The sequence below is a fragment of the Eutrigla gurnardus genome, assembly GCF_963514095.1.
Source record: "Eutrigla gurnardus genome assembly, chromosome: 11".
Classification (NCBI taxonomy): domain Eukaryota; kingdom Metazoa; phylum Chordata; class Actinopteri; order Perciformes; family Triglidae; genus Eutrigla; species Eutrigla gurnardus.
In genome coordinates this window covers 18,940,538-19,053,967 of record NC_139925.1, presented here as the reverse complement: position 1 = coordinate 19,053,967, position 113,430 = coordinate 18,940,538, and the positions used below count along the sequence as shown (strand labels likewise).

Here is a 113,430-nt window from a genome sequence, read left to right as displayed (position 1 = left end):
CAGTATATTAAATGTATTCATATTCCACTACCAGTATTAAAGTTTCTCTCTGATCACAGCTTCATAATGATGATGATAATAACTTTATTGATGTTGTGCTTTTCATGCAAATGATGTACGTTAAAGTGAAAAAATATGACATATATGACATATTTGCAATTTAAACAACAACAATAAACTTAGACAATAGAAAACAGTAGATACTAAAAGTATACAAGTGAAATAAAAAACAAACCATTAATAATAAAAAATAAGAACATTTGCTATACAACAAATAATTCTTACTCTAGTAATTATTGTGTCTGATGCTGCTGTATTTGTTGAAATGCAGAGACTTTTCAACAAGACAGCAATTCAATATATTTAGCTTGTCATGAAAATGTTCATGTTTAAAGGTATTGAGTATTGAGTGAGTCAGAGGAACATTTGTGGTGTTAGTCAATATCCCATAACATCATAGCTTCCTTCATTGACTAAAATGAAAATGCTTCAAAACTGTAATTGACTGAGAGAAGCTGTGAGCCAACATGTCGGCTTTAATACAAAGAGACTGAAATAAGAAATGGGGGGGGAGCTGAAGTTGGAAGGTTCAGACATATGATTGTGCGTTTCTCTTAATAATGTGGTTCAACGGCTTTTATTGCGTTTGTTGCTTACCCTTCATCTTTCAAGGGATGAAGGGTACTGTTGGTCCTGTGTCGGTATCGCGTAACATACAGATGATTTAGTGATGGAGGCGAGAGCAGCCAAATGTGCCTTCACACTTCACAGCCCGGCTCTCCAGAACCCACAGACGAGCTGAATCACACTAACAAGGACAAACTTTGTATCTGTACGCTTATGTCAGCACGGCCCTCCGGCTACCGCTTGCTGTTGCAGTCGGTCCTGCATCAAGTGAGAGAATCCCGTCTCCTCCAGAGCTGAAGCAAGCGTAGCTCTACTCAACAGCATCTCAGGATAGACTCTGTTATCACGCTTCTTGAGCAGGAAAAAAAAAGATGAATTTGACGCGGACAAGCCAAAGCCAGCAGAAATTCATTATATTTCTGTTGTACATGGAATCACATGATTTGTTCTATTATTTCTACCATTATTTCCACTCACAACTCAAGATACTGTCTCTGCGTTTCCCCGGATCACCGGCTATTCATTTGTCAACCAATTATCCTGTTGCTGTCAGAATTCTTGAGGAAAGCAAACATTGCTGGTCTGTTGGTCATGTTATCTTTTTACAACACTTCACCCTGAAGACATCTTACCTGATGGAAGACCTCCGACCCAGAATTTCTGTAAAAAAAAATATCTCATGACAATTCGTCCAATATTTGAGGAGATATTTCCCTCTGGATCAAAGCTTTGGACCAACCAGCTAACATTGCCGCTGTCAACCTTAGAGGTCTACAGCCATGCATATAGTTTGGGGTTTATTTGATCGGATATCCATAACAGTTCTCTGTATATTACAATTTAATTTGCAGCATTAACCAGTTGCATTTACAAAACTCAGCAGCAATGTGTCTTTTCAGACTGTCCCTTAGTCTGTATATTCCCTAAACAGGCTTTGGGCAGAAGACTGCAATTAAAAGAAGACTTAGAAAAGGCTTGAGACAAAGGAGGCTCCTGCCACAACATCCGGGTGCACTTGACATGTCTGTGGCTACAACAAGTAAACATGTGGGCATTTCCTGTTGCTACGCAGCTCTGTGGGAGCGCTGCTTTATAAATGTGTGTGCAGGCAACTCAGGGGTGTGACTGAGCGCGTCGTAGGCACAGAGACACTCTGAGCTGCCAGTGGTTCTGAGCCAAACTTCACTTCAAACTTGACTGGTTATGAAACCCATTGAATCAGAGCCCTTATAGTCCTTTCAGCAGGCCTACACACGCACACACAGCTGCACCAATACAAATCCATATGGGTAGTATACACACACGCTTGCACACACGCACGCTTGCGTCTTTTCTGGTCCTGAAATAGCTCTCAGCCTCCCACTCTCCCTTATATAAGCTCCCAGCACAGAGATCTGCTGGTGAAGACTGGGGTGTGTACAAGTGTGTGTTAGTGAATGTGCCTGTTTTTGTGTGTGCACCTCTGTCTGTGTGAGTGCCAGTGTGTGGGCAGTAGGAGTGTCTTGAGTCGTGTGTGTGTGTGTGTGTTTCTGTCGGTGGGTTTCTGCTGGTAATGCAGTGTGTGTGGCAATTTAGAGAACACATTATTGAAGGAAAGATTCCAGATTCTATTTAACACTCTTAATTTGTTCTTTTGGCCCTGGTCTGTCATGATGCTGCTGAGCTGCTGTGACATCACCAGAACGCAGTCCGTCCGTCAGGGTTAGCAACACATTCGGTCGGACAGTGACAAATGTTCATTTGAAAAGGCATCGTTGTCCATTTTATTTAACAAGTCAAATACAGCAAGTTCTGCTGGTCAAAATCCAAGTGCACTTTGCATAATTGTTATGACATTTTTTTGTTTTTTTTGTTTAGAACAATCACATTGGTCTCATGATTTTAAGTTTGTTAAAAAAGTATCAAACAATGTTTCTGCTTCTGCTTCCATTTGTTCTACAAGAAAAATCTGATTTAAAAAAAAATGTAATTACAGATGAATATAATCCTGTTTGCATTTCAACCAGTCTATAGTTTCTCTTTGTATAACCTTGTTTATTGCAAGCCATGAAACATAACAAATATTGAAAGCGTGAGGAAATAAAAACCAAATATAATCAGTTTTTAACAGTGCATTTTTAAATTAATGTGTTTTTCTCTCTTAAAGCTGTCAAAAACCGAAACCAAATATCCTTAATTACATGATTAAACTAGGAATGATTATAATGTACCACCTGCCATTGCCTAAACACTTGTGTTGCTTATCCTGACAGACATAAGAGCCAATTTTGATATTCAGTCTTAAATTATGAATGTAGAAAAAAAACCTTTCTCTGTCCCCATATGGGCCATAAATGTTAGTTCAACCCGGTTCTTTGGACTTTCTGTATGCAAATTGAGCAGGAAGATTCTGAACTGAACCCATTTGAGACCAAACCTCCCACCCCACCAAGGTGCAACACAGAGCACCTTAACTACTCTTTTGTGCTGACAGACGTAAAACTGCTCAATTCTTCCTCGGTGTTTACTGCAACAAAGCGCCTGCTGGGTTTATGTGAACTATATTGGATTGTTATCTGGACTCGGGAGCATTTGTACCATTTTCGCTGTGTAGGTTTCTACCGATCTAATAACGATGACGTTCATCTCCATCTTTTCAATATTTTCATCTCTTGGTATGTAGTGTAAAGTTTATATTCAACAACATATTGATTTTGGATAGAGTAACAGTGTCGGGTGTGAACAGTATCATGGCAACATGAGTCTCTGCACGTGTCTTTTTTATGCACATAAGTGTGAGTGCGTGGGATGCTGCAGGCTGGTACACTGGGCCTTGTAGGGGTGCATATCCAAAATGTGATGTCTTATCTATGTGTATGTACTTTAAGGCAGTGTGCGGATTGCAGGGTCATGCTGTGGCATTGGCGGAATGTTCTGTGTTCTTGTGTCCTATAAAGTGGACATGTGGAAATCAATATTTTCCAGCATGCTAGAGCGTAGGCATGTGTGTTAAGGCTGACAGCTATGTGGTTGGTTAGCAGTGTTGTCTGTTTAAAGATGCCTTAATATATCATGAAAGGTGTTTGGAAGAAATATACACTCAACAAAAATATAAACGCAACACTTTTGTTTTTGCTCCCATTTTTCATGAGATGGACTTAAAGATCTAAAATTCATTCCAGATACACAATATTACCATTTCTCTCAAACATTGTTCACAAATCTGTCTAAATGTGTGATAGTGAGCACTTCTGCTTTGCTGAGATAATCCATCCCACCTCACAGGTGTGCCACATCAAGATGCTGATCTGACATCATGATTAGTGCACAGGTGTGCCTTAGACTGTCCACAATAAAAGGCCACCCTGAAATGTGCATTTTTTTGCTTTATTGGGGGTCTGGGGACTCCACCATTTGCCTCATACAGTGCAACACATCTTCTTCGCATAGAGTTTATCAGATTGTCAATTGTGGCCTGTGGAATGTTGGTCCACTCCTCTTCAATGGCTGTGCGAAGTTGCTGGATATTAGTGGGAACTGGTACACGCTGTCGTATACGCCGGTCAAGCACATCCCAAACATGCTCAATGGGTGACATGTCCGGTGAGCATGCTGGCCATGCAAGAACTGGGACATTTTCAGCTTCCAAGAATTGTGTACAGATCCTTGCAACATGGGGCCGTGCATTATCTTGCTGAAACATGAGGTGATGTTCATGGATGTATGGCACAACAATGGGCCTCAGGATCTCATCACGGTATCTCTGTGCATTCAAAATGCCATCAATAAAATGCACCTGTGTTCTTCGTCCATAACAGATGCCTGCCCATACCATAACCCCACCACCACCATGGGCCACTCGATCCACAACATTGACATCAGCAAAGCGCTCACCCACACGACGCCACACACGCTGTCTGCCATCTGCCCTGAACAATGTAAACCGAGATTCATCCGTGAAGAGAACACCTCTCCAACGTGCCAGACGCCATCGAATGTGAGCATTTGCCCACTCAAGTCTGTTACGGCGACGAGCTGGAGTCAGGTCAAGACCCCGATGAGGACGACGAGCATGCAGTTGAGCTTCCCTGAGACGGTTTCTGACAGTTTGTGCAGAAATTGTTTGGTTATGCAAACCAATTGTTTCAGCAGCTGTCTGAGTGGCTGGTCTCAGACGATCTTGGAGGTGAACCTGCTGGATGTGGAGGTCCTGGGCTGGTGTGGTTACACGTGGTCTGCGGTTGTGAGGCCGGTTGGATGTACTGCCATATTCTCTGAAACGCCTTTGGAGACGGCTTATGGTGGAGAAATGAACATTCAATGCACAAGCAACAGATCTGGTTGACATTTCTGCTGTCAGCATGCCAATTGCATGCTCCCTCAATGCTTGTGGCATCTGTGGCATTTTGCTGTGAGACAAAACTGCACATTTCAGAGTGGCCTTTTATTGTGGGCAGTATAAGGTACACCTGTGCACTAATCATGATGTCAGATCAGCATCTTGATGTGGCACACCTGTGAGGTGGGATGGATTATCTCAGCAAAGCAGAAGTGCTCACTATCACACATTTAGACAGATTTGTGAACAATGTTTGAGAGAAATGGTAATATTGTGTATCTGGAATGAATTTTAGATCTTTAAGTCCATCTTATTGAAAAATGGGAGCAAAAACAAAAGTGTTGCGTTTATATTTTTGTTGAGTGTAAGAGAAATACATTTCAACTTTATTTATCTATAGAATGAGAAAGTCAATTTACAGGAAATTCACTGACAATTTTGGTAAAATAATAATCATTTAAAAGGCATGTCCGTTATGTTTGGTTCTGATTAGGTTTTGAATCAGTAGCTTCCGGGTTGTGTTCCTTCTGTATCCAAGTCTTAACATTCAAATTTTGGTTGAATTACTTATGTTTTAGAGTTAAAATGCCAAGCGTCAAAGCCACTAGACTCCATTGACATCAGTGGCGTGGCGTGGGGAACATTTCCGAGGAAGCCAAGTGAGACACAACCTCTAAGCTGTGTATGTTTTACGGGGTGGGAGCAGAAAAAACGGACGTTGCAGTTTATATGTTGCTATTTCCCGTGGTCGGATTAACTATTGGAGCGCCCAGCATAATTTTACCAGGACTTACACACTCTCTCTCTCTCTCTCTCTCTCTCTCATTATTATATGATTATTCAGGGAGCAGGAATCCTTGTCATAAAGGAGACAGGGCCAGCAGAAAAGCTGCTGTAGCTTGGCGCTACCAGCTAGCCACTCAGTGCGGACGTAATTCTCCTCATTAAAGGTCCGAAAACCTTTCTTCCTCTCCGTACGGAGCTCTAGCTTTGGTGTTGGCCGGCCGTCAGATGTAATCCGGAGTTGCAGGCAGTTTAGTAAAATTATTTTTTACTAAATACTCCATCCTCCATAATCGCGCTTAAAAAATTAGCTAGCTTATCAAGAGATAAACACAAAGCAACGAATCTTCTAACGTTATTTCATTCATTAACGTTGACGTCGATAACATACTGTGATTTGATTGGTCTGATGCCAACGAGTTTGCGGCTTCCCTTTACACTGTCCTGACCAATCACAGGGGAGCAGTGTCGTGACAATAGCCTCACCTGATTGGTCAATCATTTTTTATTTTTTTCCACCAAGGGACACAGGGTGCAGTAACATGTTTTCAACGCTCATTCACCTCGTAACATTTAGAGGGGCGCTGTTTTACACATCATGAAACGCTCAATAATTAATGAAGAGAGACGAGGAGGAGATGACAGACACGTCACAGAGGGATTACGTAAACTGTTAAAAAAGTGATTTTATTAAATGATGGTTATATTCTGAAAAAATCGAGGAAGCCTGGCTTCCCTTGGCCTCTGCAAGAAAACGCCACTGATTGACATTGGAGTATACGTACAACCCTGCTTTAAAAAATCGGAAATATTCCTTTCGGTTTTCAATCTTACCACAGCTCACAACATCAGCTACACACATTATTCATAACCCTGTTGATGAGCATACTTTGCACCCTACTATCACTGCTTTTTGCTAATGGCTGAGTGGGTGTTTCCACTTGAAATACCCAGAAAATAGTCAAACTCAAAGTCATTTTTCAAGCAAAACTGCCAAAAAAAAGTCTCTGGTTCCAGTTTTGTATTGTTGCAAACTGCTAATTATCTGACAAGCAATTTAACAACATCAGCTTGTGCTCTGGGAAACTGTAATAGGAATTTCTTTAACGTTTTATGGCATTTTCTTGATATAATATTTAACTATTTCTGATTTACCTCTAATGGTGTCCATACAGTGTGTTAGTTAGCTTTGGTTTTATTTGATCAGGTGTTGGGATATCTGTCTCTGACATTTCTGGAATTAAAAATGTGGTTCTTCCAGCATTGAAAAATCCCAATTTAACAATTTTTGCTTGTCAACTTGCTAAATCAAAATGTAAATGATGGTAAGTAAAACATTTTGTCTATTTGTCTCGTAATCATCACCTGTGTGATAAAACTAAGGATGCATTTTAATTATATTTATGTGTATATGTTGTCCGCTGTTCTGCAGTCACTTCACATGTTTTACTGAAATTGTTTTACAGAAGGAATTACTGGATTTGAATCCTCAGCTATTTGTTCATCACAACACGTAGAGCCATTTATTACAGAGGTTGAGACAGCTGTGTCCTTAAATGTCCTTGTTTCCTCTGAGTCATTATACTCACACTCAAAACCATGTTCTCTTATTTACTGGACAGTCCTTGCAGTAAAACTGCCAATTCAGATTTAATATTTACAGGCAGAGACACATTGCAACTTCGTTCTGCCTGTTTGTCATTGACTGTTTGTTTTTTACTCAATATTGTTCCAATACTCAGTTATTTAATCTCCTCTGTCTCGCCCACTCTCTTTCCTCTGTTATAATTATCCGTGTTTGTAAATATAACCAAAAAAATCCTACCTGTGTATTACTGTATCGCTTTCAGGCATGACCCATGTGAATGCATCAATAATATTCCTGAATATATTTTCATCACCACTGAATTTTAGAGAATTGTCTGGTCTTTTAAGGTTAGAGTCGAGCTGAAAGTATTTAGCTTCCATATTGTGAAGTATTTCCCTGGAACATCTCTCCCCTGATCCCAAGAATCATTAAAAATATGAACTCACAACCTTATATATTATATATTTAATAGGTGCACCCTATGATGACTAGGGATGCCATCAATAAACTCAATTAAACTACACTCTGGAAATGCAGTTTTAAATAGTACATTTTCATTGTTTAAATTTTCAGAACTAACAGTGCAACAGCAACAGAAAAGCTAAGAGTGCAGGCACTATGAAGAATGAACGTAGGATGGATCTATTTGTGGTACAGATCCAAAAATGAAACATCCAACCATAGGATGAGATTAAAAAAAAAAAAATGAATTCCCAGTTTGGTGTGGAAGAACTTCGCTAGCCTGCATAGAACCCTGACCTCAACTCCACCCAACACCACAGCTGAGTGCAAGCCAGGCCTTATAGCCCAATATCAGTGCCAAATCTCACTAATGCTGGCCAAGAGCAAATCCCTGCAGCCAGCTTCCAAAAATCGGATGGAAAGTCTGGAACCAGAAGAGTGGAGGCTGGTACAGCAGCAGATTGATGCCCATGGTTTAGGAATGAGAATCGCATAAGGGAGTAGTGTTCGGGGTTCACATACTTTTGATAATGTAGTGTTCAAAAGTGGCTTCCTTTGACCGTAATCCAGGTTTGATGTGTAACACCCCCTCTCTTTCCCTTTTCTCCCACAAGCTCTTTATTATCTATCCTCTTTTCTCTCCATCTCTCCCACTCTCTTTCTTTCTCTCCATCTTTCCCTGTCGCTCCTGCTCTCCCTCTCTTATCCCTCCCCCATCTGTGGGAAGCTGCACTTGTGCGCATGTCGCCGATGAGTCAATCTGTGGAGGCAGTGCACGCACACACACACACACAGACACACACACCCGTGCACAAACACGCACACGTATCCTGTCTCCCACGAAGGCATCTGTTTCAGTCTGTCTCTCTGTGAGATGCAGCACCAACAGAGGAGAGAGGGGGAGACAAACAGAGAGAGGGAGGAAGAAGAGAAGAGGGAGGGTTAAGAAAAAAAGAGGAGTGAGGACAGAGACACAGAGGAGAGAGAAGGACTGAAATTTGAAAAAGAGTGAAGAGAAAGGGAAGACCAAGACAGGACAAAAAGGATGCCGCTGCAGCTGAGCGCCTGACTTCTGAGGAGTTTGGGCTCGGACATGACAGAGATGCACCATCCAAGTGTCTGAGCCTGAGTATCTTCCAGTTTGTGTGTGTGCTCGTGTTGATGTGCGTGAAGACATGGCGAGCGCTCAGCCGGGGGTCCATGCATTGAAACTCCAGCCTCCCACCGTCTCTCACACGCTGAGGAACGGAAGCAACTTCATTAAATGGGACGAGGTAAGGAGACTGATTTTCCCCAAGTGGGGAAAAAAAACAAACATAACTCTAAGATCTTTGTTATTTTTTGCTCTTTAATGAAGGGGTTTATTTAAATATTTAAAAAATATGTATGTATACTTTTACATTGTAAGAACGTGATCATTATGCATGCCTGATTGGATTCCAGTCTAATTGAATTGGAGTGAGAGAAGAAGAGGAGGAGGAAGAGGAGCAAATGTGTCATGTTGTCAGATGTGTTTACTATTCATTTGTTGATGGAGCTTTGGCAGTAAATACCTGTGGGTTAGACGCCAGCAAGACAGACAAGGGAGTGATTGTGTGTGTGTTTGAAACACTAATGTGGTCAGCTTCTTTATAGCCACCTGTTGGTATTGATATATTTGTGCATGTGTGTGCATTTAAATATCTATAAAACACACACATGCAGAACTCCCTCCCATGCTGTCACTCAATGCTGTGCACAGTCAAACACATAATTGGTGGTATTTGTGTGGCTGCGTGTGTGTGTTGGTATGCTGAAGTATGGAGCTCTGACAATGAGAAACGTGCTGTCCGGTTGCCATGGTAACTGGCATGGCTTCCACCACCTAAACAGATCTTGTGTGTGTGTGTGTGTGTGTGTGTGTGTGTGTGTGTGTGTGTGTGTGTGTGTGTGTGTGTGTGTGTGTGTGTGTGTGTGTGAAAAAGAATTGGTGGTTTGTGTAAATCAATGCATTGAGCCATATAATCTTATGAATCATATTTAAGGAAGAACTCAACCAGTATACTGTTGAATCCCTTCACCGTGGTTGAACCGCGTGCCTGTGCGTGTGTGTGTGTGTGTGTGTGTGTGTGTGTGTGTGTGTGTGTGTGTGTGTGTGTGTGTGTGTGTGTGTGTGTGTGTGTGTGTGTGTGTGTGTGTGTGTGTGTGTTGATATGTGAATTTCTCCAACATGTAAAGCTGGGCTTTATGAAAAATAGAATATGTTGCTATGCCAACGAGTGACAACCAGGGATGTAGTTAACCATCTTCTGGGCTTTTGCTTCTACTTTTTATCCTTTTGAATGCAGGCTGCACTATTTATGAGGAAAGCAGCTCCAACACCAGAATCCATGACCTTTTGAAAAAACATGCAAAGAAAACACTGACATACAGTATATACAAATGTTTTGACAGAATATTTGCCCGCAAGAGATCCTGCCCAAAGCTGGTCACCAAGCCCGGAGATCTGGGGTTCATTTCTACATTGTTTCTCTATGCAGTAGAAAAACAGCGTCCTACACACTGTTCCCTGAAGCTAAAACCTGTAATGGTTATTTGTTCCAACAAATAACCTATGACCTTCCTCACACATGCCTGAAACTCCTTTTTGCACTTGCTTTGCATTTTACTTATGCATGCTCACCATTATAATAAAACACTTTCACTGTTTATGCTTAAAGCCTCACGAAGTGGACAGAATTTTTACGAAACTTTGCTAAATGTGGCCTCTCCATTATGTTTATTTCATTTACTTGTTGTTTAAAATAGCTGTAAACTGTCTTAATTGTTGCCTTCTAGTCATTAGTTCAATCTGACTTCAATTTGGCTGCAAGCTTAAAGGCGGATTTGTCCGTTGTGGTTTTTAAACACAGCTTTCAGAGTTGGCCCCAGCTCCCCGTCTCATATGGGGGTTAGGGTGTGAGCTTTGTCCGCTCTGGGTTTCGCACTATATTTTCATTTAATTTCCCAACGTAGCGTCCTCTTGGATGCATGCTGAAGATCTGCCACCTGGGTCTTTACAGATACAGCACCAGGGTCATAAGTGATAATTGAGAGGTGGTATTTTTGTATCACTTTTTGTATACATAGTTTTTTTATTCTGCCTTTAAAGACATTTTTTTTTACAGCAGCTCCACTTATGTCACAAAATAATTTTAGGAATCACACAGTTCAGTCCCAGTTCATACTACATCTGATAACTTGTGTGCATCATTTTATGAGCGGACTATGTTTTTTCTCTCTCACCCAGTAAGTGGCCACATGAACTGGTCCAGTGAAGGGTGTGCTTCACAGCTTTTCCAACAGCAGAACATCTGCACAGCCTCCACCTGGAACCAATTACAAACTGTCATGTTGGGTTTCTACGGTAACAGGCAACTGAAAAGAACTTTACTTAGATTCTGTGCCCAGAAATCACTTGATGTTCTCTGTTCGAAAAGGACATTTAAAAGTTCACTCTGGTGAATCATTATCATCAACAATGCATCAACATTAAGATGATGAGATGGGATTTTAAGCATAAAGTGACACTTTCTATGGGCACTACTGTTTTGCTACATATTGTGGGATTTTTTATGATTTGAAAGGTGTTTGCTGATATTGTAGTTGTATTGTATTATACCTGTATTTCTTTTTAGGATCTGTCCACCGTGACTACAGTGACTCTCCACGTGGATCCACATGGATTTTACCTCTACTGGACCGACCAAAGCAAGGTCCGTCACACAGACACATGCACCGTCTTGCATCACTTCTACCGCCTATATTGTTAACAGGCCAGTTGACGAGTCACACATTTGGTTAAAGGTGCTATTGACAACATTGATAACATCCAGCTATTAGATGTTGCACTCGCACTCCCCCCCCCTTCCATTGCATCCACGTCACAACACAGCTGTTGATTGAAGCGCATGCGCACTCCATGGGTTTCCAGTTTGTTGCACAACTGGTACCGAAATGCCGCCCGCTTACCGTCAAACACAGCAATGTTTCTGTTTTTTCTACACTAACTGGCAACCCCAAAGATTCTTGACCCCTGACTATGCAGAGATACCACATGATACCAACGTTGTTATTCTATTGGCTCAAAAGCCTTGCTAGAAGCAGCAGCCACACGTCACACATATACACAGAGGTAAACAAAAGATTCATTTTGGACCCCTCAACATTTTTTTTAATTATTTATTCCCAATCAAACATTTTTTTAACAAGAAGTGATACTTTGATTCCATACCTTTCTAAAAGCTCTGTGCATGATTTTTTTTATGATTTGTTTGCATAAAAATGTTATCAATATGCCATTTAAGCGATAAGTCTTGGCTCATCAGTATCAGGTCTGAGTAGTCATCAGAATTGGGGTTCACCACAGTTCTGAGTCAAATACTTTTTAATGCACTGACCTAAATGAATTGACCCTTGAATACTGCAAGTTGCAAGTCAAATCTCCATTTTAAACGAGACTGAATAATTTTCCATTGTAATATTTGATGAATTGCATATTGTTGAAAGTTGAAATAACCCAAAGCCATGGTCATTAGTTCCAATAGCTGCAGGTATCCATAACAACACTACTTGCTAACAAATATGCTTATCACTGCTGAAACGGAGCTAGCCATAGATTACACTCTTTTTTTCTGTGATAAGTGACTGACATAGCATGGGAATAACCTCACCAGGATGCTAATGCTATTGTCCATTCTTAGCTATTCCGACACCAAACCTTGTGAAGCTAGAATGCAGCAGGTAGTTTAAACCAAACATTTAATTGTGGTGCATATAAAACATGTAGCCTACTCAATAACAAAAACTTGATTTATATAGCACAAAGAATGTTCAATGAAGGTGTGCACTGTAAATATAAATGTGCTATAGATAATACAAGAACTGTTCAGATTTACCATAATACAAGGGTGGAGGAACATGTTTATAGAAATAATTTTGCAAAGAGCAAAAGCATACAGCCAGCATGTGATCATTGATCGTCTCTCTCTCACACACACACACACACACACACACACACACACACACACACACACACACACACACACACACACACACAGACACACACTTTCTCTCCAGGTGGGCTTAAATCCTTTAGCAGGAAACAGGATGAATCATTTAATTCCAGCTGTTTGTGTGTTTTCTTTAGGAGACAGAGTTGTTGGACCTGACCCTCGTAAAAGATGTCAGAACGGGGAGAAGCACCAAAACACCCAAGGTACCATCACCTCATCATTTAGTTCACTCTCGTACATGATGTTGTTATTTTAATGTATTTTAGGCTTATCTCTGTTTGGGGGGAGTCACTACATTTTATTTGGATTATATTTGATTATATGTGATTGGATCAATTCAATAAAACATGTTTTTTTATTATATATTGGATAGTGCAGGGCATCTTTGCTCCAAAACACAACACATTGGCAGTTTGCATGGGACGAGTAGATTTTCCACGTGAGATGGCACATGCCACGTGTGCCAACTTAAACTGACAGCCTCCTCAGCCAAGAAGCAAAATACCACGTGTACCATTAGCATGGTAAACAACGTATTTTAACATATATCTCTCAGATGTCTTACCATGCCCGATTTCTGTCTTTCATTATCTTCAACCACCTGGTGTTTTTTACAGATTTTTTTTTGTCATCAGCTATCTCCTCTGTGCACCTTCAGCATGGCTTTGTTTTTAGCCGACAGCTTTTTAATCTTCGTCATCCAATAGGAGGCAAAGCTGCGAGAGCTGATGGAAGTGGGAAATCTGGTTGGCCGGCTTGAGAACCGCATGGTTACCGTGGTTACGGCCTCAGACCTTGTGAACGTGAACCAGCTCAACTTCATCGCTTCACAGGAGGACGAAGCTAAGGTGCCGTAGTCACTAGTGATGATGATGATGATGATGATGATGATGATGGTGGTGGTGGTGGTGGTGGTGGTGGTGGTGGTGGTGGTGGTGGTGGTGGTGGTGATGGTGGATTGTCTGATTTCGGCAGGTGTGGTGTGAGGAACTATTTTCTCTGTCTTCCAACCTGCTGAGCCACAATCTCAACAGAGACCACAGTCTGTTGAAAGCGTGAGTACACTAAAACTGTATCTTCAGTCTATTGACTCCGTCTGTGTATCCAGTCTGAGACATCGTCTTCCTCTGTGCCATAGAGCTCCATTGTTATCCAGAAACTCAGTGAAAAAAACCAGTGAGCCACACTGTAGCACTGAGTGACATATTCCTTCATTTCCATGAACACACACTGTTTTTTGACTCAATCCCACATGCGCCATCCTGCTGCCTGAAATACTCACTAAATATTTGTTAATCCGCTGATGAAATAATCCCCAGCAAAAGCACTATTTTCTCCTGATTTAGGAACATTTGCTAAAGAAGGTATTTCTTTTCAACAATAAAGCTATATATTTTTATATTACATCTTCAATAGGAACAATAGGACTATGGACTAATATTCTGCAACTAATAGGCCATTAACTACTGTGTTGCCATCAATAATTTCCTAATCACTGCTTATTGATAGTGAGTTAGGGAGTTGTTGTAAACCACTTAATAAGAATAAAATAATAAGAAACTAGTTCATGGTTAATATTTGTTCCCTTATCTAAAGTGTGACCGAAAATAAAGTCATATCCTTTAAATATATTTAAACTCAATTGTGGTCTTTTCATGCAATTTATTCACACGTCACTATATTTTTTCAAACTTTTTTTTTGTCATGAGTACTTTCACAAAGAAGAGCTTTCGCACCACAAATCAACTAAATAGTTGAATTGAATCGTGGTTTAGAGATTACAGGTTAAATGTTTAAGAATACTGAAATAAGCATAAAATCATATAAAAAGGGTGCTAAAAGAGTGTTGGTTACTCCTTATGTGAACTCTGCATTTGGAATGAGGCTGGGTGCTCACTTTGATCAATTAAAGTATATCTTGTGATATTCAGCTCTGATCACGTGTACTCTCTTTGCTGCAGGTACGTCAGGTTAACTCTCCAGCCGAACGCAGAGGGGAGAATCCCTGTCAAGAAGTGAGTTGCTGATTATTCTTACCTTCCTCATCTTTAATCAATGGCCCTGTGTTAACTTTGATAATGATTGCATGTGGTACAGTGGATGGTGTAGGGGACGTGAGTGAGAAAATAGCCCGACGAAATCTGTAGAGACTCGCACAAACTGAAACTTTGCTCTTTCCTGTCCCTTGCTTCCAAAAATACACCTAATTCCTTGTGCACTTGGGAAAGCAAAAACAGGGACAGGATTCACGAAGGTGCTTAATTCAGCACTGACCTGGTAATCAACCACTGCCAGAGCATGAGATGGGATAATTCACTTATGAAGGAAAGCTGTATTTTAGAAGCGAAGCGGGTGCCGAATTAAGGTCAGTTGAAATATATCTTGGAAGTCAAGGGAGGAGAGGTGAAGTTAGTAAGAATGCCGAGATGGCTTGAAGGGTCTGGGAGTTGAAGCAGAAAGGATCGGGGGTGTTGAGAAGCGAGGACATTCATGTTGTCAGGGTAGAAATGTGTCGCGGACGGTAAACGTTTCGTGGAGTAAGAAGAGAACATTTCTGGGGGGTTAGAGATGTAAATCTGTTACTTAATTAGAGGGAGGAGATATTTTAAGAAGTCTGAATGTAGGTTTTGGTGTGGTGGTTAAGGTTGAGGTGATGATGTTGTGATGTCATTGTCTTTTGCAGCATTGTTCGACTGTTTTCGTCAGACAGAAAGAGAGTAGAGAATGCCCTGGAGAACTGCAGGCTGCCCTACGGACGGGTAAACACTTCAAATAAGTTTGTGTTGTTATTAGTGGCAGTAAAAAGCAGAAACACATGGGGGTTTATAGTTTAAATATGCCATGAATACATGCTTTTAAGAAGCTCTCTCCTTCCCTATGGACACAGTCTTTTTAAACTCCATCCTTCATTTTTCTCCCTTTTTCTGTTGAGGCTTTTATCTGATGCTTTCCGTCCGGAACGGCTCAGTGCATGGAGGGCTGGAATGAGCTCACATATCTGGGTCATCAAGTTTTGAAGCAACCAGTGAAAAAAAGCAGAAAAGTCAGATTCCCTGCTCACATCGAATCTCACATTTAATATTCCTGTGAGCACAGAACGCTTCTTTTTAATGGAGATGAGTTGGGGAAATAAATCACAGATGAGGAGGAATGTTTGATTATTTTCAAGGTTTAAAAAAGTTTTTTTTCTACAGCAAGTAGGAAGAGGATAAAACACAGGGAGATGCTGTAAGCTGACACACTGTCTTTGACAACGGCAGTTCTAGTTATTTCTGATTAAAAAAGGCAGTTGTGTTAATGCCTATGTCCTCTGTGGTTGACAGGGAGACAGCATCAAACTGGAGGACCTAACACTTGAAGTTTACAGGAGCTTTTTGGACAGTCTGTGTCCTCGTCCTGAGCTCGGCAACATCTTTAAACTGCAGTGAGTATTTAGAAAATCTCCTTATTTACAGCTATAGGCACTGACCTCTGAACAGCTCAAAGACTTATTGATGTTAATCAAGCTGCTCTGCTTTTTAAGTGTGTTGTTATTTGCTTCAGGCCAATTTCTTTGATATAAGATGGATGATGAATAATGATTCATCTTCTGTCCCACTTGTACTCAGAGAGGGATTAAAGAGAGATGCACTGTCTTTAACGTTTTTAGTGTTCATCACAGTATTTGCTCCTATTATGTTCAGCAAATTATTGTCAAATACTGAAAAATAAGCACAGATACCCATCACACGTCCTTAGTGCCAAGTCTTCATCTTTCCGGTTAACATAATGAAGGGATTTCAGTTTGTGATGACATGATAAAAAAAGGAAACCCTGCAAATCCTCTCAACGACGACATGTTTCAGCTCTAATTCCACTTGGATAATGTAATAGTTCTATTGATCAAAACATTTCTCAGCATCATTTTCCCTACCTTGATGTCTTCACATTTGACTTGTATCAACTGTATTGGTTATCATACGATGTTGTGAGGACCTGTAGGTCCCCTGTAGTAGCCTGTAACCTCTGCTCTGTAGAGGATGGGGTGACGGGACGCTGTCACTCGATCAGATGACAGAGTTCATCAACAACAAGCAGAGAGACCCGAGGCTGAACGAAATCCTCTACCCGCCTCTTCGCCCTGCACAGACACACTCTCTGATGGAGAGGTACCAACATGACCAGGCACAGCTGAAGCAAGGTATACACACACACACACACACAGAGACACACACACACTGCCTGTAGGATATTTGCTATTTTTCCACCGTATTCATAAATAGCTAGATGCCATTAGCTAGTCAGCTGCGTTCTGTTTGCAACGTGCACTTTTGCACATGGGTTGATACCAAAATACTCTTCCAACCCACCCACATACCCACAGAGTCTAAACTGCTAAAATAAACTTGAGGTGCTCACATTTGTGTTGGAGCCTACCAGAAGAATATTTGGCACCTACTTTGAATCCAGAATAACCGCTTACATGACTTTTTTACTATTTTTGTGAGATAGGACAGATATATTTCAGCACACATATGAAGTCTATTTTAAGCAAACATTGTTAGAAATGAATTTGCAAAAATCTGGCTTAGGAAATGCCTCGTGTTAATTATGATGATAGAATGGTGTGTCAACATTCACTGAGTTTTTTCCCCCCTCCCAATATGATTGGGCAACAAACAATAAGTGTTGATGAAAATTAATTTTAGCCCTTTTGCTCATACAGCTTATGTTTGTATTCTGTAGCAAAGCAGGACAGATTCTGACATTTTTAACTCAATAGTATATTAACTGGTTAAATGTAAGGATAGGAGCAGCAGATGATGATACACTCATGCAATCTGATCTGGAAGGCAATGTAGTGTAGATATTAGGACTTGTGACTGATGCTCTATAATGTATTAAAAATATTATTTTAAAACCTGACTCTTAAATAGTGCTTGAATCTCTAATTATAGAGGGCTATGAGACGATTAGAAGGAGTGTGTGTGTGTGTGTGTGTGTGTGTGTGTGTGTGTGTGTGTGTGTGTGTGTGTGTGTGTGTGTGTGTGTGTGTGTGTGTGTGTGTGTGTGTGTGTGTGTGTGTGTTACATAGGCATCATCAGTCTCCAGGCGTTATCCGGTTATCTGTCCAGTGATGAGAACGGAATAATCCCACCAGAAAAACTGGATCAGTCTGAAGACATGAGCTACCCCCTGTCTCACTACATCATCAACTCATCACATAATACGTACCTGACAGGTAAACACTTACACAAACACACACACACACACACACACACACACACACACACACACACACACACACACACAGTCCGTTCCACTCTTCCAAGGATTTCACAGGTGTGAGTGGATGATTGTTGACATCCGTCAAAGAAAATGACGTGTGGGCAGACCACAGTCTGCTTGGCTATTTATTTATTAGTTTAGTTAATTTTATTTGTCCTGAATGATGTATTTGTTGTGACAAGATGACAGTTTGAATTCTCTCAGGGGAATATAAAGCTCCACTCTGTGAGCCAGTATTGTTCTGAACTAAATGTGTGATATTCATTTGCGGCTGTAACAAAATTAACTTCACAAATGTGTAAATTCCGAAGAGAAAGTGAGCTTTTGGTTGTGTCCTGATTTTAGGGAGTCAGGTGTCTTGTTTATTTTACCCAGCATTAACGTCTTTATAATCACCCACCATGTGGAGCGGTAGACAGCTTTGTAGTCGAATCTGTCATCATATCTCCGTCGTGTTTCAGCGGGCCAGCTGGCGGGGAGCTCCTCGGTGGAGATGTACAGGCAGGTTCTTCTGGCCGGATGCCGCTGTGTGGAACTAGACGTGTGGAAAGGACGAACCGCGGAGGAGGAACCTGTCATCACACATGGGTTCACCATGACGTCGGAAATCCCTTTTAAGGTGCGCGTTTGGACGTTGTAGCTTCACAAGTCCTTTAAGCTTCCTGTTAATTTGCAGTCATTGTGCAGCTGGACAGAATGTACTTGTTGTTTCTTTGGCCACTGGCGGAAAGAAAATAAGTACATGTTTACACAAAGAAAAACACACTTTTCTTGATGTCAAATTGATTTTTTTTTTTCAGGAAGTGATTGAAGCCATTGCAGAGTGCGCCTTCAAGACCTCGCCTTTCCCCGTCATACTCTCCTTTGAAAACCACGTGGACTCGTGAGAACCGCTGTATTTATTTGTTGATTTATTGGAGTGATTTGGATGGATTATAATGTCTGACCATCTAACTATCTATCAACCCATCAGTTTGAAGCAGCAGGCTAAAATGGCTGAATATTGTCAATCTATTTTCGGAGATGCCGTGTTGATTGACCCTCTGGACAAATACCCTGTAAGTAACACACATAACAAGTGTTATGCTAAACATATAATGACTGCTGAACAATTGCAAATTGCTTTTTCTTAACTATGGTTGAAAAGGGTTCAAACATTTCCAGGGGCAGTTAAGGATTTTTGAATTGTTTGAATGTTTACCTCAAATTCATACATTATAGTGGTGAAGTTATTCCACTGTCTGAGATTAAGGATACATGCTTTTATTTAAATAAGTGGATTGTGTCTCTTTATGATATGGTAAAAGGTTTGTTTCTATTTAGTTATAACATATTAAATTCTGCCTGATCAGATAACCCCTATATTATACATTTCTGTTCATTCCCACAGATTTCCATCTTGAATATTCCCAGAATTGTGCATCCCTGCTCTTAGCTCACTACCGACTGTGGATTGAGCTCTCATCTCCATTGTGTGTTTGTAGCTGGAGTCTGGTGTCCCCCTGCCCAGTCCTCAGGAGCTGATGGGCAAAATCCTTATCAAGAACAAGAAATCCCACAAACCCTCCAATAACACCGACACCAAAAGACTGACGGACCAACCTGCCAATCAGAGCAACGAACCAGTGTCTCCTAGCAACAACACAGGAGGTAAGACCTAAAGACAAAGGGACTTTCTTCAGCCTGGAAATCCATGTGAAATGTGTGCAGCAGTGACACACTGACAGTCTTTGTAACAAAACACAAAACCGGCTATAATGACTGGTGGTTTCGAGGCTGCAAGAACTGAATACGCTTCTGGAAAATGAAACCCTGAATGAGTATTCAGGCTTTCATTTAGTACCACTTATTGTCAAGTTTTTGTGTGGATCTTTCAAACGGTATCCACATGAGACACCTCCAAATGAGCTTTAGTTTGAAAGGATACAAAGATGGCGCTGTAGCTCCGGCACTGACGATGGCTTCATAAGAGATATTGAACATATCAAAGAGAGACGAGAACAATTTAGAGAAAGAGGTCAAACTCAATGACATATCAAATTTTGTTAAAAGGCTTTGGAAGAATATCATAAGCATGGCAGTTACAGTTTGTCTGACTCTATCTTAGAAAAACACCTTTTCAAATCTAAATTCAATTTTCTGGATTCAGAGTCTCGTTAGAAGTGCCTCTGTCGTCTTATTTCTGTCATGACTCTGGCCAAAAATGATAAATCTGCTCCTCCTTCTCACGCTGGTGTCTTTGGTTGTCTCCCGCGTCCTCTGCACCTCATCAGGGATGTCTCAATAATGAGCAGGACATCCCAGAAGAGGTCGGAAGCTCAAAACAGAAATTAAACAGCAGTGCAGGTGGAAATGAGGGAGCCTTACTGACACGGCTGATGTGCAAAATCCTGAAAACAGGACTGAGACTGAGAGCCCAGCCATACACATTAGAGCAGACTAGTGGCTGTGGTCAAGTACATACTCATACACCTGCCATGACCCAGACAGGGAATGCTTGAGTGGGCTGAATAATCACCAGCAGAGCAGTTAAAGCAGTGGGTTGTTTACAAAACTACAGGTATTTGTTTGGTTCACATTCTGAAATTGTCTGTATTTTCCTTTTGAAATTGCAGCACAGATTTAAGATTGTCTTATAACTTTCAATCTTCCATGCTGACAGAGAGTTTCATACATTTCTACAGAGGAAACATTTAAGCAGGTAACCACAGTGACAGGGCTCGGCAGAAAGGATTATCAGGTTGCCATCGACAACCATTTTGAGAAACTTGCAGTCAAGTCTTCCATCAGTGGCAACCACTTGTTAACATATATGGAAAGCAAACGGCAAAATGTGCACCCCAGAATAAAGACATTTTTCATATTTGTTTCATTAGTGATCAGAACCAGAATTGGACATGTGTTCAACATCACAAACGAATGTGCAAATTATTTCAACTGACAAAGAACCAAATTAACCTGAACGAAAACAAAACAGTTAATTTGAGTCTTGGGAGGCGAAGAACACTGTCATCTTGACCTGGACGGAAAATATACTGCAGTACAACTTAGATTCATTATTCAGCTGATATATAACTGCATAGTAGCTAAATTTAAGTATAAGGTGACTGAACATGGCAACCCTATTTTCAGTTTCGCCTGCCTGGTTTCCAACCTGGCAACCACTGTTAAAGTTTAAAGTGTTGAGCCTTGAGTTATTTCCCATAAAGTGACATAGAAGTTAGTATCATTAGCGTTTACTTGCCAATGGGATTTGAATTTGGATTATTATTACACATATGCACATCACTTTCATGGTTTTTGAAGAAGGGGAGAAGAAGGGCTGAAGAGACATTGAGGATGAAGACTTGTTTAACTTTAATTTTAACAGAGATGGAGGCTGAGAGTGAGGAAGAGGATGATGATGAAGATGATGATGGTAAAAAGGTCAGTGGTGACATCATACGAAGCTGAGGGGCCATCTCGCTTGCTGCTGTCGCCATTTGTTAATTTGTCCAAGCGTTGTTTATTATTTCCATTGTTTGGTTTATCTTTATGCCGTCATACTTGTTAATCCTTTATGTGTCTTTATGTTATTGTTGTTAACACTTGCTACTTTTTCCTCTCATTTGTGCTCCATTTGTGTTGTTGTCTCTGCAGTGTGTTGCTGTTGTTGCTATGTTGTTTTCTTGTCCTTAGTATACACAGTGGGCTTGAGCTTCAGCCATTCCAGCGATGATGGCTTACTGTTTACTTGTTTGGTTGAGTTTCTATTAAAGAATTCTCAACCCATCATTGCTTGACTAGAACTTTGTTACTCATGATGGTTAAAAAAGCAGAAAGGCAATGCAGCTGTTGTCTTTTTTTATTCCAAAACATGAAGCCTACATTACCCACAATGCAACGCAGTTAGATTATCTGGGAAATTTGACTACAGAGGTCTGGTTAGCTCACTTCTTTCTAACACCACAGCTCCAGATTATTTTTAAATGTCTAATCTTCAAACCCAAATGACGACGACTAGAGTGACATCCCTTGAGGCAATTGATCAGATTTTATGCCACAAATGGCTTTATACAACGTAACTACGTAATGTCGGTTTGTAAAATAGACAGAGTTCCCCTTTAAATTTAGCTGTGCAGAAAACAAAGGAAGAAACTGCAAACAAAAGGCAAAGAATGACCATAAAACTAAGCCTGCTGTGAGATCTTGTTATGAGAGGTCATGTTGTGAACACGTGTGCTTGGAAGTGCACGTGGACGTCTTGTTGATATTACTGCTCACCATCAGATGATTTTGTCACCAAGTGCTGAACTCATGTTGGAGTAGATTTAGACCAAAAGAAAGCAAATGTGTATCTGTTGGTTCCCTCCCACCATTTGTCCGGTACATAACGTTATTGGAAATGTTGCAGGCATCAGACCATTAAACCACTGATCTCAATGTGTTGAACTTGACTATTAAAGTTTATTCCTCTTGTTATTTCTTTCAGGGCTCAGCTGAGCGGGAGGCAGTGGCTACAGAGGAAATGTCAACTCTGGTCAACTATGTCCAGCCCACCAAGTTCAACTCCTTCGAAGCCTCCAAGAGTAAGAAATACAGATCAGAACCCGACACACGAAATTCTGATACTTCCTCTCATTGGGAAACGCCATTCAGACACTGAACACACACAATGTCAGTCGAGGGTTTTTATCAGTCTTAATTGGCACCAATCGTATTTCTTATACTGAAAAATGTTATAATTTGTAAGTAAAGCATAATAACCTAAATGAGATTATATTATAATAATCTTGCATTGTTTTATATTCCTCAAAGTGTTTCCTAATGTTGGTCTGTGAAAACTAGATGTAAAATAAGAACAGATCTTGGATAAAAACAAAAATAACAGGAAATCTGTTTTAATTTCTCTATCTGCATGAGGCCCACAGTTTGATATTTCTCTGCCTGCAAGACTGTTCTTGGAACATTATTATTCACACAAAGCTGGAAAATCCTTCAATTTCATTTCATGCCTCAGCTCCATCTGAGGCATGAAATGACAAGGATCAACATTTCACATCTTGAGGATCAAATTTACCATGATGGAGCAGCTGTGTCTCTGTCATTGAGCTCATTGTTTCTTGAAATGATAAATGAGTTAACCGATGTGTCATTTTGACCTTCATCAGTTGTACATTATTTTACCATGGAATGAAAGTCCCTACACTTAATATCGAAAAAAGATGTGGGAATCTTTGAAACCACAGTTATTGCTGAAATTGAAAGTGTGTGTGTGTGTGTGTGTGTGTGTGTGTGTGTGTGTGTGTGTGTGTGTGTGTGTGTGTGTGTGTGTGTGTGTGTGTGTGTGTGTGTTTGTTAGAGGCGGCCCGCTGTTACCACATGTCATCTTTTGTGGAGACCAAAGCTTTGGAGCACCTCACAAAGTCACCAGTGGAGTTTGTAGAGTATCCTTGGCAACAGTTACCACAGCTACACCACACCATTACTACTGCTTCTTTACTTTGTGTTCCTCTCCCCCCTTTGATGCTGTTTTTTGGTACAAAGCTTTAAAAATGTGTCTCAGTCTCTGACTTTGAATATGAATTTTAATTTCAGTTACAGCAGTATTTTCTTTGAAACAGCAGTGTGGACCAGGCAGAATACATTTTACTTGAATATATGATGAATGAAATAAGTGTAGAGACATGTACACATGTATATAGTAGATGTAGTAATATCTGTACAAAAACATATTTATATATGTTCATTTTTTTTTATTCTTTTTGGTTTTGTATAACATAGTTTTTGTTACGACATGAAGATATAAACTGATTAAGCTAATTCTCAATTATGTCCTTAGCCTTACATTAACCAGATATAATAAATCCCAGTTGAGTCGTATCTATCCAAAAGGAACCAGAGTTGACTCATCCAACTTCATGCCACAACTCTTTTGGAACGCCGGCTGTCAGCTGGTGGCTCTCAACTACCAAACCATAGGTGAGTCTGAGCATAAATGTTATGCAACATAGCAGTGATTCTCAACCTTTTTTGACCTGTGACCCCTTAAATCCAAGCTCAGTCGACTCTCTTAGAGGCTGCATGTATCTACAGGTTGTGACCGGTTCACCCACAGTGTGATTCTTCTACACAGATTGTTTGATTTTAATCATTTTAGAGGGATAAGGAGCTAAATTATCCAGTATAACAAGAAAAGAAGACACAGAAGAATACATTAGAAGAAAGTTATTTAGAATATAACAGAAATGTGCCAACACAGAAACACAAGACGATCCTGGATAATTCCATACCAAAAGTATTATGTGGGCCATGATGGTGAACGGTCACTGCAAACACTGCCCCGCAGTTGCTGAACTGACCCAAAATTCTTCCAAAAAGAGAGAGTGCAATTGATTGAAGCTGACAGTATATTTAATGATTCCAAAGCATCAAAGCCCTGATTTCAAGCAGCCATTAGTGGCGTGCTAAAAATAACTCATGTGACTGGATATTCTTTGCTTATTTGGACCCAAAGTTTCATTTACGTATTTTAGAGAAAGGTTCAACATAAGCACCACATAACAACACAGGTAACAGACATAAAAACATATCTGTTACATTAAAAGAAATGCCTGTGACACAAATGTAAATTCAGTGCTCAAATGATCCTGTTTTTAATCCTGTCTCTGTAGCTCACACCAAGATAAAGGTACCTTGTCTTGTACCTTTAATTTGTTTGTAAATTAATATAAGCTTTTTGTTCCAGATTTGTCCATGCAGCTGAATCTCTTCATGTTTGAGTACAACGGTCGGAGTGGCTACAGACTGAAGCCTGAGTTCATGAGACGGCCAGACAAACACTTTGACCCCTTCACAGAAAACACGGTGGATGGGATCGTAGCCAACACCCTCTCTGTGAAGGTGCAACAGCAGTACTTTCCTTCTGTTAAAGCCCCAGAATGTCGACGTCATTGTAGCATCTTACACTTAATTGCTTTATATATTTAAGGTAAACTGTAGTATGTGTACTCATTGACATGTGTGTATATATCTGTCTTTCTGTTTCCATGTCTCGCTGTATTGTAGGTAATTTCTGGCCAGTTTCTGACTGAACGGCGGGTGGGCGTGTACGTGGAGGTGGACATGTTTGGACTTCCTGCCGACACTAGGAGGAAAGCGCTGAAGACCAAAACCTCTCAGAACAACAACGCCGTCAACCCAGTGTGGGACGAAGAGCCGATTGTCTTCAAAAAGGTGAGAAAGCGACGGAGTCATTTAGTGGAATCTCACCTCATACTACCGCCGGCTCATCAAATGGTGCGACGGCTCTCTGACAGGTCATTCTTCCAACGCTGGCCTCTCTGAGAATCGCTGCTTTTGAGGAAGGAGGGAAGTTTATTGGTCATCGGATTATTCCAGTGTCTGCCATAAGACCAGGTAGGTATTTTTGTTTTCTCTCTGTGTCCTGTGACACTTTACAGGAATACCTACAAGCAATGAGATCAATCACTCAACACAAATGTTACCTTGAAGAAAAGCTTTTTCTCGCATGCCTCACAGCACAGTTTCAGGTCACCGATCGGATCAGCAGGAAAAAAAAGGTATATAACTTTTAGAGATGCCCCGATCACTTTCTTCTGCTGCTGACATCATCTGCTGATCGTTGATGAGCCATATCCCCAGATAAAGATCATTTCTATTGCTGTTTTGTTTTCACATCTGTCCAGACAATTTTTAGTATCCCAAAAAACAGTCTTACAGGCATACTACTCATCCATGTGAGTCACATCATGTGGTTTAAATTGTAAGATTTTAACAAAAAAAAAGCATGTGTTTGGGAGGCAGTGAGAATACGACTAGATCAATGAGACTTCTATTAAACTGCAAGTTGTGTGAGAGTTTGTAAACAGGTGTTTTGATATGGTTTTGCTGTTTTACACACGGCTCCTATTTACTTCAATTCATCAAGACAAGAGATTCTCCGTTCACTGTGGAGGCATGCGAGGTAACATGGATATTCAAATTATTCATTTTAAGGTTGAAGTATTCCTTTAAAGTGGAAGATCTTGGGGTTTTTTTTCGATATCTTTGGTGCAAACTGTTTGTCGCTGTGGTGTTTCTATAAGTTTCCATGTTTTTTCACTGCCCTACATTAATTTTTTATCTATTTATTAAACAAATTATTTTTTCTTCTGCAAATGCAGCACAACAGGAAATGATTGTGTCCGTCAATCCTTGTTTTTTTTTTTCCTTTAATGCCAGTGCGACTCACTTGAATGTATTTGTCACATCCTTTATTCAGAAACTGCCTGCCTTTCCCACCCACCTTACCTCCTGTCTCCCACTGTTTCTAAAACCAATTTAAAACAGTTTGCAGAGACGTGCTGCTGCTTTGAAAAATGTCATTCACCACTTTCAATGCAATTTATTTTAATTTCTCCTTATAAGTGTGTCCTTACGTGGCCGATGACTGCATATCTCTCTTTCTGTCGTTTAACTTTCTTGCCAGATTCCTACATTATTGCGCTCCCCAAATAACCCAAGTGATGTTACATCACATTCTGTGACGGTAAATGTTTCCATTAGGTTATCGGTACATCAGCTTGAGGAACGAGAAAAACCAGTCTCTGATTCTGCCGGCTGTGTTTGTCTACATCGAGGTCAAAGATTACGTCCCAGACACCTTTGCAGGTACGACTCTTCCTGACAGATTTCCTGAGCACACATGAGCTCAATAGAAAACACCTTGACTGATTTTATTGACTTTATCTTTGATATTTAAACATAGCACAGTATGAATATTTAAATATAATGTGGTGTAATGTTGCAGCATCAAGGGAGACTTCAACCAGTGTTGGAAGAAACATTTTAAATTAAGTAAAAGTAGTATTACCACAGTGTAGAAATGCAAGTAACCAGCCCTGCATTAAAAATTCTACTTGAGTAAATGTCCAAAGATATTAGTGATAATAGTAATTAATATCATTTTAATACCAAAAGTAAAATAAGTCATTATGCAGAATGGCCCATTTCAGATAAAAAACAACATAAATGACTGGATTATAATGCATTGCTGTGGTCATTACTTTAATGTAGTGGTGTTCATTTTAATTGCTTGACAAACTACCGAGTAGCTTGTGGATTTTCTTGTCTCAACCTATAGTCAGACATCATCATTATTTATTAGTCAATTATATTCTTTATTATTATCTACCGGTATCTATATATCTATCTGTCTATAAAGTAATATATCAAATGAATGTAGTGGAATAAATATACTTATATACATGACATAGTGGATTTGAAGAAGCTGCAGTTACCTTCCACCACTGCTTAAGGCTCATCTTCAATCAGTTCTATAAACCTGTCTGCTCTGTTAGGTATTATCTGCTATCTTGGATATAACTGCATCCACGAGACTAGCCATGTCTTTACGGGCTGTCTGAAGCACATCTGGCTCGTCTATATTCATTTGTTTCTGTTTATCTCCTCTCTAGATGTGATAGAGGCTTTGTCCAACCCTATTCGATATGTCAACCTCCTGGAGCAGAGGTCCAAGCAGCTGGCGGCTCTGACTCTGGAGGACGTAGAGGAGGACACGCAGACGGAGGTCAGCCCTGTTTCTGCTGTTTTTCTGTCTTTGTTTTGAAAAAAATAACATTTTGCTCGAGTTCTGCTTGGTTTGTTGTTATTCAGGACGAGGCAGACAATTGCGCAGAGCGTAAGAACGATCTGAAATCGACACCACTGGAAAATGGACTCATCCCTGCCACTGGCCCTGCAGGCCACACCCCCATCACCACGACGCCCAAAGCATCCGCAGCCAATCAGCATGCAGCTACAACAGGTATCATCCACCGTCAAACAACGATGCACACAGTCATTAAACGAGTGGGTCGTAAATATTAAAGTTACTCCAAGGAACTTTCATTCCGTGTTGATTTTGGCCGACACTGTGGACAAAAGCGGTAGCGTTTCCATGAGAACCAGCACCGTGTGTCCTAGAGATGCTGTTCTGGTTCTCTGTTACCTCCCCTGAGTCTGTTTCATTACCAGTTCCTTGTAGTACCTTTAGATATCTTAATATTGATCATCGCTAAAGCACAGTTCATTTTATTGTTGTTGATGTTGATTATGTGCGGATTATGTCTTCTTTGAATTTTAGAAGCAGCCAAACCAGCAGCAAAGACTGAAGATCTAGTTTTAAGTGTTTTGATAGGTCAGTATTTATTTTCGTTAAAACTCAAATATAACAAAACGAAGCAATATTAATAATGTATCATAAATAATATAAAACCCAAAAATCAGCAGAGAAAGACTATTTGAGTTGTATTAAACTGTGCTGTGTGATCACATGTCATAAACAGATGTCCCAGTGTGTGCCATAGAGAGTCTGCAGCAGTCAAAGGTTTACCAGAAGGAGCAGAGACGTCAGTTTAAGGAGCTGAAGGACTTAGTGAGGAGGCACCAGAAGAAAACCTCCGAGCTCCTCCGAGAGTTCAACAACAAGTACAAGAAGATGGCCAGACAGTGCAGCAAAAGCAGGTACGTACACATCATTCTCTCTTTATCATCGTGTTACTTTAATATTGAGCCATGTCATTGGGACGTTAATGACGAGTGCCCCTCTTTAGTCCCGAATATTTCCTGTGTTTGTGGTACAGTGCACTTATTTATTACTGATGTGTATACGTTTACCAGGGCTCCGTGTTCGGACAGTGAGAAAGACGAGCGCCTCCAGCAGCTGAGAGACGAGCAGCAGCAGCAGCTTCTGGCTCTAAGGCAGGAACAGTACTATAGTCAGAAGTATCTGCAGAGAGAACATATTAAAATGGTAATGTCTAACAAAACCAACTGCAACCGTTCACCCTAACACTGTCTCTTAAGTTTCATTCTAATTTTGGATGAATTAAGTTAAAGCTCCCTTTCTGTTGCAGGCAGTTAATTAGGGTGCTTTCAGATCTCTAGTTGAGTTAATTTGGTAGAGACCTGTAGGGCAAAAAGTTCCTATTCAAACTGCCTTTGGACAAACAAACCAAGTCATACAGACTGACAGGTAGCTCACTGATTGGACACTTGTATCCCTGCATCATCGGGACCCACAGAGGGAAATCAACTTCTGGGGTGTGACAGAATTGAATGCAGCACTTTAATGCTTCTGATGTGTAGCTTTAGGTTCACTCAGGTGTCTCTGAGTGTGGTTATGAGCATTGTTAGTAATATTAGTCTGCAAATATTAGTCATAACGGAATATTATGAATAATGACTAACAGGTAGAGAAAAGCCCCTTTGCGTGCTACAAAGCGTATGATTAATCAAAACAAACAACATTTCAATAAAACAGCTGAGATTGTGTTGTGTAAGATTAGGTTATATATGGTATGTTGTACATTTAGGATTCAAGTTGTGAACCGACGGTCCGCGTTCTGCACGTTCCACGGTTCCTGTGTTGCGTCGGCCTGCTTCGAACAGGAACGTCACATGTGAACTAGAGTTTGTGTTTCCTCAGCTGACAGAGCGACTGAGCAGCCTGGCTGAGGAGAGTCACAACGGCCAGATGAAGAAACTCAAAGACATCTGTGACAAGTGAGTTACAAACGTGGGATTACAAGGAGAATCACGCTGTGAAGAGCTCCTTTAATAACCAATTCTTCTGCAGATTTTCTCATCATGCTCACAATACATATCTCACAACAAAAAAGAAAATACAGAATAAATCGGAAATCTAAACCTTTAATTTGACAGAGGAGAAAAAAAACCCAATACGTTATTACGTTTGAAAGTTTAAAATTCAAATGTGTTTGTGTACTCTGTATTCATATTCAGCTACATTGAGCCTACATTCTGCATGCATTTATGATGAGAGGTGGCCTTTTTTAATCTTTTCAGTGTAATGTTTTATCTATATTGATTTGTTTTAGTGTGTGGGTATACATTTTAATATATCATTTTCTAATAATATTCTAATATGATACTCCCTCCTCTACGCTGAGGCTGATAAAGATGGGAGGGAGAAGACAGGCATGGATGGAACTAGTTTTCTTGGTCTCCAAGTGGAATATTCTAGCAAGAAATAGGATTGTTCTTTTACCTTTTAGAGAACTTTCAATGCCAAACTCTTCAAATAGTTTACCTTTTTAATTAACAACATCTTAAGATCAGCCAGAGAGCATATTTTGCCACTTATTCTTTTTAGCCCATATCAAGATGCAGATACACCCATGGTCAACACCAAATTATAATTACCAGTTTTGTGTTTTTTAAACCGAACCCTCCCTCTATGAGCTGTAATGTTTTCCCTGCTGCCGTAGGGAGAAGAAAGAGTTGAAGAGGCAGATGGATCGAAGGAGAACAGAGAAGATCAACCAAGCGAAGACCAAAGAGAAACATTTGGCTGAAGAGTAGGATTTACAAACACACAGACACACATGCATATATTAATCCACCCTAGATACCCGCTGTGGCTTCTTGATGCACTGATCCATGAAGCTGGTCTTGTCAGAAGCGCATGTTATGCAAATGTTAGCTCAAACTCGTCTGATTGTGTGTTCCCAGGGAGAAGATTGAGATCAATAAGTCCTACGTCAATGAAGTCGTCCAGAACATAAAACGGGTGAGAAGAGGATGAAGAATCCGGGTTTTCCTATAGTGTGAAAGCTTTATCTCTTCCTGGCTGGAGGCCAGGAAACACTTCATAAGACCCATTGACCGTCTGTCTGTTTTTCTGTCTCCAGCTTGAGGAGACTCAGACAAAGCGCCACGATCAGCTGGTGGAGCAGCACAGTGAGCTCCTGCAGGAGATCCAAGACCAGAAACCAAAGGTAAAATGCTAATTGTCCTTCCCCCCCTATTGTCTTTTTTCTGTTCATTATGAAGCTTTATTTTCCCATCTTATCTCAATTAAGAACGCCTCCTGCCACTTTGTATATTGCTCCAAGCTGCTGCTGCTGCTGCTGCTCTGATGCTGCTGCTCCACACCCACACAGTTTCAGTACTGATGGATGCGGGGCGTTTGAGTGATGCTACGTACCCTCTGGCAGTCATGTTGGAGCTGCTCAACTGTTGGCACTAATGGCTGACCATCTGTCTGAACAATAGGAAATAAACAAGGCACATTTCTGTGTTGTTTTGAGTCATCACCGAGATATGTCACCGATTCTTTGTTTACTTGCTCTCAGTTTGGTCTGTAACGGCAGCTAATGGATCTAAAAGCAGTCTGCACTCAAATCACAATTCTCATGTGTTCCTCCAGCTGCAAGGGGCCGTGGAGGCGGAGTTTCAGGAGAAGTTTCAGTGTTTGCCCGGAGAGATTCAAGACTTCCTGCAGGACAGGAAGACGGAGGTCAGAGGTCACAGCAAGTCCCGACCGTCGACCCCACACGAACCTCTGTCAGAGGAGGACTGAAGAAGAAAGTGTGTCGGGGAGTGACGAAGAGGAGTCAGAAAGTACAAAGGATCAAAACACCAGGAAGTAAGAGGGGAAGCGTTGATGGAACAAGGAGTGAGAGGAGATCGGAAAATTATAAAGACTGTTACTTTGCTTTTTAATGGAAGAATGCTTTAATGATTTCTTTTTCAACTTTCTTTCAGGCATGCACTTTGCTGTATATCAGCGTTTAATCAGAACCCATGTAGTCTTATTAACTGTCATGTGTTATTTTGACAGTCAACTGAAACCCAACAGTTTGTACTGCATGACAACTCTATCTATCTATCTATCTATCTATCTATCTATCTATCTATCTATCTATCTATCTATCTATCTATCTATCTATCTATCTATCCATCCATCCATCCATCCATCTATCTATCTATCTATCTATCTATCTATCTATCTATCTATCTATCTATCTATCTATCTATCTATCTATCTATCTATCTATCTATCTATCTATCCATCTATCCATCTATCCATCTATCCATCTATCCATCTATCTATCTATCTATCTATCTATCTATCTATCTATCTGACAGTTTGCATTGAACCGACTATTTGATATGCACATGGAGAGACGTTATACAATAGTTTTATCTTCTTATTATTCAGTCGGCCGTGACCATTATGGTCAGAATCAAGAACTGCAATAATAGCTAGAGTTAGAAAGAGCAGCTTTCTTCATGGCCACGTTGGTGATGGTCACGAGTGAGAGCTACATGCTCTTCTTTCACTTTTCCCCACCCAGATTTATCCACCACGTCTCGCTCGTCTAAAATTTACAATAAGAAAAAAATGGTGCATACTGTAACAACACGGATGATGTACACCCACACATACAACAGCATTATGTGCATTTAATGGAATATGTAATACAGGCACCGTATAGGTGGAAACTCATATTCAAAATAATGAGTGTGTTGACAAATCTGATTATAATTAAGGAAATCATCTGACTGAGTTTAATGTGATTACAGAGGATAAAGAAACCGACTCAGTAAATAACTATCTGTAATTTGTAAGCTACACGATTAATGCTAGGCTGCCACTGGATCATTTATTAAGTCTTCAAATAGTTTGATTCTAAACGTATTTATTTATTTATTTATTCATGAGGTTCTGGGCGACAAATGAATCTCAAAGTTAAGTTATTAAAATGATATATCATAGCATGACTGTTAGCCGAAGACATTTATGGACGTTTACTTCAATAATGTTTAGAGGAAGGAGCAGAATTTGCACAGAAGGATTACGGGATAAGTACAGTGTTGTTTAAATTCTCCTGTTTCTGATGGATGCTGGGTTTTCTGGGCAGCAGCAACGCCAGTTCCTCAGAGTGAGATGTTTGATGTTTGGCCTCAGTCTGCCGCCACTGCATGATATATTGGTTTCGTTGTTGAGTTGTTTTAACGCGGTTATCATTCTGATGATGTATTTGTTTATTTATTTATTGTTATTTTCATGATAATTCAGGATGGAGGACGTAAATCATTTATAAAACTGTTGAAATTATTTCAAAGAGCAAAGTCCTTTTTTTTTTGTAAGACTGTGAAAATGAATGGAGCTCGTCACTCTTTTGTACAGTGATCTTCCAGAAAGTTAGAACAGGTTCCATGTTTTTGCTTTTCCTCTGGACTGAGGCTTCAGCTGTGTTCAACAACTTTTTTGCAGGGAACTGATTCTCCAAATTTTAAGCCACGGTTGATTGGACTTATTTAAGGTAGCCTACACTGCAATTTGAATGGCAATAATTTAGACTCAGCAGCTAACATTACAGTACCTCACTACTCTGTTAACCACGTAAATTGATCTGTTGAAATCATGCAAGGTGGTTCTCTAACAAAATGCCTTGTTGAACACACCCCTGCTTTAGTGATTTAACTGGGCATGCTTTATTGTCTTGAATTTCTCCTCCAGTTGAATTGTTTCTTGGTTTTACTGAATGCTATTTCAAGACCAGTTAAACATTAAAGTGTTTGATCTAAAAATGAAGTGTGTGTTTAAGTGTTAAGTGTTTTTTTTAAAGTTTAATATTTTAATATTTGTGTTATAATGCGATGTCTCAGCTGTGTTAACCTTTTCAGAGACCGATGAGGCGTATGAGAGGAGGTAATTAATGTTGTCAATCATATCCAGACAAACTCACAGCATTGCACAAAACTTTGCTGTCATTTTGTGCCTGAGCACGACGATGTGGGCTTTCACAGAGAGCCAGTGTGCGCTCGTCGTCGTGGGGGAGGAAGATGGAGGCTTTCAAGCTGAGAGATGCTCTGTCATTTTGGTTGGAGTACGATGAATACATTGTATATGTATCCAACCCCTTTCACATGCAAGTACAGTAGTCATGTGATCCAGTGTTACTATTAAACAAATATTGATTATTGCTGCTTCAAAGTGATATGTATGATATATGAATTAGTGGGACATTTAAGGATCAGTTGAGGTTGTTTTCTGTAAAATGTCAGATCAGAAACATTGACAACATTTGAAACGTTAAACATAAATAGTTCCTGATAGAACCTGTTCACAGTGAGGTCTGTGATTATCTAGAGCTACTAGAGCCTTTTATTTTGTAAATGGGTGTTCCTGTTAAATTAAAATCTAATGTGCACCACAAACACATTTCAACTCACCTCCATTATACTTTAGTGGAGGCTAAATATAACACCTAACTGCTAAAAACAAGGACATCAAAGATAAATGAGGTAAACATAAACATTGACTTTATGCATATTACACAAAACCTTGTGTAGGCTATGCTCTTTTTCTTTTGAATACTTTTTGACTTTGTTGCTACTTCACTTTAACGATCCAGTGAGTAGGACCCTTGATGTAAACGTCTCATTCTGAGTAACACAATGGCGACAATTGTTATTTTCAGATGTTTATATACTAAAGAAAACATGGATGTTATATTCCATTTCTACCAATTGTTCCCCCTAAATACTCCACACTGTTCCTCACTCTGCTACAAGTAACCTAGCCGTAAGTATAAGATGGAATACTGCTGGATCCCATTAGAGGTACTTACATACTGTCTCCAGCAGATGGAGACAGTGAGCCGCAAATGCCTTTTCTCTCGCCGTAGAGGAAGAGCTGCAGCCTCTCAGCTTCAGCACCAGCAGAGACGTCTCCCTGCTCTGCTCTGCTCTCCTCCTCTCCGTCCACTGCGGAACATCGGCCCGTTTTCCTCCAATCCCTCCGCCAGCGGCAGACCCAGCTCGTCATGGACAACTCCGGCAAAGAGAAGGAGGCCATGCAGCTGATGGCTGAAGCCGACAAAAAGGTCAAGGCGTCCGGATCCTTCCTCGGGGGGATGTTTGGGTAAAGGATGCTCTCATTCTCGCTTCTGTCTCTGTTTACCTCTCTCTCTTTTTTGCTATGGGGAGAGGATCCTGCACACGGGGCCTATCGAAGCCTGTTAAGTGCTTCTGCTTTCATTGACGGAGAAATTATACTCGTATCTCTCTGGTGCTCATAATTAGCTGTAGAGATCCAATCAATCCCCATATTGTTCTACTTGATATTCATTATTATGGGCTATTCTTATAATCTACTCTACGTCCCTGTAGGAGCTGGTAGGCTAACTTTCACTGTGACATTGAGTCCTCAAAGAGGTATCAAAGGATTGTCAATGGCGCCTTTTCTCGTCGGCTGTATGACAAAAACACGAGCTGTCATCGCACATAATGTGGCCTGCGTGTCCTGACCTGTCACGCAAAGAGAAATGCAAATATGGCACATCGACGCTGCTGCTGCGGCGGGATGGGAGCGGTCCCGCACGGAGCGCGAGGCCGGCCAAGAGATGCGGGAAAGCGGGGAGAGCAGCGCAGCAGGACGGTGCGCGAGGAATCAGTCGGTGGTGACGATGTGGTGATGCGGGGGTTGGGTTTTTTTGTGTGTGTGTGTGTGTGTGTGTGTGTGTGTGTGTGTGTGTGTGTGTGTGTGTGTGTGTGTGTGTGAGCGGATGGGAGTGGACTTGTGGCCTTCATGTGTAGGAGGGGTGGATGTGTACATGCAAAATGGCAACACTGAAATATACACTTGAGATGGATTGCCTGACTGCTGATTGTCTGACCAAGGCTATTGATTGATTGATTGATTGATTGATTGATTGATTGATTGATTGATTGATTGACCTCTTAGAGTGATGCATTAAGTGATAGAAAACCAGCTTTATGTTGATGAGTTTCAACTATAAAACCTTATGTTTTTAATGTAGATAAATATAACCTTGTCCTCGAGCTGGAGATCACAAATGGGTCACATCTGTTTTTCCATAGCAGCATGTTTTTTTAATGAGCCACGGTCCTGAATTTAGAGATGAGTCCGACTCAGTGGGTCATTTAGTGGCTTTGGTCAGTTGTGACGATCCACGATATGACGTGACATTTGTTCTATAGGTTATAAAAGGTTATAAAAACGTCCCTCTTAAGAGGACAGGTTTGTTGGGAAGCGGCCATAGGACAAATAATGAAAAGAAGATCCCACACAATTTCAACATGTTTTAATGATTTACTTTTCTGCAGCAGATTGAAGGTTTCCAACTGTCACACTTTTATTTGAAGTAAAAACAAGTTATTGCAAACAATAAAATGAGCTGCACAGAGATTAACGTCGCAAATTAAAATGCACATCAGTGCTACGCCTTTATAATTAACAAATCACAATTGCAACCAGGCTCTCTGTCTTGTTTTAAGAACCATACGCACAATGAGTCAAATGTGATCTGGAGTCCGTTTCCGATTTATTTCTGTTTGTTCTGCATTAAAAAGAAACATCAGATTTATGCCTCATAAATTCTGACATCATTCAGTTGAACAACCCAAAAGACAACGTCAAAATAAAATAAGAAAAATCAAATTGGAATTAACTTTTCTTTGTTTCCCTTTCGTGTGTGTGTGTGTGTGTGTGTGTGTGTGTGTGTGTGTGTGTGTGTGTGTGTGTGTGTGTGTGTGTGTGTGTGTGTGTGTGTGTGTGTTTTACAGGGGAAACCATAAGGTGGAGGATGCCTGTGAAATGTACGCCAGAGCAGCCAACATGTTTAAGATGGCAAAGAACTGGAGTGGTAAGTGACACACACACACACACACACATACAAACAAATATATGTCACATACAGCATATTTAAGGAGAAAAAAATAATCTGGGCACAAATAAACAAACTCCCACACATACATTTATTTGAATGTTGATGTTTTTCATCCACAATCTAACAAGATGTTCTAGTACCACATGTCGATATGTGCTTCACACATACACAACGGGTGGATTCGTATATGAAGATTCAGGATAGACAAACATGTGTGACGTGTACTGTGGATGGGACAGATGTGCCAATAATAGCGCAGGCTGTGCAGAGTAGCTGTGTAGATGTGTGTGTGGCTCCTCTGCTGCTGCCTGCTGTGAATCGTGAACACACTCACGTAGTTCAGTGAGAGGAACAGTTAAAAGATGAGGCATGTTTGGTCAAAGGCAGGTTAAGTGCACCTACAGACTGAGTGTGTGTGTGTGTGTGTGTGTGTGTGTGTGTGTGTGTGTGTGTGTGTGTGTGTGTGTGCGTGCGTGCGTGTGTGCGTGTGTGTGTGTGTGTGTGTGTGTGTGTGTGTGCGTGCGTGCGTGTGTGCGTGTGTGTGTGTGTGTGTGTTTAGCTGCGGGGAATGCATTCTGTCAGGCCGCTCGGCTCCACATGCAGCTGCAGAACAAACTAGACTCCGCCACCAGCTTCGTCGACGCCGGCAACGCCTACAAGAAGGCCGACCCACAAGGTGAGCACCCCCCAACCCCCCAACCCCCCCCCCCCCCCCCCCCCCCCACACACACACACACACACACGCACACGCACACACATTCATCACTTTTGTTATCGAAGAAAAGAAATCAGGCATTAATGTTTAGCATATAAACAAACTTATCAGACCTAGTTGGAGTTCTTGCCAGGTAGCTGAAATCACATCACAGATTCGTATCAACTGGGGTCTAAAATAATCTTGTTATGTGTTGTTTAGGGGTTTTATCTGTTCGCCTCCTGATCTAGATCAGCAGTTCCTGTTGTGGCCTTTTATTGTGCTGTCTTTGTCTTGTCTGTGTTTAGAGAAGATAAACACATCTGTATGTTGGCAGAAATAATGATTTGCATTTGTTGAGTTGAATCATTGCAGATATTGTTATATTGCTAGAATAATATATGTACATTTTGAGAGGTGGACACAAACATGGTTCCTATTCTTACTGGTTACTTCCTAGAAGTCATTCAGTGACATTGTGGATGCTAAACATGGAAATTCTACTAAAGAGTTTAGCAGTAGTGGAAGGTAACTGGGTACACTAACTCAGGTACTTGTACTTTCTGTCATTTTATATTTGTAGTCAGAAGCAAATATTGTACTTCTTATTCTGCTCCATGTATTTGCTATCTTTCATTGCTAGTTACTTTACAGGGAAAGCCTGTGTGTCAAAGTCAGTCAGGACCCGGAGGTGGTATTGTTGGAAGATTAAATTGGGTCCCTGGTTGCTCTAGGAAAAGTGATATCTGGGTTATGCTGCAACAGCCTCCCTGTGATGAGCTTAATAAAACACGCTGGGTTAGCAGGTTAGTAGTCATAGGGGGAGCAAACTGAAAGGGTTTTAATTTGACTAAGCAGCCTCTAAAGGCTTCAGCATTCTTTTTGGTTTCCTTGTGTTTATAACAACCTTCCTTTCCCTCCTATCTGTCTCCTTCCAGAGGCCATCAACTGTCTAAATCAGGCCATCGACATCTACACTGACATGGTAAGCTCTACCTCCACCATTCAACAGTTCCCTGTGACACTCTTATCTTTGATTAATGTGTGTGTGTGTGTGTGTGTGTGTGTGTGTGTGTGTGTGTGTGTGTGTGTGTGTGTGTGTGTGTGTGTGTGTGTGTGTGTGTGTGTGTGTGTGTGTGTGTGTGTGCATGTGTTGCCTACAGGGTCGATTTACCATCGCAGCCAAACATCACATCACTATAGCGGAGGTTTACGAGGCAGAGCTGGTTGATATTGAGAAGGTATTCCCTTCAGTTTCCCTTCAGTCTTCATTACGTTTCCTTGTTGAATCTAAATAATGATATGATCTGCTTGCTTCGGTTTCTGTTCTGTTTTCAGGCCATTGCCCACTATGAGCAGGCAGCGGACTACTACAAGGGAGAAGAGTCTAACAGGTGAAACTTCAAAACGAGCTGAAACAATTAGTCGCTTGATCAAGCAAAACATTTGAACATTAGATGTCATGCTCTTCTTGTTCTTACATTATGTAAATATCTTTGGGTTAAGTTTCCTAAACCGAAAATCATTCGAATCATTGGGAATATAATTGCAAAATGTATTGATAATAAAAATGTCTTAGTTATAGCCCTATACATGACTATAAATGCAGGGAAGTTTCACAGTGACGGTGCACTAGATAGTGTTGGCATTGGTGCAGTGAGTCACATTTAAAGGTGCAGCCCTGCGACAATAAGATGAGGTGAACGATGCTGACTCCCACTCCCGTAGATTTATTACAGCAAAGACCGCTGATTTTTACGGTGGGGAAACGCCTCATCTATCGTCTAAATGAGACTTCTCTACAAAAGCTCAGCCTGGAATATTTCCCTCTTTATGGTTTCCGGCGGCGAGCATAATGGTGGAGACAATAGTGATGCACGTAATAAACGTTAGTTTCTTTGTGTGTGTTTCAGCTCAGCCAACAAATGTCTCCTGAAGGTCGGACACTACAGCGCTCAGCTGGAGCAGTACCAGAAAGCTATAGAAATCTATGAACAGGTAGCAGATACAGTGATTACCACTCATGTGTACGGTAATGCTAATTCTTTATTTGGATCCTCATTCATTTCCACATAGTAGATGCTGGTCTTCCTGAGGTCCACACAAACCCAAAGAAAGTCAAAATCACAGTGTCATTAACCAGGGAAACACAAAACAAGCTCAATTTAAGGATCACAAAATGAGGTGAACTTGCTCTATGAAACAACACTGAAGACAGCAGCTTAAAGCACATCGACCATCAGTAAAACCGCACTCAACCAATAAGAATACCTTTGGTTTTAGCATTCGGTTTGATCCCGTTGTTTGTGTGTCTGTGTTTCAGGTCGCTATGAACACCATGGACAATCCTCTGTTGAAGTACAACGCTAAAGAGTATTTCTTCAAGGCTTCACTGTGTCACTTCATCGTGGACGAACTGAACGCCAAGGTAACACACACACACACACACACACACGCACTATGACTAAGGTAGTTACAACAGGCCCTAGTTTCTTACTGCTCCTTTTATATTTGTTCTTTTTTATAAATATCTGCGCATCTGCTCACTCAGAATAATGATGATTATGATTATGATCGTATCACATAATCAAAAGGATCTTGTCTTTGGACATCTATATTGCCCAGTGGTGTATTTATAGTTTTTAAAGCTTATGTAATATCAGCAAATCATTTTGTTATAGATCGCTACGGACTGAAAAAAGAAAGAAAATATTGAAGGAGATAGGTTTGCCTCACTTACACACATACTGATACCTGGTGTGTGTGTGTGTGTGTGTGTGTGTGTGTGTGTGTGTGTGTGTGTGTGTGTGTGTGTGTGTGTGTGTGTGTGTGTATTTGTGTATTGCAGCTGGCCATAGAAAAGTATGAGGAGATGTTTCCAGCCTTCTCAGACTCCCGAGAGCTTAAACTCCTAAAGGTAAATGTATTTCCCGCAATTTCTGACCTTTAATTAAAGTAAACATGCTCAGCAGCTAACGATAATGCTTCAATATACAAAATATTATTATATATATTATTAAGAGTAAATTACGTTTTGTTTTCCACATAAGTTAAATATTTTGTTATATTTGCTTATCAGCAGCCTGTGATCATAGTTTTGTTTTCATGTTTTAATTATCTTATCAGTTATATTATTATTAGTTATATTTACAACTGGTTTTCCAAAAAGCAAGTTAATAACAAATAATAATACAAGCATGCCCACGTCATGGTAAAACGCTGTGTTGTGTTTAAAACTCTTGTCCGCACAATCACTCATATGGCCAAAATCTTCTTGGTAATTTCATGTATCAATAACTCTGCATTTATTATTTTCTGGTAACTCAATAAATAAATAGCAGTTTTTCGTAGATGTTTTATAATATTAAATAACCACATGGTTTTGTGTAGTCTTGTGTTGGTTAAATACTTGACAAATTTGTATTTTGTTATTGAATTAAAGAAAAACTTTAGTGCACAATCAACACTTTCAAATGAAATTATGGAAAAAATTCCTTCACACAACATTTGTTAATAGTAATAATTTCATCATACCCAGCCTTACTAAAGTCTTGTGTTGTGTTGCCACAGAAACTGCTGGACGCCCATGAGGAGCAGAACAGCGAGGCGTTCACGGAGGCCGTTAAGGAGTTTGACTCTGTGTCTCGTCTGGACCAGTGGTTGACCACGATGCTGCTCCGCATCAAAAAGACCATCCAGGGCGACGCTGGGGACCTGAAATAGGGAGTTTAGAGGTAGAGGAGGGGACGGTAGGGGGTGGGCAGGGGAAGACGAGGGAAGAGGGGTGGTAAAGAGAAGAATGACCAGCGTAGAGGAGAGGTTATTGAATGGAAAGATGGGAGAATGACAGCAAGTGTTAAGATGTGAGAAGATACAGAGAGAAGGGTGAAAGGGGGGTGGGAAGGTGGGGGACGGACTGAGGGAGTTTACAGTTGTACATATCAGTCTGCATGTGACCCCCAACTAGCTACGCATCATCTTTAATCCACCTTCATCATCCTGGTCCTACAGTATCGTTACCGTAACACTGGACAGAATTGTACTTAAAGAGAAATAAATAAAAGGTGTGTGTTTGTGTGTGTGTGAGAGAGACAGAGAGAGATAGTGTGTGTGTGTGTGTGTGTGTGTGTGTGTGTGTGTGTGTGTGTGTGTGTGTGTGTGTGTGTGTGTGTGTGTGTGTGTGTGTGTGTGTGTGTCTGTGTGTCCACTAAGGTAAATTCTTCACTATTTGATGGGAAAGTGTGCCGCTCATATCAGATTTAAGGGTAAATGTTATTAAAAAGGGACAACAATGTTATTTATGAAATGACTGAGATTTATTGTCAATACTGAAAATATTATTATATTTATTATGGTACTCAGTGTTACGATTTGTCTTAATATTTTAGGTATTAGCTCCTCTCCTCCCGTCTTTTATTCTCCTCCACATCTCCTCATCTGGTCCTCCCCCGTCCCCCATGTCCTCTCCTCACCCCGTCAAAGTGATATGTTGCCCATTGTGATTGGTTGATTCTTTGTGTTCTGGCCAACGGTCGTTCGGTGCAGTTCGCCATTAGCACTTAACCCCGCCTCCCCTGTCACTGCCTCGTTTGTGCATGTCTGTTGTCATGTTGATGTAAGTGTTCTCTGTGTCGTGCTAACGTGTGCAGAACATACATGTAGCCTGGTATCATTTGTGTGAAATCAGTAAATATGTACCTCAGATACCGAGTTGAAATAAAAACTTCATCGTTCAAGATATCTGACTGCTTTTTGGTGTATTTTCAGGCATTTAGTTTAAATATATGTAGGTGGTTGGACCTTGCTTGTAGTGCTTAAAGCAATTCAATTGTATTTATAGCCACCATTTAAGGTTTTTATGGGTGATTTAGATGAGGAGTTTGGTGAGTGCTAACAATAGGTGGTGTCTCCAGTTAAACTGAATTTCGCAGAATCATCACTCCACCAAGGCAAATGGTTGCCTATTCATGGTCTAAACATCTAGTGTAAACTGTCGTTTTTCAGACTGTGTAGAGGAGGTTGAACCATTTTTTATCAGCAAGTGAGGGTAAATATGACAACCACAAAGGGATGCTATTGCATTGAAGAAATTAGGTTGAAGTACTGAAATAAATACTGAGATAAGCAATTTGTGCAGGTGTTTTGTTGAGGTTTATACCTGACCGCCGAGATGGTTTGTTTCATACATTTGCATGTGATATGTACTCCACCACTAATAGCCAGTATTATTTTTCATTAAAAAAAAACATACATTTTGTATGTTCGCTTTATTTATTTTTTCTCCAAATCCCCTGCTCCTCACTCCAGTCCACTAGATGGCGGTTCTGAACATCTAAACTGGCATACCAACCCCCCTTAATAAAAACTAACGAAGAAGAACAACAATTCTGCGACACAAGTTTCCGGTGTGGTGCACGTTCGTTGCTCTCGCATTGGAATTAGTTTGAGTGTACATTTTCAACGATACTTTTTTCTATAACTGGTTGAGAATCAGTGGCACCAGTTTTACCAAAGGAGGGGAAAGCAACAAGCCGCCAAGATGCCGCGAATTATGATTAAAGGAGGCGTCTGGCGCAACACTGAGGTACGTGTTTACATGGCTAGCTACGTTAGCATGATGCTAACCACTAACCGTTTGAATCGGAGTTGGTACAAAAGCTAGCTGCCGACGTAATGGGGTTTAGCCCATTAGCATAGCAAGTCTGGGTTATCTGTGTTGCTGTCAACTTTGTCAAAAGAGTTTATTTAATGCCTTAGCTTCTATGATATTGTGTAAATTGTGACGTATTTGTCTGAAAAGATGGCTACGGCATTAGCAAACATGACTGCAGCCTGCAAGACTTTGCAAATGTTAGCTAGTAAGCTAACGTTGAGTAAGGATAGCATAGGGTAAGGGTGTTTAGCAGCAATGGGGATGTCCCGTATATATATATATAACTATAGAGACTACCTAAAACAGACAGTTAATGAGCAAAATGTACGAGACTTATCAACAATATACGGTACTACTATACTACTACTTAAAAACAATAACTTTAAAAAGTGGGATTTTTTTACTGTACATATTTAGCACTTAATGTGTGAGATGAACATAGTGCAAATGTTATGAACTCCAAAGTTGTACTGAAGTTATGGATCAGAAATAAAGATGAGTATCAGTATGAGTTCAGGGTTAGAGTGTTTGTCCTAAACCAGGACTAAATTGGGGATACGATGAAGTATGCTGCTCCTTTTGCTAGGAATCTGCTGCAAAATGACCCGAATCTCTGACAAGAAAATAGGAACTAATTTTGCTTTTTAATTCCTCCCATTTATTCAGGATGAGATCCTCAAGGCAGCGGTGATGAAATATGGGAAAAACCAGTGGTCTCGTATTGCCTCACTGTTGCACCGCAAGTCTGCCAAACAGTGTAAAGCCAGATGGTGAGTGATAGAGCTATCTATCTATCTTATCTATCTATCTTATCTATCTATCTATCTATCTATCTATCTATCTATCTATCTAACAGTCCTACATGTGGGAACACACTATATTGATGCATCTTCTCTGTACTTATGTCCTTATGCTGTAGTGAAGTCTCTCATGTAAAATATATTATTTATCCCATTTAGATTTCCTGTTTAAATAACTGTCCTCTATCTTGGTTTTGTCTCCGTCTGCAGGTACGAGTGGTTGGACCCCAGCATCAAGAAAACCGAATGGTCCAGAGAAGAGGAGGAGAAGCTGCTCCATTTGGCCAAACTGATGCCCACTCAGTGGAGGACCATCGCTCCCATCATAGGACGCACTGCTGCCCAGTGCCTGGAGCACTATGAATACCTCCTGTATGATTTTTACTATTTTAAACACATTTACATACTTTATAGACTTAATATTTATACTTATATTGTAAGTTCAAAGCAGACTTTCGACCTTCAAGACTCATGACCTTGATTGTATGATACTTTGTAATGCAATGTCTGAAGCGCTAAAGTATATTAAATATTGTTTATTCGCTGATGATATGTATTTGTGTGTATTTAGAGACAAAGCAGCACAAAGAGATAATGAGGAAGAAGTTGGAGATGACCCCAGGAAGTTAAAACCAGGAGAGATTGATCCTAATCCTGAAACTAAACCTGCCAGACCCGACCCTGTGGACATGGACGAAGGTATGTCAACACTCTTGAGACGATGAAAACAGTATTTTTCCAGAAACCTTTCTAGTTTTCTTTTAAGTTTTAAGTGTATTTGTGCCAAGAGACATAATGACCCTTGTGTTTTACCTTTCTAGTTGTGATTGTTATTGTTTTCATTCATTCTTCAATAAGAATTAAGTATCCAGCTTAACATGCTACAGCCGCCGTCTGGAAGGTTGTTTCAGTTCAAATAAATCCAACATTTCTTGTTTGTGACTGTTGGACTGTTTAAACTCTGCATTTGTGTCCTTACAAAATAAATTAATTGTGAGTATCTGTCTGTCTCACTATCTGCAGATGAACTGGAGATGCTGTCGGAGGCCAGGGCTCGACTTGCTAATACCCAGGGCAAGAAAGCCAAGAGGAAGGCCAGAGAGAAACAGCTGGAAGAAGCCAGGTTAGATACACACACAAATACCGGGTTGTCAATGTAATTAGATATTTTCTCATGCTTTATGTTCTTAGATGTAGCTACGGGGATGGGGAAGCCTACAAAGTTGCTTACATAACTGAGTGTCCCTCTCGTTTTGCTGCAGACGGTTGGCTGCTCTGCAGAAGCGCAGAGAGCTTCGAGCGGCAGGAATCGATGTTCAGAAGAAGAGGAAGAAGAAGAGAGGAGTCGACTACAACGCTGAAATCCCCTTTGAAAAGAAACCTGCATCGGTAACCACCATCAACTTTTTTTATCCATCTTAAACTGAACCAACAACAAAAGTTTTTTTTTTTTTAATGAATGATTTAATTTTGTCCACTTTAAGGGTTTCTATGACACCAGCATGGAGCAGTACAACGCTCAGGAGCCAAACTTCAAACGACTCAGACAGCAGCACTTGGACGGAGAGCTACGCAAGTCAGTAACATTACACACCATATTTTATGCACACACATTGTACATCATAAGGAGACACACCCCCAATGAATTTATGATTTTTTTTTATTCAAATACAATTTTGTGTGTGTTGTAGTGAGCAAGAGGAGAGGGAGAGAAAGAAAGATAAACAGAAGATCAAGAAGAAGAAAGAGAGCGATCTCCCATCTGCCATCCTGCAGACCAGCGGAGTGGCTGAGTTCACCAAGAAACGCTCCAAACTGGTTTTACCTACACCACAGGTACTCCTTTAAATTGAATGTCTGATAAATCTCTCGCCAGTGTATTTGATCCAAAATGTATGCGGTAATTCATTGTATTTAATTTAACATTCTTCATAGATCAGTGATGCTGAGCTGGAGGAAGTCGTCAAATTGGGCGTCGCCAGTGAGGTTGCCCGCCAGGCTGCTGAGGAGAGCGAAAGTGGTAACTCTGCCTCCTCCGCCCTCCTGTCAGAGTACAGCGTCACCAGCGCCATGTCATCGGGGCTACGTACCCCACGCACCCCTGCTGCCCAGGACAGGATACTGCAGGTAACAGACGCACACAAAACATGTGGATACTTCAAATACACGCAATTAACATGCGAGGACAAGAACACGCACACTGAAAGTATTTCTGCTCAGGTAACCAGAACATAATTTTCCATGAGAGCACTTAACTTTATCAGTGATGTTTTATGGGAATTATTATGGACTGTTACGCTAAGCTAACTGTCATTGATCAATGAGATACAATTTCACAATTAAAATTTGAGTAAGACAAATGTTTGTCAGCACGGAAAACAAATGTCATAATAATAAATAAATTAAAATAGTTTGAATGTATTTAGAAAATGTGAACATTGTAACAGTTGAAGCACTACAATTTGGCATGTCGTCAGTGAGGGGGAGAATGTCACAAATGTCTGTAATGTAAATGTATTGCTCTAGCATAAACACAGGCCAACTGCCTGCGTGGGCAGCTCGTCTGTCATAGAACCTCTCGCTTTTTATTTTGGTGGCGACTCTTCTAAATCATTGTCTGTGGGATCTTGATTTTAATGATATTGCCTGTGAAATTTAGAGTTACATTGGAATCATATGTCATGGTTAAAGAGCTATTCCTGAGGTAGGGGTAACTTACTAGCAATATAAAGATACTATAAAAATAATCTGTAGAATCTGGCTGTGCATTTTGAGATTCTGGTGGCCGTCCGTCTGCTGAGTGTTAATTAGCGAAAGTGATGAATGAATGTTAAATCCCCTTTTTTCAAACTCCATCATCTGACATTTCCATTCTCCATATTTCTATTCACCAAAGCATTGCTCTGCGCTCCATTGGTGTAGTTAATGTCATGGATATGATTTGGATTGTGATATTTAAGATACAATATTAATGTTAAACCATTAGAACTCTATAAGTAATGATGGTTAACAATACAAATGTCGTACCTCATAATTATTTTTTTCTGAACTGATTTATTACGCCGTTTCTTTTTCTACACACAAATATCAGCATGAGCTACAGCCGTCCTCGATCATACACTGTGTTGGAACATCTCCGGATATCAAAGAACTTTCTGTGTTGAATATTTCCAGCTTGTCTCTGTGTGGGTTTTCAGGAAGCCCAGAACCTGATGGCTCTGACCAACATCGACACCCCTCTGAAGGGAGGCCTCAACACTCCGCTGCACGAGAGCGACTTCAGTGGAGTGACACCTCAGCGGCAGCAGGTCCAAACACCCAACACCGTTCTCACTACGCCCTTCAGGTAACGATTACACCAACAACACTGTGTATTTAAAAGACAGCTGGTACTGTAAATGTTAACATTCACGGGGATCTCTAACAGAACCCCCGGACAAGGTCAGGGTCAGGAGGGGATGACCCCTCAAGCTGGAGGAGTGATGACCCCACGCGGTGCAGTGACCCCAGGTTTGACCCCCAGCCGCACTCCACTGAGAGACAAACTGAATATCAACAGTGAGGAGCAACTGGCTGACCCTGCGTACGCTAAACACCTGGTAATTACACACGTGCAATACTGTAAATGCACAACTCACACTCAACTGGGATTCTTTGGAATTTCAATTGTAATATAGGTTTTTTGATGCCATGCACTGTGTTAATAACAGACAGCTTACAACTTAATAAACTGCTTGATCAAATGACATATTTGAACAAAAAAGATATATTTTCACTCACGGTCACATTCTCGTTATCCAGAAAACAAAACAAAAAAAATGAGAGTGATAAAATGCACCCAAGTAAGCCTCCAAAGGCAAATAAACGCCTGGACATAATTTTATATTTTTAATTCTCAGCTTATTGAGTCGGTATGAAGTGATGTAAGTCATGTGATTCAGGGGAACCTACCTTTCTTTCTGGAGCAGCAAAGGTCACCACTTTTGATATTTAAGAAAACAGCCATTGAAAAGAAGTTTGATTTGTTGAGTAATTCACACACTCAACGAGGGAGTTTGAAGGGGCTGCACCTATCTTCAAACTCAAACTTCATTTCAACTACACAACTGTAGAGTTTTGTGAGTGCATCTTGCACGATTGTGACATTGTCATAGCAACAGTTTTGTAGAAACATGTCTATCGTTTCATCTATGCTACTTTTAAAGATTAAAGATGAAACCAAGAAAATGCATTACAAGCTCTCCGTCTCCCCTCCCACGCAGCAAAGAGAAACTGTACAGCAGCTGAGACAAGGCCTGATGTCACTTCCCGTTCCCAAGAACGACTTTGAGATTGTTCTTCCGGAAAACGCAGAGAAGGAACTTGAAGAGACCGATGGAGAGAGTGGATTCATAGAGGATTCTGCAGACATAGAGGCCCGCAAGCAGGTATGCATACACACACACACATAATGCTGTAGGACTTTAGATATGAGTCTAGGGATGACATGATTTTTGTGTGTGAGTGCAGAACGTCATCTAAATGACAAACTTGTGGGCATATATACGTGTAGTTCAAATAAAGCTTGTCAAACAAAGGTTTACTGTGTTTGTGTGTGTCTCAGGCTATACGGGACGCAGAAAGAGAGAAGGAGCTGAAACTGCGACACACTGCTGTTCAGAGGAACCTCCCCAGACCCACCGAGGTAAAACACACTCATTCCCCGAGGCATTAAATGACCCTTCATGTAAATCTAGCAGGACATTGTGTGTTTCAGTGCATTGATCAGCCCTTTTTAAATCCTGGGCAGCAAAAGAAATTATAATATGCATTTTTGACATCAATCTAATGATCATTAATTATTATTATTATCTACTATAAACCAATTTTGACATTCAAGACACCCTGGCTGAGTTGTCCGATGTGCTAGCTTCTGTTCTTTGTCCGGATTGTTGTAACACAACAACAATTACATTTGTATTATTTAATATAATTATTAAAAACAAACATGCGTTTATTTATTTTATTTTTATCTTTATGTAGCATGATGATATCAGCTTGTCTGTCTCTGCAGGTAAACGAGTCCGTCCTCCGACCCGCCTCCATGGAGACGCTGTTGGACCTCCAGCTGGCCGAGGAGCTGATCAAACAGGAAATGATCACCATGTTGCACAATGACTGCCTACACCACCCGTCAGCCAACGCAGCCAGTCAACTGCAGCGCGGCAAAACCCGAGGCCCTACCTCCACATCTAACAACGCTTCGCATATAGCGTACCTGGAAACCCATTCCTACAAGCCGGTCAGCACAGAGGAGATGGAGCAGGTAACACACATCATCAACATTATTTTCACTTCAAAAGTAGGTGAAACAAATTAATCAATTGGTTGTTTGTTTGTTTTTAAAAGACGTGCGTGTGCATGCCGTTGACGGTGATAGATGTCAATATTCTCGATGAAAAGCTATCCAGAAATAAATGTATAACTATTATAATTAGAAATGATTAATGAAATATTGGTGTGTTGTGTTAATTACAGGCAAAGGCAGTACTGGCTGCAGAAATGGAAGTGGTGAAGGCAGGAATGGGCCACGGTGATCTCAGCATGGAGGCCTACAGCCAGGTGTGGGAGGAATGCTACGGACAGGTAAGCATCATCTGGCCTCACAGATTGAATGTGTTTCGCTTCAGTCATCATCGCATGAAATCAACTTTTGGTCCGTTGCTGTTGATTCATGTGGTCTGCCTCTCTTTCTGCAGGTTTTATATCTTCCCACTCAGAACAGGTACACCAGAGCCAACCTGGCATCAAAGAAAGACCGCATTGAAAGCCTGGAGAAAAAATTGGAGGTAAGAAAGCACACAGACGCATGCAAAGCCAATAAAACTTGACCCTGAATTGTTCATCTTTTACATTTTAAAACATCGTCATGTAATGCTACATCAGAGCTCTGATCTAAACACTGTATCCTTCTTCCTGTAGGTAAACCGTGGCCACATGACAGCTGAGGCCCGGAGAGCAGCTAAACTGGAGAAAAAATTGAAAATCCTGCTGGGAGGGTTTCAGTCCAGGGCCCTGGGGCTCCTGAAGCAGCACAGTGAACTCTGGGAACAGGTACTGGACTGAAAAAATATTAGCCCACAATTAAGTAATTGGTAATGAATGTCATGTGGACTGTAGCTCACAGTGGCACCTAAATACTGTCATTCTTAAAAAATCTAATATTGTATGAATGTATTATTGTAATGTTATACTTATGATGTCCACCAGGTGGAGCAGTCAGCCACAGAGCTCCAGACTTTCAAACAGCTGAAGAAACAAGAGGATACTGCGATTCCCAGGAGAAAAGAGGTAATACATTTCACACAACTACAGTACACATGTATATTCAAATGACTGTTTCCAACATCATTGACTCTGTTAATTTGTAACCAACATCAGTGCTGAAACAATTTAGGTCATTTATCAAGCTAAAAGTATTTACCCGTTTATTCCAGCTTCTTTAATGTAAAATAAAAATTGCTATTCTGTCATTTCATTTTAAATTGAATCTCTTTGGCTGTTGGTCTGACAAAACAAGCATTTTGAAGACTTTGGATTCTACTTTATTAAAGACAGAACATTTAAATTTGTAAGATGACTGTTAATTGTATCTCTATAGTTTTAGAGCTGCACAGTTCTAGCCAAAATATAACTAATTTGATCAATATTGAGATAATTATTCACTGATTTTAGGGACCAAATTCACTTCCTGCTAATGTAAGACCAGCGACTGTAATTTCATGGTGTGTGTTTTAGGCCCTGCGGGAGGACGTGGAGAGGCAGATGGAGCGAGAGAGAGAACTTCAGCAGAGATATGGAGAGATGGTGATGGAGAGGGAGGCACTGATCAACAGTGCTCAGAAATACTGACACAAACGCTGATCACACATAAATACTCATCACGGAGACATCGATACCAAGCAAACAACTGTTCTGTGAAATCCACATTTTCTTGCTCTTCCACCCATCAAGTCATTGTATTGAGTCCTTGTCTCGTTTTTTTTTTCACTATATGCGGCAATTCCATTGCCTCCATGTTGCTATGATGTGCAAAGCTGAGTCTCAAGCATGCTCAGTAGTCCCTTGTGTTTCTGTATCAGTGACCAATAAAGTTTTTCCCCAACAGTGACATGGCCACAAGTTTTTTTTTTTTTTTTTTTAAGATTAGATTATGTAAAAATGTATTGTGATCTGGTTTGTGAACCATTCTGTGTTTCTCACAAAAACTAATACAGGCTTTATGAAAAGTCTTTATTGCAACAATATAACAAAAAAAAGACAGTTATTTGTGCAGGCACTTGTAAGAATGCTTTGCATCTTCAGCAGCTGAGGAAGGCCATCCCACTCCTCCAATAAGCACTCTGAGAGAAGGAGAGATTTGTTTTAATGTATGCAGTATTTTGATCTACACATTTTACCTTTGACTAACTTATTAACTTAAAAATGCATTTTGAAAAGAAAAGGCTAGATTTTGACAACAGGAATTCTTCCATACACTTACAAGTACTCCAAACCAATCCTGGGAATACAGAATATAGTAGTGTGTACAATGGAGACATGCATGTTGTACCTACCGTGTGTCTGTAGTTGTATCTTCTGATTGCCTCTCTAATGTGAAAAGGCTGGATGGCTCCACTGGGAGGTTCCACTGTAGCCGGACAGCTCTGAAACAAATAATGTACTGATATAATAAAGGACAGCAAGGTCAGGCCTAGACAGAATATTGGTTTGGATTCATTAATTAAATTAATATTTGAGGAAGATGTCGATCAAAAAATATATACTAGGACTTCTTTTGGCATGACTGTTTTTCTACTTGCAATAATATTTTTTTTCGTCATGCTATACTATGACTTATTTTACAAATTGCGACATAATATACTATGACTTTTATGACTGTTTTGACATGCTTTACTATGACTTAAAAAAACAAAAACAATGTCACAATCCTATATTATTATTTTCCCGCAACATGACATTGCAGAGATTGTCATAGTATAATATGTCGAAAGAAGTCGTAATATTATGTCGAAAAAAGTAATAGAATAGTATGTTGAAAAAAGTAATAAAGTAAATTTATAATATATAATAGGTATTGGAAAAAAAACAGAATGTAATTAAAGGAGTATTGTATGCCAAATAAAGTCATAGAATAGTCCTAGTTTAATATGGCATGACAAAAACTCACATTATGTCAAAAAATATCAGAAAAAATCAGTTTAGTATGCCATAGAAAATGCTATAGATTAGTATGCCTATTAAAAATGCTATAGAATAGTATGACATAAAAAAAGGTAGATTAGGGTTTAATCTGGTAAACAGGATTCCTGGCAACATCCCATTACACAAAACCAGACAAGGTAATACTAAAACAGAAAATGTGCTTCTGTTCACGGAAAACATTATCATAAAAAGTCATTGTATATATAACATGCCATAAAAGTCATAAAAAAGACTGGGATAGGAGGTTGAGACGATCATAATGTCAATGTGCAAAGCTATGATCAAGGAAAACTGGCTACTTTGAAACATTAGTTTCTTTAACATTTAGTTTACTACATACATCTAAATGTTAGTTTGTAATGTTGATGTCCGTATTAATCAAAATGATAGAATTTAATAATGGACACAGTTGCAGCCCAAACACACCTTTTTACGTTTCCTCTGTCTTGCCCGGCCATCAAGACTCCCGTTGCCCTGTGGGAGGGGCTTTGATGAATGGGAGGAGCCTGGAGTCGAAGGGGGAGTGGCTTCAGGTGAGTCTGGATCCTTCTTTACCTGGGAAGATAGAAGACAGATGCTATATCCCGACTAAATGGGAAGTGTGCTATCCTAGTTTGAGTGATTGGAGACAACTGAATGTGGGCAGATTGTATCAGTGTGTGTGTGTGTGTGTGTGTGTGTGTGTGTGTGTGTGTGTACCTCAGTGTGAGTGTTGTAGTGGATGTAGCTGGCAGAGATCACATGACTGATGGGATTCGTTTTCGCGGTCATTTCTTGCTTCACCAACAGAGACAAATCCACAATCTGGAGAAGGAAAATGAAGGAAAGATATTATAAAATGTGAACGTTTGAACCATGCACATACATAAAGTAGATAGACATAGGATATGTGCAACATGATGATTCAACAGGTTACCTGCGCTACAGTCTCATAGGCCAGGTACGACAGGATCTCCATGGAGATGCTGTTGGGTTTGAGCTCTAAACTGCTGCAGTCGAGCCAGTCCCGAAACTTTGACGCTTTCTTAGCTGGAAAAACATTCACACACACACACACACACACAGAACATGCCAGACAGCCAGAGTAAGTTCTGTAAGTGCCATATAATACATTTCTCCTCACACAATCATCACTTTCATCTCGGCATGTGATCTCTCTTAACACAGTTAATGGACAGTACAATTCTGAATTACTCAATTCAAATCACCAAAGCTGAGCTGTCGACTCTCGCAGAACTCCGAGTACTGGGCCTGGTCCATAGTTCGAGTTTGACGGTCTAGACGCTGAAGACACACAAAACATAATCAATTAATTATGATTACCTTAAAAAAATAACCTTCAATGTCATATTTTCTATCATCTAATAAGATATCATGGCGACCTCTGACCTCCATCCGCTCCTGTTTTATGGGGTCTACTTCTTGCCGCTCAGCCAATGACAGGAGCTCGCCGGTCTGATCCATCCACACCAGAAAGTCCTGGGCCAATCGCTGCCTCCGCTGGTTGCTGCCAGCAGCTGCACCTGCAGCACCAGCTCCACCTGCAGCACCAGCTGTCCTGTCTGCAGACAAACATGACAAAAAAGTGAATTAATAGGTTCATATTAATCTGATATTTGGTTCTCAAATATGTATTTTAACAGGTGTGCTGTAAAACAACATGGTCAGGTTGCAGGTAACAGTTTAAACCCAATTCATAAAAGTAAACCCTTCTTCATAACAAATTGTTCTATCGATTAATGAATTAAAAACTGTCATGGATGTGTATGTGTGAGAATGGATGTACCCGTTTCTTGCTGCATCTCTTCTTCCTCCAGACTTTTGAGTAGTCGGGATTTATAATCTCTGAACTGCAGATATTTTAATAACCTCGACACCTTCCTCTGGGGAAGGACATTGAGGTAGATAAGAAAACAGAGACAAAGCAGAAAAATGGCACACAGTACAAGGACTAAGATGGAAAGGTGTAACAAAATGTGTGGAGGATAACAGAAATAAATGACTACGTGAAATAGAACTACATGATATTTCATATTTGCATGCGTTTCCGTACATGTATGTATGTTTTGTATTGTTGTATGTGTGACCAGAGGAACATGGAGGAGGAGCAAAAGAAGGGCAAAACAATGTAAAAATATATCAATATTAATAATAAACAAATTCAATAAATAAATAACAAAATATGAGGAAAAGGGTGGGATTGCTTTGGGCTGAACCCCAGAACCTTGAGAGGAGTCAGTCCACTGCAACTAAATCCCTTTATTGTTAATTCTATATTATTTCCTTTGTCCTGATGTCACAAAAAACAATAACAATAATTAATAATTAAGTAAGGGGGACTTGTAACAATAAATAATAAAATAGAATGAATTCATAAATATGTTAAGATAAAAGACATTCATTAAAAGTAGTTATGTATTAGAAGTAGTACTTAACAATGGACAAAGACATAAGAAAGAGAAAATGTGTGTGGATATGATTTGTGTAAAGTCACAGTAATAACAATAATGACGTCTATGTTGAGGAGGATTTAACAGTTATTCATTTCAAAGCTGCAAACCAATGGTGACCCGAACATTGTAAAGTTCCGCTTTATACGTTTTTTAATATTTCTAAATGATAGTATGTTTTGTGTATATAATGCATTTTCTTCAGTGTATGACTTGTTTACCTTATCCCTCCTCATCAGAAACAGGATGTCTTCAGCTGAAATGACCCTCGACCCACGAAGTGACGCCCCCTCGCAGGCCTGATGCAGCTGATGAATACACACATCACATCAGTGGAATTTGCACCACGGAGCAATAGTTAACTTTTGATAGAATTGAACAGGTTCTCTCGTCAGTGATACACAGAAACATGTGGAGAGATCCTGTTGAAAGGATGTATGTGTGTATATACACACACGGGCTATTCTGCATAATGAATATCCGTTTTGATATGTTAAGTATATTTTGATGCTAATACTTTTTTACTTTCAGATTTTGAAGGACTTACTTGTAACAGTATTTTTACACTGTAGTACTGCTACTTTACTGAAGTAAATATCTGAATGCTTCTTCCACCGCAAGTGTACTGTATTGATGTTACCATAGTAATGAGCTGTGTGTGCACGATGTCCTCCACCAGCGCCGCTGTCTCGTGCAGAGGCCGGCGAGCGTCTCCCAGAGCGAACCTGACACACAAAGAAACAAACATTCATTGGTGCTGTAGAGCAGATCTGAAACAGTGGAACACGGTCCGGCTGCAGAGTTAATGAGCTGCTCATTGTTACAAGTCATAGCCCAATAACTAATACTGCTATGTTTTATTCACATTATTTGGCTTTGTTTTGTGAGGATCTGACAGATCGTTTGTCAATCAGTCATTTTTATGATTATTATTGAGCAATTGCAGCTGTACAATTTCCTGAGGGATTAATAAAGTATTCTGATACTGATTATTATTATTAATAATAATAATAATAATAATAATTGTGGAGCTAAGTATAGCTAGGTATTAAAATCCAATACTTTTTGGTACCAGCTAAAATGCGTCTGTAGTAGTAAGTACAACCATCTGGTACTGAAAGCTTATTCAGCGTTATGCTCTCATTTACATTTGGAGTTACAGTTTCTCATTTAAATTGTGTTTAAACACAGAAATGTTTTCAGCCAAAGTTCTTGAATTACTGCATTTACACAATATTTAGAATGAGTCAAATTTGTTAAATTGAAAACAAGCTTTTGAACAAAAACTAGAAAACATTTTGGTGTTTAATGCTGGTATTGCATAGGCACCACTGTTTTGATACACAGACCTTAAAGCTAGGGAAGACCATTTATTTTTAGAAGTTTTTTAAATTGATTCTCTGTCTCCACACACACACACACACACACACACACACACACACACACACACACACACACACACACACACACACACACACACACACACACACACACACACACACACACACACACACACACACACACACACACACACACACACACACACACACACACACACACACACACACACACACTTTGGTCAAACCTGAATTTGCATCTAGAAAAGCCACTTCCACAATGGCAGTCTAACCTAAACCACATCCTGATGCTCTTTCCTTCTCCCATTCCTTCTCTGTACATACAAACATCAAACAGTCTCCCCTGTGGTCTCTCTGCTACCCCCCCATCATCTCTGCTGTGATTGGCTGTTTGCAGCTGTCAATCACACAGGTGAGATAGGATTTGGTTTGGGGTTGTGGGCAGGTTGGCCTCAGGTTCGGAGGTTGGCTTCAGGCTGATGGTTGGTTTTAGGTTTTAGGTTTGGGGTTTAGTTTGGTTTCGGCCTCTCTGACCACTAGCATCATATCTCTGCAGGCTGCACGCACACACACAACACAAGGTAAGCACCCCAAAACACACACTCACACACACACACATGCACAGTAATGAGATTCCACATCTCATATGTGGCTTCTTTTGAAAAATCCACAGAAATATCTATTTTTTTGAGAGATAAAATAAGTGCACTTTGTAAATATGTATACAATAACTGCAATCTGAATATTCCAGCTACAATAAGTAAAGTTGCACAACTCTTGCAGGGGAAAACAACAATCCTCAAATGAAAGGCTGGAACTATGAAACTTTAGCCAATATTTGCCTTAAAATGTCAGAAATTATCATCATGATAGTGGATTATATTGTTAATATTTTTATTCTAAATGGGTGCTAAGCGGTAAAATGTGGGTGTTAACTGCAGCTACAATTCATTTATTGTGTACTTGCTGGTCTAATTCCATTATTTAGTCTGCACTTTTTGGAGTCTCAACTCGTGATTGTAATGTAGCGAACTGAAAGCGTTGCAACGATATTTTAAATGTGCATTAATCATTATCAAGGGATGAAGTTATTGTGATCTCTCTTTCACATGCGTGTGAGCTACTTCTGTTTGATTTAGCGTGCCTTAACAATGCCAGCAATGACACGTTTTCCTTTTATTATATCTCTATCTTACTTACAAACAAGCAATTACTAGTTCAATAATGGGTCAAAACGAAGGTTTAAGGACTGTTTTAAGACATTTGTGTTTCAGTTTTTAATTTCCAGTTCAGTTTTTGCAAAGTATCATGAGCCAAAACAATCTGTCTGTCATTTGGTAAACAGGTTTTTATGGCTTCAAACAGTCTGTTCAGCACCACCAACACGATGCTGCACTGGGGTGAGTCTCCTTCTGTGTGTGTGTGTGTGTGTGTGTGTGTGTGTGTGTGTGTGTGTGTGTGTGTGTGTGTGTGTGTGTGTGTGTGTGTGTGTGTGTGTGTGTGTGTGTCTCACATCATGCTCTGTAGCTCTGGGATGAAACTGGTCCTGGAAGCTGGACGGTCTTTAGAACTGGAGGCAGCAGAGCCAGCCATACCCACAGACACCTGATGACATCAGCAACACAAACAACCATACGTGTATATTCTGCAATACCAGACTTTAAAAAACTATTTAAACAGATCATGTGTTAACAACGCTGCCGTCAATGATTTAATTCATTAAAATACATTTAGTGGTTGCTTTATTGTCTTTACATTATTTCAGTCCTCTGTTGTCCATCATTTTGGAGGCTGCAGGTATTTTTTGTAGTGTTGCATGTGACTTTATACTTATACTACATTTAGGAACTAACGGATCAAGTGTTCCTTTGAGTTGAAAACATTTCTCATACACTCAAGTTAAATAAACTATTGAAAATGCCTCTTAGATCAGCTGGAAAATTGGATCGTCGCAAAGGGGTGTTTTTTCTCAGCTCATGAAAATGTAACATTTTCACAACGAAGCGAAGATGATCTTGTGGAATATGATGCCTTATTGTAGATTAAACTGCCTAACAGTAGTAGGTAAAAAATAGCACAACCTTGAACATCTACTGCAGTAAAATGCCACATACACATTAATGCAGGAAATACCAGAAACATCACATATAATAGTAAAACACTACCAGGGAACATTTTACTGTACAATGAGCTATACTTTTCATAATTAGATTTTGCTGATAGAACTTAACGTTACATACTTTTACTTCAAGGTTTTAATTGTAGGATTGTATTCCCACATTGCGGTGTGAGTACTTTGTATAGGATTTTGAATACAAATACATCACAGCGCTGAACTTTAAACACAGATGTGATGGTTTTGTTACCCACACACAAACACAAGTCACTGTCAAAAAAAGACAATCACTGAGCCAGGAGCCTAAAACAACAAGATAGCAGAACAGATCTGAGGCAAACACACACACACACACACACACACACACACACACAGAGAGAGAGAGAGAGAGAGAGAGAGGGGGGGGGACAGGTGGTGTGACCGCAGTAACTTCCCCTCCGGCAGTGTAATCTGAATGATAATGCAGCGCAGTTCCCTCCTATTCAAACACTGCGGTCAGAAACACACAATGTAAAAGAAAGAAAAAGAAAAAGACGAAGAGGAGCGGAGTGGACGACAAAGAAAAGCTCCAGAAATACTTTATAATCCTCACCAAAGTCGTCCAGGAAAACGTTGTTGTTGCTGCTCCTTCTCCGCTTACCGATTCGTTTGTTTTTCAGCGCGATTTTATGACGTAATAGAATGCTGCGTTCTGGTAGTTGTAGTTTTCTATACTTTCTGGTAAAAAACGTCATCTTACTTTCACCCACGGTTATTGAAATAGTTTCTCTTGGGAAAAAAGTACTAAGCGTGTCATTTACTAAAACAAAAGCTTTAATACACTGAGTTACGCAGCTAAAAATGAAAACAATTCTTTGGTACAAAATAAAACTTTATTCACCACAAGGAAAATTGTTGTGCAGCATTTACAGTAGCCTACAAAATAGGACAAAGCACATATATAAGCCTTTGGTGGACAAATAAATCAAAACAAATGAAATACAGATTATAAACAGATAATTTGCTCAGATCAACAAGTGGAATGCTAACTGAATCAATAGAGCCTACACATCAATGCTAGATTATTAGATTAATACAGCTATGTTGAAACAACAATTCAGCTCATATTGAACTGAATTTTACAATCCAGCCTTACAAGATGTGAGTTTATGTGATTGTTTATTTGACTAAAGATTGGGACCAAGATAGCTGAAGCACTAATAGTTCACACAGCAAATCAACAGGTCTTATTTGACCTATGTAGCAGAACAATAGCTCAGCCTTTATATTATATAGCCTATTATTTTTTTATTATATGTCAATGTGAACAAAGCAATGTATTAGTAGCCTATTATAACTCACTCTTTGTCAACCATATATATTTTGTATTCATAAAGAAAATACAAGTTAAAGACAAACATGGCCAGCATTTCAGAGGAATTATCTCTCTGTTGCTCCCTCACAGATCCTGCCCTGAAGCGTCAGCCAACACCATCGCCAACCAACCACCAACTGGACCATCAGTGTGTGAAGCCCCGCCACCAGCGCAGCACAGCGCCACCCAGGGGTCTGGTACAGACCGACAGCCCAAACTTCCTCTGCAGCAGCCTGCCGCAGCACTGGAGGTGTAACAAGACACTGCCGAGAGCCTTCACTGTGAGTAATCATCCATCTATCCATCCATCCATCCATCTATCCATCCATCCATCCATCTATCCTAACCTTTCTCTATCCTCCAGGTGGTTGCCCTGGCCAACGATGTGCCCGACGGCGTGGTCGTCACAGTGATGGCTGGCAATGAGGAAAACAGCAGTGCAGAGCTACGCAACGCCACAGCGACAATGAAGCAAGGCTACGCCCATTTTAATGACCTCCGCTTCATAGGTCGCAGTGGGAGAGGTGGACAGATACTGATACAATATTTACAGTAAAACACATAAACTTGGACAGAGGCCTCGTTTCAAAGTGGCTTAATTGCAGTTATGAGGAACGAGTCGCACTGGAAGCTCAACATGTTGAAGAAAGATAGTAACGGATCATCTTCACCTCCTCCATTGATTTCCATCTTTTGTGATATAAATGCCGTCCCTCACACAGATATTAGACGTCTACAGTCCAATAGGGTGGGGGTTGACTTGTAACTCAGACAATAATCTTAAAGTTAGTAGGATACAGAGAGAGAAGAGGGGAATACTTGTCCTATTTAAGTAATGATCAATCGTGGACAAGTTTATTTCCATGACCCAAAACTACAAGTTTCTCAGTGGGTTTTGCAATCAAACTTTACAACATATGACAGCTTCTATCCTTCCATTGAAAATCCCCCATGATAAGATTGACTTGATGTGAAACTGTAACAGTGAATCCTATGTAACGTAAATCTGTGTATTTTTCAAAAATGTGTGTTGTTTTTCTTTTCAGGCAAGAGTTTCACACTTTCCATCAATGTGCTGACCTCGCCGCCTCAGATCGCCACCGTGCACAGAGCCATCAAGGTCACTGTGGATGGACAGCGGCTGCCAAGACGTTAGTGCACATAACGTAACATAATGGTTTAATCCACATCATGAGCGTATTCTAGTCCTGCTCAATGTGTTAAGTGTCCTGAGATAACTTCTGTAGTGATATGACACTATAAATACAATTTAATTGAAAAGCTTTCATTCAGAATTAGTCTCACTGACTATTCTTCTCTTTCTCTGTGGACAGGACAGAGGCAGAAGGAGGTGAAGTCAGGACGGTTCAGGTCACCCAGCAGAAGCACTGCAGCATCAGGTGTGTTGATTAAAGCCTTATTATTTCCAATTCCAAACCAACCATGTCAGCGTTAACTTTCACATACAGCAATTGCAATTATGTAACAGTGTGTAGACGTATAACGTCTCCACATTTCAACCTTCATGTTGTGTCGAACAGGTGTATTTTTTCTGTAAATTCTGGCCTAATCTTTATTATCCACAATAATGTTACTGTATTATGAATTATGATGTCATTACTTGCACAGTACTGTATTCTGTTTGTATTGACTTCACGTAAAAACGTACTAATCGACGTAAGCTAATAACTATAGTTGTAGTGGAATAAATAATGGAATATTTCCATCTTAAATATTATTAAAATATTTTATAAAATTCCATATGAAGTGGAAATCCATCATAAATTACCCAGATACACACCCAGTTTACTTATTGTACTATTGTATTGTTAAAGATGGACCTCATGTCATACTGTAATAATGCTGAACAAACTCAATCTGCCAAGGAAGACCATGCAGCTGAAAGTTCTGCTAAAACCTGGTTGACCTTAGATTAGGTTATTTTTAGCTGTCTCCAAGGTCTAGAATGGATTTTTATGCTGTTAATGTTGTTACTCCAGATTGTAGATCATTTTCCTCTTCTCTTTGGACCAATGAGACGTCATTCCTGGGCCAGGTGACCTCTCTGGCTTCCTCCTTCACTCCAAATCCCAGAATGCACCACCTGCCTGCCCTCTCCTATTCCACACAGCCCACACCGTACAGCTCCTACCTGTCGTCTCCTCCCCCCCTGACTCACAGTGGTCCATTCCAGCCAGGCAGCTTCTACTACGGACCGAACCAACCGTTCCAAAACACGGGGGAGGACCGTAGCGTCGTCACAGCTCTATCCAATTACATTGAAGGGGCATGTCTTTCGATCAGAGGGGAGGAGCCTGTCTGGAGGCCTTATTGATTACTGGATGTGTTATCATCAGTTTGATTTGCAATGATTATGATGTTCAAATTCATTGCATTGAAATATTAATATGAATAAACTATTTATTGTTTCTAATTATTATTTAATAGTACAGTTTAAACAATACATTAATAATGTAATGAAATCAATATCACATGTCTTTTCGATTAAACTCTTTCAGAATTTGACAATTCATTTGTGAATAAAGTGTTTATTAGTGTTTATTAACAGTCATATATAAAGCAGGACTAACTTCACAACCCAAGCACACAAAGTAACCTCGTAAGTGCATTATCTATTCTCATTATTTACATTTGATTTCTTCAATAATTATGAAAATCAAGGTTTAGACAAGTACAACTTAAACACAACAAGAATTACATGTAACAGCAACATGCCAAACAAAGTTAAAACTATCTTAAAATCTGATTTTAATCTTAATTGCACTGTCTAATATTTACTGTCTACATTATACCTTTTTGTTTGTTTTGTACTTTTCATTATTCACCATACAATGTCCTTGAATGCTCAGAAAGGTGCCTATAGGTAAAATGTATTATTACTATTATTATTAATAAAAATTGGTGGTACAACTTCACCTGCAGTAAATAATCAATAAAAAAACATACATATAAACTAAATCATAGAAAGCAGTTTTAAGTCTGTATTAGTTTGTGTTGAGATGTTCTTGTTATCTGGAGCTCAGTGGCTGATTGGCTGCTACAGGAGCAGTGGGCATAAACTCAGGTCTCCATGGTGACGGTATCCTGTTGCAATAGGTACAAGGGGTGTTCACTTACGGCTACTTACAGGAGAGATGAACAATACCACACTGGAAATACTCCATTACAGGTAAAGGTCCCGCGTTGCAAACCTTAACGAGGTAAAGGTATTTAATATATTTATGTTAAATTACAGTCTCTTCAATATGCTGTGTCCTGCTGTCGCAGCAGTGTCATTGTGGTTTATGTTTTCACACATTTTTTGAGTCGAATATTTTGCTCTTTGATAATGAGTCGATGAGTTTGATTACAATATCAGGAGACTAATGAATGAATGAATGATGGATTACATTCCCCCATCGCAGCAGTTCAGTGTTGACGGTCCACCTGTAAAGCGTTGAGTTCAGCCACTCTCTTGCTCCACTCCTCTTCTGTCATTTCTTCTTCTTCACCTTCCTTAACATCATCTTCCACCTGAAGCTCTCCTGAAATACAGATAAGATTCAAAAATACCAGCCGATGATAGAAAAGAAGAAGCTTACAAGCCCAGAACAAGAGGGAAACCTAAACTCTGGAAGCAGCCAAATCCATGCAAACAGGCTTATTATTATCACTACCGGTATATTTTTTGGTTGAACGTGAACTCAGCAGTGTGTGTGTGTGTGTGTGTGTGTGTGTGTGTGTGTGTGTGTGTCCTCACCATTGCAGGTCAGAGCGGTGCAGACCCAGTTTCCACAAGCACACACGCACTTGTTACACTCCATCCGAGTTTCAGCTCCGTCCTCGAACACTTCATCCTCCAGAGCACACTCTGCACACACACACACACACACACACACACACGGAAACGTGCAGGGAAGAAAAACACGACTATGAAACTACAAACACAATCATATATAGTTTCTACATTATTTGAACAACGTGTGTCTTTAAAAACATGATTTATCAGATTCAAACCGGGTTAAATACTCGTTGGCATGAAATACAAATCCCTGTTTAAACAGGGTTCTTTGTGTGTTTGTGTCATTACTTCTCTCATATGGATGGTAGGTGGGCGTCAGACAGTTGATGAACTCTGTTAAACTCAGCTTCCAGTCTGCATTTTCATCCGACAGCTCAATCAAAGCATCCACACACAGAGACCTGAGAGACGGGCGGAGAGTGAGTGATGTTAATGGAGGATTCCAGACATTATTGACTATAAGATTTGTTTACAGAAAAAAAATCATATTTAAAACCAATCAAAATTGCTGTTACAGGTTGTTGTTTTTGCGATTACTTTCACCTTAAAATGGAATGCTTACACGAAACCTTAACTTTTGTAATCATCCATTAAACAAAGGCACCAAACACTTTACAAACATGGAGGCAGAGAGAGGATGAGGAAGAGGGAGGGGAGGAGGAGGATGAAGAAGAGGACCAGGACACATTGCAGAGGGCGGGATCCAAACCCATCGCTTACAATACAATTTTAATGTTCACCATTTCTCTTTAATTTGACTGTAATTATTTTTCTTTCAGTAACCGTACATAGTAAAATATTGTATTGATTATTGTATTGATTATTATCTGAAATCTTTTTATCGTATGCATGTTTTTGGGGGGACTTCAGGGGCTCATCTGTTGTGCAGGGATTTACATCTTCAACATTCTTCATGTAAATCCCAGCAGCACTTCACACAACTCCAACCTGAGCAGGTCTACTCAGCAACATAACTTAAGTACAGTACCAGAGTGACTGTGACTCAGAGTTTTGATGGGTGTTGAATCTCACTTTGTACAGCAGGTGATGCTCAAAACACCAAATATAACACAACAATCTTATCCAATCATCAAAAAACATCCCAAAAAATACTTTAAACGTTATTTTTATATATATATATATATATATTTCAAATTCTCATAACTGCGATGGTGACATCATCACAATACTTTTGTATAAAAAGTAAATTATGCTTTATAAATAACATCTTAACTACCACACTGAGGTCTTGGTGACTCGATTGGTTATCTTCTGTGTGTGTGTGTGTGTGTGTGTGTGTGTGTGTGTGTGTGTGTGTGTGTGTGTGTGTGTGTGTGTGTGTGTGTGTACCTCAGCAGCATGCTCGTCTCCAGAGTATCAGAGTATGTGAGGTTGAGGGCCGTCTCATTATGTTTCAGGAAGCTCAGGAACTCTTTGGAGTCAAGCTCTGAATCCCCGTTATCGTAGATCTGTACCACACAAACACACATAGATAGATATTAAATATTGTACTAGTTGTCGAATTCAACTCATATTCATATTCAATTAATTTTCAACTGGATTCAACTTCTAAAACTGCAATGATTATTAGGCATCTTGTGAATAGTTGTGACCTTGAAGTACGTCTGCAGGAGCTGATTGCTTGAGGTCACATTTGGGGCCATGTTGTCCGACTCCACGTCCTCCTGAATCCATTGGATCACTCTTTCTCTCAGCCAATTACGATCTGACAGGAAACACACCACTGCACATACAAATAAAATGGTTAATGTGAATAAAATGACTGTGTAAGTTCTCTTAAAGGGTAACTTCAGTCTGGCCCATTCAAGACTTACTGGGGCTCACATCTCTCTGTGTTGGTTTCTCTGCAAATAGAAACACACAAACCGCGGTCACAATTCACATTCAACATTTCAGCTGTCTGAAGGTGTGTCTGTGTGTGTGTGTGTGTGTGTGTGTGTGTGTGTGTGTGTGTGTGTGTGTACTGACCCAGACAGTGTCCTCTGTGCTCCACGTGTATCTTGGTCTGGGTGATGCAGGCGTCTCTGTGCAGCTCACAGTGATTCCTGTAGGATCTGCCGTTACTGCCACACACCCAGTGCTCCGTCACGTCACACTGCTGCAAAGAAAGAGACGGGGGTCAAACCAGGGGTCAAAACATGCCCTGCACAAATTCATGAGGGTTTTATGAAATAAAACTGGTTTGACCACCTACAATATCTATAACAGTGATGAACAGGTACTTGTACTTTACTTCAGTGTTTTCTTCTCATGTTACTTTCTCTTTCTACTGCACTACATCTCAGAGGGGAATATTGGACTTAGATAGGTAGGTAGATTTTCTTGCTAGTTGTTTTTCAGATAATATTTCTGTAAGGTTTGTACTATTGGGTTTAAAGAAAAGCAGAGGGACATCATGATTTTCTGAAATTTCAGATTAATAAACAAGTCTGTGTATGATGAGGCTATATGTGTTCTTCTGTGCAGTTGTGGCAGTTAACTAACATTTTTGAATGCAGGATCTTTACTTGTAACAGAGTATTTTTAAGGTGTTGTATTAGTACTTTTACGTAAGGATCTGAATACTTCCTCCACCACTGGTATTTAACAGCTTTTACCTGTAAACAGCGACAGACGGGTTCTCCTTTGTTGGTGGATACACACTCTCGACCGGCCCCACAGGAAGTCCTGGCACACACGGACTGATCCTGACACACACACACACACACACACACACACACACACACACACACACACACACACACACACACACAATGAGAGAGATAGAGATAGAGAGAGAAGTATAACATTTTTATGGTGCTTCTGCTTTAAGTGTGTAGAAGTGTGTGTTTCAGACTCCAGATGGTGACCTTTAACCTCTCATTGAGACGGACCTTTTGACAGGCATTTTGAATGACAATGACTCTCTCAACACACACACACACACACACACTTATTATTGAGGCAGCTGGACGACGGTTGAGCTCATGTTATTTTGTGTTCCTCTCCTAAAAATACCCCTCTAACACAGATTTGAAAAAACCTGAACAATGTCGATGCAACATTATGTCCCACCTGACTTTCCTGCTTCACTCAGAAATACGTGAAGATACAGAGGAAAGATGCTCTTGAAAGGTTGTTTCAGCTTATCTTTAATGTAGGATTCATTGCAAAATGATTGTATTAGACTGCATTAGCATTAGCTAAGTGAACAGGCACTCAAGATTAGAAACCAAGATTCTCCTCAAGAAACGTTTACATTCAAATTCCACGCATTCCTGTAAATGTACAGGTCAGCAAATTCAACATAAACACACACACACACACACACACACACACACACACACACACACACACACAAACACACACACACAAACACACATGCACACACTATAGCTACATGCTTAACTCCTACATTAATCTTAATCCTACAACTAAGAAGGGAAGATGGGACAAAAACCTGTCACTTTTCCAAAAATATTCTAGTTTATTTTTTTTTTTGCGCGCTCCACACAAAAATTACAAAAAAGCATATGCACACATGTGAGCACACACACACACACACACACACACACACAAAAGATACATCTGTCGCCTCCAGCTGACATCTGCTCAGTCACAAACCTGCTGTTAGCAAACAGATGCCTGGAGCAAAACACACACACACACACACACACACTATACTGGTGTGTTGATGTAATTACAAGTTCATGTCCGACCTTGTAAAACCATTTTTCCTGCTCACTTTGAATCTTTTGCCCTCTCAGTCTCAGTTTCCTCGGCTCTCTTCATTCCTCACTTTCCCTCTTTATTCAGTTGCCTTTTTTGTTATTTATTTATTTATTTATTTTCTTTCGATGTAAATCAGAATTTTTATCAGAATTTTTTTTTTATCTGATTTTTATCGCCTACCTACATACGGTATTGGTCCTTTTTATTTTTATGTTAAGTTTTAGTTTATATTTAGGTGCAGTTTCAGTATTGTTGTATCATAATGGTATGATTGATACCATTATGATACAACAATACTGTTTTGATAACAAGCCACATGGTGCTCCGAAGAAAACACTGATGTTAGCACATGCTCACAATGACCATGCTAAAATGCTAATGTCAAGTAGCCTTTAATGTTTACCATGTTGACCGTCTTGATTTTGCACATTAACATTTGCACAATTAGCACCAAACACAAAGTACAGCTAAGGCTGAAGGAAGTGTCATTAATGATTGTTGCACTAGAACAGATAGTAGATCACCACATTTTTATCAGTCAAAACCACAAATGTCAACCTCATGGTGACACGAGAGAAATCAGGAAATCGCTTAGATATTATAAAAAATACTTTTTAGTTGTTGATGATTCAATGATGAGGTCACAAATGTTATTTTGTTTTTACCGCATCTTGTTTTCTCTTATTTCTATGAAAAGTTTAAGGCCAAGGGAAATTAGATGAATCAACACTAAAGTTTCTCCTTTGATTTTACATTCATGACCCGAGGCGATAAGCCAGCTGCAGAGGAAACAAACCAACACAGTGTGTGTTTACACCAGAATTACAGCTGGAAGGGCTGACATCAGAGATGAGCTGACAGCCCTAATCATGCACATACCTGAGGACCTGCTCACCTGTGTTGTGTGTGTGTGTGTGTGTGTGTGTGTGTGTGTGTGTGTGTGTGTGTGTGTGTGTGTGTGTGTGTGTGTGTGTGTGTGTGTGTGTGTGTGTGTGTGTGTGCAGCGTCTATGTTTCAGCTTTCAGAGCAAAACATGTTTCAAATTTCATCTCCACATACCAACGCCTTCCTAAATCATGTATCCACCTCAATCCAAAGACACACACACACACACACACACACACACACAAGCAATACACACGCACACAAACTCTCCAGGCGAGATTCCATTTTAGATCTTTTTCCTGTAGTCAGAGGTCAACATCAGTCTTTTCTAAAGTGACAACATATGATGGATTTACAGCAGTGGTTAAAGTGAAAATCCAGAAAATTGGAAAATGTCATCACTGTTTTGATGTTTGGAGCTTTACCCCAGAGTCACTAATGCACCTGTCAGCAGTGTGTTTCCAGGCACTCCTCCCTCCTTTTTCTTATTATCTATATGTAATCTTTATTCATATTTAATGTCTTGTCCTCTTGTTTGTAGGTCTGCTCAGATTTACTGGAATTAGCATGTAAGACTGTTGATTTTGTAATGTAAACTTTATCTCACGTTTTCAACAGAGTTGTCAGTAAAAAATAGATAAATAAATAAAACTAATTCACACTGCTTTTACCTTGGCCAGAGGAGAGGAGGATACGGTAGGAGAGGAGAGGAGCAACAGGAGCACAGAGACAGAAGTCAACATCTGGGGAGGAGAGGAGAGGAGAGGAGAGGAGAGGAGAGGAGAGGAGAGGAGAGGAGAGGAGAGGAGGAAATAATGGAAATGTTAGATTTGTTAAATAATCATTAAATCATCTCAATATCAGGCAAATATTTACAATTTTGACAACTTTTAATATGAATACTATAATACTATAATAAGTATATACTATAATATACTACTACTACTAAAAAAAGTAATAATAATCATTATTATTATTATTATTATTATTATTATTATTATTATTATTAATAATAATAATAATAATAACAATACATGTAAACATTACAATAATAATAACATTAATTTTTATAATAATAAGAATAATAAGAATAAGAATAAGAATAAAGCCGTACCATGCCAGGTTAAAAACAGTTTCTCCACAAGCTGTTGCTCTGCATTAAAAAGCCAGGATTCAGTCAGTCCACAGTATTCAATCAGAGCAAAGAGCAGTCACTGAATCAATCAGGTGGTAAATTCATATCCAAATATCCAAATTGTCAGTATGGATCCATTTAGATGAAAAGTTTCCAGTCAACGATCAGCGAAGCCGTCTGCTCCACTCTGCAGTGAAACAACGTCTGAGTTACAAAAAGAGAGGAGGAGGGATGCTGGAGGAGAAAGGAGACCAGCTGTCCAGAGTAGAACAGAAGACCCCCCCCCTCCCCCACCTCCCCCTCTTCCTCCCTCACCTCCCAATAAATCTGAAACACGCACAAAACACATGCAAGCTGTCATTTTAATGATAAGTCGAGGTACGCGAGCAGCTGACAAGTTCAGACAGTGTTACACAGCAGAGGGGAGAGAAGAAGTGAATGTCTGTGCAGCAATCTCTACAGTGGAATACCACAAAATGTTACATGAGTGCTAATGGTACTGTAGTTGGATTTTCATGCTACATGTGACCTTGTGACATCCTGACATGCAAGGTAGGGAATGTGGTTGCATTCGATATGTTTGATTTGAATTAGAATGCAATTTTTTTCTGACCATAAACAGATCATTAACAGTTGCATGCAGGAGTGCTGAGGTTGATATGTTAACAAGCTGCCCAGCTGCAATGATAACTGGTGCACAAACTGGTTGAATCCATCATTTACCACTAAGCGATTCTCCAGGAGAGTTAGCGATGTTGCGTGCACAGGGAGTGTGTGTTATGATGAGTATGAACTTTGCAGTAATGGTAAAGATGTGAACGTAGCAGTACAGTGAGTGTAAAGTGTATTGTCTGTTAATAAATGCTACAACTCCTTAAGACCCAAGCCAAGTTCCTGTCTCGCTCCCTGCTGATTAAGTTGAAAGGGGTTAGCTCCAAAGGTAGCGACAACTATGGCGCTGGTTCACTTAAGGCGGTCTGACCTTAACCAGCTGTTAAGTGACAAAATATTCCTCTGAGTTTTGCTCTGCTTTGAAAAAGAAAATGGGCTGTTTATGCATATTTATTGCATGTATGTTTTTTTTATTACATTTAAAATATCTTTTTTTTTTTTTTTTTTTATAAATCTGTTTATTAAAACACATCACATCATGTTACATGACCTTTACAAATAGATGCGTGATTTTTTACTCCAAATAAACAAACATACAGATAGACAAACAAGTAGAAAACATACAAAACATTATCCCCCCACCCCAGTTGGTCTTCCCTTTTCAAACAGAATATCTCATCAACCACCTTACATTTGTACATTCATATTGATGTAAGAGCACAGCTGAACAGAAAAACAAAATGTGTTGTTCACTCCTACACCGTAGGAGTTGTAGCTACATCATCGAAATATGAGATAAGAGGCTGCCATGTAGTATAGAATTTCTCAGTTGACCCTCGGAGCGAAAATTTGATTTTTTCTAATTTAAGGAATGACATTAGGTCAGTCTGCCAAGATTGTTCTGCTGGGGATTTAGGCAACTTCCAGTGTAGAAGGATACGCCTGCGGACAATCAGAGAGGCAAATGCTAAAACATTTAATGTCTGCTTACTGAATTCTGAATAATTTGAAGGAACTCCAAAAATAGCAATGAGCGGACAGGGAGTGATAGCTACACCTAGCCTCTGACATGATCTTGAAAAAGCTCTTCCAGAACCCTGTTAGCTTCGAGCATGACCAGAAAGTATGGGCTAAGTCAGCTGGGACAAAGGCACATCTATTGCAAGCTTCGCTACTGCCAGGAAAAATCTTTGCTAGCTTTGCTTTGCTGAAATGCATTCTTTGCAGTACTTTGAATTGTATTAAGTGAAGACGGGCACAGGATGAGGAGCTATTCACTTGTAATTTGGCTCTCTCCCACCAAGGATCCTGGAGTTGGATTGATAGCTCTTTTTCCCACCCCTGTTTTGCTGTGATCTGTGGAGAGGGGTTAGCCTGGAGAATACCTGTGTACAGCTTTGATATAATTTTCATCCAAGTTTCTGGTTTGCCAAGAATTTTAGGTAAATCTGCCGGTAAACGTGGAAATGTACTGCAATGATCTTTAACAAAACTGCGAACCTGGAGGTAGCAAAAAAAGTTGGTCCGGGGCAAGTCATGCTTACAGGACAGACTCTCAAAATCAACAAATGTACCATTTAAAAACAGGTCTCGGAATGATATGATACCTTTCTCCTTCCAAAGTGTAAATGCGGAGTCAAGTTTAGAGGGTAAAAAATATGATTATTGCATATTGGACGTAGGAGGACAAGATTATTTAGCTTGAGATGTTTGCGAAACTGTGTCCATATTTTCAAAGTTGACAAGATTACGGGATTTGAGGTATAATTTGAAACTGAAAGTGGCAAAGGGGAGAATGTCAGAGCCACAAGTGAAGAGGTGTGGCAGGAGAGGGACTCCATTTTACACCAGTCCAACCCACTTACACCATAACACCAGCTGAGTATCTTTTGTATATTTGCTGCCCAGTATATCATAAAGTTAGGTAGGCCCAGCCCACCCTCCTGTTTTGCTGTCTGTAGGATGCTTTTATTCATCCTGGCTACCCTGCCCGCCCACACAAATGAAAGAATAACTTGATCAAGTTTTAAAAAAAATGTTTTTGTCATGAAGAGCAGTAAACATTGGGAAAAAAACAAAAATCTCGGCAAGATATTCATCTTTATGCATTGTACTGCTAATGACAGCGGCAACTTGGACCACTTCTGTAGGTCAGTTTTTACTTTATTTATTAATTTGTCAATGTTATTTTTATGCAAGCCCTTAAAAGAGTGGGTGATGTTGATCCCTAGATATTGAAAACTTTCTGGAGAGAAATTAAAAGGAATCTGTCCCTGCGTGAGTGTTTTGGCTTTGGAGTTAATTGGGAAACAGACAGTTTTTTGGAGGTTGATTTTGTAACCTGAAAATGCACCAACATCATCTAGTATCTGTATTAAATTATTGGCACACGTAACAGGGTCTGTTATGTAAATTAATAGATCATCTGCATACAGGGAGACACGGTGCTCAATGTTTCCCCGTTTAACACCTTGCAGATGTGCAGAAGATCTCAACCATATGGCTAGCGGCTCAATAGCAAGAGCAAAAAGTAACGGCGACAACGGGCAGCCTTGACGGGTACCACGGTACAAGGGAAAATATGATGAATACTGCCTATTTGTGTTAACACGGGCAAGGGGTGATTTATAAAGAAGGCGTATCCATGCAATAAAGTTTTCTCCGAATCCAAATTTTCCTAGTACCTTAAATAAGTACCCCCATTCCACCCTGTCAAAGGCTTTTTCCGCGTTTTTCCGATACATTTAAAATATCTTATGGCAAATTAGGATTTAATTTAAAAAGCAAACACACTGTATATCATCACTGTTTGGCAAACAAAAAAAATCAGTGCTTTGTGAGTGAGTGACTTCCAGAAAGGTGTGTCATAAATGAACAATGCAGTCCTTTAAATGTAGCGTGGATTCATCTTTACTGATATTGTTTTTTCCCCTGTCAAATAGCTTAACCGTGTTTCTGCCCCATTCAAGTAGAATCAACAACTGAACAGAGGAACCTCAGTCAGTGAGCTGCTGAGATAATCGCTGGCAGAAGCTTAACACAAGCATTTCGATTTGGTTAAGTCGGCGCCTCTGGGAAGCTGACTTCTATCAGCAGCATTCTATGGAAGAGGAACCAGGTCAGATTTAACGAGCAGCCTCTAGTATGGAACATATTTTAATTTCATGACGATAAGTCATTTAGCCTTAAACTCTTTAAAGGGCTTAACAAACAACAACAATCACACAAAAAAATAATTCATCCACTGTACAAAACCTTTTGATAAATTTTCCACATGGTTAAAGCTGTGTGGGCCTGTATTATCTACAAAGATGCCAATATATTTTCAACACAGCTGTTGCTCAAAGAGCATGCACACTCAATGGGTTGCCAGTTCGTTGCACAACCTGTGTTTTCATGGTCGAGTGGAGTGACACTCAGACAGACTCAGTCATGTCAAGTGATGAATCTTTCTTGGAATGAAATTTCCAATTTGAATCCTTTTGTCACTCAGCACTGGGGCTGGTACCGAAATGCCACCCACTTACCGTCAAACTCAGCCATGTTTCTGTATTTTCAACACTAACTGGCAACCCCAAAGACTCTTGGCCCCTGACTACGCAGAGATACCACATGATACCAACGTCGTTATTCAATCGGCTCACAAGCCTTGCTAGAAGCCACAGCCACACGTCACACATCTACACAGAGGTAAACGAAACATTTTAAATAAAAATGTTATGAAGATGAACTTTAACACAAAAAAAAAACATTTAGATTGTATTAAAGTGGTAAATATTGTAAAAATAAATAATAATAATAATATTTTTTTTCGTACATTTGATAAAATGTCTACAGACATGCTCTCATATCCAGTTATTTGTATTTGTAATATGTAGGCAGTTCAGAGAAAGATTTGTGTGTCATATTGTTTGTCCTGCCAGAGAAATCATAGAGCATTAACACAACTTATAATATCCTCGATAACTTGAAAGCCCAGTATCCCAACGTGTTCACTTTGATAGGATTGCAATCTATATTTTACAGATATTTTCCTCATGCAAATTATTTCAGTGAATCTATTTGTCTTCTCTCAATTGAGGGGAACACAGATGAATATCCTCACAGTTTATTTATTTATTTAAAGATTATTTTTTTGGCTAGAGCGCCATTTTATTCCTTTTTCAGAGAGTGTGGAAACAGGGAGAGAGAGGGAGATGACATGGGGGAAATACGTCCCGGGCGGGGGTCCAACCCACTCTCTTTTCATTGCTTTCAGACGAAGTGCATATAGTGACCACAGTCACCAAAATGGATGAAGTCTTTTCTTATTCACTACTTCACACCTGCAAAACACTAGCTTTAACAGCACATGTTTCAAAGCTAACACACTTTGTTCAAAACAGTTAGAAACACACTCAAATCAGAATGATAGGGGGAAAAACACTGGGAATTTCTGCTGCAGCCACATTGAAATCTATCGAAAATGATATCAAAATATTGATAAAAAATGAATCAGGTGATACAAAAGGAGTGGCTTCTGATTCTTTTACCTGTGCAGGGTCTGAATATTACAGTATACATGTGTTGTTTTAGTTACTGTCATTTGTATTCTACCCCTGGAATTCTGAGATTCTGCATTATTCTGTTTACGTAATCTTTAGTTTTTGTATGGTCCTGAAGTACTAAAATGTTTTTGAATAAATCTCTGCATTCCTGATTCAGTGTTGTTGCAATATATTACAGCATATACAATCATTTAGAACCATTAAAGTGCAAAAGATCCTATATAAAATACTGATTTCCTGACAAAAATCATTCTAACTTGAAATGTATTTGATGTAATGTTCTTCTTTGTTAGTATTTTGTCGTTCCGTTTGTTAAGAGTGATTGTGTGTGTTTCCAAAGTGAGACAATGTGCTAGTGTTTTGTTGAATGAGCTTCTTTTGAGACAAGTATGAAGTGTTTTGTTGGTGAGACACACTTTTGGGCATGACATTAACTGTTGAGCTGAGCGGCATGATAGAAATCCAGACTGTGTTAAGAGTTTTGAAAATGTTGCTTCAGTTTCGACCAATCCGGAAAAACTGTAACCCATTTTTTAAACTTTTCATGCTTAATAATTACATAAACAACATAAAATACCAAAGACAGAGCTGGTTTGAGGAATGAGGCACTTAATTTGTCAGCACGACCGGAGGTGACAGCTACTGAGTGAGTAGAAATCATAGTTAAGGAGGCAGGTGTGTCATTTAGATTTAGAATGAAATATTTTCCTCTCTGCGGTTGTATGAGGAGGCCAAACCAACTTTCTCATAAACACGCCAATGATGGATGTGGATACGGAAATAAGAGGAAACACAGGAATTCAACACTTTCAAAGGAGATGGATTTCTGTGTTTGTTTTATCAAGTTCATCTTCAGGGTTTGACCCAGTTGGCCACGTTTTCCCGCTCTGGTGTGACAGTCAGCTGTTGGGATGAGCCATAAACCCAACTGCCTGGTGTGCACCGCAACACCAATGGTGCCCTCCTAAAAATAGAACAGGGAGGTCAGCCAGAGTGTGTGCACATTGTGTGTGTGAGTGTGTGTGTGTGTGTGTGTGTGTGTGTGTGTGTGTGTGTGTGTGTGTGTGTGTGTGTGTGTGTGTGTGTGTGCTCTTTTAAGGAAAGGTATGTTGTGAGCTTAATGTGAGATGATAACAGAGTGTGATACATTCAAAGACACGTTGAAATGTGTCCACACACACAAACGCACACACACACACACACACACACACACACACACACACACACTTGTGTGAGGTGTGAGAGCAGGAGAGGAGATGATGACAAGAACTAAAAGTCTGCTCACACTCTCTCGTGTCTCTACGTTGTTGACTCTCTCTGGTTCTTTCTGAGCAGAACAAGACCGTTATTAGTCCAACACATGAAGTGCTGTAACATCGTTTAAAAAATATATAATTTTCATCATCATTTAGAAGTTTCATTGTTTGCAAAAAAAAAGAAGCAGGAAATCCTCTCATCCTAGAAGTTGGTGAAAGTTAACAAGTTTCATTTAAATTACTTAAACATTTCTGGTATTTTGAATTTCTCTTTGGTACGAATACAATTTTGTATTTGATAACCCAACATGAATGACACTTTATAATTATGATGATGTCCTGTTTGACTCAATTAGACTAAAATATCAATCATCTCAAACCCCAAAAGAACTTAAATGATTTGACCCCTCCCATCCCGGTGATTGAGAGACACAAGTTTAACAGCGATTGTTATCTGTCCTCATTGCTGTCTTTAGCAGGGCCCTTCACCACTTTTCTTCATGGATCACAATCAGGACTGAGGACAAACAACTTTATTATAAATACAACCTTATTCTCTCAAACCACAATCAGAAAAAGGCAATCCACTTCCACAATGACCCCACCCATCCTCTCCACCCAGCAATTCAGTTGCTGCTGAAGAAATGTCCCTCGTTCCATCAGCTGTAAGCTTTCTGAATGAGAGTCTGTTTGAAAAGCAGTATGATGTTCTTCAACAACAATGCGATACTTTTCCACAACACAGGAACAAATCATTCAACCACTGCCAAACTCATCAAATATTCTATGTTTCAATTATATTTAAAATATTAAATATAAAATCATCCCGGATCCACCTACAGATGGCAAATAGTTTCATACAGTGTTTCATTGTGGTTGTTTTATGAGTTTGGCACTGGCTCCTTTGACCGAAAGCTGTTTGGAACAAGATGAAGTCTTTTTTTAAATCAATCCTGTGGTATCATACACACTTTGTGAAGAACATAATTTTCTGTTTAAAAGTTCTTTGATGGAAAAAAGTCACGGGTTAAAAGTAGTCTTACCAAAACTTAAAATGATATTAATCTTTCCTGATGTGTGATTGTCCTGACTTCACCCAGAGGATCCCCGAATTAGCCACGTCATTATATATGGCTAATTATGAGACATGTTTTTCCAGATTCCAGATGAAAACCTGCTGAAGTGGAGCTGAATGTTCTCTCCCCCCCCCAAAGAAACTAAAGTTGTTTATGTACTGTCATTCACCGAGCATCCTTAGGTGTCACATGGTCTAACTGCTGTTTCACATGAATTGTGGGGAACTCTGCCCTTCATTACAGCACATACACACTCACACACACACAGACTGATAATGGCCCCAAGTCTGCATTTCACACTATCACAAGTTCTCTGGAAAAGCAACCACAAATTTTCCATGTTGAAATGCCTGAAGCATAATATAATAAGTAACCCCTCTGTCACCTTAAATTAGGAGAGGTCTCTTTACTGCAGTCTGCTGTTACTTAGATTACATGTTGCATTATTTTGTAGATATTCAGAGTATTGAGTCTGAATATCATGAGCGTATTCTAGGCTGCTCAATGTATAAAGTGTCCTGAGATACCTTCTGATATGACACTATAAATAAAAATTGAATTGAATTGAGTAAAGATACAGTACCACATTACTTTGACGAAAAGGTGTCTACACCCAGTTACAGTCTGTGGTGTGTGTGCTGAATCCATTTCCGTCCGTCTGTCCGTCTTCTCATCTCTTGGCGAGAATAAGCAAATTTGGCAAAATGTTGTACTATTCCTTTAATATGACATATGCTACTTTCATGAATGTTTGCTTTTTTAAATTATTTCTTTTAATCGTCAATCTTCTCATTTAACGCTGGGCAAGAAAGCAAATGTTACTATTCCTTACATTTTAAATGTTACGTTACTTTCACAAACGTGTTTGTTTGTTAACACCATTCTGTGTGATGTTTCTGAAAGTACATTTTACTTTTGGGTGTAGTGGAAGTATATATAACTACATCTAAATATTGCTGAATAAAAACTTGTTTTCTCTTTTAAGTGGCAGGCAGCAATGTACGTGATGGATACATAATGCAATATTATTAACATAAATAAGTGTATTCATATTCTTCTTGATGGAAACTTTTTTTTTTCAAAAAATGCAACCCGGTCTCACTCCTCAACTCAACAAACAAACTAGTGCCCTTCAGCGTCTCATTCCAATGCATGGAGGCAGCCTTTCACATCAGTATGAGACACTTTAAGCCTATTCCAATGTGGACCCACCCGCTTCATGATTAGTCAGTCAGGTCAACTGACAAGAGAGAGCCTGTGTGTATGTTAGTTACTAAAGCTAATGCCAACCATATTTGTTTGCTATTTGCTTTTTCTCACCATTATTAATTGGTTGTTTTGCTGAAACCTAACTTCCAGTAGAAATGGTACTTTATTTTGAAAATACATGCTGTCTCTGACATGTCCAAAACAGACACCTGGGCGCCATGGTTTGAAGCGTAGGGTCACAAATAAAATATGTCCCCAAAATGTTTCTGCAAAGTTCAACGTGTTTTCGGGCCTCACAATGTGGACGGAAGGTGGAAACTGTTGTTTGTGGATTTTAAAAAGTAAGTTTGTACCCACAGCAATAAAGTGACAGAACGGTGGGACAAAGGAGCGACGTATGGAGAAGAATAGAGAGAGATGGAGGAATGCTTGACTGGGACCGGCAGCCATTGTGTCCTAATACAATATCGGATTTCCTTTAGATGCCAGACACTGCAAACACACACATGCATACATGAGGGTTGAATAGCAGGCAGCGAGGCACCAGGCCCACTTCCTCTGCTGTAGGGGGACAAAGAGAGAGAGAGGGAGAGAGAGAGAGAGAGAGGGGGCTGGTACAAACTAGAGTCTCACACACTTTTCAGATCCGTCATTTGGACAAACTGCTCTCATCTGTCCGCTGCTGGACCGACTGTCAACCTCAACTCAACTCATTGATCGTTTCTCGGCGTATCCGTTCATCCATCTGTCTCTGCTCTCGGCCTGAAGCCGTCTCAACAGACATCCAGCCGCTTACGTCTGAGAACGAGACACAAACGGGAAGACGTCTGGAAGACGTCTGGACCGGTGCAAACCACCTCACACCCAAACATCTTCTCGCTGCTGCTGGCAGCTGAGGACCAGAGGAAGGAAGGAGGAAGTGCCTTGCTCAAAGGCACCTCAACAATAGCTGCTGAGGAAGAGGAGGGGAGCCACTTTGGCGACATTTCTTCGGGCCGACTGCAATCCTCAATCAGGTAGAGTTTGCGTATGTGTCAGTCAGGGGGAACGTCTGAAGCCTTCGAGTTCAGACTTTGGATTCAGCTTCACAAATAATGTCAATTAGATTCAGTGTTTCCTTATTAGTTTAATCCATGGCATGGTGGCAAATCAACAGAAACAACTCTTCTCCACTGAATTACTTTCAATGTTCAATGGTATACACTGTAACAGAGATAACTTTAAATGAAGGATTATGAAGATAGACAACCATCGCACTATATCCCATATTCCATCAAACACCAAATTAAATTCTTTCAGGACACTGACAGATAGTTTCAAAAAGAAGTCTGAAAAATGACAAGCAAAAATGCACCTAATTTCCAACCTAATGTAAATGTTTTAGAACTTAATGTCTCACATTTTGATCATGTTGAAGCTTTCGATTGTGGAATATTAATAGTGTAAGATATAAATAAGGTTCATTATCAGATTAAAAACATCCTCAGGTCTGAGTGAAGTCAGCGGTTCATAATTTATTGTTCATTATTAACCAGTAGAGGAGAGATGTGTGTGTGTGTGTGTGTGTGTGTGCGTGCGTGTGTGTGTGTATGTGTGTGTGTGTGTGTGTGTGTGTGTGCGTGCGTGCGTGTGTGTGTGTATGTGTGTGTGTGTGTGTGTGTGTGTGTGTGTGTGTGTGTGTATGTGTGTGTGTGTGTGTGTGTGTGTGTGTGTGCGTGCGTGCGTGTGTGTGTGTATGTGTGTGTGTGTGTGTGTGTGTGTCCGTTATCAAGACAGGATGCAAAACAATACTGAGCGCTGGATAATGGTCACACACACTGACTAATACACACAAATGCACGTAAAGGTCAGGCGAAAGTCTATACAAGGAAGTAATATTGTTATTAATGATGGTGGGAGCACTTGTGAAAGACATAAATACACACACACACAGTTTTTTCAAAGCCTTCAGCTTTCACAAAAACAGGAAAGGAGGGGCACATAAAAAATATTTGATAATCATTTTTTAAATTTAAATTTTTTTTAGAATTGTTCCTGGTCATATTGTGCACCTATTTAAAAAAGTATGAAAAGCAAAAAAAATTGATTTCTTCACTATCATCTAAAACTTTACCAACCAGTAACATCATGACATCCATCCATCAATCAATCTACTTTTAACAATAAGGGAGGAGCGTGTGGAGCCGGGAATTTAATTTCCCTTTTTTTTTTTTTTTTTTTTTTTTATTACTTTGGTATTTTCAGATATCAGATCTTTTCATATTGTCTATTTGATTAAATCATAGTCTTAAGGAAAAGGTCAATTCCTCCATACAGTGTTTTTTGTTGACAGTAGAGTGCTGCAGGAAAAGTCATTTTTCATTAACAGAGAATACGTTGTGAATTCTTGCTGCGATGTGCTCGTCATTAAGCCACTTCTTAGTACAGTTCACAAGGTGAGTGCAGCGTGATTTTACAGGTATAATGAGACTCAGGACATCATTTTATGTCTTTTCTTTTTCCTACAGGCAGATTAATTTCCCCCTATAATATTTATTTTATGAATTGAGGACAGTTTGTACAATGCATCTTCTGTAACAGACTGATAAAACTGAAGGTTGCATATGGTTATAATGCAAGTTATCTATGAATGATTTATTATACACGGTTGTCCATAAAGTTGGAATATTTTGTTTTCAGACTCCATCCTCTGTTTATTCCTGTGTAAATGCATCAGTAATCACTTTGGACCAGATGCAATGATAACGTTATGTTTCACAATTACCCAGGGGAAATGAATTCATGCATAACACTTGTTTGGTGCTATAAAAGACAAGACATTTGCAAATTATTCCAACTTTATGGGCGGCCCTGTAATATATTTGAATTTTATTTATTATAATACACCATAAACTAAAACTATCCATGTGAATAATTCTACTGCAGCGTGTTGAAGTCTCTTCTGCTTATTGTTGTATCACTTTGATGTTTGATCTTCAACTATGCAGACAGATTGACATTCATCAGTACGATTTTACAACAATCCTGTAAACCAATCACAGTGCAGTATGCATCACACACACATAATTAACTTCTCAGTGAAGACTTTTATTTTTTTAGTGAGGGAGAAGGTGTGGATGTACTCTTAAGACAAGACGAGGTAATTGAACTCATCTGAGTGCCATATCTAAGAGCAATAAGCAACAAGCTACGGGAATATTTCCTCTTATGAGGTCATGAATAACAAACTTTGAAATTTACTGAACACATTAACGTTCCCATAGAGATGAACAATTAGTATTATATTGACTCATGAGCAAGTTTCTCTCAGGACAAACACTTAATTAACTCTACTGCTGTTTCAAGAATAGAACAACTAATTATCATTATATTGTTTTTATGCCAAAGCTTTCATGTTGTTGCGTGTAATGAACACTGAAGCCTTCGCTCGCATAAACATACTCATACATACTCACGCAGAGAGAGACAGACTGTGTGTGTGTGTGTGTGTGTGTGTGTGTGTGTGCGTGTGTGTGTGTGTGTGTGTGTGTGTGTGTTTACAGTAGACATCTAGTTTTCCTTCCCCAGAGACAGACGGAGGGGAGTGTGGGAACCGAGAGTGACTCTAAACTAAGGCATGGGCACAGACATTTTTATTGATGGGGTCAGGGCTGGACTGGAGAGGTCATGGAGTCTAGATATTATACACACACACTTGCTGACCACCATCACACACAAACCAGTACAAATCTTTGTTCACTCAAGTTTCCATCCAAGTTTAGTGCAAAATTTGAACACATTTTTAGATAATTTGCAAAAGAAACTTTGATTTACTGGATGAATCTGTTTTCTTTTTAATTTTTATAAAACATTTAGCTACTGCTCGAGGCAGACGTTACACTTAAACTCATGAGTGAGGAGTCAGGTGCCAGTCAATGGCAGCATCGATGGCAGACAATAAAAGGTTTTTGAAGAAAGTGTGCGTCACTACAACCACAAGCGCCGCTTGAGCATGCAGCTATAAGTGGTTAAGATATTCTGCTGGTGCAGAGTCTTTCATTAGCTTGGACAGACACTCACTCATGGATGCACGCCCGCACGCGAGTGATCGCATGATTCCCCATTTCCATCCGAATGTTTTATGATTTTAGCATAAAAATGCCTCATATATAAAACTTTGTCTTTTATTAAAACAAACACCAGATGAAGAAGATAAATCTGACCTTGCTACAGACATGAAACCTGTCTGTCTGTCTGTCTGTCTGTCTGTCTGTCTGCTCCTCAGGTGTACCCTGTTCCTGCAGAGCGACTGCTGAGAGATAAAGAAAAAGAAAAGAGCTGTAACTGGTCATGGCAGACTGGAGCCTACTGGGAAACTTCCTGGAGGAAGTACAGGAGCACTCTACCTCTGTTGGCAAGGTTACAACACACCAAAACACACACATACACACTGTATACAACATCACATGCCAGGCAGCATGGCAGTCTGACTTCCTCTGAAACAGACATATACAACATGAATATATTTCCAAATCATCCTGTTTAATGTTTGTATCCTGACCCGTGCATTCTGTTTCCCTCCTCTCATAATAAGCAGATATAACATTTATATTATGGGATTTATTTACAATGTACAACTGCTGAAGAAGTCAATAAGTCCTAAAATAATTCAAAATACCATTTTAATAGAATTCATGTAACTCCCACTGAAATAATATCAATAATTGTTCAACTTAAATTGAATGAATATATTAATTGTCACCTAAAGTCCCTTAATAATCTTTCCACTTGCATCATTTTAATCTCTAGGCCAGTTTCATTTAAACTTTATTTGCACCGACTGCTGCAACAAAATACATGACAAACATCTACAGCTTATGTGACCCATTTTTCAAAGCTTGTTACAGACGATTTATTTGACACAAATAAAATCCTGATTATTATCATTATTTCCATACGGTATCTCCTATATTGTTGTTTCTGGGTGGTTATATCTTCCTTTGTTGTTTTGGCTGCACAGGTGTGGTTGACCATCTTGTTTATCTTTCGCATCCTGGTGCTCGGGACGGCCGCCGAGTCATCATGGGGAGACGAACAGGAAGATTTCAACTGCGACACCGAACAGCCAGGCTGCGAGAACGTGTGTTACGACCGAGCTTTCCCTATAGCTCATATACGATACTGGGTAATATATCATATGTATAATAACCCTAACCCTAATATATGACCTACTGTCATGTGATGAAAGCAGAGGCAAAATTTAATAATGGTTGTTGTGACTGTTTTAAAGAAGTGGCAACCTCCAGTGCTGAATAATGAGGCAACCACAAAAACTACAGTTCCTCAAATGGCCACTTGAGGCAGGCTCCAATCTCCAAAGACCCCCCCTGTTTAAATGCCAAACTAGGACTGGTCCAAAAAACTGCCAACGTTAAGTTATTTATTCAAACTTATGCTGGGTACAAATTACACAATATTAGGTGATCACTGTGTCAGATTAGGTGATTAGAGAGTCATATTTCCAGTCGTGACTTGGCCTTAAGCCAAAGTCGATCCCCGACCAATCATAGCTTGCCGCCATCCTGACTTTCTATGTGGGGTCGGGCTATTATCGGGCCGATATTTTGTATCTGAACCTGGCATTAGGGTATCTTTGAGGGATGGATTTAAATCAACTCCAATATCGCCAACACACAAAAACAGCCTCATTTAATTTTTCCAACTTGGAGCAACATTGGCTGCATTGACTTTAACTGAAACACTGAAGACTAAAATGTGAAGATATCAAACATGAAGTACAGCCTGGAAGTTGGGATTTGGAATTAAACATTAACGTTGAGCAGCTTATCACTATAGGTAGGTTGTTGTCTCCACCATGTGTCGCCGTTTTTTAATAATAAATGCGGCTGATCCCCTCGCAGGTGCTCCAGATCGTGTTTGTGTCCACTCCCAGTCTGATCTACATGGGCCATGCCATGCACACTGTTCGCAGAGAGGAGAAGAGGAGAAGCAGAGAAGAGGAAGAGGGAGAGGGGAGGGAGGGAGAGCCGGACCCTGGAGGAGGTGAAGGAGGAGGAGGGGGAGGGAAACACGGGAGGAAAGAAGAGAAGGACGGAGGAAAGGAGGAAAAAAGAGAAGGTCAATCAGCTGGTCGAATCCGCCTGAGGGGAGCGCTGCTGCAGACTTACATACTGAGTATACTGATACGAAGCATCATGGAGGTACGTGCCACTATGATTACAGACTAGACCCAATCCCTCCCTGTGAACTCACAGGGACTTTACTGACAACCTGGTAAATGAGTGTGAGATGCTACAAGTGCTTAGTTTAAATAGTATAGCAACGGGACAGCACTTTGCAGGGACATATCACATTTCCTTCATGACACCAAAACATGTTATGTTATGGTTTTTTTACTTCCTCATTTGAACGTATTCCAACCTCTTGCTTTCCAAGATGACAGGTAATTGTCAAATTAATTACTTTTTGCTACTTTTTGTCAAAACAGCTTCAATAAGCCATCCATCCAACCATCCATTGTCTACCGCTTATCCTGTATTCAGGGTCGCGGGGGGGCTGGAGCCGATCCCAGCTGTCATTGGGCGAAGGCAGGGTACACCTGGACAGGACGCCAGTCTATCACAGGGCTAGCTTCAATAATCAAAATTTAAATAATTGTACAATGTTTAGAGATGGCAAGCATACTGCATACCATGGTAATAATACCTATATGGGAGATTCAAGCCAAAATGGAAGTAAAGTAAAAACTTGAAATGTGTATTTCTACAACTTTCTACAACATACAGGTGGTGTTCCTGATTCTCCAGTACTTCATGTATGGAGTCTTCCTCAATCCTCTGTATGTCTGCAAGGTAAAACCAGAAGTCTTAACCATTTTGAGTCCATTCTACACATTGAACAGGATTTTCAGTCCAGTCCTCTCTTTCTCAGGCCTGGCCGTGTCCACATCCAGTGAACTGTTACGTCTCCAGGCCAACGGAGAAAAATGTCTTCATAGTGTTCATGATGGCCGTGTCGGCCGTCTCTCTGGTGCTCAGTGTGCTCGAACTGCATCACCTGGCATGGAGACACTGCTGCAGGTGTGTGTGTGTGTGAGTGAGTGTGTGTGTGTGTGTGTGTGTGTGTGTGTGTGTGTGTGTGTGTGTGTGTGTGTGTGTGTGTGTGTGTGTGTGTGTGTGTGTGTGTCTTTGCATGTTCTGAGAGAGAGCTTTAATCAAACTGCAAGTCAAAGTTATTGCAGGTGTTTTCCAGGTGCATCACTATAATTTCTAAAAAGGCACAATATGTTTGTTTGAGAAATTCAAAAACATGAGTAACATGAGTTCCAATCCAGTTGGCTGTCATCAGTGATGGAAAGTAACTATAAAGTACCTTAGTTAAGTCCAATTTTGAGATGTATGTGCTACTACTTATCTACATTTAAAAAGTAAATATTGCTCATTTGTATCCCTGCTTTAGTTACTTTGCGGCTGCAGATTATTAAAGCAAAAATATAAGCAACCAATAAATGATGATGCATTGTTATGTATAGATGCCACCTTTATACTTGATTTTGACTGTAAAACTCGAGGCGTATCATGAATGCTGGATTTTTACTTAACAGATTATTGACACTGCGGTTTTACTAAAGCAAAACAACTCCAGGAAGCTTGTCCACAAAAAACAACCATGTGTGCTGTTTCTGGGAGTTTGGAACGGTTTTAGACCTCGCTGACGGTGAATGGCTGCTACTGTTGTGTTGGAGGGAGCAGCACAAACAAGCGCAGACTCAGGCAGCCTGATACAAAAAAAAACAAACGCTTTAAGCAAGCAGAAAACAAAACGGACAAGCTAAGAGTCCAAATCACAGACAGAAAAGAATGAAAAGAAAAGAAAAACAAACTCCAGACATCAATGGAAACGAGGACAAACCCACAAAAGAAGGAAAGGAAAGGAGGCAGATGACGAGTAAAACAAAACAAGACCCAAGAGACAAGTGATAGATTAGACAAGTTTTGATACGTTTACGCATTCCAACATGCAGTTTTCGAGGCGAGTTTTCGAGTCGAGTTTTCGAGTCGAGTTTTCGACGCGCGTCACGCCGACGCAACACCAACGCAACACCAACACAGCGGCATTGGCTGTGATTGGTCCGCTAACTACATCCGCTGGAGACCGCTATCCGGTTTCCACACATAAACACCGCCATTTAAACTTTTAATAGGCTACTTTTATTGTTTGCACCTCGCTTTATTGTTTGCACCTTGTCGCTTTTGCACAAAGAAATAAAACACTAAGTTCTGAAAAATAGTGGATGTTTAAAGCCGGAAAGTAAACAAATAGGCTATAACGAGGCTAACGACGATATACGTCAAGAGTCTCGGTCGGTCGGTCAGTCTTTACAAAAAACATAGCGCCCTTTACCGGTGTGGCATTGAATTGCATTTCGACACGTAAACCCAACGCAGAACCATCACGGTCTCCAAGCAACTGCGTGGCCGTTGCGTTGCCGTTGCGTGATCACTACGCGGAAGCATAATCAGGCCTTTAGTCTCGGAGGTGATTTCAAGCAAAATGTTAACAGAAACGAAACATAAATGACTCGACACTCGTTTTTTTTCCTCCAAACTGAGTAAATATAAATTAATACCTTCATTCTAAAAATCATGACATCAATAGCAGTAGTAACAAATGAATGCAACTTTTAGAGGAAGGGGAACTCCACCGATTTTACACGTAAAAGTCAGTTTAACCGCTATGAGAAGCCCCATTCATTGAGGAGTTTAATGATGTGTCTCTGGAGAATTTGAACAGTCTGAGGAAATAAATCCGAAGCTGTTATCAGGGCTATCTTGGTTGTCCATCTCACATTTATAACAGAAAGCCTATGTGGGGACACTGAGATTGAAGTACATGGGGATTTATCAGGCATTGAGGGGCTGACAAACAGACACTGTTAGGTTCATTGATATTCCAACTTCAGGATGCAATGTCTTAGGTAGGCTCTTTATGTTCGTCTTGTATATTCACTTATCGTATTCTTCATGGTGACAGTGTGTCCTAATTAAATGGCTAAATCTCTTCGTCGCAGGCGTTACTTCTTCAAAGCGAAGGCCGTGCCTCCAACCAACGCCTCCTTGGCTCGGCAGCTCTCTCTGACCCCTCCACCGCCGTCGACCCCACCACCAGACTTCAGCCAGTGCGTCATCGGCTCCTCGCACTTCCTGCCCCTCCCTTTCCCCAACCACCGCCTCGCCAACCAACAAAACTCAGAGAACATGGCCACTGAGAAGCACAAAATGGCCGCAGCCGCCGAGGAGGTGAACCTCCACCAGATGAGCTGCTACTCGTCCGGATGGCAGGAGACCAGTAACAGTCAGATCCAAGATGGCGGGTATCTGAGGACCGACACTAACTCCTACACCCCTGGGAGCAGGGAGATCAGCTGCCCTCAGATCCAGAATGCGGGTCCAGACGGGCTGCTGCTTTGCCACAATGGAGGACTGTGCCAGAGGGACAAACGCAGATTCAGCAAAACCAGCGGAACGAGCAGCCGAACAAGAGCAGACGACCTCTCTGTTTAGAAAGAAAGCAGAAACTTCAACTGCTCACGCACCTGCTGACATGAATGCATGAGCGTATGCTCATAATACACATTTACACCAGTTGGTGAACTATGAGTGAAAGTCCACTGTGACTTTGTGAGGAGACTATTGAGGAACAAGACATGCAGCATGAATACACATATATAAGATTATAATCTAAATCTGGGGTGACCAAACTACCGCCCACAACTGTGGCCTGCTGCCTGTTGTCTGTTTCGAAATGGCCTACAGTGATTTTTTTTTTTTAAACAAACCAGAATATGGCTTGAGTATATTTCTAATAAATTGCACTACATTGTAAATCATAGTTTAAACACTAGATGTTGAATACATTTAGTAATATTATATCTATCTTAACCTCTTGGCACAGAAACCAATATTTGGCCATTTCTGTCTGTTTCTTACATCTTATTGTATGTTTATATTCTTAAATTTACATTTGCATAGTAATCTATTTTAACGGTGCTTAGTCCATGAACAGAACCTTATATCAGTATTTGGTCATTTCTGCCCATGTTTACTTGATACTTATACCATGTTCTCACTGGAATCTGAAACAAATTAATTAAGTTGATTTAAATTTAAGATCAGCAGATACAGAACTTTCTTTTAGATGACTGTAATATCGGTTGTTACTACACATTTGCTATTGTTGGACCTGTGAATCCTTATAATGTAGATCTTAATGCTGTAAATCACTAAAAACGACCACAGCCTACAAACTGAGATAGAGATGAAAATGGTGTGAGATCACATTGCACTCAAACAGATATTTCATCCAGGCTTATGGTAAATCAGCACTTGCTCAGTGGTGTAGTGGAGGGTATTTGCAGGTACACGGGGAATACCCACCTCTTTTTCTGGCGTTTTACAATGTATCCACCTATTAGCCAGAAAGCCATTGGAACATATAGGAGAGTATACCCACTTCCTCCTCTGTAACCTACCCATCGCCCTAGCAGTGCACCCACCTCATCAACTACCACTACACCACTGCACTTACTGTTCAGCAAACTATTGCTGTGGCTGTTTCCTACATCCGACTCATTTACCGCCCTTGAATCTACCCAGGGAATGAACCACTGAGCCGCACATCTGTGGAAGTCACAACACTGGAGTTAGTGGGACTCTTTGACCCTTCAAGCAACCGACGTTTCACCTGTGGACTGAGCATGAACTCACTGACTTACTTGCTGAAATTCACTGTTGTCAGATATCTTCCACTTCTTCATTTTCAAGTCAAGTAGGAGAACTAAACTGTTATTGTTATTAGTACACAGTAAGTTTCGTTTGTAATAATCTTATATATTCATGTGTTTTGGGCTCGTTTTAATTTGAACTGCAGCAGTGCCTTTTACTATGTTCATCAGGAGATAGTGGATCAGTGCATCTTCTCACCAGCACAAAAATCTTTTTAAAAGTTATGTTCCAATTTCCTGAATTGAGATTTTGTTTGACACCTTAGACAGTTTGGATGACTACTGATAAGTTTCTACTGTATTTTGGGATTTTTTCTGTACTGAAACCTCTAGCCTTCATCCTCCTCGTGAGCGACTTTCAGTTTGCAATTTTCATAGCACTTGATTTTTTTTGGTCATAGTCCAGTTTTAGGTTTCATAGCTCATTTATTTGTGTCTTTGTCGTGAAAGCCAAGATCCTCAAAATAAAAGCCTGTCTAACCCATTCCTAATCTGCATCTGAGTCCTCTCCCTTGTCCAAGCCTGACAGTACACTCTGGCTAGTAAGGACCCAGCAGAGGCAGAACGGCAGTTGACATGGACCCAGCAGTTTTTTTTTACTTTAAACATGAAATCAATGAGGTTACTGACAACCTCCAGTACCTCCAAGCCTGGTTCATGTATACAGACACCAAGGAGGAGAGGAAGGCCCTGAAAGAGGCTAAGGAGCTTGTTTCCTCCAGGCCGTGGCTCAGGAGCTCTCTACCTGCCTGGGTTACGGACTTCGTTTCCGCCCCTGATCCCCAGCCATCCTCTCCCGTGAAGCAGCCTCCAAACTCCTGCTCGGACCCGTTTCTGGGTACTCGCCTGGCAAGAGGCAAGCCTCTCCGGTGCTGCTCACGGGTGCCCAACCCATACCGGTTGTGACGGATGCCCGTCCATCACCAGCCCACACGGAGGCCCGTGTGTCACCAGCCCACGCGAGGGCCCGTGGTTATGGTGGGTGGGGCTCAGATAAATATCACAGGATATGTGATTTGTGATATATCTAAAAAAGGCCTCTAAATCATAAAACTCGGCTTATGTTACCATCCAAAATATAGGCCTTTAAAGTAGGTTTATGGTTTGGGGCAGCTTAACCCAGTGCTATATCTGTTCACTAGTACAGGCCCTGCAAGTCAGGACGTAGGCCATAAATCTAAATGAATTTAGGTATTACCATTCTCCAGCTGGCCATCCCCAAAATGCACCAGAATACAGGAAATCACATCTACCAAATACAGAATCTTCGTGGAGAGGACCCCAGACCCCCCTCCCCCATGTGCACCCACTTTTGTACAAATCAGGTGATGTCGTTATGCATCTGTGCCCAGGGGGACAGTAGTTCATAATCTATCACTGTATTTATACAATTTGTAATGTAACATTATTATGTGACATTTGTGTCAATAATCATCAAGCATAGGTGACTCCGCGGTGGTGGGAGGGGTGCCCCAAATCAATTTCTGCTTAGGGCTCCCAAAAGGCCTGGCCCGGCCCTGGTACAGAGACCGGACGAAATACTTTTGGATGCCGAAATAACTGTTGAAATTGTTTATTTTGGGTTCATTACGCTGTAGTAAACCAACCGATATTTGTCTGGCTATTCACAGTGAATGCAGCTCAATGAAATTCATCGAGCACCTCTGGGTGATGTCAGCCAGCAGGAGTTACACAAATAAACACAACTGTGGTCCAACGAGTAACAAGAGGCTTTGTTCGGTGTGAACGCAGCTTTTGAGACGATTCTCTGTCAAAAATGCTTATAAAAGTATACAAACATGTTTTGGTTGTTAACGAAATAAGCACCAAAACCAAAGCAGCAAAATACCATCATTCATTTTATTTCTGGCTCTTTCTACTGTGATGTGTTGAAATGTTTCCTGGGAAAAGGTCTGTCGCTGTTACTGCAAAGTTTTTATCTGCAGTCTTACAGTTTGAGCATTTTCCATTAATGATTCCTGTGTCGCCCGGGATGTATTCACTAACAACAAGACTTGCTCGTTCTTTCACTTCCTGGCTGATAAAAAGAGTCGATGGATAAATCACATCAGATAAGGTAACCTTACATTTGTGCATGGACCTAGCTAGCTAGCAAGCCATGTTGGTGTAACAAAACCAATTGGTACAACAATAAACCTACAACAAACTGCAACTTTCTTGACTTGCAAAATCATCTTTTAAATTGACAAACATTGTATGTGTAATTCCTGGCACAATTCTAAATAGACTAAAGAACTGTTTGACTCTCACCGGGGATCCCATGGGGACACCAGAAGGGGCCAAACTCTATGACTCAGTTTCTTTCTAACAAGACAGTAAGACATCTCTGAGAAATGCTGGAGAGTTTAGGAAAGGGGCAATCTGGGGTTCAAAAGAAAACCATGCCTGGTTCCCATGGCAAATGTCCAGCTTGGATCAGTAGCTGATGTGAGAATTCCCAGTATGGTCATCTAGATACATCAGGAATGTTTGGGAATTGCAAAAACACCGATTGGATTTCTGTTTTCTGTCCCTCTTTCCCTCTCCTCTTCTCCCATCGGCCATGTTTACACCATAATCTAATGTATGGGAAAAAAAGACAAATCATATGTTACGCCGAATGGTAAACCATTACTGAATTAAACTGTAGCAGATGGTTGTAAAATGAGAAGATTGTACCTAGGCTGCACGGTGGTGTAGTGGGTAGCACTGTTGCCTCACAGCGAGAGGGTCGCGGGTTCGATTCCGGGGTCAGCCCGGGTTCCTTCTGTGTGGAGTTTGCATGTTCTCCCCGTGTAAGCGTGGGTTCTCCGGCTTCCTCCCACAGTCCAAAGACATGCAGGATGGGGATAGGTTAATTGATGACTCTAAATTGCCCGTAGGTGTGAATGTGAGTGTGAATGGTTGTCTGTCTCTACATGTTGGCCCTGCGATGGACTGGTTACCTGTCCAGGGTGTACCCTGCCTTCACCCAATGACAGCTGGGATCGGCTCCAGCCCCCCCGCGACCTTGAATACAGGATAAGCGGTAGACAATGGATAGTGACTTAAAAAAAAAACATATGTAATAAAAATGGATAATGAAGATAATGGATAAACACTGAAGACTACAGTTGGAAAATAATAGGCTACATTAAAAGTTATATTAGAAAAGGAAAAGGAAATATTTCACTGAAAAAGTGGAAAGGTATAATTCAATGGCCAGTACCACTAATATCAGTAGTTAGATTAAAACAGGAACAAAAGTAATTAATTAAATTAACGTAATTAAGTGTGTAACAACGTGTTATCTGCAATCACTGGAAGAAAAAAAAAACAGTGCAACAAAAACTGCTGTTAGGTCAGAACAATTATTTGGCCAGCGGTGCCCTCTTGTGGCAGAACATAAAACTGCAGTCATAAAATTACCACGTATGACAAGCCACCATGGTGTGTGTGCGTGTGTGTGTGTGTGTGTGTGTGTGTGTGTGTGTGTGTGTGTGTGTGTGTGTGTGTGTGTGTGTGTGTGTGTGTGTGTGTGTGTGAGCACGAGCACAAGGATAGCTTGAAGACTTGTAAGGACATTAGCTAAAGCTAAATATGTTGCGGGTCCACAAGTTCACCAGCTAGTCGCTAACAGCTTTGCTGTTTTTTCTTCCACCACCAATAATCCTCAAAAGATGTTTTTCTTAAATATAATTTTCAGTCAACTAGATAATAAAATCACAAGTTTACAGCCTCACAGCACATACATGCACAATGACTCTGCAGCTGGGCAGCAGGCAGATAGTCTGAAGACACATCCAGCCAGGTCTCAGGCTCTCAGCTGTTAACTGAACTTTGATAAAGTGGAGACGTGAACTCAGCTGCCCTCGGCTTGCTCAGTTCCTAGAAAGATTTCATGAGCGTGGATGATTACATAATACACTCACACTCAGTACATAAACAGGTGTGTCTCTCAAACTGTGACCTAAGTCTGACTCAGCCAGATGAGATTAAATGGACTTTGCACTGGTTGCGTTTACACAGGACAAAGGTGACACTTTCATGAGGAAAGACTCCGAACTTTGTCCTATTTAAACAATCATTAGAGGATCTGATTTGCCTCAACACACTTGCATTCAGAATGCCAGAATCAGGGTCGGCCAGTGGGCCCTGGTTTGACTAACGGAGCAACTCTGAAGGACATTTTAATAAGAATATTTAGAATTTGGGGTCGTTCCTCAATAAAGGTGATAGACTTCAATACAGTTGGAAAGAGATAATTGGTCTTCACTGATTAATGATTGGTTTACTGGTTTAATACGATACATTAATCAAATGGTTAATTCTATATTTCTACCCTGTATTATCGTCCACGGCTTTATCCTATATTCAGGGCGTACCGATCCCAGCTGACATTGGGCGAAGGCTTGGTTCTCCCTGGACAGGACGCCAGGACATCACAGGGCCCCATTAATACTTAAAAAAAAAAAAACATCTCAATGAGGAGACACACATTCATGTTTACATTTCTGGACGTTTTCTTTTAATGTATCCTTCATCATCCTGTCCACAACCACACAACATAGCATCCTATTATTGTTCATGTGCTCACAGCCCCACTGAAACAATTTACATTTTCTGTCAGCTTATAGTAAAATAAATTAAAATGACACTCTCTCAGGCCTGTGAAACCAGGTAAATAACAAAGTCTTCCTTCACTTCAGATGGTGCCTTCAGTAGTTTCTCTATCTAATACAGTAGCTCCACAACATATTTCAGCATGGTGATAGTATGCCAGCTGATGGCATACTATCACCATGCAGTGGTTTTGAAGGCATTCACATATTTGTAGCCCACAATTCTTAGCTGTAAGGAGGCAGAATACAGTGTCATTCTGAGCACAATTTATTTTTTTTTAAGAAAAAAACTGAATCTGTTGACAGGCATTGTGCTCAGACGGGCCACTTCAGTAACAGATCAGGATCTGTTATGGGTCATTGAATGCAACAAGGTTTTGTACAAACATTTTAGAGGGCTAAATATTCAGGGCAGTCATTGCAAATGGCAGTTTCTGACCACCAATACAGAAGGATATGCAAGTGTAGAAACTCCACACTGTCACCTCCTCAAAGGTTAGAAACTCCAGTTGGCATGAAAGCTGGCAGTAGATTGAGTCGGCACCAGTTATCCACCAAAATCCAAAGTTACACCTGTTTCACTCTGATTAAGCTGATATTAGGTTACTTTTATTATTAATGGGTTTAAAAATGTCGTTAATGGTGGATGGCTCTGCTAGCAGGAAAGTACCAGACATGAGTTGTCATGGAAAAACAGAATGAGCGGCAGGTCAGGTGACCGATCAACACTAGAAATTTTAAATAATTGTGATCAGTTTACTTATTTTCATTAAAGTCAAAACACAAATTCAAAGAAAAAATTGGACAGTATGTTTATGTTTGGCCGTTTGAACAGTTATTCACAACCTGACCGTAAGAGGAAGTGACAATAGATGTGAACTCTCTGCTCACCAGCCACTCTTCTAACCTTAGACGACATAAATGGCTGAACATAAAACTGTATAGTACCTTGTGCAAGCCTAAAAATAAAACAATAATATGACAGTAAATATTCTGATTTTAACGACTGCTTCATGATGTTGCCGATTTAAGGTATGCAATGAGGTCCGCACGTTCTCCCTTCTTTTTGATGCCAGCAAAGATCATTTTGGTTCCAGGAATGTACTTCTTGGGGTTCTCCAGGTACTCCATCAAGGTTCCCTCATTCCACTCAATACCTGGGAAAAGACAGACGATCAGTGATGAAAGCAGGATCAATTATTTAATCAGGAAAACTGAGACGAAACCTAATCTGCATGGTAGAAGGATAAGAGACCAGATCAGTTCACTGTTAACCACAGGAAGCTAATCTATATTGTATTATTATAATGAGAATGAACAAAAATGTTTAATTAGAATTTCTTTAAAAAGTAATAGAATAATAGAGCCACAGAGTAATCATTCCATAAATGTAAATATAGCTTCACTACCGTACATTATGAAAAAAATATATTAATACAACAGCTCATTATGTAGACTTTTTCAAATGGAAAAGCATTATAAAGACCACATTACATTTAATTAAGGACAATGATGTCCCCTCTTCACCTGCTCTATATCCACAGTAAAAGCCTAATTTAACCACTAGTGAACTGACCTTTACTCTTGTTGGCATCTGTGTACGAGTAGCCCTGTGCCTGCCCGGTCTTGCGTCCGAACAGACCCCAGAGGTTGGGGCCCACCTTGTGCTTGCCCCCATCCTCTACTGTGTGGCACTGAGCACACTTCTGGACAAAAGCCTTCTTCCCCTTGGCAATATCTCCCATAGTCAGCTGCAGAGAGTCAAAAGTCACGGTAAATATCAAGAAAATAGTTTGGATACATAGTTATGACAATGTGTAGCATTCTCAATACCAATGTGTGAATTCTGATCCCTAAATACGACTGCCCATCTTCTATTCATAGACCATAGTTTTTGGCAGGAAGCTCATTCACTGCTCAAGTCTGGCCGGCGCCATCTTGTGAAGGTCGTTTAAGGTGACAACTTTATCGGCACCTGTTGTTCTGATTGCAAACAAGTCATGACATTCCCTCACCGAGCCGAGGTCATTTCAAGGAATGTAGACGTGAGACCTGCACAGGAAACGTGCACACCACCCTTCGCAAGGGAACGTTAGCCTCGCCTCCCTGTGCTCGTCACGTCACCGATACTAGCGTCTCCTTCCTCCGGGCAGTGCACTGGCAGCCTCGGGTTGCTTCACCAGAACACCTGCCAGGCTCGTGTAGTAAAGGTGGTTTGTTTTAACGGTATCCAGTTATGGGAGTTTAGCTTTAACGTGTCGCCCCTGTCCTCGGAGGCTAACAGTAATGTACTTAGCTAAAGTTGTGTTCGTGATACGTGCCAGTGTGGCAGAAACACTGAACGGCGTTATGCCAAAATGTGTAGTGTCCCCAAACTACTGACGGGGAAACCTTTACGATGCATTTATAACTAGCTCATGAAGTGTATGGCTTTCTTTCTTTCTTTCTTTCTTAAGCTTAACTTTCGTCTACCATCAGTGATAGCCGCAGTTATGACACGTTTTGCATATTTGAAATAGAGATGTACCGTAAGAACTAACCAATTTGTCGACAGTCACGTAAGCTGGTCATTATCTAGCGGACGGGACTGCAACGGTTACATAACGGTAATTTTCTCATTCTCAATCTCGTACACCACCCGTTACACCAGACCATGTAGCGTACGTTAAACCACTAGAAGTAATAGAAAAGGTGACAGTTAGCATATGTCCAGACAGCTACCGACCGACTTGCATCCGTTGGGGACATCAGTCACACCAGAAGGACAAAGCAGCTTTCATGAACCCGATGCTAATGTGGTAGGAACGCACACAATTTATTTTAGACAAGGGCTGTAAAGGTAACGTTAACTTGGCCTGGCTAGCCTGCTAGTAAGGTTAGCCCAGGGATGTGTCATCTATACAGGATGTCAAGGATGCTTCAATGTCGACGTCCGAATATCCACTGCAGTATGAGCGAACACCTCTAGCGAGTCCACTAAGGACGAGCTGAAATTGACACATTACTAACAATTATTACATCAAACTGCATAGTACCGTATTACTCCTTAATAACAGGCTAGGTGTACACAATAAGAGCGACCGGACTGTTCACCAACATGAGTGCTAACGTTAGCTAGCTACGTTAAGATAGAACCGTTAGTGCTCAGCGTATTTCTATTTCTTTTCACCAATTCTGTTGCGTTTCATTCTAAATAATACAATCCGAGTATTTGCTATAACAGATGAATATGAAGTATAATATCTTACCTTTTTATTGAAATACGCTGGGTTAAAATCACTCAGGTGCAAGTTGCCTCCCTCGGTAGATGAGCGGCTTGGTTCTGGCGGACGTAAAGAAGGTCACATCACTTTAGAGGCACCGGCTTTTTACGTCATCAGCTGATCACGTGCCGGGCGATCGCGTTTAAATCCTGACGTGGACAATACGGCCGAGTCCCATTTCTACAGACGTTGCCTTACCCGATTTCACATCTTTACATTTATTTGAAAATTCTCTTGATTTTAGCAACACAAAGCTCAGATACACCCTGCTAAAATAGTCCAATTGAAAATACTAATTATAACATAACGGATTCGTTGCTTCTCATAAAGGATGAGACAATGGTCAAATAAAGGAAGCGATCAATGTATTTTTGTACTGGTATCCGCAACTTGTCGCATTCCCCAGCTTCCTTCGTGGAGCAAAAGGCACCTGCTGAGTAGCCTTATAAGGAGATACATTGCCTATATACAAATGTGCATGTTTTACTGCTTAGCTGGACAGAGGAGTATCTAACAGTTTAGCTATACATTTGGTTTCAAAATTATACTTGGTAAGATGGGAAAATATCCCATAGTTTTGGATATAGATGTTGGTGTTTCCAGATACAATTATAGCTGTTCTAGTGGTTGGTACATTATTGTCTTTAAGACTAGTGATCATTACTTAATTCACTATTCAGATATAATGACTTCAAACTGTAGCATCTCCATTTTACTAACATTTTAAATGCAGCGTGAGACATAAATAGTCGATATAACAATGACACTAGTAATAGTGAAATAGTACTTCAGTAATAGTAATATAGTAGTAATAGCCTACAGGACATTTCTTGAGCAGACTGCACAAAGTTCTTCCAGATGAAAGAAGTGTAAGACATGAAATGTATACATAATAAATATAATTCAATAAAACGTAACAAAGGCAAGTCCAAAAAACGTTTGTAAAGGTGATCACTGTGTCCTCAAGGGAGCCAGCTAGGAGTCACGACCTCAAATGCACCCTTGAGTTTCCTATTTGTTGTACGTGTTCAACAGGCGCGGGACTCCCTCTCTAGCCTTTATTAATATTTCTGGTGCTAGAATCGGCTGTGATTCGAAACGTTGAGCTACAATGAAACGGCTGACACTGAAATAACTAAAGTATTGATTTATAACCATGCCACAACCACAGGAATGCTATTATAGTCTATGTATATATACTTATGTCACACAACACACACACGTTCATGCCGGAGACCTTCCACTCAATCCGAACAAGTCACACGGCTCTGACGCCATCATCAGCTGACGCTTGTGTCACGTGGGTATATATGGGCTACCGGTATATGAATACAATGTAGAAGTCCATACATAATGTAGTATTTGTTGACTCACGTACAGACGTACAGTATACTATTTTATTATCACAGTATGGTGACTAATTCCCTTTCCTGTAACCTCCATGCAGAGATTAAATATATTTTATTGTATATTATATATTTTTTTTTTTTATTAACACGAGTGGATAAACAAGAGCTCAAAAGAACGTTATTCATTATACTATCCCTTTATTACCTACATTCTCCACGCAGTTGTAAACGGCACCGCTTTCATTTGTGAGTTCCGGAGGAAGTAGGGGATTCCGAGGCGCACGTGAAGGCAGCACCAGCTAGCAGAGCACCGAGTGGTTTCGTTTCGCAGTTCACAGGAGGTAGACAAGATGGAGGAGTACCCAGCTAACCCTAAACAAACGGAAAACCTCGACGACCCTCCAAACAGTCGGCTTTTCGTGGTCACAAGCCGGGCCATAACTGAAGATGAGCTTCGCGAAAGCTTCTCTTTGTTCGGCGACATTCACGGGGTTTGGGTCGTCAAAGACAAGCAGACAAAGGAGTCCAAAGGCATCGCTTATGTGAAGTTCGCCAAGTCATCGCAGGCCTGCATGGCCATGGAGGATATGCACGGTAAAGTGCTAATGGATGGCACCAAACCCATCAAGGTAACGTTGAGAACTAGGCCGCTTGAATCCGCGCAATTGTCCGCTAATAGACGGCAAGTTCCAGTATAACCTGTTATTATGATTGACGCCTGGTCATCAACGTTAGCGTGCAAACGTTAACTTACACAAGATGGCGTTAACCTCAACTGTTTCACGTGAACCGTTAGACGGGTGTTTTTCAAACATTGTGGTCCCTAGGCACAGGACATGGCTATACCAAGATGGGGGGAAATGAATCGATACTTATAATGTAAGGGGTAGAGCTTAGTGTAAAATAGTTAGAGCGCCATTAGCTTAGATTCTGTGGCGTATTTTTACGTGAAAATAACGGAGCGTACAAAGTATTCCTATGAAGAACATTTCTACAGTTTTCTTTTTGAGAGGCGAACTGAATCTCATGCCATATTAATAAGCAAAACAAATAAGCGTTAATGCCCCCAAATGCAATGGATTAAAATGTAGGGCGTAAAGAAAAAAAGTTGGCAGAAAAATAAATGCTTAAAAATTCTACTGAAATACAGTTACGCTGAATACGTGTGCCAACGGGACATTTCAGTTTGTTTTAATTAATTCGAAAATATGTCTGTAATTCTGCTTTGGCCTTACGGTGTATTGAGTGTGTATTGATGAGGGGAACAAACTAATTTAAACCTATTTATCGTAAGGCTGCGACATAAAAACACTGAATACTTTCTGAATGCACTGTATGCATATCTTGCTCTAGATATATGTTTGCTCTGTTAGGTTGCAGTTGCAGCCAATTCATTGTAACAATTTCCTTTCCTTCTCACGGTGTGTAGGTGTTTATTGCCCAGTCACGGTCTTCAACAAGACACAGAGATGTTGAGGATGAGGAGCTGACCAGGATCTTTGTCATGATCCCCAAATCTTTCTCAGAGGAGGACCTTAAAAACACATTCAAAGTAACTACACCCACTTCTTGTTTCTTTCTTCCTTTACCTCTGCTTATATGTAGAATAAATCTGGAATAAAAATTTGGCAGGATGAGTACAAATGATTTATGCCATGCCTCGTCTTCCTGTCTCTCTTTCAGGAGTACGGTGATATTGAGTATTGTGTGATCATCAGGAATAAGTCCACCGGGGAAAGCAAAGGACTTGGCTATGTAAGATACTACAAACCCTCCCAAGCTGCCGTCGCTATAGAGAACTGTGACAAAAGTAAGATGACGTCAAATGATTTGACTGGTTCATTGTTTGTGGTAGAAGTAGCCACAGGGAAATTTAAGTTTCACATTTCTACATACTCATGAATTAATTTATGTTAATCCGTTAACATTTAACATGTCACAACTGTTGCATTGACGATGCTGGTGTTATTAGCTTACAGGGCCATCTTGGCTGAACCTCGTACCAAGAACACAGCACCAGACGAGTCCTTCTCCGGGGGAATGGCCAGAGGCGATTACTCTAGCGGCGCTCCTGATTCGACAAACCAGTATGCCTTCCCTATGGGTATGCAGTTGTTCCACATTTTTCTTTGCCAATTATTTCACATTATTCCACTGATCTAGAGGACACTGTAAATCAGCAGCAAATGACGTAAAGAAGAAGTAATCATAGATTTAAATAATATAGGCTACAAATGGACACTGTTTGTGAGCCCAAGAATAAATAACTAGAAATTAAATATATCTCTACCAGCTTACAAATCCAAGCAGCTGATGAGTTCAGGTACAGGTTTGTGGTGGCCATGTGTCCCATGGGGATTAAGAAATAAAGCTTTAATCATATCACACTTTTTAAAACACTGTCAGTTACAAAGGGTGTCACATACACACATGAACCACATAAATATATAAAGTAGAAATAAATGACTGCTTGATTGAGGAACATGAAGAGAATTATAATAATCTAGACGGTAGAAAATTAAATGTGAATTGATAGTTCAAGGTTCACAGCAGAATATTTAAGCGCAATATTTCTTGGCTGAAGAAAACAGAAGTGGACGAGCTTAGTAACAGGATGGTCAAAAGTCATATACTTTGACGAATCCTTTAACTGTAGTTGTCTGTCTGTTCTTGACCCTGGTGTCCCTCTACAGCTGACCCTGGCAACTACCAGCCCATGGACTTCCGCCCCTCTGGAGACATCACAAGGTGCCTGATGATGTCAACGCGGGCTGCACTTACCCAGGAGCAGATTTTTGCTCTCTTTGACATCATCCCTGGCATGGAATACTGTGAGCTGCAGAGAGACTCTTATGGAATGAGCAAAGGTTTGTGATAAAATGCAACATATGGGCTTATTCACCTGGGCACCGTAATAATCTGCATTGGTTCAAAGCAAAATGAAGGCGTCTTTGATAGAATATTCTAAACTTGAGGTCCACTGTATTTTTTCCACCACAAGTATGTGACCAAAGTTTATGTTACTCATAAAATGAGCAAATCTTCATATTTGAGAAACTGGAATTTGCTTTACATGCTCGAGAATCAATTATGAGTTATCAATAACTTGTCAATCTTTGATTATTTTTAAATTGGTATCTAAAAAAAGACATTTTCTTCCTTGCAAAAATTCCAGTCTGTATGAACGTTATTGTCTTCCCGTTTTGATGACTCTGAGCTTACAACTGATGCCTTTTGCCTCAGGTCATGCTATGATTCGCTACGCTAATCTTGGATCATCGGTTTACGCCAAGGAAAAGCTGAATGGCTTTGAATATCCACCTGGCAACAGACTGTCAGTCAATTTTGTAGACGACGGAGAGGACCGCAGCAGGTACACACACCTGCACACACACAGTTAGGACCTAGAGGAAACCCTGCATTAACCGTCATGTTAACACAATGTTCAGAAAGTAGCCGATGCAATAAGATGGTCTGGATGGAATCAGGGAAATGTCAGTAAATGTACACTCTGTAAAGTAATTTATGTCTGTATACATCCTAGTGTTAAGGCATTTAGTTACACAACAACAACTTTGTCAGCACAAACCGTTGAAGATCAGCTTGAAGTGGCCTGTGTGCTTGTGTCTGTGTGTAGTCCTGTAGGTCGGATGGCCATGCAGTTCGTTGCAACTCAGATGATGTCTGCGCCGTGGAACGGACCCTCCTCCAGCCAAGTGATGAAACCTCCTGTAAGTTCTTTAAATCAATTCCTGATTTACAAAGTTGTATCGGATCAAGCTGCGATTTCTCCCGAGGTACATTGATTTGTAAGTTCTTTTGAAAGACATTCATTTTGGAAAAGTAGATATCTGTACTAGGGCTGAACGATTTATCGTTTTCTGACCGAAATTGCGATTTCAGACAACGCGATCATGTGATCGCCAAAGCTGCGGTTTTTGCAGCGCTCCTGACTCACCCAGGATCTGTTGTCAACTATTTTACACATGCCGTCTCCCGACCATCCTGCCAAGCTCACCAATCAGACTACTCGTGAACAGGTCACGCTAACCAATCAGTATTAACCTGCTCCGTATTTGTAATTAGTCAGAAATTACTTCAACTGGACCAGAAGCGGAGTTAGGGGATTTAATCGCCAAGAAAAACAGCACGTCCGTCATTTGGGAGTATTTCGGGTTTGAGGCTGCAGACGTGCACCAGAAACGGGTACTGTGCAAAACCTGTCGCGCTAAAGTTGCAACATCCAGCGGAAACACAACCAATATATACCGGTGATATAATCTCCCGCGAGAGGGTGCATTTCACGGCAGGGGCGCTGATTACGGCACAACACCGGCACTTGAAAAATCACCACAGACATTTGCATGACGCGTGCATGATGAAAAAGTCCGGTAAAAAGTCAGCTGACTATGATGATCAGGCCCACTGTAGCAAACGGACTACAATTACAGCATCTTTTGCCAGTGTAACTCCGTATGATAAGAGCAGCGGAAGACACCGGAAAGACGGATTTAAAAACCTCCTCCGCACGCTGGACAGATATACGATTCCCTCCCGCACCGACTTCTAACAGGTTGCCGTCCCACAGCTATACGCGGAGTGTAAAGAAAAAGTGGTAACCAATAAATGAATGACCCACCTATTTTAATGTCTGACATATTTTTTAGAAGGGTCATTTTATTTCAATAACAGTTTTTGTATTTGATTTACAATTAAATGATTACAGTTAAGGTTGCACATTTTTTTTAAGTTAAGACAGTCAAAGATGGCTTAACTGAGTCCAAACCAATGGTTGTATGTAGTTTTGGTTTCGCATTGCAATTTTGCAAATGCACTAAAGACTTTTGCATGACCTGTCGTTATCACCTACGTGGGCTGCATGCCCTATACTTAACATTGATTGGTTTGTAGACAGACGTGCGTCTGATGTTGGCTTGTTGTCAATTCAACAGGTAGCCTCTAACGTTTGAATGGGTGGAGAAAATGAACAGATTGCATTATAATGGTTTTACAACCTGCTTTTATGGATAGCACTGTGGACCATGATATACTGCTGCTGCAGTTTCTTTTTCTTAAAGTGGTGTGGCATTGCCATCCTCTCATGCCCCCCCTCTCTCTCATCCTCTCAGAGAATGGAGTGTACATTTCTGCATTATTAGGTGTTTTTTCGTCGAACCAAATTGCTATTAGATATCACGTCTCCTCCAGTTCCAGTTCTTCTATGAAGGCTAGCTAGGACAAGCTAGGATCAAAAAAGTTAGGTGTGAAAGCCCTCTTAAACATTAAATGAGCCAGCAAACAATACTGCTTGTACAATGTTTTTCCTTCATCTGCAAAAACTCATTTGCACACAATGTCATGTTTTGCAGAATGTCAGTTAGATCTGTAAGATCAAGTAATCATCTGGGAAACTGCAGCAAAAATGAGATTCATTGTTTGAGTCATCTTCCTTGCTGTGGTATCACATTAGAGACTACTGTGGAAACTGGCCCTGTATAGAACAACTCAAGGTTTATTACTGTTCTGGGTCATTATTCCTCCAGGCCTCCTCTGCCACCAAAAACATTTTATAGATTAAATCATTTATGAAATAAATATTTGGTGATTCCACAATGTTCACCACACTTCGCTGTTCATAAGGATAATACAATGTGTGAGCAGGTGGTTTTATGCGTCATATTTGGAGAATATAATGTTTAAGCTAACTAACTGATCCTGGGTGTGTTTGTTGGTTTCCTCCAGAGTTTCCCTATCTCCCCAATGCTCCGGATTCAGACAGACGTCAGCCTGCCCCCTCTGAAGAAGCTCGCTCCACCTGAAAGCAAGGCGAAGGAGCGCTTGTTTGTTGTGTTCAGCCCCTCCCCGCTGCCGCCAGATGTGCTGGAGGACGTCTTTTGGTAATTGTCCCATCCATTGACTCATTTGACTTAATTATAACAATAAAATGTGCATACGGTGAAAATAAAGGTCCATTAGCCAGAAGGTCAAAGGTTCACGATGCTTGGTCACTGCAAATGACCGTGGAGAAGAGAATCAAGCGAAATACATTTACATTGCCATGTAATGTTGCTATCAAAACGATGTTCCAGACAATCGGCACTAACAAATATTTGCCTCTCTTTGTCCGTCTCTCTGAAGTCGCTTCGGTTCCCTTATTGAGGTCCATTTGGTACCCGGGAGGAAAGTTGGATACATGAAGTATGCGGAAAAACAGGTGAGACTCTCAGCTGATCTAGGATAAACTTTTAGCAAATTAAGGAATTGAAGTTGGAAAAATAGGCAGCATTAGAGGTAAGAAAAGCAAATGGGAATGGTGGCTTAGTAAAACGGTTGGATAAATGCAGTCTGGGGGGAGGGATTGATAGAAGTAAAGATTATGGGATGATTAGAGGTAGACAAATGGACACAGGGAAGTCACACTCTGTTTCTCTTTCAGTGTGCAGATGACGCCATGGCACTTCTCCATGGTCAGGTCGTCAACGGAGTAAAGATGAAGGTGATGCTGGCTGATCCTCCCAGAGAGGAATCCCATAAACGCGCCCGTACCTACTAGGACGACGTGATGCAAATGACCGGTAAGTTTTCTGCTATAGCAGAGAAGGGTACGTTTCTCACATTCTTGCATAGGAAAATATGAAGTGTAATGCAACGTGAGTGTGTTGTGGTGTCAGTGCATCAGACAGACATGACCATCAAGTAAAGAAGTCTAACCTAGCATGTAAAATGTAGTATGTACAGTAAAAGAACGCCTTCTATCTGGAGTTGTCCACCTGCACACCTCATTTAAAACCTTTTTTTTTTCCAGTCAAATTTTTGATGACAGTTAGGTTGTTTCCCTTCCTATGAATAACACTGAAGCTTCTTGTTCCCTAGGCGACTGTTGTCATGACACAATGATACCTGACCTGACCGACCGACATCAAGACCGTCTCCCGACCTCTGACCCGACCTTTGACACCTGTATGACCTTACTTCTGGTCAGTGACCTTGCTGTGACTGATAGCAAATAGTACACAAAAGCACCTGCTGCTTAAATGGAGTCTTCATGTCATTTGCATTTAAAAATAACAAACTATACAACGATGACACTGCTTTTTGGCTCTAGTCAGCTGGACTAATGTACAAAACACAGTAGCACACCAAGTTTTGTGTACATTTTTAGTTTAAAAGTTTAAAAAGGTCACAAGGCATTTTGTATTTCAGGTAGTTGGCATAATTTCCTTTAGAAAAACTGTGGGCAGGAGGCTTAAAAACAGGATTTATTAAGATCTAGACCGTTGTTTTTCTCTTTTGGTTAACCCTGTCAATGTTGATTGTTTTATTGTTGACTAACTGTAAACTATTTTTGTCTCAGTAAAAATAAAAACCAATTGAACACTCAACCTGTCTCGTCTCTTCGTCTCAAAACAACAGCTTGTTTTGTTAATGAGTTTGGTTTTAATTATTTGTCTGTTATCTCTCATGTCTTAATTGTATCTATTTCCCCCCATGTGCTTGTTTAGATGAATACACGGTGGTGGAAGAAAGATCAACTATCATTCAAATATGCTTAAAAAAATGGCTGTTTGTTCAAGAGGGAAACAAATTATGAAGAGGAGTGCATATCCTGTCATACAGCACACAATCTCTCCCCCATTCTACTTTGTTAATGCAGTATTACATTTAAGTATGCCTTAATTACCCTCTTGAAGTCACATTCCCTCGTCAGAAGAATATTTAGATTGGATGTGTGTTGAGTTTCAACATCACTGGCATCAAAACTGGATGACGAAGTGGGCAACTGTGTGTCAGCTGCTGTTTGCTCATTTGATTACATGCAAAGTGAGTTTGATCTAACTGTCCTGGCTTTAACAGGAGCCCTGTCTATTCATGTTCAACACCCAACCTGATTTTCATATTTTGGTCACATGATGCACAACCCAAATGAATGCTGTTTCATCAAACGACCCGGCATACAGATAACCCAAGGACGGGCATTAAGGACGTGGATCTGTTGGTTTCAAAGTGCAAACATAAAATCAAGCGGACATTCTTTAGCATGCAGTACTTGTTGGGAACAGTTATCCTATACAGGTACATCTGGCCATGACAGTTTGGGGGAGGAAGGCTGCTCAAATTAAAAAAAATATATGCAAAAATACAAGAACATGCAATGAGAGACACTGGATGTACAGCAATATTTTATTGTTTCTGGAGGTAACTCATGAGAACATTATTTACAATTCTGGGCTGGCAATGGAACCACTCGGTTTCCCTGCTGGGGCTTGATTATACTCTGGTCTCATTTTAGAAGCTTGGTCTGTACTTTTCCTTCATGAACTTGAATTAAACTGGTTGAGGGAAAATGTTCACTAGACCGAAACCCCAGCATTTATTTTGGTACAAGAATAGGCAACTCTGAACAGATTCGGTTTCTTACAACAGAATGGCTCCTGTTCATTTCCTACATCGTATAACTTCAGTACTCTTTCAAACATACGTCCGATGTTATCCCATTTGTTGAAGTCTTATCCCACAGTACGATCTCGTACGTATAGTGTTTACATTTTTAAGCCCTTACAATGTCTCACTCTGCAAATCACTATATTCAGTATTTAACTGATAAGAAGGCCTAATTTATTTCAGATGTAACTTAAGTTTCAACTTAAGCCAGCAAGTTCGTCGAGCAACAATAAGTGCACAACAGCCAAATTCTTTTAATGGAAATTCTGACAAACAAGTTGGCCCTGGTGTGGAAATTTGGACAAATGGACAAAAAGCTGTGGACGTGGTGGGATGTGAGAGGGGGCGATACTGAAAACAGGGTGGCCGAGACAGGCAGTGATGTCATGAAATAATCAGGCTTTATTACTGGAGTCTCTGAAATTTAAAATCATTCAAACGTCTGGTCTCTTTGTTGTTTAGCTCCATGCATCCATCCACCCTTTGTCGCTTAGTCCGTCCCAACTCCGCTCTCAGTCTTCCAGTGCCAGTGTGTTGAGTTCCTCGTCGAGCTCCTCTAGGTCTTCTCCTGTGAACAGGTTCTCATCCACCGGTACCTCCTCCTGCTCCTCCTCCTCCTCCTCCTCTTCATCATCATTGTCGTCTCTGCCCTCCTCTCCTCCCTCTGCCCCCGAAAGCCCGTTTGCCTCGGTGCCGCCGCACGCTCCGTTCAGCTGCTCCTCTGTAGAGGGACAGAAACCAAGGGTTGGTTTTTTGTCGTTTGTGTAACAATCACAGAGAAATCCCTTCTCTAATCACTGAGTTTTTCTTACCGTTGTCAGGTACCCTCGCCCGAACCTTGCTCCTCGAGGTGAAACGGTCTACTGATGCTACAGTGATGCCTGTGTTGTCGACCTCTTGTGGGACAAAACAGGATATGTCTATGTCCTGGACCTCTGAATCAATCTGAAATCAAATTGGAGTGCAAGTTAAATGTATGCGAAGCAGGGCAAGTGTTATGTTGAAGGAACTCTGGTTACAGTTGGATAAACATTGATCTTGCCATTTATTATCCATTTAGTCTAAAAACCAAATAAATACTGAATGTTAACAAGTCCTGACGGTATGTTGGTGACAGTGACAAGGGGTTGTTTTGCCCTAAATGTAGCATTCTGTGATACTTTAAGTCAGACTTGCTGTATTACTAGAACTGTAACATATTTGTTTTGAGACGCTCAAATTGAAACTTTAATTTAAAGGATGCTTATTTACAAATTCATTTTCCAAAAATAGGGAGGTAGGAGGGTTGTGTTCAACTTGTTTTTCAGCTTCAATCTAAGAAGCAGCACACAAGTATACGACAGGAGCAGGCGATTAACAGACATAGCATCTGCTGTGAAAAGATGGACAGCTGCAATTTGTCAAGAATTAAACCATTCAAATACCAAAAAACACTTTTAAAGTCTGACGTCTGCACCAAACCACTTTGCATAACCTGTAAAGCTGAATTATAATTTCTTATGCGCGTCTCATCTGACACGTGTAAACTAGAGATTGCATTTACACACTATTTCAGCACTAAAACAGGAAGATGCGTGTTGCTTGTGTTCAAAATATTTAAATACTTAATGGGCTTATATTAAAGTAATTAAAACCTTTTCAGAGAAGTTCAGGAACGGCAGATAAACTACCCAACAACACCGACCTCACAGCATAACCAAAATAACTTGCAGAATAGCCGTTATACTGCAGATATTCTGTGCCAACAAGGCAAACTGTACAAGACACCAAACAATGTTGAGTGCTGTTATTGTGCGGGGACGTTTCTCTTCAAGTGTGAGCACAAATCAATAGAAGCCAAACTTAATAACCGTCGGCTCATCTGCTCTCCTTCAAACTCGTTCCGTGACTGTGTGCTGCAATACATTACCTCTTCCTCATCCTCATCATCTTCTTCGTTGTCGCTGACATACTGCGTATCGCTGGCCTCGTCGTCGTCCTCATTGATCAAATCTGGACGGAACTCGAACACCTCGCGCCCGCTCACCTACAGATACATGTGGTTTCATTTAATCCCGTCACTGTGTCAAAGCTTGCAGTAGCATCGTAAAACAAAATTAACTCGCACAAAAGTGACCACAGAAATCTATAAAGAGACGGTTATCCAGAAAACCTACGCCCGACTCACCACTAGCGATCTTCCGGCCTTAAAGTCAGCCTTCTTCTTCTCCATTTCCTCCCTCGTTTTGTCAATCTGTTAATCGACAACACACACGGGGGAAATGTAAGGAACATCACATCAAGGCATTCTGGTGCTGTGACAAGCAGATGTTAATGAAAGTGATTAAACATGTGCCGACCTTCTCCTGTCTTTTCCTCTTCTTCCAACCCAGGAAAGTCTCCAGTGTGATCCGGGTCACATGGACACCTAGAGCTGCACGCTGCAGAGAGAGAGAGACACACACACCATCTATAAATCTGTATCTATGTGCAAAAATTAAAAGGTGTATATTATATTAACTCCCAGGATCCTCCTGCGCTGTATTATATAATATATTTGAATATATATCTCACCATCAGGCAGCACTTAATTATTCTGCTGTATCAACATTTGCCATTTTTTAAATCTATTTTGATAAATAAATGTATTTAGAATTGTGCTGTGCACTTATTCACCCCAAGCTTCCCAAATATACTGCAAGATTGAATTATATTTCCCCCCTGAATCTATTAGCCAAAGACAGATTAAGGGTGTAGTGGCAGTGTCAAACCGGGAACGTTACGTAGCATGTGCAGTAGCATGTGCAGTAACATTTCAGCTACCAAGTTGCTCCAGTAGAGGTCTTTTCATCCATCCATCCTTACCTCGTTTTCTATCAGTTCCTCCAGCGAAATTTCCTCCTCTTTCTCCTCCTTCTTCTTGTCTTTTTTCAGTACGAAGCCGGGTGGCAGAGCGTGCCGGTACATGCAGACATCGCCTCCCACGGGACATGACCAGAACCAGCCGTACTTATTATTCTCTATGGCGTCCAGGAAGTGCTTACACACCTGCAGACAACACAACGGAGTAGATGATGTTACAAAGAGGTAGAGCTTGTGTGTCGTGTGGCTCCACGTTTGGGGATAAACCATCAGAAGGGAGGATTAGCTGGCGCCCAGCGGACAGCCGGCTTGGCTTTAATTCATGGCCAACCTGACTCTCAGGCAACTGTGAATGCCCCCAGCAATAAGGAGAATACTCCAGGGATCAAAGATTTATATAACCATTGATCAAATACAATACCTCCTTGTAGCTTTTTCCCCCCTCTGGGTTTGGTTTCCTCCTCCTCTGTCTCTTCTTCATCCCTTTCATCATCGCCCTACTTCCTGAACTCTCTGCTACGTGCCTGTAGCATGACTTAATCTCTCTGTCTGCAGATGGGGTTTTTATTTTCTATCCACAGTCAAGAATGAGAAACTGCTGACCAGTCTAGTCTCCAATTTATGTCCCTCAGCCGTTCCTTAAAGCTTTTGGAAAGCATCGGTCATATTATCAACCTTAAAATGATAATGCGGTTTCCCTCCATGCATCTACATATTCATCTGCTTTCATTATTCATCATCAGAACAGAACTTACAATTTGCGTTTTGGCTTTCTTCTTCTCTGCCTCTCCGTGTTTTTTGTTGATCACCTCCTCCAGCTTCTTCTCATCCCAGTTCTCCATAGTGTCTAAACAGAACAAGACAAACAGAAGTAGCATTATTATGTATTTTATTTTAAAAAATAAATCATAATGAAAAAAACATTTTGTGGTCATTTCCTCGCAAGAAATATATACGTTAATAAATGTGTGGTAGAGTTCTCAACGGGTCGGCCCAGCCCGACAAACCCGACGGGACCCGAAGTTTCGGGCCGGGTCCGGGCCGAAAAAATACGCAAATGAGCCGGGTCGGGTCGGGCCTCGGGCTTCCTTTTTTTATAAAACACATTTCATTAAAAAATAAAAAATAAAAAATAAAAAAAATTGTAGGTTGTAAATTATATATTGTTTGCTGTGAATCATCGCTGTTCACGTTTGGTCAATCTGGCTGCCTGCTTCATGGGGCAGAGTAAGTTTCATTTGAATTCACGTCTGCTGTCTGTCTGATCGTGATAACAAGTGTATGAGGAAAACAATGCAGGCGCGCGGGGGGTCGGGTTCGGGTCGGGTTCGGGCCGACAATTCATGCTGGTGTGTCGGGCTGCGTCGGGTTCGGGTTTAAAAACCCGCGGGCCGGGTCGGGTCGGGCTGTAATTTTCAGGCCCGTTGAGAACTCTAATGTGTGGTGTTATTAGCTCCACCTGTTTCTCATATAATTCATGCTTAGTAAATCACTTTAAATGACAAATGTGTTTTAAATTTAAATAAACAGAAAGAAAAACAGTAACATGTAATTGTCATATTAAATGCGGTGTAATACCCCAAAATGGCGAAATTTATATTTTCGCCATTTAGGAATGATATCATCACATTTTTTATGAAGTCAAAATACTGATGCGGAAACTAAACAGTTTCACACAACATCCAGGTGACCTCCACTGGACACTAACCTTTCTCCAGGTCATCATCTCTTTCATCCACATAGAGGCTTCTCTTCTCACACTTCCTCTCCATTGTCAAATCATGGCTGAACTTGCACTTGTCGCCTTTAGTACACTGGCCCTGCTTAAAGAATGCACATAGCACTGACTTTGGGTCAACACCTGCAGGAAACAGAAGATTCATTGATTATATTCATATTTTCTCATACAATGGCCACATTTAAAGAACAGACAAAAGAACAGGCAAATATTTCGTATTTTTGCATGATGAACAACAAGCCTAGTGTTGCCTGTTACCTTTGCTGACTTTCTGAGCAACGACTATGGGTTTAAACAGCTCATTGAGTTCATCCAACTCCTTCTTCTTGTCAGTCTTCTTAGCGGACTTATCACCCTCGCCCTGCGACGCCGACGAGACACACAGTCAACAATCAGTTTTACTTTTCTTGTTCTTTGGACTCTTACAAATGTGACATTTAAAGTGATATTGTATAAGAAATAAAGAAGCAGTGACAAAGCTCGTCTCTGCTTCGCTGTTTCTCAGATACGAAGAGATGGTGGAGAAAAAAAAGATACTGAGAACAAAAATTGCCTCCTGACCTTTTGGACACCTTGTTTGACTTGGTGAGTAACGTTCTTGATGAACTTCTGCTGCTTGGCCCCTTTCTTGTTCTTCAAGCCAAATGTCTTGTCCTAGAAAAAAAAGATACAATGAAAAAGACAAGTCAATCAATCACGTCACTTCATACATCATCGCCAGGGCTAGAAGTTCATACTTAAGCGTTTCTGTACTCGTTTTGCTTTATTGCAAATCCACAACATACAGCACAGACCTTACACTAAATTTTGTCATTACTTTAATCTGTCAACTCCACGATGCCAACAACCACAGAGTCAACAGAATTCTGTAGATAAATCAGATGTGACAGCCGTTTTCCTCTTGGAATCACTGTGCTAGTGACTAAACGAGATTCATTTCTCCTACATCTATTTCTAAGTCAGAAAAATATTGACAGACAAATGTGGGCGCCTATAACAGCCTTGTTTCACTGAAAACGTAAGGGCATGACTGGTGTTATGTAACAATGTTAGTCAGCCCCACAATTAGGGCTGGACAATGTATTCATACTATATCAATATTGTGATACGAGAATAGAGATTGTTCTCGATATCGTTATTGGATATTGGAATGTCTCATTTGTGTTGCCTTTCCTGGATTTAAAGGCTGCATTACAGAAAAGGGGTGTACTTTTCTGAACTTAACAGGCTGTTCTAGCCACGTAAACATTTTTGGAAAAGTACCAATGGTCAACCCAACAATATTGTCACAATACCACGTTCAAGGTTTTTGGTCAAAAAAGATTGTGATATTGGGTTTCCCCATATAGTCCAGCCCTATCCGCAATCCTTTCTGCACCTTGTCTGTGGTTCTAAGTCATTTCAATGTTAGAAATAAAAGCTGTGCAACAGGCACTGTGGGAGGTTTTTTTCCCAACAAAGTACTCAGAATCAGCAGAATATGTAGCCATGGATTAGCATGTCAGTGTGGCTCATGTACGTTTTCAATGGTTTCTGGACAACAATGGAGGTCTATTTTATACAAGCTATATTAGGCTCTGGAGACACAGACTATAGTTCTTAATAACAATCAATTCATATTAATGGATTTTATAGGTATTCGACCTAATACCTGAAGCATCTCACCACAGATAGCATAGAGTGCTCATACAGAGTACCTGTTGTGTAATTAGATGGATAAGTCTTGTGGCATTCGGGGTGAGGAAACGTCACGCGTTTTTCTTGTTAATGAACTCGCCAAAGAACTTCCAGATCAGCGTCTGTAACGCATCTGGTCGCGTTACGTGAACACGTTGCAGTACAGTCTGTCTCTACGTGTGCGTGTGTCAGCTAAGGGCGGCCAACGCTGACAAGCCGGTATATGGACGCACTGACACGACAGATATGACAGCAGTTAGCGGGTACAGCTGCTTTTAAACAGTGACAGCACTCTCAGGTTTGAAAACAGACAAATTAAGTTTCAAAATCACCAGCTTTTTCACCCGTTTTAGCTCAAAACTGGTCCTCTGTCTGAGTCCTGCGAGGCCGACCACAAGCAGGCCCATCGCACCACTTTAAAGCCCGCTCATATGTAAAAGCGAATAATACAATACAGCATAAATATAACGGTTTCCCATTTCACTGCTAACTTTGTGAACGTATAAAAACCTTAGTAGGGCGACTGGGAACACTTTAGTGCGGCCGTACGGCCCTGCTAGCAGCTTGACCGCCTCGCCAAGAAGCATGCATTAGTTAGCCTCCTGTCAGCTGGCTAAGTTGCTTGCGATTAAATAAGAGTGGTTGGCGTTTTGTTAAATGTTAACTCAATTAATCACAACAGAAACTGAGCAATTGTGTAACGCTGACAACTGCTAAGAGGTCGGTCTTACCAAGGGGTTCACTTCACATCTACTTGTGTTAGCTTTGATTAGCACGGCCAGCTAACGGTCAACACCGACATGCTAACTCGTGTGATTTTTTTTACCTCAATTATCTTTTCCTTTTTCTTCTCTTGGGTTTTTTTATTTGCCGCGGGCGCGGCGGGTTTCTTCGGAGGCATGCCGGCTCAGGTATCACTCTGTAGAAAACGCGAGCGGCGGTGGGATATTTATTTTAATGTAGTGTTTCCTTTGGGAACTCAGCACCACATAACCCGGTTGATGCTAGCACAGCAAAGCAACGGCGTTTCTAGGCCACATGTGAGTTGTTGATGTTCTGTGACGTCATCACGCACCAAGAGAGGCATGATGGGCAATGTAGTCTAGAGACTTTTTCCACATTTCAAACATGACAACATAAACTAATTTTGCTGTTGCAATGTTTGTTAATGCAGTGGCTAACAGGAAGTAACATAATGTCAATGTAAAAGTCGACAACCAACAGTGGGACAAGTACTTACAATACC

General features: G+C 40.5%; 10 protein-coding genes across 12 annotated transcripts; 6 read left to right on the top strand and 4 right to left on the bottom strand.

Annotated features, from left to right (window-relative positions):
* Nucleotides 1-8,750: 8,750 nt before the first annotated feature.
* LOC311021382 (1-phosphatidylinositol 4,5-bisphosphate phosphodiesterase beta-1-like) lies at nucleotides 8,751-32,210 on the top strand. Its single transcript, XM_084021906.1, has 32 exons — nucleotides 8,751-9,052; nucleotides 11,435-11,512; nucleotides 12,946-13,014; nucleotides 13,519-13,659; nucleotides 13,787-13,866; nucleotides 14,773-14,826; nucleotides 15,495-15,570; nucleotides 16,135-16,235; nucleotides 16,828-16,991; nucleotides 17,886-18,032; nucleotides 18,541-18,698; nucleotides 18,880-18,962; nucleotides 19,053-19,137; nucleotides 19,564-19,729; nucleotides 21,450-21,505; nucleotides 22,551-22,647; nucleotides 23,421-23,505; nucleotides 23,916-24,040; nucleotides 24,807-24,961; nucleotides 25,127-25,294; nucleotides 25,378-25,477; nucleotides 26,627-26,731; nucleotides 27,538-27,650; nucleotides 27,737-27,887; nucleotides 28,206-28,259; nucleotides 28,408-28,585; nucleotides 28,742-28,874; nucleotides 29,550-29,626; nucleotides 30,352-30,441; nucleotides 30,596-30,653; nucleotides 30,775-30,861; nucleotides 31,293-32,210. Exons 1-32 carry the CDS (start codon nucleotides 8,954-8,956, stop codon nucleotides 31,443-31,445), a joined length of 3,486 nt encoding a protein of 1,161 aa, XP_083878032.1. The 5' UTR covers nucleotides 8,751-8,953; the 3' UTR covers nucleotides 31,446-32,210.
* Nucleotides 32,211-34,607: 2,397 nt separating this feature from the next.
* Nucleotides 34,608-41,375, top strand: napba (N-ethylmaleimide-sensitive factor attachment protein, beta a). Its single transcript, XM_084021051.1, has 10 exons — nucleotides 34,608-34,799; nucleotides 36,464-36,543; nucleotides 37,127-37,243; nucleotides 38,200-38,246; nucleotides 38,425-38,502; nucleotides 38,600-38,655; nucleotides 39,175-39,259; nucleotides 39,585-39,689; nucleotides 40,110-40,178; nucleotides 40,832-41,375. Exons 1-10 carry the CDS (start codon nucleotides 34,702-34,704, stop codon nucleotides 40,982-40,984), a joined length of 888 nt encoding a protein of 295 aa, XP_083877177.1. The 5' UTR covers nucleotides 34,608-34,701; the 3' UTR covers nucleotides 40,985-41,375.
* A 1,279-nt stretch (nucleotides 41,376-42,654) lies between these two features.
* Nucleotides 42,655-50,864, top strand: cdc5l (CDC5 cell division cycle 5-like (S. pombe)). The gene is made up of 19 exons (XM_084020860.1): nucleotides 42,655-42,845; nucleotides 43,581-43,684; nucleotides 43,925-44,086; nucleotides 44,286-44,413; nucleotides 44,738-44,837; nucleotides 44,977-45,103; nucleotides 45,199-45,290; nucleotides 45,406-45,550; nucleotides 45,650-45,841; nucleotides 46,912-47,060; nucleotides 47,142-47,313; nucleotides 47,977-48,141; nucleotides 48,318-48,398; nucleotides 48,768-49,019; nucleotides 49,232-49,339; nucleotides 49,453-49,542; nucleotides 49,676-49,807; nucleotides 49,964-50,044; nucleotides 50,492-50,864. Exons 1-19 carry the CDS (start codon nucleotides 42,801-42,803, stop codon nucleotides 50,603-50,605), a joined length of 2,439 nt encoding a protein of 812 aa, XP_083876986.1. The 5' UTR covers nucleotides 42,655-42,800; the 3' UTR covers nucleotides 50,606-50,864.
* A 130-nt stretch (nucleotides 50,865-50,994) lies between these two features.
* supt3h (SPT3 homolog, SAGA and STAGA complex component) lies at nucleotides 50,995-58,530 on the bottom strand. 2 transcript variants are annotated; one of them, XM_084021048.1, is made up of 12 exons: nucleotides 58,475-58,530; nucleotides 57,280-57,371; nucleotides 55,049-55,133; nucleotides 54,630-54,716; nucleotides 53,745-53,841; nucleotides 53,348-53,520; nucleotides 53,167-53,242; nucleotides 52,875-52,987; nucleotides 52,658-52,762; nucleotides 52,385-52,513; nucleotides 51,310-51,399; nucleotides 50,995-51,096 (listed from the first exon to the last, which is right to left on the bottom strand). In XM_084021048.1, the coding sequence occupies exons 2-12, from the start codon at nucleotides 57,357-57,359 to the stop codon at nucleotides 51,055-51,057; spliced, it is 1,077 nt and encodes a 358-aa protein (XP_083877174.1). In that variant the 5' UTR covers nucleotides 57,360-57,371; nucleotides 58,475-58,530; the 3' UTR covers nucleotides 50,995-51,054. The 2 variants fall into 2 exon arrangements, with proteins under 2 accessions (XP_083877174.1, XP_083877175.1); XM_084021049.1 differs by having other exon boundaries at nucleotides 57,280-57,366; nucleotides 58,474-58,518.
* A 750-nt stretch (nucleotides 58,531-59,280) lies between these two features.
* runx2a (RUNX family transcription factor 2a) lies at nucleotides 59,281-61,571 on the top strand (the record flags this gene model as incomplete). The annotated part of the gene is made up of 5 exons (XM_084020929.1): nucleotides 59,281-59,517; nucleotides 59,601-59,760; nucleotides 60,283-60,387; nucleotides 60,571-60,636; nucleotides 61,237-61,571. The coding sequence occupies 5 exons, from the start codon at nucleotides 59,281-59,283 to the stop codon at nucleotides 61,569-61,571; spliced, it is 903 nt and encodes a 300-aa protein (XP_083877055.1).
* Nucleotides 61,572-62,570: 999 nt separating this feature from the next.
* Nucleotides 62,571-68,806, bottom strand: LOC311020834 (follistatin-related protein 1-like). The gene is made up of 10 exons (XM_084021050.1): nucleotides 68,770-68,806; nucleotides 68,327-68,398; nucleotides 65,657-65,746; nucleotides 65,028-65,157; nucleotides 64,874-64,903; nucleotides 64,652-64,782; nucleotides 64,389-64,507; nucleotides 63,327-63,439; nucleotides 62,997-63,107; nucleotides 62,571-62,781 (listed from the first exon to the last, which is right to left on the bottom strand). The coding sequence occupies exons 1-10, from the start codon at nucleotides 68,770-68,772 to the stop codon at nucleotides 62,666-62,668; spliced, it is 915 nt and encodes a 304-aa protein (XP_083877176.1). The 5' UTR covers nucleotides 68,773-68,806; the 3' UTR covers nucleotides 62,571-62,665.
* Nucleotides 68,807-78,147: 9,341 nt separating this feature from the next.
* LOC311020832 (gap junction alpha-5 protein-like) lies at nucleotides 78,148-89,128 on the top strand. Its single transcript, XM_084021047.1, has 7 exons — nucleotides 78,148-78,506; nucleotides 81,755-81,888; nucleotides 82,490-82,654; nucleotides 83,391-83,690; nucleotides 84,276-84,341; nucleotides 84,421-84,569; nucleotides 86,561-89,128. Exons 2-7 carry the CDS (start codon nucleotides 81,820-81,822, stop codon nucleotides 87,051-87,053), a joined length of 1,242 nt encoding a protein of 413 aa, XP_083877173.1. The 5' UTR covers nucleotides 78,148-78,506; nucleotides 81,755-81,819; the 3' UTR covers nucleotides 87,054-89,128.
* Nucleotides 89,129-93,259: 4,131 nt separating this feature from the next.
* On the bottom strand, nucleotides 93,260-96,240 carry cycsb (cytochrome c, somatic b). The gene is made up of 3 exons (XM_084020629.1): nucleotides 96,123-96,240; nucleotides 94,451-94,625; nucleotides 93,260-94,031 (listed from the first exon to the last, which is right to left on the bottom strand). The coding sequence occupies exons 2-3, from the start codon at nucleotides 94,617-94,619 to the stop codon at nucleotides 93,886-93,888; spliced, it is 315 nt and encodes a 104-aa protein (XP_083876755.1). The 5' UTR covers nucleotides 94,620-94,625; nucleotides 96,123-96,240; the 3' UTR covers nucleotides 93,260-93,885.
* A 1,561-nt stretch (nucleotides 96,241-97,801) lies between these two features.
* rbm45 (RNA binding motif protein 45) lies at nucleotides 97,802-104,868 on the top strand. The gene is made up of 11 exons (XM_084021045.1): nucleotides 97,802-98,115; nucleotides 98,916-99,038; nucleotides 99,170-99,296; nucleotides 99,459-99,590; nucleotides 100,180-100,353; nucleotides 100,730-100,859; nucleotides 101,124-101,217; nucleotides 103,229-103,383; nucleotides 103,625-103,700; nucleotides 103,923-104,061; nucleotides 104,360-104,868. The coding sequence occupies exons 1-10, from the start codon at nucleotides 97,837-97,839 to the stop codon at nucleotides 104,037-104,039; spliced, it is 1,407 nt and encodes a 468-aa protein (XP_083877171.1). The 5' UTR covers nucleotides 97,802-97,836; the 3' UTR covers nucleotides 104,040-104,061; nucleotides 104,360-104,868.
* Nucleotides 104,869-105,655: 787 nt separating this feature from the next.
* Nucleotides 105,656-113,207, bottom strand: zc3h15 (zinc finger CCCH-type containing 15). Of its 2 annotated transcripts, none has more exons than XM_084020876.1 (11): nucleotides 113,011-113,207; nucleotides 111,069-111,161; nucleotides 110,766-110,868; nucleotides 110,478-110,630; nucleotides 109,525-109,616; nucleotides 108,773-108,955; nucleotides 108,268-108,348; nucleotides 108,096-108,161; nucleotides 107,838-107,954; nucleotides 106,741-106,873; nucleotides 105,656-106,649 (listed from the first exon to the last, which is right to left on the bottom strand). In XM_084020876.1, exons 1-11 carry the CDS (start codon nucleotides 113,083-113,085, stop codon nucleotides 106,441-106,443), a joined length of 1,305 nt encoding a protein of 434 aa, XP_083877002.1. In that variant the 5' UTR covers nucleotides 113,086-113,207; the 3' UTR covers nucleotides 105,656-106,440. The 2 variants fall into 2 exon arrangements, with proteins under 2 accessions (XP_083877002.1, XP_083877003.1); XM_084020877.1 differs by having other exon boundaries at nucleotides 108,099-108,161.
* Between the last annotated feature and the right edge of the window lie 223 nt (nucleotides 113,208-113,430).

Bases quoted from the DNA above. Each gene is read 5' to 3' on its own strand.
- cycsb (XM_084020629.1), bottom strand. From the start codon at position 94,619: ATGGGAGATATTGCCAAGGGGAAGAAGGCTTTTGTCCAGAAGTGTGCT. The intron at 94,032-94,450 runs GTCAGTTCACTA...GTCTTTTCCCAG, and splicing joins AGATGCCAACAAGAGTAAAG to GTATTGAGTGGAATGAGGGA.
- rbm45 (XM_084021045.1), top strand. From the start codon at position 97,837: ATGGAGGAGTACCCAGCTAACCCTAAACAAACGGAAAACCTCGACGAC. The intron at 100,354-100,729 runs GTTTGTGATAAA...CTTTTGCCTCAG, and splicing joins CTCTTATGGAATGAGCAAAG to GTCATGCTATGATTCGCTAC. The intron at 101,218-103,228 runs GTAAGTTCTTTA...GGTTTCCTCCAG, and splicing joins GCCAAGTGATGAAACCTCCT to AGTTTCCCTATCTCCCCAAT.
- LOC311020834 (XM_084021050.1), bottom strand. The intron at 65,747-68,326 runs GTAAAAGCAGTG...TGTGTGTGTCAG, and splicing joins CCTCCTCTCCTCTGGCCAAG to GATCAGTCCGTGTGTGCCAG. The intron at 62,782-62,996 runs GTGAGGACACAC...TCTGTATTTCAG, and splicing joins CACCGCTCTGACCTGCAATG to GAGAGCTTCAGGTGGAAGAT.
- supt3h (XM_084021048.1), bottom strand. From the start codon at position 57,359: ATGGCTGGCTCTGCTGCCTCCAGTTCTAAAGACCGTCCAGCTTCCAGG. The intron at 53,842-54,629 runs GTAAACAAGTCA...GTCCTTCCCCAG, and splicing joins TTCTGATGAGGAGGGATAAG to AGGAAGGTGTCGAGGTTATT. The intron at 53,243-53,347 runs GTCAGAGGTCGC...GTGTGTCTTCAG, and splicing joins TAAAACAGGAGCGGATGGAG to CGTCTAGACCGTCAAACTCG.
- LOC311020832 (XM_084021047.1), top strand. From the start codon at position 81,820: ATGGCAGACTGGAGCCTACTGGGAAACTTCCTGGAGGAAGTACAGGAG. The intron at 82,655-83,390 runs GTAATATATCAT...ATCCCCTCGCAG, and splicing joins TAGCTCATATACGATACTGG to GTGCTCCAGATCGTGTTTGT. The intron at 84,342-84,420 runs GTAAAACCAGAA...TCTCTTTCTCAG, and splicing joins ATCCTCTGTATGTCTGCAAG to GCCTGGCCGTGTCCACATCC.
- napba (XM_084021051.1), top strand. From the start codon at position 34,702: ATGGACAACTCCGGCAAAGAGAAGGAGGCCATGCAGCTGATGGCTGAA. The intron at 34,800-36,463 runs GTAAAGGATGCT...TGTGTTTTACAG, and splicing joins TTCCTCGGGGGGATGTTTGG to GGGAAACCATAAGGTGGAGG. The intron at 37,244-38,199 runs GTGAGCACCCCC...GTCTCCTTCCAG, and splicing joins CAAGAAGGCCGACCCACAAG to AGGCCATCAACTGTCTAAAT.
- cdc5l (XM_084020860.1), top strand. From the start codon at position 42,801: ATGCCGCGAATTATGATTAAAGGAGGCGTCTGGCGCAACACTGAG. The intron at 45,291-45,405 runs GTCAGTAACATT...TGTGTGTTGTAG, and splicing joins TTGGACGGAGAGCTACGCAA to TGAGCAAGAGGAGAGGGAGA. The intron at 45,842-46,911 runs GTAACAGACGCA...GTGGGTTTTCAG, and splicing joins CCCAGGACAGGATACTGCAG to GAAGCCCAGAACCTGATGGC.
- zc3h15 (XM_084020876.1), bottom strand. From the start codon at position 113,085: ATGCCTCCGAAGAAACCCGCCGCGCCCGCGGCAAATAAAAAAACCCAA. The intron at 110,631-110,765 runs GTAACAGGCAAC...TGTTTCCTGCAG, and splicing joins TGCTCAGAAAGTCAGCAAAG to GTGTTGACCCAAAGTCAGTG. The intron at 106,874-107,837 runs GTAATGTATTGC...ATTTGATTTCAG, and splicing joins ATGATGAGGATGAGGAAGAG to ATTGATTCAGAGGTCCAGGA.
- LOC311021382 (XM_084021906.1), top strand. From the start codon at position 8,954: ATGGCGAGCGCTCAGCCGGGGGTCCATGCATTGAAACTCCAGCCTCCC. The intron at 18,033-18,540 runs GTAAACACTTAC...GTCGTGTTTCAG, and splicing joins ACATAATACGTACCTGACAG to CGGGCCAGCTGGCGGGGAGC. The intron at 30,862-31,292 runs GTAAAATGCTAA...GTGTTCCTCCAG, and splicing joins TCCAAGACCAGAAACCAAAG to CTGCAAGGGGCCGTGGAGGC.